We start from the raw sequence: 129,613 nt of genomic DNA on the forward strand, positions 1-129,613 counted from the left end.
TTCTATGAATAAAAATACTTACAATACAGTGGAAGCAACAGGAGTTAATTCTGTTGTGTTGACAGAGGAGTATGTAACTCATCACAGGTGAGCCCTGAAATCAGAGCAGGTGTGTAGCCCAGTGCTGAGGGAATTCCAAGAATGAGCTGCCTGGAGAATCCTGGAGAATCCCAGGGATGGGGGAGCCTGGTGGGCTGTGTCTATGGGGTCACACAGAGTCAGACACAACTGAAACGACTTAGCAGCAGCAGCAGCAGCAGTGTGAAAATGAAGTAGATTTGAAATTACTTCTAATCAATTATTTTAAAAATGAAAACAATTCATAGGCATTTAATTCCTTAGTGTTTAAGAGGAGGTTGTTGCTAAGTATACTTTATTATTGATCATGTTTTATTAGCTTTTTATATTCTCTAATAGGAAAAACAGTAAGTAAAATTATGATTTTTTAGATAAACACTGAACTAGTTCCTTAACAGTTTTAAGAAATTCTTCAAACAGAAGGCAAGTTATACCAAATAAAAAAAAAACACAAAAAAAAGAACTACAAGCATTAGAAAAGGCAATCATATTGATACATGCATAAACTATACTTTCTCTTCATTTCTTATTTTATATAAGACACAACTAGTTCATGACTGCTAAAATCATAGCACTGTCAGTAATTACATATATATACACAGTATTGAGGGAGCCATATATGATGGCCAAAACATCACTGAAAAATAGTTATACCTTAACACATTAAATTTTTAAATGGAACTTAAAAAAATAAAACACAACAGAAATGACCAAAAAAAAGAAACCCAGAAGATAAGACAAATAGAAACAATCTCAAGCTTGCAAAATGCAATCATGAACACTACATATTCAAATGTCAAATGAAAAAGAAGACAGCTTCTACTCTGTCCTTCAGATTATGTCATCCATCTGATCTATTAAATTTATTGACAGTCCACCATGTAAACAATCCAGTTTTAAAGAAGAAGTAAGACAATGAATAATGTCAATTTTCTGTGTAACACTATAGCATATTGGAGAAATAGGAGTGAACTAAATATACAAGGTAATATAGAAGAACACATTCTCTACTTTCCTGTGTGTTATCTTTATCTAAGAAATCAAATCTCCACCCACACAAGAGTAATATTTATGGAGACCAATGTTGGAATATGTGCCAGTGTATTTCAGGAGATAAAGTTTGTGGAAACTCTTGAAATGTTCTGGAAGAAAGGGGGTTTCTTTCAGAGTGCTGCATTGGATAAGACAGGAATGGTTTCCTCAATAGTGGTTTGTACATTTTTCGAGCTGATAATTTCATGGATTGACTTTCAAATCTCCTACGGCATCACTAGCATTAAGTGAACCTTCTCAGTTCATTGGAAATTCTGTAAAAATTTGGTATTGAGTAAAAACATCAAAAGCTATCAACATCTAGTTATAAAATAAGCAAGACAAGGGGATATGGTGTACCACATGATGAATATAGTCAATTATATTCATTGCATACTTGAAAACAATAGTCAAAGATCATGGCATCCAGTCCCATCAGATTAGTTCTGTTCAGTTGCTCAGTCATGTCTGATTCCTTGTGACCCCATGGACTACATCTTTGCCAGGCTTCCTTGTCCATCACCTACACCCAGAGCTTGCTCAAACTCATGTCCATTGAGTTGGTGATGCCATCCAAACATCTCATCCTCTGTCGTCCCCTTCTCATCCTGCCTTCAATCTTTCCCAGCATCAGGGTCTTTTCCAATGAGTCAGTTCTTCGCATCAGGTGGCCAAAGTATTGGAGCTTCAGCTTCAGCATCAGTCCTTCCAATGGATATTCAGGACTGGTTTGATCTCCTTGCTGTCTAAGGGACTCTTAAGAGTCTTCTCCAACACCACAGTTCAAAAGCATCAATTCTTCGGTGCCCAGTCCCATCACTTCATGGCAAATAGACAAGGAAAAAGTGGAAACATTGACAGTTTTTATTTTCTTGTGCTCAAAAATCACTGTGAACAGTGACTGCAGCCATGAAATTAAAAAGACACTTGCTCCTTGGAGGGCTTCCCTGATAGCTCATTGGTAAAAGAAAGCTATGAAAAACCTAGATAGTGTATTAAAAAGCAGAGACATCACTTGGCTGACAAAGGTCTGTGTAGTCAAAGCTAAGTTTTTCCCAGTAGTCATATATAGATATGAAAGTTGGACCATAAAGAAAGCTGAGCACCAAAGAATTTATGCTTTCAAATTGTGCTGCTGGAGAAGACTCTTGATAGTCTCTTGGACTGCAATGAGATCAAACCAGGCAATCCTAAAGGAAATCATCCTGGAATATTCATTGGAAGGACTGATGCTGAAGCTGAAGTTCCAATATTTTGGCCACCTGATGTGAAGAGCTGACTCACTGGGAAAGAGCCTGATGCTGGAAAGAATGAGGGCAGGAGGAGAGGGGGCAACAGAGAATGAGATGGTAGGATGGCATCATCCACACAATGGACATGAGTTTGAGCAAACTCTGGGAGAGAGTGAGGAACAGGGAAGCCTAGCATCCTGCAGTCCATGGTGTCTCATAGATTCAGATACAACTGAGCGATTGAACGAGAGAGTCAAACCTTCAAAGATCTCATCACAGGGACTTACTGGTGGTTAAGACTTTGGGCTTCCACTGAGGGGGAGCTGGTTCACTTGACGGTCCAGGAACTATCCCATATGCAATGCAGCCAAAGAGCAACAAAAACTGAATAAACAAATAAACGTAGCAAAGTTCATGTCACAAGAAAAAAAATTTGTATCTTCTCTGAAGGTGGGAGGAGCTAGACTTATTGTGATCATTTTGCAACATATACAAATGCACATTCATCATGTTGTATATCTGGAACTAATACAATGCTTTGTGTTAGTTATATCAGTAAAAAATCGATATTGAGGACTTACAGAATAATTACAGCTATTATTGTAGGTGTCTACTAAATATTTAGCACTTTATCCATACATTCTAATGACTCAAGAGCAGAACCTAGGAGTTCTAGGATCCCTCAGGAACAGCAGGAAGGGGGAAATAGTGGGGAAACAAGGAACCAAGACATTAGAGACCTGGTGCAACCACAGACAAAAATATAAAGAGGCATTGATATGGAAAACAAAACTGTAATTCAGCACATAGAAGATGACATAGGTGACCATGAGCATCAGGATGGTGTGGGCGGCTCTGGTCTCTGGGGGGCATCTGTGGTGTCCAGTGGGGGTGTGAATATACTGCACCCTCTCATTTTGTGTCTGTGCAGGAGAAGCACCATGGAGCCACTGGACCAGACCATGAGGCCAATAAACATGACATCAGAGGTGAACCAAAAGTAGACAAAGCCTGTGACAGTACCTGAGACTGAGCAGAACCACTTGCCCTGGGAAGCAGCATTGTTGTATCTATTCCAAGGACCAGTGATTTTCACAGGAACATAGACGTACATTAAGAGACTGAACATCCAGCAGGTGCAACAGGAAGGACCAGTGACCTTGGGGGCCCTTCCTCTGAGCATCACCCACTCTGCTCTCCTGGGGGTGAGAGTGAAGGACTGATAGGTGCTCAGGACGCAGGTGGAGCACAGGGTGGTGCTGCAAGCCACTGTCTGTATGTAATACACAAACCTACATCCGAGACTGGACAGGGAGTTTCTCAAAACAAAACCTGTCGTTGTATGGGGAATCCCAGAGGACAGAAGAAATAAAAGATTGTCTATGGATATGTGGGCAAGAATTATGGATGTGGGTCTCTAATTGTGGACCAGCAAGATCGGAGAGATGTTGTGAAAGAAAAGGATGATATTGGCCATAGACCCAACTCCTGTCTGTATAAGATACATGGTTTTCAGGGCTGTCTGGCTTGTGGTTCTCAGGGCATCTTTGTGAAAAGACATGGAGAGGATGTCAGAGTGTCCAGTAGCAGAAAGTAGGCTGTGCTGGTGATGCCATCAGCAGTCTTCTTACATAATCACCATTGGACAAAGATTCCCACATTTTATTTCTCCTGAAAAGGAAGACACTGTCATAGTCCAGAGAAATGACTTTACCTGGATAACATACTTCTGATACCAGTTAAATCATTCACCATTACTATTCTGAATTTTTTCTATTTACTTTTATTTAAAAAAAATTTTAATTGGAGGTTAGTTGCTTTAAAATGTTGTGTTAGTTTTTGTTGTACAACAATGTGAATCAGATATAAGTACACCTGTATCTCCTTCCTCTAGAGCCTCCCTCCCATCCCCTCATCCCACCCCTCTAGGTCATCACAGGGCACTGAGCTGAGCTCCCTATGTTATACAATAGCTTTCTATTTACTTGTATATCCTGATCTTCTATCTTAATGTAAGATCTATAAACTTAGAAAACATGTCTGCCTTGTTCAGCAACATTGTTGGCTCAGTTCAACTATTTTCAATGCCAGTATTCACATAAAAGAAAAAAAAAATCCCAAATTTGTACACAACCACCAAATACCCCCAAATAGTCAATGCATCATGTGAAAGATGGACAAAACACCGAACTTCCTCATTTCAAACTGTATGTCAAATTTATGGCAACATAAATTTGCATAAAATATGTATAAAACAGACTGATGGGACAGAACAGAAAGTGCAGAAATAAATGCTGCACTTCTGGTGAATTAATTTTCAATGAAGGCACTAAGGCTATACAATGGAATAATGATCGTCCCTTCAATAAGTGGTGTTTGAAAACTGGAAATCCACATCTAACGACTAAAACAGAGAGAGTAAACCTGATAGATTCTGGTCAAATGAAAAAAATATAACTACATGTATAACAGATGTAAACTAGACTGTCTGTGATCAACTGGCAATGTATACAAATATTTAATTATTATTTTGTACCCGTGAAACAGACATAATGTTATATCAATTATATCCAAATTTAAAATAAAAAAAAATCTGGACACTATCTTACATCACACACAAAAATGTTCTAAACTGGATTAAACTTTGATGTAAGCTCTGAAATCATCAAACTCCTAGAGGAAAGAAGTAAGCTCCTTGAATTGGTCTTGGTCATAATGGTTTGGATTTGACAACAAAAGCAAAGCAACAAAAGCAAAAGGGTGAGAGTTTATCATATAAGAGCCTCTGCAGGGCAAAGGAACTGTGAAATAGGAGACAACATTTGTAATCCACATATCCAGGAATATCCACTATATAAAATAAATTTGTGCAAAAACCCAAATAACCCAGTTTAAAGTGGGCAAAGGACCTGAACAGATTTTTTTTTCAAAGAAGACATACAAACAGCCTAAAGGTACATGGACAGGTGCTCAATATCTCTAGTCATCAGGTCAATTTTACAATGAGATAGCATCTCTCACCTGTTAGGGTGTCTAGTCTCCAAAAGAGAGGAGATAACATGTTGGCAAGGATCTTGACAAAAAGGAACACTTCACACACTGTTGGTGGGAATATTGACTGCTACAGCCTCTGTGGAAAACTTTATGGAAGTTCCTAAGAAGTTAATACCAGAACTCCCATACGACCCAGCAATTCTGCTTCTAGTATATATGCAAGGAGACAAAATCAGGATTTCAAAGTCATATCTGCAAAGATGAATATCTGTAAATGAACCCCAATGTTCATTGCTGCATTGTTACAACAGCCAAGACATAGAAACAGCCCAAGGGTCTACTGATAGATAAACTGATTAGGAAGCTGTGGGATATTACACAGGGAAATACTACTCGGATTAAAAAGGTGGAAATCTTTCCTTTTGCAACAACATGGGTAAAACTTGAAGACACTTTGGTATGTGAAATAGCCATAAACAAACACTTCCTTCTATCACTTATTCCATTCACCATTGCAACAAAAAGAATAAAATACTTAGGAATATATCTACCTCAAGAAACAAAAGACCTATATATAGAAAACTAGAAAACACTGGTGAAAGAAATCAAAGAGGACACAAATAGATGGAGAAATATACTATGTCCATGGATTAGAAGACTCAATATAGTGAAAATGAGTATACTACCAAAAGCAATCTATAGATTCAATGCAATCCCTATCAAGCTACCAACGGTATTTTTCACAGAGCTAGAACAAATACTTTCACAATTTGTATGGAAATACAAAAAACCTCGAATAGCCAAAGCAATCTGGAGAAAGAAGAATGGAACTGGAGGAATCAACCTGCCTGACTTCAGGCTCTACTACAAAGCCACAGTCATCAAGACACTATGGTACTAGCACAAAGACAGAAATATAGATCAATGGGAAAAAATCGAAAGCCCAGAGATAAATCCACACGCCTATGGACACCTTATCTTCAACAAAGGAGGCAAGAATATACAATGGAGAAAAGACAATCTCTTTAACAAGTGGTGCTGGGAAAACTGGTCAACCACTTGTAAAAGAATGAAACTGGAACACTTTCTAATACCATACACAAAAATAAACTCAAAATGGTTTAAAGATCTAAACGTAAGACCAGAAACTATAAAACTCCTAGAGGAAAACATAGGCAAAACCCTCTCCGACATAAATCACAGCAGGATCCTCTATGACCCACCTCCCAGAATATTGGAAATAAAAGCAAAAATAAACAAATGGGACCTAATTAAAATTAAAAGCTTCTGCACAACAAAGGAAACTATAAGCAAGGTGAAAAGACAGGCTTCAGAATGGGAGAAAATAATAGCAAGTGAAGCAACCAACAAAGAATTAATCTCAAAAATGTACAAGCAACTCCTGCAGCTTAATTCCAGAAAAATAAATGACCCAATCAAAAAATGGGCCAACAACTAAACAGACATTTCTCCAAAGAAGACATATAGATGGCTAACAAACACATGAAAAGGTGCTCAACATCACTCATTATCAGAGAAATGCAAATCAAAACCACTATGAGGTACCATTTCACACCAGTCAGAATGGCTGCGATCCAAAAGTCTACAAGCAAGAAATGCTGGAGAGGGTGTGGAGAAAAGGGAACCCTCTTACACTGTTGGTGGGAATGCAAACTAGTACAGCCACTATGGAGAACAGTATGGAGATTCCTTAAAAAAATGGAAATAGAACTCCCATATGACCCAGCAGTCCCACTGCTGGGCATACACACTGAGGAAACCAGAAGGGAAAGAGACACGTGCACCCCAATGTTCATCACAGCGCTGTTTATAATAGCCAGGACATGGAAGCAACCTATATGTCCATCAGCAAATGAATGAATAAGAAAGCTGTGGTACATATACACAATGGGGTATTACTCAGCCATTAAAAAGAATACATTTGAATCAGTTCTAATGAGGTGGATGAAACTGGAGCCTATTATACAGAGTGATGTAAGCCAGAAAGAAAAACACCAATACGGTATACTAATGCATATATATGGAATTTAGAAAGATGGTAAAAATAACCCTGTATATGAGACAGCAAAAGAGACACAGATGTATAGAATAGTCTTTTGGACTCTGTGGGAGAGGGCAAGGGTGGGATGATTTGGGAGAATGGCATTGAAACATGTATATTATCATATGTGAAACGAATTGCCAGTCCAGGTTCAATGCATGATACAGGATGCTTGGGGCTGGTGAACTGGGATGACCCATAGGGATGGTATGGGGAGGGAGGTAGGAGGGGGGTTCAAGATGGGGCCATGGTGGGTTCATGTCAATGTATGGCAAAATCAATACAATATTGTAAAGTAATTAGCCTTCAATTAAAATAAATAAATTTATACTAAAAGAAAAAGAAAAAAAATTCAAGTCCATAGAAAGAGAGTCGATTGGTGGTTGCCTGGGAAATGGGGTTGGGGGAAAGGGGAGAAGAGGGTAAAGGGGTGCAATCTCTCAGTTATAAGATGAACAAGATCTGAAGATAAATGTAGAACCTGGTGACTACAGGTGATGACACCTAATATGTGAGGTGATGGATACACCAATTCAGTCAGCTGTGGACTCCTTCACAATTCGTGCATATATTAAATAATGATGTGCATTTTAGATACACTGCAATTTCAGTAATCAGTTATGGTCCACGACCTCCTTCCCATGGGGCTGAGTATTTATTGGGGTCAGTGATGTGGTCAGACCTCCTGCCTGGACATTTCCTGGATACAGAGACCAACCCCACAAGCCAACCACGACTCAGGTTGCAGGACACACCTGCCCCTACATGACCCATGACCCCCTAGCCCGACACAGTCACACATGGGGCACCCCCACAGCCAGAGTCAGAAATGAACACGGAGCAGGTCCCTTGTGCTGAGACAGGAACACACATCCCAGAGCCTGCCGCATCCCAGGAGCCTCTCTGCACTCACAAGTGTTGGGGTGGGTGGTCCAGTGTGAGCAGGTCAGTTTCCATGAATTTTGACAAGGTAGGAATTCTGTTCACAAATGCCCACACACTTAATATGAGCACTTCCAAAGGCTCCATCTTCTAACACCATTATCTTTAAGGTTTAGGTTTTCAATATTTGAATATCTGCAGGACACAAACATCAGATGATAGCTGTATTTCCAAATATAATGTTGAATTACCATAGGGAAACTGCTTTACTTCCTAATTTCAATCTTTTCAAATAACTTTACTTACTTTGCCACCTTTATACTCATTTGGCAGACTGGAAGTTAACTGGATTCTACCTCAGTGCAAATGCTTTTCTCTTTCCCCTGCTCTTCCTGTTAGGAAGGCTGAGTGCATTTTGTCTTCGATTAGAGAGAGAGAAACATGAGCAACACTGATATACATAATACAGAACACAGAGAGACTCGAGACAGGATACTATGGCAGAAATTACTGAGCCAACTGCATCCCTTGAAGGAAAATGTGCAGGTTGTTGGAGGGCACCGTTTCTCTCTGTATTTCTGTTTGTATGTGTGTGTGTCTGTTACTGGATCTTATTTCAGGACTTTCAGGTTCTAACCCAAACTCTACACATCATTATTCCACCTTATTCACACCCAACCCTAATCTATTAGGTCTGAGGAGGTCTCTAGATAATTTTTTATGTGGTTGAGACGTCCAGGGCTCTGGCCATACAGGACTTGGCACAGATTCCACAGTGACCCCTCCCTCTTCCCCTCATTGTCAGGGACCCCAGGGCACAGGGGTCTGCAGTGCACTCACAGCTCTGGTCCCACTCAGATACACACCCCAGCACATTCCCCCCTTCCACCTGCCAGCCGGGGCATGGACAGGGCAGCTCAGTCAAGGCAGGGGAGCACCTGTCCTGCCCAAGGTGCTGACAACACAGCTCTGAGCTCCTCTCCTGCTGAAGAGCCAGCTCTCCTGTTTCCTGCCCTGAGACTGAACACTAGGGAGCACTCATCTGCCTGCACTCGGCTCCACACTCTGCAGGGAATTGTCAGTCAGGATGGGCTCCAGTTATAGGGACAGGGTCCCTGGACCCTATCTCCCCACAGAGGAGTCATTATCATGTCATCTGGAACGGAGGTGACTGCTGCATGGAGAGTCTGGGGCGTCTCCAGTGAGAGGCAGATCTTACCCCCAGTGCCCATCTCCCTCACCCACACCTAGGGACTAGTGACAACTCCTGGCAATTACTGAGAAGGTCCACATGAGCAGCTGAGCAGAGGGCAGGGAGAGTTTTCTGTGTTCCCTGTGGGAGAATCCAAGTTTACATTGAAAGTCATAACTTGGGAAGGACACTCACAGAGCACCAGGGCTCCCTTCACTGTTTCCTGTTGAGCATTTTGCTTCACGGTCTCACTTAGCCAAAGTGTTCCAAAGTGTGTTCACACTGATCATCAGCTTGTAATCTGGAGGCTGGTCTTCCCCTGAATTTAAGTTTCACTATCTTTTCTATGGCAGGCACAGGAGGGCCTAGAGGAGCTATCCCACGTTGAAGGTCAGGAAGGGCGGCGGTGAGGAGATACCCCTCGTCCAAGGTAAGAGAAACCCAAGTAAGACGGTAGGTGTTGCAAGAGGGCATCAGAGGGCAAACACACCGAAACCATACTCACAGAAAATTATGCCATGCCCGTAGGGCAACCCAAGATGAGCGGGTCATTGTGAAGAGATCTGACAGAATGTGGTCCACTGGAGAAGGGAATGGCAAACCACTTCAGTATTCTTGCCTTGAGAACCCCATGAACAGTAGGAAAAGGCAAAATGATAGGATACTGAAAGAGAAACTCCCCAGGTCAGTAGGTGCCCAATATGCTACTGGAGATCAGTGGAGAAATAACTCCAGAAAGAATGAAGGGATGGAGCCAAAGGAAAAAGAATACTCAGCTGTGGATGTGACTGGTGATAGAAGCAAGGTCCGATGCTGTAAAGAGCAATATTGCATAGGAACCTGGAATGTCAGGTCCATGAATCAAGGCAAATTGGAAGTGGTCAAACATGAGATGGCAAGAGTGAATGTCGACATTCTAGGAATCAGCGAACTGAAATGGACTGGAATGGGTGAATTTAGCTCAGATGACCATTATATCTACTACCGCGGGCAGGAATCTCTCAGAAGAAATGGAGTGGCCATGATGGTCAACAAAAGAGTCCAAAATGCAGTACTTGGATGCAATCTCAAAAACGACAGAATGATCTCTGTTCGTTTCCAAGGCAAACCATTCAATATCACAGTAAACCAAGTCTATGCCCCAACCAGTAATGCTGAAGAAGCTGAAGTTGAATGGTTCTATGAAGACCTACAAGACCTTTTAGAACTAACACCCAAAAAAGATGTCCTTCTCATTATAGGGGACTGGAATGCAAAAGTAGGAAGTCAAGAAACACCTGAAGAAACAGGCAAATTTCGCCTTGGAATATGGAATGAAGCAGGGCAAAGACTAATAGGGTTTTGCCAAGACAATGCACTGGTCATAGCAAACACCCTCTTCCAACAAAACAAGAGAAGACTCTATACATGGACATCACCAGATGGTCAACACCAAAATCATATTGATTATATTCTTTGCAGCCAAAGATGGAGAAGCTCTATACAGTCAGCAAAAACAAGACCAGGAGGTGACTGTGGCTCAGACCATGAACTCCTTATTGCCAAATTCAGACTGAAATTGAAGAAAGTAGGGAAAACCACTAGCCCATTCAGGTATGTCCTAAATCTAATCCCTTATGATTATACAGTGGAAGTGAGAAATAGATTTAAGGGCCTAGATCTGATAGATAGAGTGCCTGATGAACTATGGAATGAGGTTCGTGACATTGTACAGGAGACAGGGATCAAGACCATCCCAATGGAAAAGAAATGCAAAAAAGCAAAACGGCTGTCTGGGGAGGCCTTACAAATAGCTGTGAAAAGAAGAGAAGCGAAAAGCAAAGGAGAAAAGGAAAGATATAAACATCTGAATGCAGAGTTCCAAAGAATAGCAAGAAGAGATAAGAAAGCCTTCTTCAGTGACCAATGCAAAGAACTAGAGGAAAACAACAGAATGGGAAAGACTAGAGATCTCTTCAAGAAAATCAGAGATACCAAAGGAACATTTCATGCAAAGATGGCCTCGATAAAGGACAGGCATGTTATGGACCTAACAGAAGCAGAAGATATTAAGAAGAGATGGCAAGAATACACAGAGGAACTGTACAAAAAGATCTTCACAACCCAGATAATCACGATGGTGTGATCACTGACCTAGAGCCAGACATCCTGGAATGTGAAGTCAAGTGGGCCTTAGAAAGCACCACTATGAACAAAGCTAGTGGAGGTGATGGAATTCCAGTTGAGCTATTCCAAATCCTGAAAGATGATGCTGTGAAAGTGCTGCACTCAATATGCCAGCAAATTTGGAAAACTCAGCAATGGCCACAGGACTGAAAAAGGTCAGTTTTCATTCCAATCCCAAAGAAAGGCAATGCCAAAGAATGCTCAAACTACCGTACAATTGCACTCATCTCACACGCTAGTAAAGTGATGCTCAAAATTCTCCAAGCCAGGCTTCAGCAATATGTGAATCGTGAACTTCCTGATGTTCAAGCTGGTTTTAGAAAAGGCAGAGGAATCAGAGATCAAATTGCCAACATCCGCTGGATCATGGAAAAAGCAAGAGAGTTCCAGAAAAGCATCTATTTCTGCTTTATTGACTATCCCAAAGACTTTGACTGTGTGGATCACAATAAACTGTGGAAAATTCTGAAAGAGATGGGAATACCAGACCACCTGATCTGCCTCTTGAGAAATTTGTATGCAGGTCAGGAAGCAACAGTTAGAATTGGACATGGAACAACAGACTGGTTCCAAATAGGAAAAGGAGTTCGTCAAGGCTGTATATTGTCACCCTGCTTATTTAACTTATATGCAGAGTACATCATGAGAAACGCTGGACTGGAAGAAACACAAGCTAGAATCAAGATTACAGGGAGAAATATCAATAACCACAGATATGCAGATGACACCACCCTTATGCAGAAAGTGAAGACGAACTAAAAAGCCTCTTCATGAAAGTGAAAGTGGAGAGTGAAAAAGTTGGCTTAAAGCTCAACATTCAGAAAACGAAGATCATCGCATCTGGTCCCATCACTTCATGGGAAATAGATGGGGAACCAGTGGAAACAGTGTCAGACTTTATTTTTCTGGCTCCAAAATCACTGCAGCTGGTGACTGCAGCCATGAAATTAAAAGACGCTTACTCTTTGGAAAGAAAGTTGTGATCAACCTAGATAGCATATTCAAAAGCAGAGACATTACTTTGCCAACAAAGGTTTGTCTTGTCAAGGCTATGGTTTTTCCTGTGGTGTGTGGATGTGAGAGTTGGACTGTGAAGAAGGCTGAGCACTGAAGAATTGATGCTTTTGAACTGTGGTGTTGGAGAAGACTCTTGAGAGTCCCTTGGACTGCAAGGAGATCCAACCAGTCCATTCTGAAGCAGATCAGCCCTGGGATTTCTTTGGAAGGAATGATGCTATAGCTGAAACTCCAGTACTTTGGCCACCTCATGTGAAGAGTTGACTCATTGGAAAAGAGTCTGATGCTGGGAGGGATTGGGGGCAGGAGGAGAAGGGGACAACAGAGGATGAGATGACCGGATGGCATCACTGACTCGATGGACGTGAGTCTGAGTGAACTCCGGGAGTTGGTGATGGACTGGGAGGCCTGGTGTGCTGCGATACATGGGGTTGCAAAGAGTCGGACACGATTGAGTGACTGATCTGATGTAATCTTTTATATTTATGACCTCAGGTCTCTTTTATCTGAAAAACACACCATTTTAGGCCAGTATTTTTCTTCTCACAATCCTCTTCTCAGGTCTCTCTCATATCCACATGATTCTGCAAGGACATGTGAAAGAAAGAAAGTGAAAGTTGCTCGGTCGTGTCTGCCTCTTTTCAATCCCATGAACTATACAGTCCATGGCATTCTCCAGGCCAGAATACTGGAACGAGTAGCCACTCCCTTCTCCAACAGATCTTCCCAACCTAGGAATCAAACCAGGGTCTCCTGCATTACAGGTGAATTCTTTACCAACTGAGCTATCAGGGAAGCAAGGGCATATAACTTGATATAATTCACCCTTGAATTCTTTTTCTTGAGTCACTCATTGGACCACCAGTCAGTCCCTGTGTTCTGGGTCATTTGGGATGGAAAAGTAACAAAGGACTCTTTACAGTGAAGACTGTTTCAAGAGACAAAGAAGGACACTACATGATAATCAAAGGGTCAATTCAAGAGAGAATATAGCAAGTTTGATGCATGAAGCAGGGCACCCAAAGCCAATGCTCTGGGTCCAGAGGGATAGGGTGGGGAGGGCTGTGGGAGGGGGTTCAGGGTAGGGGACACATATATACCCACAGCTGATGCATGTTGATGTATGGCAAAAACAATCACAATAGTGTAAAGTAACTATCCTCCAATTAAAATAGATCTAAAAAAAGAAGATATAACAATTGTAAATATATATACACCCAACGCAGGAGCACATCAATATATGAGGCAAATATGGTAGTTCAGCTGGTTAAGAATCTGCCTGCAATGCAGGAGACTCCAGTTCATTTCCTGGGTAGTGAAGATCTGCTGGAGAAAGGAAAGGCTACCCACTCCGGTATTCTTGGGCTCCCCTGATGGTTCAGCTGGTAAAGAATCTGCTTGCAATGCAGGACACCTGGATTCGATCCCTGGGTTGTGAAGAGTCCCCTAGAGAAGGGAACAGCTACCCACTCCAGTATTCTGGCCTGGAGAATTCCACAGGCTGTATAGTCCATGGGGTCACAAAGAGTTGGACACAACTGAGCGACTTTCACTTAACAGACATAAAAAGAGAAATCCACAGTAACATCCTCATAACGGGGCCTTCAGCATGACGATTACATCAATAGACAGATCATCCAGACAGAAAATGACTAAGGAGACACATTAGACCAAATGGATCTCACCAGTTTTCATGTAACAGAATTTTGGAAGTCAGCCAAAGCAGTCAGAGAAGAAAAATAAAGGAAATCCAAATAGGAAAGGCAGTAGTAAAACTGTCACTCTTTGTAGATGACATGATCCTATACATAAATAATTCTAAATATTCTACCAGAAAAATGCTAGAGCTCATCGATAAATTCAGTAACATTGCAGGAGAAAAAATTAATATACAGAAATCTCTTACATTTCTGACATTAACAACAAACTATCAGAAAGAGAAATTAAGGAAACAATCCATTTACCATTGCATCAAGAATTAAACACCTTGGAATAAACTTACTGAAGGAGATGAAGAACTGTCCTTGAAAACACTGACACATTGGTAAAAGAAACTGAAGGTGACACCAGAGGATGGAGAGATATATTCTGTTGTCAGATGGAAGAATCAATATCGTTAAGATGATTATTGTTACCGGAAGTGGGGTCTGGCTGCTCACCACTCAAAAACTATTAAAGTGACCAGGTTGGTGGGAAAGAAAGTTTGCTTTATTTTAGATGCTGGCAACATGGTGGCAGGGGAAGAGGCAGGCGACGTCTGTCCAACAGCATGCCCCTCTAATGACAATCACGGGGCAAGACCTTTTATAGACAGAGGCGACGGGCTATGCAGAAACACCACGGTCAGCTCTGACAGTCATCTTGAAGTTGGTGATCGGTGGTCCGACCAGCGTCATCTTGGTTGTTTTAGGGACAGTTAGTCTATGGTTTGTTCCCATTTTTTGAGGCCAGTTCTCAGAATTGTGGCAGCTTATGTTGTGGATACAGTCCAGTCATCATGTAGTTAACTTCTTCCTCCTGGTGGAGGCTTCTGTATCTAAAAGACAGTTCACAAGATATGACTCGACTAAAGGTCCTTGACTTTGCTTAAGGACTGCATTATTAGTATTTGGTCTCCTTTGTTTTCCTTTGGTTTTGCAAGTTCTCATTTCTTGGATTACACTTGTTCTTTGGCTAAAGTTTTTCCACTCACAAAAGGAAGGCAGAGGACATGGTGGCGGGGGGGAGGCGGGCAGCAAGGACCATATGGTCCTTCTCTATGTCAAAACTACCCAAGGCAAACTATGTATTTAATACAATCCCTATCATTTACCAATGGCATTTTTCACAGAACTAGAAGAGGAAATGTAAACTGATCCTGTCATGAGGAGTCATCAGGAACACTAAACAGAAGGGTCGTTCTGGAGAGTGAAGTAGGTCAAAGATGTGGTAATGAAAGTAACAACAGAGAAAGGCTTTGAGACTGGGGAAGAATGAAAAGGCATGACAACTAAATGCAACACATAAATCTCATTGGGAGTCTCAAGGAGAAAAGAAGAGAAGATATTTTAGAGCAGTTGGAAAATCTGAAAGGGACTTATGGATAGTAGTGCTGTGCCCACGTGGGTTTTCTAAATCAAATGGGAGCATGTTTGCCAGGTAGGAGAGTGTCTTTGTTTAGGGAAACACACCAATCAGTCAAGGGAGGAATTCACCATGTTCACATACTTCTCTTAAGTGGATGGGGGAAAAAATCTAGTGATAAGGGGATAAATATAGAGAAAGTAGTTGATATATCAAATGTGTTAAAGTGTTAACAGTTGGAGTGTCTCAGTAAAGAAGAAAATAAAGTATTCTGGGAATTATTCTAATCAATTATTTAAAAACTGAAAAGGACACAGGCATTTACTCCTGTGTTGTTTAAATGAAGTTGTCTATTACTAACTATGATTTTATTATTGATCACATTTTATTATAGTACTATATACTTAATAGGAAAAACAGAAAGTAAAGTTCAAATATTTTTAGGTAAGTAAACATTAAAACAATTCACTCAGAGTAAACCTAACTTCTTAAAAGTTACAGAAAGTTTTTCAAACAGATAGCAAGTTATACAAAAGTGAAAACCATAAATAAAAAGACACTAAAGGCAATAGAAATGGCAATCATATTGATACATGCATAAACTATACTCTCTCTTTTCTTATTTTATATAAGACACCACTAGTTCATGACAGCAAAAAAGATAGTGCTAATTGTGGGTAGCAAATATATAGGTACACTATTTGGGATGAATACATAATGGTGACACATACCAATAAAAAGTTCAGTTCAGTTCAGCTGCTCAGTCATGTCCGACTCTTTGCAACCCCATGGACTACAGCAAGCCAGGCTTCCCTGTCCATCACCAACTCCCAGAGCTTGCTCAAACTCATGTCCATTGAGTTGGCGATACCATCCAACCATCTCATCCTCTGTCATACCCTTCCCCTCCTGCCTTCAGTCTTTCCCAGCATCAGGGTCTTTTCCAATGAATCAGTTCTTCGCATCAGGTGGCCAAAGTATTGGAGTTTCAGCTTCAGTGTCAGTCCTTCCAATGAATATTCAGGACTGATTTCCTTTAGAATTGACTGCTTTGATTTCCTTGCAGTCCAAGGGACTCTCAAGAGTCTTTCCCAACACCACAGTTCACAACCATCCATTCTTTGGTGCTCAGTTTTCTTTATAGTCCAACTCTCACATCCATACATGACTACTGGAAAAACCATAGCCTTGACTAGATGGAACTTTGTCAGCAAAGTAACGTCTCTGATTTTTAATATGCTGTCTAGTTTGGTCATAGCTTTTCTTCCAAGGAGCAAGTGTCTTTTAATTTCATGGCTGCACTCACCATATGCAGTGATTTTGGAGCACAAGAAAGTAAAGTTTCTCACTGTTTCCACTGTTTTCCCATCTATTTGCCATGAAGTGATGGGACCAGATGCCATAATCTTAGTTTTTTGAATGTTGAGTTTTACGCCAACTTCTTCACTCTCCTCTTTCACATTCATCAAGAGTCTCTTTAGTTCTACCAGTAAAAAGTAGTTATACCTTAATAGAAAAATGTTTTTAATGAAATATAAAAACACACTACTGAAAGAAAAGGCAAAGTAAAACAAACAGAAGAAACAGAAAACAAATCTCAAGTTTCTGTTTTTCAATGATATTCAAGTGACACATATAAAGAGGTTAGTTTCTAGTCCATTGTTCCAGTTACAGCATTGACCTAACCAATATAATTTACTGATGGTCATACATGTAAAGAAAATCCAGGTTTAAAGAAAAGCAACCCATAAAAAGACATTTATTTTCTGTGTTAACACTAAAGCATATGGAGAAATGGGAGTGAAATAAGACACAAGTTAATATAGAAAATGACCTTTCCATTTTCCAGGTTTCTTATCTTCATCTATGAAGTAAAATCTCCACCCACCACAGATTAATATTTAATGAGACCAATACTGGATTATATGCCAATGTATATCAGGTATCACCCTGATATACACTCACGGAGATAAAATTTGTGGAAACTCTTGAAATGTTCCTGAAGGAAGGAATGTTCTTTAGGATAGCTGCCATGGTCAAGGGGGAATGGCTTCCTCAATATCAGTATGTGTCTTCTCTGAGCAAATAATTTCATGGATTGACTTTCAGATCTCTCAAGGCACCTGCATTAACCTTCTGTGTTCATTGGATTTTACATAAAAAATAGTGTTGAGCACAAGTGTCCAAAAGTATCAACAGCTAATTACAAAATAAATAAGTCATGAGGATGTGATGTCCAACATGGTGACTACAGTTAATTACACTGTGTTGCACTTTTGGAAAATCCTGAGAAATTCAAATGTCAAAGTTCTCATCACAAGAAAGAATCTGTACCACATGTAGGGATGGATGCATGGATGTTAGGAAGAATCATGGGGATCATCTTGCAACATATACAAATATACTCTTTTGTCATGTTGTAAAACTAAAATTAATGCAATATTACAGATTAATTATAGCTCAACTTTAAAACTTGGTGTTGATTAGTTACAGGATAATTTCTGGTATTATTCAAGCTGTCTACTAAATAGATATCACTTTAGACATACTTGCTAACAATTCAAGAGCAGAACCTAGGACTTCTAGGATCTCTGAGGAGCAGTAGGAAGGGGGAAATAGTGGGAAAACAGGCAACCAAGACATCACAGGTCTGTATCAACCATAGACGAAAATCAAAAAGGGCAGTGGCATAAAAGGCAAAAATAGAATTCAGCATGTAGAAGATGACAAAGGTGACCACCAGCATCAGGATGGTGTGGGCAGCTCTGGTCTCTGGGTGGCATCTGTGGTGCCCAGAGTGGGTGTGGATATACTGCACCCTCTGGTGGTGTCTGTGCAGGAGAAGCACCATGGAGCCACTGGACCAGACCATGAGGCCAATAAACATGGCATCAAAGATGGACCACAAGTAGACAAAGCCTGCTTTAGGAGATGAGGATGAGCAGAACCAATTGCCTTGGGAATCAGTATAGTTGTGCATGTTCTGGGGACCAGTTATTTTCAGAGGAACAACGATGTACATTAAGAAACTGAACATCCAGCAAGTGCAGCAGGAAGGACCGATGACCTTGGGGGCCCTTCCTCTGAGCATCACCCACTCTGCTCTCCTGGGGATGAGAGTGAAGGATTGATAGGTGCTCAGGATGCAGGTGGAGCACAGGGTGGTGCTGCGAGCCACCCTCTGTATGCAATATACAAACTTACACCCAAGACTGGACAGGGGATTCCTTGATACAAAAGCTGACACTGTATATGGAATTCCAGGGGACAGAAGAACCAGGAGATTGGCCATGGCCATGTGGGTGAGAATCACATTTGTGGGTCTCTGGTTGTGGCCAAGCAAGATTGGAGAGATGCTGTGGAAGAAAAGGATGATATTGCCCAGGGAGCCCACTTCACTCTGTATAAGATATGTTGTTTCCAGAGCTGCCTGACTTGTGGTTCTCAGTGTATCTTTGTGAAAGGACATGGAGAGGACTTCAGAGTTTCCTGGAGCAGAAAGGAACCTGTTTGGGTGACGATATCAGCATTGTTCTTACATAACAATGTTGTACAAGGATCCCCGCATTTTATTTCCCATGCAAAGGATGACACTGTCAGTCCAGAGAAATGACATTGCCTCAATAACATATTCCTCACACCAGGTAAAGCCTTTACCATTATTTTTTTTTCACTTTTAAATTTTCATCTTCTATCTCTATGTAATGTCTGTAAACTTAGGAAACATGTCTGTCTTCTTCAACAACATTGTAGGCCCAGTTCAACCATTTTCAATGTCATTATTCACATAAATATAAAAAGAAACCCAAGTTGCACACAACCACAATATACACCAACTACTCAAAGAATCATGTTATAGAAGAACAAAGCATCAAACTTCATCATTTCAAACTATATGTCAAATTTATGGTAACAGAAACAGTATAACATGGGCATAGAAACAGATGGATCAGTGCAACAGAATAGAGAGCCCAGAAATAAATCCATGAACCGCTGGTTAGCTAAGATCTGACACAGGCACTATGATTATATAACAGAAAAAGGATACTCTATTTAATAGATAGTGTTTGGAAAAACTAGAAATTCACATGTAGAGACTACAACTGAGAGACTAGACCTTACAAATTCTGATCGAATGAAAAAGTTGTAACTGCATGAATAATAGATGTTAACTAGATGTACTGTGATCTACTGGCAATATACACAATTACTGAATCATTATTTGACCCATGAAACTGACATAATGTTATGTCAGTTACATCCCCATTAAAAAACTGCAAAAAAAAGTTGGACACTATCTTATACAAAAATGATATGAACTGAATCACCAGCAAAATTCCCCAAACAAGTCTTAACAGATGTAAGACTGAAATCACATGAAGTAACTTTTCCAACCACAATTATATGAAGTGAGTGAGGGAAAGTCATTCAGTCGTGTCCGTCTCTTTGCGACCCCATGGAATTCTCCAGGTCAGAATACTGGAGTGGGTAGCCGTTCCCTTCTCCAGGGGATCTTCCCAACCCAGGGATTAAACCCAGGTCTCTCTCATTGCAGGCAGATTCTTTACCAGCTGAGCCATAAGGGAAGCCCAATACTAGACATCAATAACAGCAGGAAAGTTGGAAAACTCACAGATATGTGGAGATTAACAACCACCTACAGAACAGTGGTCAGAGAGGAAATCCAAAGGGAAATACTGCCTCCACACCATCCATGAGCCCCAGCCCCACTCAGTCACACATCAGGGCACAGCCCGAGTCAGAAATGAACCCACAGAACGTGCGCTTGTGCTGTGAAAGGAACACACATCCCAGTGCTTGCTGACCCCAAGGAGCCTCTCTGCTCCCACAGGTGTGGGGGGACCAGCCTGGATGGGTCACTCTCCATGTAACAGGACAAGCTGGAACCAACCTTTCTCGGAAAAAAAAAAAAAGAGAACCCCAGAGCTGTATTTTCCAGCCACTTTTCTGATGACACAGCTCTGCTTTCACAAAAAAACAATTTAAAGGCAGTTCTGTCTCTCTTTTGCTCCTGGGCACTTCTTGCTACACTGGTTTCCTCATATTGTCTTGGTTTTCTTTCTTCATTTCATTTTTTACTTCTGTGAGTAAAAATGCTTACAATACAGGGGAAGCAGCAGGAATTCTGTTGAGTTGACAGGATTGGCTGACTCATCACAGGTGAGCCCTGAAATCAGTGCTAGTGTGTAGCCCTGTGCTAAGGGAATGCCAGGAATGAGCTGCTTAGAGGCATCGTCATGAGCTGTGGGCCACTAGAGGAGCATGGAATAAGGCCCTGTGTGGAGATACACTGAGAAAGGGGGCAGGGGAACTCCTTCCCCTGCAAGCATAGATCTGTGAGGTCTGCTACACCGAGCAGAGTCCTTGTTAACAACAGGGAAGAGCTCAGTGACTGGATCATCCAAGTCCAGTCCTCTCTCATCTTTCAGATGAGACCACATCCTTCCTCTGTCATCTTTAGAGACTCCAGGGCACAGGGCACCCGACTCTGCTCCCAGCCTGAGACACTCCCCGGCTCACAGCCACGCTCCACCCAGCAGAGCATGGATGGAATGCTCAAGTGAGGCCGTGTTGCCCCTGTCCTGCCCAGTGTGAGTTAAGTCTTAAGTCCCTCTCCTGCTGGAGGCAATGTCTCTCCCATTCTTTGCCCTGAGATTGAACAGAAGGAAGCACTCACCTGGCTGGCCTTTGCTTCAGAGCTCTGTGCAGGGACGTGTCACTCAGGATGAGCGCCGAGCACCTGAGGTCATGGTTATAGGGACGGTGTTTGTAGCCTTGGTCTCTCCGCAGAGATTCCATTATCATGTCACCTGCTGTGTGGGTGACTGACTGCATGGGGAGTCTGGAGCATTTCCAGTGAGGAGCAAATGTTATCCCCAGTGTAAATCATCTTCCTTCTTGGGAGATTAAGGACACCTTTTGGGAATCAATGAAAAGATCTGGATGGGCAGCCAAATAGTGGCAGAAAACTTTCTGTAGTCCCTATGGAAAACGGTAGTTCAGAAACAAGTTGCCATCGAGCATTATAGGGACACATGAAGGGGCATCAAACTTTTTTTTTTTTTTAAACCACATTACCAATTGGGCTTATTCCTCAAGGCACTTTCTTTACATATCTATATCTATATATTGGCAGGTATTACAAATTTTAATTGGTATCCATGTTTAAGATTTAATTCACATACCATGTAACTCACCCATTTAAAGTATATAATTCAGTGTTCTTAGTTTATTCAGAGTTGTGGTCTTTATTGTTTTTGTTTAGTTGTTAAGTCATATCTGACTCTTTTGTGACACCATGGGCTGTAGCCCCCCAGGCCCTTCTGTCCATGGGATTTCCCAAGCAAGAATACTGGAGTGGGTTGCCATTTCCTACTCCAGAGGCTCTTCCTGACCCAGAGATCGAACCCGTGTTTCCTTCATTGCAAGTGGATTCTTTATCGCTGAGTCACCTGGGAAGCCTGATGTGGCCTTCATCACACCCAATTTCAGGAAATTTTCATCCACCTGAAAAGAAAGATCATATCCCTTTATTTTTTTTCTTTTTTCAGGTTTTTTGTTAAACTTATATTTTGTATTATAATATAGCCAATTAACAATGTGTGATAGTTTCAGGTGGAAAGCAAAGGGATTCAGCCAAATATATACAGGTTTCCATTCTCTCCCATCCAGCCTCCCACATGACACTCAATGTATTTTCATGTCTCCAAAATAATGAGAATCATGACTGGATCCTGAGTCTAGTATTCCTATGCCTTTATTCTTAAAAATTTGAGGGATATCATGGGAAGTCCAGTGGTTAGGACTCCACGCTTCCAATGCAAGGGATGCAAGTTTGATACCTTAGAGGTCCAAGATACCACAAGTTACAGATCAAAATAATTACTTTTTTTTTTCTTGTGGAAGAAGTATTTATCACTTTCATGTACAGAAATCTTAGTAGTGTACATTTAACCCAGTTTGGTGATCTGTTCTTTGACTTTTGCCTTTTCTAGCTTGGCAATGTGAGGACCCACTGGTTTGGACCCAGGACATGGCCTCCCCAGTGATGGCGGATCTCCTCATATCTGTTGTTGTAACTGGTCCTGATGGCTTCCACCAGCTCAGCCTGAGTGCCCTTGCTGTCTGAGCTGACTGGTGTGAAGGCAGCAGTGAGGCAGGTCTTCTTGTGGACCAGACTCACCAGTCTGACTATTCCCTTGATGGTGCAATAGGGAACTTCTGTGTTTTTTTATTTTTCTAATCTTTAATTGGAGGGTAATTGCTTCACAACATCGTGTTGTTTCCTGCTGTGCAACAGCTGGAATCAGCCATAAGTATATATGTGTCCCCTCCCTCTTGAACCTTCCTCCCACCCCCCATACCACCCCTCTAGGTCTTCACAGAGCACCAGGCTGAGCTCCTTGTGTTATTCAGCAGCTTCCAACCAGTTATCTGTTTGACACAAGGTAGTCTATATGTATCAATGCTACTCTCTCAATTCATACCCCCCTCCTCCCTCTGTTGTGTCTACAAGTCTGTTCTCATATCTGTGTCTCTATTCCTATCCTGAAAATGGGCTGATCTGCACTACTTTCAGAGAAGGCAATGGCACCCCACTCCAGTACTCTTGCTTGGAAAATCCCATGGATGGAGGAGCCTGGTAGGCTGCAATCCATGGGGTCGCTAAGAGTCAGACATGACTGACTGATTTTACATTCACTTTTCACTTTCATGCATTGGAGAAGGAAGTGGCAACCCACTCCAGTGTTCTTGCCTGGAGAATCCCAGGGATGGGGGAGCCTGGTGGGCTGCCGTCTATGGGGTCACACAGAGTCGGATGTGACTGAAGTGACTTAACAGCAGCAGCAGTACCACTTTTCTTGATTCCATCAGTTTAGTTCAGTTCAGTCGCTCAGTTGAGTCCAACTCTGCGACCCCATGAATTGCAGCACGCCAGGCCTCCCTGTCCATCACCAACTCCCGGAGTTCACTCAAACTCACGTCCATTGAGTCAGTGATGCCATCCAGCCATTTCATCCTCTGTCGTCCCCTTCTCCTCCTGCCTCCAATCCCTTCCAGCATCAGAGTCTTTTCCAATGAGTCAACTCTTCACATGAGATGGCCAAAGAACTGGAGTTTCAGCTTTAGCATCATTCCTTCCAAAGAACACCCAGGACTGATCTCTTAGAATGGACTGGTTGGATCTCCTTGCAGTCCAAGGGACTCTCAAGAGTCTTCTCCAACACCACAGTTCAAAAGCATCAATTCTTCAGCACTCAGCTTTCTTCACAGTCCAACTCTCACATCCATACAAGACCACTGGAAAAACCATAGCCTTGACTAGACGGACCTCTGTTGGCAAAGTAATGTCTCTGCTTTTTAATATGCTCTCTAGGTTGGTCATAACTTTCCTTCCAAGGAGTAAGCGTCTTTTAATTTCATGGCTGCAGTCACCATCTGCAGTGATTTTGGAGCCCAAAAAAATAAAGTCAGCCACTGTTTCCACTGTTTCCCCATCTATTTCCCATGAAGTGATGGGACCAGATGTCAAGATCTTCGTTTTCTGAATGTTGAGCTTTAAGCCCACTTTTTCACTCTCCACTTTCACTTTCATCAAGAGGCTTTTTAGTTCCTCTTCACTTTCTGCCATAAGGGTGGTGTCATCTGCATATCTGAGGTTATTGATATTTCTCCTGGTAATCTTGATTCCAGCTTGTGCTTCTTCCAGCCCAGCATTTCTCATGATGTACTCTGCATAGAAGTTAAATAAGCAGGGTGACAATATACACCCTTGACGTACTCCATTTCCTATTTGGAACCAGTCTGTTGTTTCATGTCCAGTTCTAACTGTTGCTTCCTGACCTGCATATAGGTTTCTCAAGAGGCAGGTCAGGTGGTCTACTATTCCCATCTCTTTCAGAATTTTCCACAGATTATTGTGATGGACACAGTCAAAGGTTTTGGCATAGTCAATACAGCAGAAATAGATGTTTTTCTGGAACTCCCTTGCCTTTTTGATGATGCAGCGGATGTTGGCAATTTGATCTCTGGTTCCTCTGCCTTTTCTAAAACCAGCTTAATTCCATATATATGTGTTAATACACGATGTTTGTTTTCCACTGTCTGACTTACTTCACTCTGTACAACAGGTTCTAGGTTCATCCATCTCAGTTCAACTGACATGTTTGGGACAACCCCCAACCACCTCCCGCGGCCTTCATCTTACTATTCTGGTGGGCAGGAGGACCACCAGCTCCTTGCAACAGTGTACGTACTAATTAGTTATCTATTTTATATATAGTAGTGTGAAAAATGAAGTAGATTTCAAATACTTATAATCAATTATTTTAAAAATAAAAACACAGATCAAGCCAGTAATCAGTGTTTTTATTTCTGTCCTTTATTGTGCCCATTTTGCATGAAATGTTCCCTCAGTATCTCTAGTTTTCTTGAAGAGATCTCTAGTCTTTCCCATTCTATTGTTTTCCTCTATTTCTTTGCATTGGTAGCTGAGGAGACCTTTCTTATCTCTCCTTGCTATTCTTTGGAACTCTGCACTCAAATGGGTATATCTTTCCTTTCCCCTTTTGCTTTTTGCTTCTCTTCTTTTCACAGATATTTGTATGGCCTCCTCAGACAGCCATTTTGATCTTTTGCATTTCTTTTTCTTTTGAATGGTCTTGATCACTGCCTCCTGTACAATGTCAGGAACCTCTGTCCATAGTTCTTCAGGCACTCTGTCTATCAGGCATAATCTGTTGAATCTATTTGTCACTTCCATTGTATAATAGTAAGGGATTTGATTTAGGTCATACCCGAATGACCCTACTTTCCCTACTTTCTTCAGTTTAAGTCTGAATTTGACAATAAGGAGTTTATGATCTGAGCCACAGTCAGCTCCTGGTCTTGTTTTTGCTGACTGTATAGAGCTTCTCCATCTTTGGCTGCAAAGAATATAATCAATCTGATTTCGGTATTGACCATCTGATGATGTCCATGTGTAGAGTCTTCTCTTGTGTTGTTGAAAGAGGGTGTTTGCTACGACATTCTCTTGGCCAAAACTCTGTTGGCCTTTGCCCTGCCTCATTTTGTACTCCAAGGCCAAACTTGCCTGTTACTCCAGGTATCTCTTAATTTCTTATTTTTGCATTCCAGTCCCCTGTGATGAAAACAATATCTTTTTCTGGTGTTAGTTCTAGAAAGTCTTGTAGGTCATCATAGAACCATTTGACTTCAGCTTCTTCGACATTAGTGGTTCATGTACAGACTTGGATTACTGTAATGCTGAATGGTTTGCCTTGGAAACGAACAGAGATCATTCTGTCGTTTTTGAGATTGCACCCAAGTACTTCATTTTGAACTCTTTTGTTGACCCTGATGGATACTCCATTTCTTCTAAGGGATTCTTGCCCACTGTAGTAGATATAATTGTCATCTGAGCTAAATTCACCATTCCAGTCTATTTTAGTTCATTGATTCCTAAAATGTCGATGTTCACTCTTGCCATCTCCCATTTGACCTCTTCCAATTTACCTTGATTCATGGTCCTAACATTCCAGGTTCCTATGAAATATTGTTTTTATAGCATCAGACTTTACTTCCATCACCAGTCACATTCACAACTTGGTGTTGTTTTCACTTTGGCTCCGTTTCTTCATTCTTTCTGGAGTTTTTTCTCTAGTCTTCTTCAGTAGCATATTGGGCATCTACTGATGTGGGGAGTTCATCTTTCAGTGTCATATCTTTTTGTCTTTTCATACTGTTCATGGGGTTCTCAAGGCAAGAATATTGAAGTGGTTTGCCATTCCCTTCTCCAGTGGACCACGTTTTGTCGAGCTCTCCACCATGACACCTGTCTGACTTGGGTGTCCCTACATGGCATGGCTCATAGTTTCATTGAGTTAGACAAGGCTGTGGTCCATGTGATCAGTTTGATTAGCTTTCTGTGATTGTGGTTTTCATTCTATCTGCCCTCTGAGGGATAAAGATAAGAGGCTAATCAAAATGGTGGAGTAGAAGGACTTGGGCTCATCTTCTGCAAGAACTCCAAAATTAAAACTCACCGCTGAACAACCATTAACAGGAGAATGTTGGATCCCACCAAAGAAAGATAACCCATGTATAAGGGCAAAGGAGAAGCCCCAGAAAGACAGTAGGAGGGGCAAAGTTGCATTTGGAATTAAACCCCATACCCACCAGAGGTGCTTGGAGGGCTCAAACAAAACCTTGTGCACACCAGGAGATCCCACAGAGACTGAGCCAGACCTGCCTTTGAGTGTTTGAGTATCTCCTGTGGAGTTACAGATCAGTAGTGGACTGCCACAGGGGCAGGGGCTCTGGGTGCAGCAGTCCTGGGTGTGGCATAAGCCCATTTGGAGGAGGTCGCCATTAACCTCACCATAGAGCTGCCTAGCATACAACCCACAAACTCCAGAGCAATTATACCAAATAAATTCTTGCACTGCTAAGAAAGTTCTAGGACCCGCAACAGATTTCCCAACCTGGGGATCTGGCAAAGGGACTGAGAACCCCCAGGGAATTTGACTTTGGAGGCCAGTGGGATTTGATTACAGAATTTACACAAGACTGGGGAAACAGTCTCTTGCAGGGCACAAACAAAACCTTGTGTGAACCAGGACCCAGGAGAAAGGAGCAGTGACCCCACAAGAGACTGATCCGGACTTGTCTGGGAGTGTCCAGGAGTCTCCGGGGGAGGTGTGGGTTGGCGGTGGCCTGCTGCACTGAGTGTGGCAGTGTGTGCACGGGACCTTTTGAAGGAGGTAGCCATTATCTTCATTACCTCCACCATAGTTTGGTCTCAAGTCAAACAACAAGGAGAGAACACAGCCCTGCCCATCAACAGTAAAGTGGAATAAAAATTTACTGATCATGGTCCTGCCCATCAGAACAAGACCTGGCTTCTCCCAGTCAGTCTGTCCCCTCAGAAGCTTCCATAGGCCTCTGAATGCATAAGTTGACTGCAAAATGTACTGAGATTCTCTGATCATTAAGGAAAAGATCTGAAGTGAGCAATATAGTCTAATACTCAAGAATTTCCCACATATTAATTTATAGAGCTTGGAAGTCAGCTTGTAGACAGTTTTTCTTGTGTAGACTCCAGCACTTGGTGTTCACCAAAATAAACATCCCATTCATTAGACTTGAGGGTTGGTGCTTTTATTCTTCCTCAGCTCTGTGTGCCTACCTTTTTCTGAATAAACTATTACTATAAAATAATAATATAAAAAATAAATAATATTTATTCAATTCAAAGTCAACCATAGCACATGTGGTTTAAAACAAAGTCTGGTCAGACTCTTTATGAGTGAATAAGAAGGCTTTATGAGGACAAAGCAATACTGACTTCCTCTATTAGAAGGCATGTGTTTTCTCTAGAAGAAATAATCGTCATAAAATTCAGAAGCCATTCTCAGGTACAGAAAAGGGAAATGAATTGAAAACAAAAGTCCAAAGTTAGAAACATAAGATCTTCAGGAAAACTGTGTCCATCTTTCAAAAACACTAAGTAATAAAAAGGACGCTGGACAGTGTGGATCAACAGCTGTGGATCCTCTGCATGGTTCTGGTGCCAGTGCCCCATTCTCTGGGCTGAGACATGAGAACTTGCCATGGACTCTGAGAACTTCCCTCATCTATAACATGGATGAAATAACAGGGCCTGAGGTGAGAAGCAGGAGGTTGTCAAGCCTCGGATCAGAAAGCTCTTCTTTGTGTTGAGATCTCACATTTACTATCTCAGTGCAACCCAAGGACTTTAGTTACCAAGCCGAGCCACTTTTCTCGTGTAATGAGTATAGTAAAACTAAGGAAGAACGTGCATTGTAGGTGGGGGTGGACAATCGATATGGATTTCATTGTCAATCAGGACTGTTGGACAAAGTTGTTATTTACTATTAGTAGAAAAGGGTTAGTCACTCAGTTGTGTCAGACTCTTTTGTGACCCCATGGACTATAACCCACTAAACTCCTCTTGCCTGGATTTTCCCAGGCAAGAATACTAGAATGGGTAGCCATTGCTTTCCCCAGGGGATATTCCCAACCTGGGGATTGAAGCCGGATCTCCTGTATTGGCAGGCAGATTCTTTACCACTGAGTCACCAAGGAAGCTCCTATGTTGGGTGCATATATATTTACTATATATCTGGCTCTAGATGAGTGATCACACCATCGTGATTATCTGGGTCATGAAGATCTTTTTTGTACAGTTCTTCTGTGTATTCTTGCCATCTCTTCTTAATATCTTCTGCTTCTGTTAGGTCCATACCATTTCTGTCCTTTATAGAGCCCATCTTTGCATTAAATGTCCCCTTGGTATCTCTAATTTTCTTGAAGAGATCTCTAGTTTTTCCCATTCTGTTGTTTTCCTCTATTTCTTTGCATTAATCACTGAGGCAGGCTTTCTTATCTCTTCTTGCTATTCTTTGGAACTCTGCATTCAGATGTTTATATCTTTCCTTTTCTTCTTTGCTTTTTGTTTCGCTTCTTTTCACAGCTATTTGTAAGGCCTCCCCAGACAGCCATTTTGCTTTTTTGCATTTCTTTTCCATGGGGATGGTCTTGATCCCTGTCTCCTGTACAATGTCACGAACCTCATTCCATAGTTCATCAAGCACTCTGTCTATCAGATCTAGGCCCTTAAATCTATTTCTCACTTCCACTGTATAATCATAAGGGATTAGATTTAGGTCATACCTGAATGGTCTAGTGGTTTTCCCTACTTTCTTCAATTTCAGTCTGAATTTGGCAATAAGGAGTTCATGATCTGAGCCACAGTCAGCTCCTGGTCTAGTTTTTGCTCACTGTATAGAGCTTCTCCAGCTTTGGCTGCAAAGAATATAATCAATCTGATTTTGGTGTTGACCATCTGGTGATGTCCATGTGTAGAGTCTTCTCTTGTGTTGTTGGAAGAGGGTGTTTGCTATGACCAGTGCATTTTCTTGGCAAAACTCTATTAGTCTTTGCCCTGCTTCATTCCATATTCCAAGGCCAAATTTTTCTGTTACTCCAGGTGGTTCTTGACTTCCTACTTTTGCATTCCAGTCCCCTATAATGAAAAGGACATCTTTTTTGTGTGTTAGTTCTAAAAGGTCTTGTAGGTCTTCATAGAACCGTTCAATTTCAGCTTCTTCAGCATTACTGGTTGGGGCATAGACTTGGATTACTGTGATATTGAATGGTTTGCCTTGGAAACGAACAGAGATCATTCTGTCGTTTTTGAGATTGCATCCAAGTACTGCATTTCGGACTCTTTTGTTGACCATGATGGCTATTCCATTTCTTCTGAGGGATTCTTGCCTGCTGTAGTAGATATAATGGTCATCTGAGTTAAATTCACCCATTCCAGTCCAATTTAGTTCGCTGATTCCTAGAATGTTGACATTCACTCTTGCCAGCTCTTGTTTGACCACTTCCAATTTGCCTTGATTCATGGACGTGACATTCTAGGATCCTAAGCAATATTGCTCTTTACAGCATCAGACCTTGCTTCTATCACCAGTCACATCCACAGCTGGGTATTGTTTTTGCTTTGGCTCCATCCCTTAATTCTTCTGGAGTTATTTCTCCACTGATCTCCAGTAGCATATTGGGCACCTACTGACCTGGGAAGTTCCTCTTTCAGTATCCTATCATTTTGCCTTTTCATACTGTTCGTGGGGTTCTCAAGGCAAGAATACTGAAGTGGTTTGCCATTCCCTTCTCCAGTAGACCACATTCTGTCAGATCTCTCCACCATGACCCACCCATCTTGGGTGGCCCCACGGGCATGGCTTAGTTTCATTGAGTTAGACAAGGCTGTGGTCCTAGTGTGATTAGATTGACTAGTTTTCTGTGAGTGTTGTTTCAGTGTGTCTGCCCTCTGATGCCCTCTTGCAACACCTACCGTCTTACCTGGGTTTCTATTACCTTGGGTGTGGGGTATCTCTTCATGGCTGCTCCAGCAAAGTGCAGCTGCTGCTCCTTACCTTGGACGAGGGGTATCTCCTCACTGCTGCCTTTCCTGACCTTCAGCGTTGGATAGCTCCTCTAGGCCCTCCTGTGCGTGCACAGCCACTGCTCCTTGAACATGGGGTTGCTCCTCCCGGCCGCCGCCCCTGGCCTCAGGCATGGGGTAGCTCCTCCCGGCCGCCGCCCCTGACCTTGGACGTGGGGTAGGTCCTCCCGGCCGCCGCCCCTGACCTCGGACATGGGGTAGGTCCTCTCGGCCACTGCCCCTGACCTTGGACGTGGGGTAACTCCTCTTGGCTGCCACCCTTCAGGCGTGGGGTCCTCCCGGCTTCTGCCCCTGACCTCAGACATGGGGTAGCTCTTCTCGCCTGCGCTTAGTGCGCCAGTCGCAGCTGTTCAGGAAGGACAAACTGTCTTCAAGCAGAATCAGTGTCAGTATCAGTTCAGTCGCTCAGTCATGTCCGACTCTTGGCGACCCCATGAACTGCAGCACGCCAGGCCTCCCTGTTCATCTCCAGCTCCCGGAGTCCACCCAAACCCATGTCCATCAAGTCAGTGATGCCATCCAACCATCTCATTCTCTGTCGTCCCCTTCTCCTGCCCTCAATCTTTCCCAGCATCAGGGTCTTTTCAAATGAGTCACCTCTTCGCATCAGGTGGCCAAAGTATTGGAGTTTCAGCCTCAACATCAGTCCTTCCAATGAACACTCAGGACCGATCTCCTTTAGGATGGACTGGTTGGATCTCCTTGCAGTCCAAGGGACTTTCAAGAGTCTTCTCCAACACCACACTTCAAAAGCATCAATGCTTCAGTGTTCAGCTTTCTTTATAGTCCAACTCTCACATCTATACATGACCACTGGAAAAACCATAGCCTTGACTAGATGGACCTTTATTGACAAAGTAATGTCTCTACTTTTTAGTATGCTGCCTAGGTTGGTCATAACTTTCCTTCCAAGGAGTAAGCATCTTTTGATTTCATGGCTGCAGTCACCATCTGCAGTGATTTTGGAGCCCAAAAAAATAAAGTCAGCCACTGTTTCCACTGTTTCCCCATCTATTTCCCATGAAGTGATGGGACAGGATGCCATGATCTTTGTTTTCTGAATGTTGAGCTTTAAGCCAACTTTTTCACTCTCCACTTTCGCTTTCATCAAGAGGCTTTTTAGTTCCTCTTCACTTTCTGCCATAAGGGTGGTGTCATCTGCAAATCTGAGGTTATTGATATTTCTCCCGGCAATCTTGATTCCAGCTTGTGTTTCTTCCAGTCCAGCGTTTCTCATGATGTACTCTGCATAGAAGTTAAATAAGCAGGGTGACAATATACACCCTTGACGAACTCCTTTTCCTATTTGGAACCAGTCTGTTGTTCCATGTCCAGTTCTAACTGTTGCTTCCTGACCTGTATATAGGTTTCTCAAGAGGCAGGTCAGGTGGTCTGGTATTCCCATGTCTTTCAGAATTTTCCAGTTTATTGTGATCCACACAGTCAGGATATATTGTTGTTATATAATCCTCAGTACAGAGTTTAAACTGAGTTGTTTGATGTGTAATCAGCAGTTCTGGGCTTAAAGGAAAAAAAATTTTTTTATGTGACTAAGACTAAGGAATGTAGAGAAAAAGAAAAAAAAAAAAGGTTTCCTTTCCTCCTCCTTGAGAATTCCAGGCCTCTCTCTACTTGGGGACCTCTGGACTTCTTATCAGTCACCCTAGGAATTGACTTTCTCAAGGTCCACAAGGTTACTGAACTCTAAGAGTAATGCTGTGACCCCTAGAATGAGGGTACAAACAAGGTGTGGGGAGAGGATGAGAAACCACTGGAAACATACAAGTTAAGGACATTGATCAAAGGAACGAGTTTTGTTCACTCACCTGCAAGAGTTCCAGAAGCCAAGATGGCCATGATGGGAGTGCGTGTTCAGGGATGGATCTGGGCAAGTCCTTGGAAAAGGAGCCTGTCATCTGCCATCACGTACGTCACTCAAGACATGGAGAACATGGTACCCAAGAGGCTGGAAGAGAAGATGGAAGCATAGGTGAGAACATGGAGAAGTAGGACAGACCGAAGGTTCTCCTCCCTAGTCTACCTGAGATGGAGTAAGATGTCTCTTCATCTTGTCTCTCAAATAACAAGGGATGGGTTACCTGAACATCTGACGGTAGATGGACAGAAAACTTTGACACTCACCTGGATGAAAGAGCACAGAAGGTGCCCACAACCACAACATATCTGGCAGGGCCCCACCCAATATGGAGAAAAGCCTGCGGCAAGGGACTCTCAGTATGAATCTGATAGTAGGGACCATGAGGGTGAGTGCCACTGAGACACCAAAATACGCCAAAAAGCAGATCAAGAGTGAGACCACGATGCTGAAGGGGATGGACCGCTGGGGATCCTGGGCTTCTCCCCCTGCAAGATGGGAGGAAATACTGGGTCAGTAAACATGCCAGGGTGAAAGCACAAAATCAAATTCCCTCCTCCATGTTCAAAAGCAGGCTAAACTTCTCCCAGTCCCTATGTCTGAGGGCAGCCCAACCTGTGCCCAAAGCCTTGATGAGAAGCACAATGACCATGTTACCTGTAGTGGCAATGGCATCAAACCCAACAAACCCGAAGAAGCACGTTGCCGCTCCCTGGAAAATCCCATCAAAACCAAAAGGTGGAAACCCTCCAGAACCCGGAGGGCCCAAACTACGATGAGAGAAGGAATTGAGGAAGAACATGGGTAAGGTGAGTTCAGCCATCTCTACTGGACTCCTCCCTTCACACCACAAGTCCTGGCCTCCAGGACCCCCATTACTTAGATCCATCACCCCAGGTCTCTTTAGTCCCCACCTTATTCTCAGCTCCATACCATCTGACATGCATTACTGTGGACAAGGGTACCCTCCTAACCTAGAGGAGTCATTGGATCCAGCTGCAGCCAATGTGTAGTCCTGTTCCGTGAGATGCCAGTTGTGCTGCTGCTGCTGCTGCTAAGTCGCTTCAGTCGTGTCTGACTCTGTGCGACCCCATAGATGGCAGCCCACCAGGCTCCCCCATCCCTGGGATTCTCCAGGCAAGAACACTGGAGTGGGTTGCCATTTCCTTCTCCAATGCATGAAAGTGAAAAGTGAAAGTGAAGTTGCTCAGTCGTGTCCGACTCTAAGCGACCTCATGAACTGCAGCCTACCAGGCTCCTCTGTCCATGGTATTTTCCAGGCAAGAGTACTGGAGTGGGGTGCCATTGCCTTCTCCAGGTGTCCCTTAATGAAGCCAGAGAGGACGATGAAGCCAAGAACCAAAATGTTAATGCCCGTGAACCATTTGTTAACCACTGCTGACTCACGGGTTCCCAGAACCAGTATTCCTGTGGGAGAGATGGAATATGAGACATTCAAGATAACCAAATCCATAGACACAGAAAGCAGACCAGTGGTTGCTGGGGGTTGAGGGTTGTGTGTGTGTGTGTGTGGTGGGTGCAGATAAATGGACAATGACTGCTCAGTGGGTCCAGGCTTTGCTTTGGGGGTGATGAACATGTTTGGAGCTAGATGAAGGTGATGGTTGTACAACACTGTAAATGTAAGTGCCATTGAATTGTACACTTAAAATGGTTAATTTCTTATTGTGGCCATTATCACATAATACACACAACTATCAAATCATCATAATGTCCACCTTAAACTCATACAATGTTGTATGTCAGTTGTGTGTCAATAAAGCTGGGAACAATAGTGAAATGGTTAATTTTAGGATAGATGAATGTCTTCTCAATTAAAAAAAAATGTTTGATCTGCCACCCCAAGCCTTTCCCACCCTAGATCCCCTCCCACTCTCCTCTCTTCCCATCCTATCTTTGACCCCATCTCACCCATCATCACCAGCTCCACACCCAGGGCAAGAAAGTCAGGATACTTGGCCAGGAAAGAGGGAACATGCAGTGGAAAAGTTTCTCTTAATGCCTGAGACATGGGGTTCCCAATCAGGCTATTGAAGGTGGAGCTCCGGGCTCTGGCAACACTTGCAATGGCTGCAGGTGCAGAAGAAGAAAGTTTCATGAACAAACTTTAACTGAACCCCTACCATGTGCCATGGGATGTATTTCGTGGAGGGGAGCAGACAAAATAACTAATCTCAAAGTGTTTCTTTTCATGGGATAGGGAAAGAAGGTACAGCTGATTCACAAAACAGGTCATCTGCTCAGTGTGTTAGGAGGAGATCAGTGTTTTACAAGAAAAGTTAACAGGGAATTGGGACCAGGAGGGCTGGAAGGTAAGAATTGAAATTTTAAGCTGAAGTGTAAAGAAAACTTCCATGAAGCCAACAACTGAGCAAAAGCTTCAATATGATGAAGGGATGAGCCTTTGGGTCATGCGTCCCTCTCACCCACTCACTCCCTACAGTTCCCTTTACTCTGGGTTCCTAGTCCATCATTGAAGGAAAGAACAGACCCGGGTACAATGAAACTGTGCCTTTTTCCTGCCACTATTACCCACTTCCCCTGCAAAGTGGATAATGAAGTTCTCGTGAATGAGTTGAAGACCCTAATCCCCCCTCCTTGTTTCCTCATCTCAACTCCCACACCTTTCCCATCCCCATCATCTCACGGATGGCTTAGGACAGTAAAAGGTTCCAGCCAGTGATGAATGCGCACAGTTCTCCCACGGTGACGTGGCTGTAGAGATACGCAGAACCAGACCCAGGGGCTCAGGCCCCAAACTCAGCATAGCAGAGCCCGGACAGCACAGAAGACAGGGCGGCCACCAAGAAGGAGATGACGATCGTTGGTCCAGCTTTGTTCCTGGTCATTTCTCCAGGCAGGTTGTACACGCCAGATCCCAGGTGATGCCTACACCCAAGGCCACCAGGTCGAGGGTGTTCAGAAAACGGGACATGTGGCCCTCAGACCCCTCCCTGGGCTTGAGCGGCCACCTGTGGACCAGCTTCAGACCACATTGATGGAGGTCCTGACATCGCATCTTAGATGGAATTGTGGATCTGTGATCTGCTGTGAAAGCAAGTCACCAAGCCATCAAGAATGTCCATCCGAAAACTTCCCTAGTGGTCCAGTGGTTAAGACTATGTGCTCCCAATGCAGAGGATCTGGGTTTGATCCCTGGTCAGGGAACTAGGTCCCACACACTGTAACTAAGAGTTCACATGCTGAAACTAAAAGATTCCACATGCCATGACTAAGACTTGGCATAGCAAAATAAATAAATATTTTCTTAAAAAGAATATCTATCCACCCGTGGCCCTGGGAGTCCAATTCCACAGAACAATGGAGTGGTGGGGAGCAAGTGGTAAAAGGACCCACTGGGCAAATTCTCTGTCTCTGAGCTTTGGTTCTTGAAACATAAATCAGACATTTAATTTTTTTCAAAGTTACTGGAAGGGTTGCTTGAAGAGAAGTGAGTGGGAGCAGAATACGTATCCCCAAAACGTTACACTTTGACTTGTGGGTAGTTTATGAGCTAACAGTAATTAAGATGCCACAGACTCAGGAAAACCTTCTTGTCTCCCCCTTACCTGCTCAAAAATAATTTAGATATGATGTGCATGCCAAGAAGAGAGCTATCATCGGAGAGAACTTTTATCTCAGAAAAACTATCTGCAGGGATGGCAAATATTGTTAACCAACGATTTACTCTTCCCATCTTTCTATGGGTTGTCTACCCCTCCCTGATGCTCCAGACCACTACTTCCTTCTGCTTAGCTCCATGGGGCATGTAAGTCTCAGTTGCCTGACAGTCTTTGAGGCTCAGAGTATTCATGGCATATAAAACTTATAACTAGCTAATTAAATTTGTACCATTCAATATCACAGTAATCCAAGTCTATGCCCCAACCAGTAATGCTGAAGAAGCTGAAGCTGAACGGTTCTATGAAGACCTACAAGACCTTTTAGAACTAACACACAAAAAAGATGTCCTTTTCCTTATAGGGGACTGGAATGCAAAAGTAGGAAGTCAAGAAACACCTGGAGTAACAGAAAAATTTGGCCTTGGAATACGGAATGAAGTAGGGCAAAGACTAATAGAGTTTTGCCAAGAAAATGCACTGGTCATAGCAAACACCCTCTTCCAACAACACAAGAGAAGAGTCTACACATGGACATCACCAGATGGTCGACACCAAAATCAGATTGATTGTATTCTTGGCAGCCAAAGCTGGAGAAGCTCTATACAGTGAGCAAAAACTAGACCAGGAGCTGACTGTGGCTCAGACCATGAACTCCTTATTGCCAAATTCAGACTGAAATTGAAGAAAGTAGGGAAAACCACTAGACCATTCAGGTATGACCTAAATCTAATCCCTTATGATTATACAGTGGAAGTGAGAAATAGATTTAAGGGCCTAGATCTGATAGACAGAGTGCTTGATGAACTATGGAATGAGGTTCGTGACATTGTACAGGAGACAGGGATCAAGACAATCCCCATGGAAAAGAAATGCAAAAAAGCAAAATGGCTGTCTGGGGAGGCCTTACAAATAGCTGTGAAAAGAAGCAAAGCAAAAAGCAAAGGAGAAAAGGAAAGATATAAGCATCTGAATGCAGAGTTCCAAAGAATAGCAAGAAGAGATAAGAAAGCCTTCTTCAGTGACCAATGCAAAGAACTAGAGGAAAACAACAGAATGGGAAAGACTAGAGATCTCTTCAAGAAAATTAGAGATACCAAGGGGACATTTAATGCAAAGATGGGCTCTATAAAGGACAGAAATGGTATGGACCTAACAGAAGCAGAAGATATTAAGAAGAGATGGCAAGAATACACAGAAGAACTGTACAAAAAGATCTTCACGACCAAGATAATCACGATGGTGTGATCATTGACCTAGAGCCAGATATCCTGGAATGTGAAGCCCAGTGGGCCTTAGAAAGCATCACTACGAACAAAGCTAGTGGAGGTGATGGAATTCCAGTTGAGCTATTTCAAATCCTGAAAGATGATGCTGTGAAAGTGCTGCACTCAATATGCCAGCAAATTTGGAAAACTCAGCAGTGGCCACAGAACTGGAAAAGGTCAGTTTTCATTCCAATCCCAAAGAAAGGCAATGCCAAAGAATGCTCAAATTACCTCACAATTGCATTCATCTCACACGCTAGTAAAGTGATGCTCAAAATTCTCCAAGCCAGGCTTCAGCAGTACATGAACCGTGAACTTCCTGATGTTCAAGCTGGTTTTAGAAAGGCAGAGGAACCAGAGATCAAATTGCCAACATCCGCTCGATCATGGAAAAAGCAAGAGAGTTCCAGAAAAGCATCTATTTCTGCTTTATTGACTATCCCAAAGACTTTGACTGTGTGGATCACAATAAACTGTGGAAAATTCTGAAAGAGATGGGAATACCAGACCACCTGATCTGCCTCTTGAGAAATTTGTATGCAGGTCAGGAAGCAACAGTTAGAATTGGACATGGAACAACAGACTGGTTCCAAATAGGAAAAGGAGTACCTCAAGGCTATATATTATCACCCTGCTTATTTAAGTTATATGCAAAGTACATCATGAGAAACGCTGGACTGGAAGAAACACAATCTGGAATCAAGATTGCCGGGAGAAATATCAATAACCTCAGATATGCAGATGACACCACCCTTATGGCAGAAAGTGAAGAGGAATTAAAAAGCCTCTTGATGAAAGTGAAAGTGGAGAGTGAAAAAGTTGGCTTAAAGCTCAACATTCAGAAAACGAAGATCATGGAATCCGGTCCCATCACTTCATGGGAAATAGACGGGGAAACAGTGGAAACAGTGTCAGACTTTATTTTTTGGGCTCCAAAATCACTGCAGATGGTGACTGCAGCCATGAAATTAAAAGACACTTACCTCTTGGAAGGAAAGTTATGACCAAGATAGATAGCATATTCAAAAGCAGAGACATTACTTTGCCAACAAAATCTGTCTAGTCAAGGCTATGGTTTTTCGTGTGGTCATGTATGGATGTGAGAGTTGGACTGTGAAGAAGGCTGAGCACCGAAGAATTGATGCTTTTGAACTGTGGTGTTGGAGAAGACTCTTGAGAGTCCCTTGGACTGCAAGGAGATCCAACCAGTCCATTCTGAAGGAGATCAGCCCTGGGATTTCTTTGGAGGGAATGATACTAAAGCTGAAACTCCAGTATTTTGGCCACCTCATATGAAGAGTTGACTCATTGGAAAAGCTCTTATGCTGGGAAGTATTGGGGGCAGGAGGAGAAGGGGACGACAGAGGATGAGATGGCTGGATGGCATCACTGACTCGATGGACATGAGTCTGAGTGAACTCCAGGAGTTGGTGATGGACAGGGAGGCCTGGTGTGCTGTGATTCATGGGGTCGCAAAGAGTCAGACACGACGAGCGACTGAACTGAACTGAATCTGTCTTATGTCCATTTAATGATTAGACCAGAAAAAGAATCCAGAAAGAAAAGTTTTCTGCTACTACAGAAGCAAACCTTCCACATGGGGCCTGACACACAGTAGCTATTTAATTGTTAGTACATGAGTGGGTAAGAATCATGAATGTTTCTTTCTTTCTTTCTTTCTTTCTTTTTTGCCAGTCTACATGGCCTGCAGGATCTCAGTTCCCCAACCAGAGACTGAATCTTGGCCATGGCAGTGACAGCCTGGAATACTAACCAATAGGCCATCGGGGAATGCTCTCAAGGTTTTTTAACATTTCATTTTAATTGAGGTATAGTTAATGTACAATATTTTAAAATTTCGAATGTAAAGATCAGTTCAGTGCAGTTCAGTTCAGTTGCTCAGTCGTGTCCGACTCTTTGTGACCCCATGAATCGCAGCACACCAGACCTCCCTGTCCATCACCAACTCCTGGAGTTCACTCAGACTCATGTTCATTGAGTCAGTGATGCCATCCAGCCATCTCATCTTCTGTTGTCCCCTTCTCCTCCTGCCCCCAGTACCTCCCAGCATCAGAGTTTTTTCCAATGAGTCAACTCTTCTCATGAGGTGGCCAAAGTACTGGAGTTTCAGCTTTAGCATCATACCTTCCAAAGAACACCCAGGGCTGATCTCCTTTAGAATGGACTAGTTGGATCTCCTTGCAGTCCAAGGGACTCTCAAGAGTCTTCTCCAACACCACAGTTCAAAAGCATCCATTCTTCAGCGCTCAGCCTTCTTCACAGTCCAACTCTCACATCCATACATGACCACACGAAAAACCATAGCCTTAACTAGACGGACCTCTGTTGGAAAAGTAATGTCTCTGCTTTTCAATATCCTATCTATGTTGATCATAACTTTCCTTCCAAGGAGTAAGCGTCTTTTAATTTCATGGCTCCAGTCACGATCTGCAGTGATCTTGGAGCCCCCAAAAATAAAGTCTGACACTGTTTCCACTGTTTCCCCATAAAGATTCACAATTTTAAAGGTCATATTCCATTTATAACTATTATAAAATATTGGGAACTATTGAAGGCAAAAGGAGAAAGGGTCGACAGAGAAGGAGATGGTTGGATGGCATCACCGACTTACTTTATGTAAATTTAAGCAAACTCCGGAGATAGTGGAGGACAGCGGAGTCTGGTGTGCTGCAGTCTATGGGCTCGCAAGGAGTTGGAAACAATCTATCAATGGAACAACAACGTGAAATACTGGCTATATCGTACCCAGTGTTCAATAGGTGCAGTGTTTATAATACCCAAGGCATGGAAGCAACCTAAGTATCCATCAACAGATGAATGGATGAAGAAAATGTGATAGGCGTGTGTGTATATATATGTGTATATATATGGTGATTATACTAAGTCAGACAGAGAAAGACTAATAGTATATGACATCACTTCTATGTGGAATTTGAACAATAGTATGAATGAACTTATTTGCAAAACAGAAACATAGAAAAAAAAAACTTACCACAGGAAAGGTGGGGGAGGGATAAATTAGGAGGTTGAGATTAACATATACACACTTACTTCTACATATAAAATAGATAATCAACATGGACCTACTGTATAGCACAGGGAACTCTACTCAATATTCTATAATAACCTAGATCGCAAAAGAATCTGAAAAGGACTAGATATATGTAGAATTGAATCAGGGCTTCCCTGGTAGCTCAGCTGGCAAAGAATCTGCTTGCAATGCAAGAGACCCTGGTTTGATTCCTGGGTTGGGAAGATACCCTGAACTTGAGTGGAGGATACCCACTCCAGTATTCATGGGCTTCCCTGGTGGCTCAGATACTTTTTGTAAATCAACTATGTGAAAGTCACTCAGTCATGTCTGAGTCTTTGCGACCGCATGGACTATACAGTCCATGGAATTCTCGAATACTGGAGTGGGTAGTATTTCCCTTCTCCAGGGGATCTTCCCAACCCAAGGATCGAACCCAAGTTTCCCACATTGCAAGCAGATTCTTTACCAGCTGAGCCACAAGGGAAGTCCAATACTTTGATATAAACATAATAATAATAAAAAAGAAGTGTCCAGGGAACATGGAATATTTGAGAGCAACTGAATAAAAGCACATATCTATACAGATGGGGAAAAGCCAAAAAGAAATGACAGGACTCTGTGTCCTCTCCTTTGGGGCATGGAATATCTCCTCACTACACTGCTCTACAGGGTGAGGCTGACCCAGTGACCACGAGTTACCATCTGCAGGCTCCTGTCTGTGATATTCCAAAGTCCAAGTTTAGTGTTTGGGGTTAAGAGTGTAACTGAGCAGGACCCTGTGAAGCTTTCCTAGAATCAACCCTCACCCATGTCCTCCACCTGTCTTTTGTCTGTAGAAAAACTTTAGTCAAAGAGTAAATTTAATCAGAGAAGTAAGAAAATGCAGGAAGAAAGCAGTCAAACAAGACAAAATGACAATACTTTAGCTGTTGTTGTTGTAGTTCAGTCACCAAGTCATGCCTGACTCTTTGCGATGCCATGGACTGCAGCACGCCAGGCCTCCCTGTCGCTCACCATCTCCTGAAGTTTGCCCAAATTCAACTTTAGCTGTTAAACAACTTTAGCTGTTAACTTGCCAAAGTTAGCTTTAGCTGTTAAGCAAAGTAAAGACCTTTAGTTCTTCCTCAAGGACTACAAATAATATTCTGAGCTGTTTCACAGATACTGAAATCCCCACCAGGAAAAAGAAGTTAACCATATGCTGCCTGCAAGCACGTAGACCCCAGAGTGGTTGGAACAAGAAGGTTGATGATGCCGACTTCTGATGATCTCACCACCAACCAATCAAAAGAGTGTCCGTGAGCTGATCACGCCCTGCTCCTTGAACACTGTAAGACTCTTCACTACCTGTTTCATGGCCGGACACACTGTTTTGAGGGCATCAGTCTGCTGTGGCTCCCTTTGCCTGGCAAAGCAGTAAAAATTTCTCTTTTCTACTTCACATTTTTATTTAGTATTGGTGAGAAGAGGCTGAGTTTTAGCCACAAGAGCAAGCATTCAAAGAGCCAGAAAACCTGATTAGAACTTTGGCTTCACCACCATCTCTGTGTCTTTGAAGAAATCATTTACTTCTCTGGACCTGTGTTTCCTTCTTGTTCAAATGCTTCTGCTGAACACTTGTGCATTGTTAGTAGAAATGTAAAATGGTGCACCTGTTGTGGATAAAGCATGGTGGTTCCTCCAAAACTAAAAATGGAATTACCATATGATCAGCAATTCCCCCTATGAGTATATGTCCAAAAGAGTTGAAAACAATGTCTCAAAGAGGTATTTGTACACCCATGTACAAATTATTCACAGTTTCTGGAAGAGGGGAGGCAACCCAAATTTCCATCCACAAAGTAATGGGTAAAAACAATGTGGTCTATACCTACTGCTAAGTCACTTCAGTCATGTCCGACTCTGTGCGACCCCATAGACGGCAGCCCACCAGGCTCCCCTGTCCCTGGGATTCTCCAGGCAAGAACACTGGAGTGGGTTGCCATTTCCTTCTCCAATGCATGAAAGTGAAAAGTGAAAGTGAAGTTGCTAGCGACCCCATGGACTGCAGCCTACCAGGCTCCTCCGTCCATGGGATTTTCCAGGCAAAAGTACTGGAGTGGGGTGCCATTGCCTTCTCCGGGTCTATACGTACAGTGGAATGTTATTAAGCCTTAAAAAGACAAGAAACTCTGACCCATGCTACAACATGGAGGAATGTTGGAGACATTATGCTAAGTGACATAAGTCAGTCACAAAAACAGATCGTATGATTCCATGTCTATAATGTATCAAGAGTATTCAACTTCATAGATACAAAGTAGAATGATGGTTTGTCAGGGATTGGGGTTGGGGGGAAAATGGGGAGTTACTGTTAAATGGAGACACAGTTTCAGTTTTATAAGATGAAATGAATTCTGGAGATTGGTTGCACAGTAATGTAAATATACTTAACATTAATTAATTGTACAATTATAAATGGTTAAGATGGCAAATTTTATACCATATGTAATTTACTACTGTATTTTAAAATTAATGCCAATAATAAATAATGGAGCCAGCTTCACAGAGTTGCTGGGTTAACAAACCCAATGGTGACTTAATATAAATCACCACACAGCCCTCTTCCCAGATACCAAAATCCATGGATGTCAAATCCCTTACAGCCACCTGGGCATCCACAGATGAGGAACCTGCAGATACAGAGGTCAACACTACACAGGGGACTGACATCAGTGGTCCACACCATGAACCTTGTACAAGGGGAATCTTTGACATTGTCTGAGCACCAGTCAGAAAGTGAGTCTTAGTTCATTTGAACAGTGGTGGATGAACCTTGAGCCTGTTATACAGAGTCAACTAAGTCAGGAAGAGAAAACATATATTAATATATATATGGAGTGTCATATATTAATATATATATGGAATCTAGAAAAATGGTACTGATGAACGTATTTTCAGGGCAGAAATAGAGATGCAGATGTAGACAACAGACTGCGGACACAGCAGAGGAAGGAGAGAGCAGGATGAATTGCAACAGTAATATTGACATGTACACACCACCATGTATAAGATAGACAGCTAGTGGGAACCTGCTGTGTAGCACAGGGGGCTCAACCCGGTGCTCTGTGATGACCTAGAAGGCTGGGATGGGGGTGGATAGGAGGGAGGTTCAAGAGGGAAGGGATATATGTATACTTATGACTTATTCATGTTGTCAAATGGCAGAAACCAACACAACATTGTAAAGCAATTCAGTTCAGTTCAGTTCAGTCGCTCAGTCATGTCCGACTATTTGCAACCCCAGGAACTGCAACACGCCAGGCCTCCCTGTCCATCACCAACTCCCAGAGGCCACCCAAACCCATGTCCATCGAGTCAGTGATGCCATCCAGCCATCTCATCCTCTGCCGTCCCCTTCTCCTCCTGCCCTCAATATTTCCCAGCATCAGGGTCTTTTCAAATGAGTCAGCTCTTCTCATGAGGTGGCCAAAGTATTGGAGTTTCATCTTCAACATAAGTCCTTCCAATGAACATCCAGGACTGATCTCCTTTAGAATGGACTGATTGGATCTCCTTGCAGTCCAAGGGGCTCTCAAGAGTCTTCTCCAACACCACAGTTCAAAAGCATCAATTTTTTGGCACTCAGCTTTTTTATAGTCCAGCTGTTTATAGCCAACTCTCACATCCATACATGACCACTGGAAAAACCATAGCCTTGACTAGATAGACCTTTGTTGGCAAAGTAATGTCTCTGCTTTTTAATATGCTCTCTAGGTTGGTCATAAGTTTCCTTCCAAGGAGTAAGTGTCTTTTAATTTCATGGCTGCAATCACAATCTGCAGTGATTTTGGAGCCCCCCAAAATAAAGTCAGCCACTGTTTTCACTGTTTCCCCATATATTTGCCATGAAGTGATGGGACCAGATGCCATGATCTTCATTTTCTGAATGTTGAGCTTTAAGCCAACTTTTTCACTCTCCTCTTTCACTTTCATAAAGAGGCTTTTTAGTTCTTCTTCACTTTCTGCCATAAGGGTGGTGTCATCTGCATATCTGAGGTTATTGATATTTCTTCCGGCAATCTTGATTCCAGCTTGTGTTTCCTTCAGCCCAGTGTTTCTCATGATGTATTCTGCATATAAGTTAAATAAGCAGGGTGACAATATACAGCCTTGACGTACTCCTTTTCCTATTTGGAACCAGTCTGTTGTTCCATGTCCAGTTCTAACTGTTGCTTCCTGACCTGCATACAGGTTTCTATCCTCTAATTTAAAACATTGTTTGTTGTTCAGTTGCTGAGTTGTGTCTCTTTGCGACCTCGTGGAACTGCAGCATGCCAGGCTTCCCTGTCCTTCACTATCTCCCGGAGTTTGCTCAAACTCATGTCCATTGAGTCGATGATACCATCCAACCATCTCATCCTATTATCCCCTTCTCTTCCTGCCCTCAGTCTTTCCCAGCATCAGGGTCTTTGTCCATAGTTGTCTCTTTATATCAGGTGATTAAAGTATTGGAGCTTCAGCTTCAGCATCTGTCCTTCCAATGAATATTCAGGACTGATTTCCTTTATGATTGAATACTTTGATCACCTTGCTGTCTTCTCCAGCACCACAGTTTGAAAGCATTGATTCTTCAGTGCTTGCTCCTTGGAATAAAAGTTATGAGAAACCTAGACAGTGTAGTATAAAGCAGAGACATCACTTTGCCAACAAAGGTCCATATAGTCAAAGCTATGGTTTTTCCACTAGTCATGTTTGGATTGTGAGAGTTGGACCCTAAAGAAGGCTGAGCGCTGAGTGCAGAGGACATGGGTGGATTCTTAACCACTGGACCACTGGGGAAGTCCCCTGTCCATCTAGTTTTAGTTCATCTCATAACTTGCTACTCAGTTTCTTTTTTTAAATTCTTATTTGATTTATTTACTATTGGCTGTTCTGGGTCTTTGTTGCTGCGTGGGCTTTTCTGTAGTTGTGATGAGCAGGGGCTCCTCTCTAGTTGTGGTGCACAGGCTCCTCATTGCAGTGGTTTCTTCTGCTGCAGATCATGGGCTCCAGGGAATGCAGGCTTCAGGAGTTACGGCTCCCAGGTTCTAGAGGGCAGGCTCAGTAGTCGCTCCACACTACATGGAATCTTCCTGGACCAGAGCTCAACTCTGTGTCTCCTGCATTGGCAGGTGGATTCTTTACCACTGAACTACTAGGGAAGCCTGCTACTCAGTTTCTTGACCTCCATCCCTTCTTCACTCTATTTCAGCTGCTCATTCCCATGACCAATCCTCTACTTCATTATTATTAATGTCTTCAGAGTTCCTAATCTCCATTTCAAGCATTATGTCTTGCAACAATTTAATCTTGTCTTTTCAGTTTTACTTCCTATTTTTCGCTTCCACCCAACTATAACCATTTATCAACAAACCCTTACTTCTCACCCCCTTGACCCACCTCTGGCAGTGCAGATATTTTCTCAGTTAAGAATTTTTCCTAATTAACTCTACTGTGCAGCTCTAAGAGTCTGAGACAGAAAAGTCAAGAAAAATTATTATTTTCACTATTAACACTATATCTCAATAACGCCAGAGGAAAGGCACGAATGAGCATATCCCTTTGTCATTACGAAAGGATCCACTTTATCTGTTACCACACTCTTTTCCTTAAGGTCAGCTTTGTCTGATATTGATGCAGCCATGCTAGCTTTCTCATGTTACTGTTTGCACAATGTATCTGTTCTTCTCATTTTGCTGCCAATATATTTGTGTCTTAATATTTCAAGTGCAATACTGGACACAATATATAGTAACCTGAGTTTCCTTCCCATGTGGCAATCTCTGTGTTTTTACTGGAAAGAAGTACAAGGAGGAGCTTCATATGTGCAGATTAATATTTTATTTTTTCTTCTGGTTGCTGCTTACATTGTTGTAGCTTCCTTGTGAAAATTCATCTTGCCAACAATTATGAAGCATGCACTTTTCTAAACTTTAAAAAGTTTATTTAAAATTCATACAACATTACAGTGACTTTGTCCACTAACAATAAATACAAGGCTCTAAATGCATCCACCTTCACAGTCCCTAGAGACTCATGGCTCCCCTTGAACCAGCAGATTCTCCAGTGCCTGGAGGGATTCCAACAGCATCTATTTCCTGCGGTTAAGATGACTCAGCACCAAGGGTGTTTTTGTTAAGTCTGGGGGGTGGAGGCTTGTGCCTGTGGCTCACTGTTCCCTGCCAAACTGTGTCGGATCCCGTATCCAAAGTATACAACAAATCCTAGTAGAGAAATGAGACAATGAGAAGGGAAAGTAGGACTTCTCCTCACTTACAAATGCCCAATAGGGCTCCTATTATGGCATCTGACTCAGTTTAGGGGAGAGGTGGTAGGAAGAGGGTTGGATTCAGTCCCTCAAGAGGCCTCTTTATCCCAGAAAGTCACATACCAATGGCATTCCAGACACCAAAATGAGTCCAAGTCCTAGGAGTCATCAGCATCATCAGGTAAACATTCACAAAGATGCTCACCAGTGGGAAGACAGGCAGAGCAGGGACCTGTGGGCAGAGTCAGTTCATCCCTGAGCACAGCCCAGGTGTCTGAAAGGGAGACCCTACCCAACGTGGGTGGGAAGATTCCAGTGTTCAGGCTGTGTGTTCAGTGCCTACTGAGGTTGTATATGTGAAGCACTGAGTGTGGATCAGAGAAGGGTCCGTTGGTTTTAGCAACTTCTCTTCTTCCCTGGTCCAGCAAAGGATGTTTAGACCTCAAAGCACGCAACTTCACAAGCTACAGGTGGACACTGTGGGCACATGAGGCCACCTACCTTGAAGTAAAGAGCAGTGGGGTCCTGGGGCTGCCTCCAGATGATGGCCGTGACCCCAGTGATGAGCAGCAGCAGCAGCACAGCCACTGTTGTGAGCACAGGGTCTCCAGAGAACACATGTCTGGGCCACTGGGCCAGGATCAGGCTCAGGATGGTCAGCAGGAGAACTGCAAGGGTCAAGAACAGGCTGGACCAGAAACCAAAGACGTCAGGACCTCAGGTCACACACACCCCAGGCTGCCTGCCTCAGAAAGGTCCATCATATCTCCAAGATTCTTCAACTGACAAAGAACAGGCTCTGACTTGATCCTGTCAATTTCAGAATACCACCAAAGAGAAATCCCACTGCTTACCAAGCAGGAAGGCACATCCATAGACAACCAGGCCAGATTTCTGGGTGGGGGTGGTGCTGTTAGGGTACCACAGACTCTTTAGAATCCTTGAGGTTCTTGCTTCAGGTACAGGTTCTGAAGGATTTGCTTCATGTTTTGAAATATCAATTTCTTCCTTCTTGCTTAAATTCTGTTCTGATTAGTACCTGAATTAGAGATATTAAGGCAGTGTTAACAGCAGTCCTGCTCATCCAACATTAGACAGCCTCTCTCACCTCTCTCTTGCCTTAAGCATAGAAGGACATTTAGAAGGTGGCATGAAGACAGATTTAGAAAAAGATATTTAAAAGGTGTCTGCAATGTGGGTGGTCTGGGTTTGATTCCTGGGTTGGGAAGATCCCTGGAGAAGTATTCCATGGGCTGTATAGTCCACGGGGTTGCAAAAAGTTGGACACAACTGAGCGACTTTTCATTCACTTCAATTTATGAAGGCAGAAGATGATGACCTCCCCATCAATCCCCACAAGTCTGAGACCCCAGTCAAAGTGCAGTGGAGTCTCACCTGAGGACAAGCATGGAGAAAGACACCAGGGAGTAAACAAGCAGATTCCCAATTGACATGAGGTCCACAAGGTCACTGAACTTGAAGAGCAATGCCAAGAGCCCTAGAATGAAGGCAAAACAAGATGGCGGAGGGGGAGATGCTGGAGGAAATACCCAAGCTAAGGAAGTTGATCAAAGAAGGAGTGGGTTTTGTTATCCACCTGCAAGATTTCCAGAAGACATGATGGCCATGATAGGGGTTCTTGTGTGAGAAAAGACACTGGCAAGTCTCCGGAAAAGGAGCCCATCATGTGCCATATCCCGGATCACCTGGGGTATGGGGAAGAAGATGCTCTGGAGCCTGGAAGGAAAAATAGGAACATGAGGACAGACTGGAGCATCTGCTCCCTGGTCTACAGGTGTAAGGTGTCTTTATCTCTTGTCTTTCAATCCTAAGGGCTGGGAACCTGACCATCTGACAGTAGGTGGGGAGAAAACCATGACACTGACCTGGATGTAAGAGCACAGAGGGTGGTAACAGCCACGACATATCTGGCAACGTCCCACCCAATGTAGAGAAAAGCCTGTGGCAAGGGGCTCTCAGGGTGAATCAGGTAGTAGGGCACCATGAGGGTGAGTGCGGCTGAGACTCCAGAGTATGCCAGAAAGCAGATGAAGATCGTGATCAAAATGCTCCAGGGGATGGAACGACGAGGGTTTAGGGCTTCTTCCCCTGCAACAGTGATGGAGGTACCATGTCAGGAAAGCACACTGGGGTGAAAGCACAAGATCCCTCTCCTTCTTGTACCATAAAAATAAGCCTAACCTTCTACCCACCCCTGTGCCCAAGGGGCAGCCCAGTCTGTCCCAAACCCCTGATGGGACACACAATGACCATGTTACCTTTAGTGACAATGGCATCAAAACCAACAAGTGCATAGAAACATGTCGCTGCTCCACGGAGAATTCCATCAAGGCCAAATGGCACAAATCCTCCAAAACCCAGAGGACCCAAGCTATGGTGAGAGAAGGAACGAGGGAGAACATGGGGGAGGTGTGTTCAACCATTTCTACTGGAATCCTCAGTTAATACCACAAGTCCTGGGCTCCAGACTCCCATCATTTGGATCCATCAGCCCAGGTCTCTTAGTCCCAGCTCTGCACCCTTCAACCCATGCATTACTAAGGTCAACAGCACCACCCTAACCTAGGAATACCACCAGATCCAGGTGTGATCGATGTGTGGTCCTGTTCTGTGAGCTTCCAGTTATGCAGGTCTCCCTTAAAGAAGCCAGAGAGGATGATGAAGACGAGAACCAAGACGTTGATGCCTGTGAACACTCTGGTAACCAGGGCTGACTGGCGAGCTCCCAGAGCAATGGCCCCTGTGGGAAGATGGAATATGAGATGTCCAAAATAAATAAATCAAGAGAGACAGAAAGCAGACTAGTGGTTACCAGGGGCTGGGGGTTGTGGGGGTGGGGTGGGTGGATGGACAGTGACTCCTCAGTGGGTCCATCTTCCTTTTGGGGAGATGAACATGTTTGGAACTGGATGGATGTGATGGTTGGACAACATTTTTTTTCAACTTAAAAAGCTTGTTATTGGAGTATAGTTGCTTTACAATGTTGTGTTAGTTTCTGCTGTACAGAATAGTGAATCAGCTATACATACACTTTTAACTCCTCTTCTTTAGATTTCCTTTCTATTTAGGTCATCACAGAGCACTGAGTCAGAGAAGGCAATGGCACCCCACTCCAGTACTCTTGCCTGGAAAATCCCATGGATGAAGGAGGCTGGTAGGCTGCAGTCCATGGAGTCGCTAAGGGTTAGACATGACTGAGCGACTTCACTTTCACTTTTCACTTTCATGCATTGGAGAAGGAAATGGCAACCCACTCCAGTGTTCTTGCCTGGAGAATCCCAGGGACAGGGAGCCTGGTGGGCTGCCGACTGTGGGGTCATACAGAGTCGGACACGACTGAAGTGACTTAGCAGAGCACTGAGTAGTTTCCTTGGTTGTACAACACTTTGAATGTACTAAGTACCACTGAACTGTACACTTTAAGATGATTAACTTCTTATTATGGTGGTCATTCTACAATATATACTTCTATCAAATAATCACATGTACACCTTAAACTTATACAGTGTCATGTGTCAGTTACATCTCAATAAACCTGAGGGAAAATAGTAAAAGGGTTAGTTTTGAAAGGTTGTTGTTGAATCACGCGAATATACCGGGATTCTTGGCCCCCGGAGGAGAAGAATTCAGTCCGGGGCCAGAGACGAGGCTTGATCGCTCAGAGCTTTTGTGTAATAAAGTTTTATTGAAGTATAAAGGAGATAGAGAAAGCTTCTGACATAGGCATCAGAAGGGGGCAGAAAGAGTACCCGCCTGCTAGTCTTCAGCTGGATGTTATATAGTCACTAGCAGTCTGTTAATGAAAGAAAGGAATGTCTTAAAATTCAGAATGGCACCAGGCCCCTCACCCATAAGATGCATTTTGGGATAGTCTTGGCGCCAAATGGTTTATCCTGGGCCATAAAATGATTAACTTGAATCTTGAAGAAGGACAGATCACCATACAAATAGTTTCATTTACATAGATTAGGAGAACAATATCCATACTGGTTTGTCAAGTAGGTTCTGGGCCAAGAGGCCAACCGACTTGGAGACAGAGTTTGGGGTAAAGGCATAGTACATTAGCATAGCTTAAGACGAACATTTCCATAAGAAAAAGGCATTGGTTATCTCTAGGCTCAAGAATAGCTAACTTCAGGGGAAACCAGGTGTCATTATGGCAACACAGTATTTTAAGAGAAACCTCCCTTTAAATTTGTATAGAGAAGGAAAAGTATTGCTAGTTTGTTTCCTCCTGCCGCTTAAGAGAGATAAAAATGTCTGACACTTGCAGGCTATTTCCTCCATTTGGAGACCCCTGGCCTTCCTGCCTGTTACCCTCTCAGTTTTATGCTATGTGAATTATCTCCCAATTAAAAACACATCTTTGGTCTCAATGCAGAGGGAGAAACTTGTCAGCCTAAGGAAGTGATTCTTAGCAGGTGTTGATTTTGTGGCCAAACGACATTTTCAAATATCTGGAGGCATTCAGATTGTCACAGTTTTGGAGATAGGTATAACCAGTGTCTACTGAGGAAAGTTCAGGAATGCTCCACATCTGACAATGAGAAAATTAAGAAAACCCTACGATGCACAGGTAAGTGCCCAACAACAAAGGATGCTCCAGCCTGGAGATCACTATCCAGCCTAGTAATGCCAAGGATGGGGAACAAGAGTCTGTTTTTTCTGGCCTTCCTGTCTCTCTTATCCCAGACCCTCTCCCCAGTCCGAATTCCCACTGCATTCTGCACCCCAAGCCTTTCCCACCCTGCTACCCGCTCCACACCCCTCTCTTCCCGTCCTAACTCTGACCCCATCTCACCTGTGAGCAGCAGCACCACAGCCAGGGCAATAAAGTCTGGGTACTAGGCCAGGTAGTCGTGCATGTACTGAGAGAAGGCTCTCTGTAATGCCTGAGAGATGTGGTTCCCAATCAGGCCATCAAAGGTGTAGCTCCAGGCCTTGGATACACTTGCAGTGGCTGCAGGAGCAGGAGAAGGAACATTCATTGATAAACATGAATTGGTGGGATGTATTTGGGGAGGAAAAATGCAAAATACCAAATCTCAAAGAGCTTCTTTGCACAACGTGGGTAGAGTAGACCCAGATGATTCCAAAATAGATCAACTATTCAATATGTTAGTGGGAGATTAATGTTATGCAAGAAAACAGGCAAGTGGGAACAAGAAGTCTGGGAGATGAGGATTTAAATTTTAAACCCAGTGGTAATGGAAACTCCATGAAGGCAACAGCTTAGCAGAGACTTCAGTATGGTGAGGGGATGAGCCTGTGGGCCATGCCTCCTTGTCACCACTCCCTATAGTTCCCTTCCCTTCCATCATTTAAGGAAAGCAGGAGAGAGCTGAGTAGAATGAAATTGTGGGGTTTTCCTGACACTGTTACCCTCCTCCTCTCATGAAGTGTATGACAAAGTGCTTGTGAATGACTGAAGACCAAATCCCCACTCTGAATTTCTGATCTCAACCCCACACCCTCTCCACCCATCATCTCACCAACGACAAAGGACAGTATGAGGTTCCAGCCAGCAATGAAAGCCCACAGTTCTCCCACGGTGATGTAGCTGTAGTGATACACAGAACCGGTCCACAATACCCGTGTCCCAATCTCAGCATAGCAGAGCCCAGACAACACAGAAGACAGGGTGGCCACCAAGAAGGAGATGATGATCGCTGGACCAGCGATGAACAGGGCCACTTCTCCAACCACGATATACACACCAACCCCCAGGGTGCTGCCCACACCCAAGACCACCAGGTGAAAGATGTTCAGATTACAGATCTTGGGAATCTCAGACTCTTTCCTGGGCTTCAGTGGCTGCCTGCGGATCAGCTTCTGACCACACTGGCGGGGATCCTGACATTGCATCCTAGGTGGAGTTGAGGAGCTGTGATCTGCTGAGAAAGGAAGACACCAAGTCATGAAGAATGTCCATTCACTCTTGGCCCTAAGAGTATAGTTCCATGGAGCAATGGAATAATGGGGAGCAGATGGTTAAAGGATACATTGGTCAAGTTCTCCATCTCTGAGTCTTGGTTTCTTCAAACATAAAGAAGCCTTTTAACAAGTTTCAAAGTTACTGGATGGGACTTCCTTGGTGGCACAGTGGTTAAGAATCTACTTGCCAGCACAGGGGACATGGGTTCAATCCCTGGTCCAGAAAGATTCCACATGCCGGGAGGCAACTAAACCAGTGCACCATGACTACTGAGCCTGTGCTCTAGAGCCTGTGCTCTGCAACAAGAGGAGCCACTGCAGTGAGAAGCCCACGCACCAGAACTAAAAAGCAGTCCCTGCTCGCCGCAAGTAGAGAAAGCCTGCTCACAACAACAAAGACCCAGTGCAGTCATAAATAAATTAATTAATTAAAAGTTACTGGAAAAATTATTTGAAGAGAAGCAAGGCGGAGTGGATTATGTCTCCCCCAAGATGTGCCCCTTTGGAAAATGGATAGTTTTGACCTATAGTCAGTTAAGACCCAGCAGACTAAGGAGAAGCTCCTTGCCTGCCCCCCACCCCCACCCCAACCCCACCTTAACTGCTCAAAATAATTATGCCAGGAAGAGAGCTATTCAGTCAGTTCAGTCAGTCATGTCCGACTGTTTGTGACCCCATGGACTGCAGCATGCCAGGCCTCCCTGTCCATCACCAACTCCTGCAGTTTACTCAAAATCATGTCCATTGAGTCGGTGATGCCATCCAACCATCTCATCCTCTGTTGTCCCCTTCTCCTCCCATCCTAAATCTTTCCCAGCATCAGGGTCTTTTCCAGTGAGTCAGCACTTCCAATCAGGTGGCCAAAGTATTGGAGTTTCAGCCTCAACATCAGTCCTTCCAATGAACACCCAGGACTGATTTCCTTTAGGATGGACTGGTTGGATCTTCTTGCAGTCCAAATGACTTTCAAGAGTCTTCTCCAACACCACAGTTCAAAAGCATCAATTCTTTGGCGCTCAGCTTTCTTTATAGTCCAACTCTCATATCTATACATGACTACTGGAAAAACCATAGCTCTGACTAGATAGACATTTTTTGGCAAAGAAATGTCTCTGCTTTTGAATATGCTATCTAGGTTGGTCATAACTTTCCTTCTAAGGAGTAAGCGTCTTTTTATTTCATGGCTGCAGTCACCATCTGCAGTGATTTTGGAGCCCAGAAAAATAAAGTCAGCCACTGTTTCCCCATCTATTTGCCATGAAGTGATGGGACCAGATGCCATGATCTTCGTTTTCTGAATGTTGAGCTTTAAGCCAACTTTTCCACTCTGCTCTTTCACTTTCATCAAGAGGCTCTTTAGTTCTTCTTCACTTTCTGCCATATTTCTCCTGGCAATCTTGATTCCAGCTTGTGTTTCCTCCAGCCCAGCGTTTCTCATGATGTACTCTGCATATAAGTTAAATAAGCAGGGTGACAATACACAGGCTTGACGAACTCCTTTTCCTATTTGGAACCAGTCTGTTGTTCCATGTCCAGTTCTAACTGTTGCTTCCTGACAACAGACTGGTTCCAAATAGGAAAAGGAGTACCTCAAGGCTGGATATTGTCACCCTGTTTATTTAACTTATATGCAGAGTACATCATGAGAAGTACTGGACTGGAAGAAACACAAACTGGAATCAAGATTGCCGGGAGAAATATCAATAACTTCAGACAGGCAGATGACACCACCCTTATGGCAGAAAGTGAAGAGGAACTCAAAAGCCTCTTGATGAAAGTGAAAGAGCAGAGTGGAAAAGTTGGCTTAAAGCTCAACATTCAGAAAACGAAGATCATGGCATCTGGTCCCACCACTTCATGGGAAATAGATGGGGAAACAGTATCAGACTTTATTTTTCTGGGCTCCAAAATCACTACAGATGGTGACTGCAGCCATGAAATTAAAAGACGCTTACTCCTTGGAAGGAAAGTTATGACCAACCTAGATAGCATATTCAAAAGCAGAGACATTACTTTGCCAACAAAGGTTCGTCTAGTCAAGGCTATGGTTTTTCCTGTGGTCATGTATGGATGTGAGAGTTGGACTGTGAAGAAGGCTGAGCGCCAAAGAATTGATGCTTTTGAACTGTGGTGTTGGAGAAGACTCTTGAGAGTCCCTTGGACTGCAAGGAGATCCAACCAGTCCATTCTGAAGGAGATCAGCCCTGGGATTTCTTTGGAAGGAATGATGCTAAAGCTGACACTCCAGTACTTTGGCCACCTCATGCGAAGAGTTGACTCATTGGAAAAGACTCTGATGCTGGGAGGGATTGGGGGCAGGAGGAGAAGGGGACGACAGAGGATGAGATGGCTGGATGGCATCCCTGACTCGCTGGACGTGAGTCTGAGTGAACTCCGGGAGTTGGTGATGGACAGGGAGGCCTGGTGTGCTGCGATTCATGGGGTCGCAAAGAGTCAGACACGACTGAGCCACTGATCTGATCTGACCTGTATACAGGTTTCTCAAGTGGCAGGTCAGGTGGTCTGGTATTCCCATCTCTTTCAGAATTTTTCACAGTTTATTGTGATCCACACAGTCAAAGGCTTTGGCATAGTCAATAAAGCAGAAATAGATGTTTTTATGGAACTATCTTGCTTTTTCAATGATCCAGCAGATGTTGGCAATTTGATCTCTGGTTCCTCTGCCTTTTCTAAAATCAGCTTGAACATCTGGAAGTTCACAGCCAGTAATGCTGAAGAAGCTGAAGTTGAATGGTTCTATGAAGACCTGCAAGACTTCTAGAACTAACACCCAAAACAATATGTCCTTTTCATTATAGGGGACTGGAATGCAAAAGTAGGAAGTCAGGAAACACCTGGAGTAACAGGCAAATTTGGCCTTGGAGTACAGAATGAAGCAGGGCAAAGACTAATAGACTTCTGCCAAGAGAACGCACTGGTGATAGCAAACACCCTCTTCCAACAACACAAGAGAAGACTCTACACATGGACATCACCAGATGGTCAACACCGAAATCAGATTGATTATATTCTTTGCAGCCAAAGATGGAGAAGCTCCATACAGTCAGCAAAAACAAGACCGGGTGCTGACTATGATGAACTCCTTATTGCCAAATTCAGAGAGCTATTAGTAAAGATAAATTTTTATCTCAGAAAGACTTGTCTGCCTGGAGCAGCAAATATTTGTTTTCCAACCACTTGGTTTTCCCATCTTCCTGTGGGTTGTCCTCCCTCCTGTTTGAAGCCCGCAAACCCCTACCCCCTTCTCCTTAGCTCAAGGGGGCACATAAGCCTCAATTGCCCAATGTCTTTGTGCTTTAGTTTTTACTGGACTCCTATACATAGCAAATTAAAGTTGTTCATCTGACTTGAAAATGAAAGTGTTAGTCACTCAGTCGTGTCCAGCTGTTTGTGACCCCATGGACTGTAGCCCACCAGGCTCCTCTGTCCGTGGGATTCTCAAGGCAAGAATACTGGAGTGGGTTGCCGTTTCCTTCTCCAGGGGATTTCCTGACCCAGGGATCAAACCCAAGTCTCCCACATTGCAGGTAGATTCTTTACCGTCTGAGCTGCCAGGGAAGCCCCATGTGACATATGTCAGCTTAATTATTAGACTGGGTAAGGAGCCTGGGAAGAAAACCCTTCTGCCCCACAGAAGCAAAAGCTTCCAATACAGAACCTGGCACAATAGGTGTTTAATTGAAAGGGGTCTAGTGGATGAAGATGCTGATTTTTTAATTGAAATCAACCAGCTTTTATGGTCCGAACCCAACTATACTACTACTTATTAGCTTGTCCGATTTTGTACAAGCTACATACAGTCTTTGCCCTCCTTTGCTGTATGAAATAGGGAATATTACTGTCATCATTATTCCCTCCCTTCCTTAATCTGAGTGAAGTGACTCTTTTAGGAGCTTGGAGATCAGAGTGCTCAGACTCCATACATTTCTTCATCAAGGATCCTGAAACCTGGTAGCTTTCTGTTCCATTGCTTGAAGAGTAACATGGAATAGGGACTTTGAGCTGGAGCAGAATGAGAGGGAATTTGTAGGGAGGGACAGACTCTAGCCCAGCTCAGTCAAAGCATCAATCCAGAGTGGTTTCCCAGCTGCTTGGAGGGATGGGGGACTAACCTTCACTCTGAATCAGAAATGACAGGATTCTGTTTCCTGCTCCTTTGGGACATGAAACGTCTCCTCACTATACCCTCTGCAGGGCTAGGCTGGACCCAGTGAACACGAGTCACCATCAGGGGGCTTCCCACCTTAATACTCCAAAGTCCAAGTTTAGCATTTTGGTTCAGAGCAAGCATTCAAACTGTCAGGAAGCTCTCATTAGAATATTGGCTCCATGATCACCCTTATGCCTTTGAATGAAATTAAATTCTCTTGACTTCTGTTTCCTTCTTGTTAAATACTGCTGATAAATCCTTGTGCACCATTGATAGGAATGTAAAATGACATGGTTGCTATGGATAAAGCATGGTGGTTTCTCAAAAAATTAAAAATGGAATTAGCATATGATCCAGGTGATACTGCTGGATATGATCCAAATGATACCACTCTAATTACAGGAAGCAAAGAAGAACTAAAGAACCTCTTGATGAGGGTGAAAGAGGAGAGTGAAAAAGCTGGCTTAAAATTCAACATTCAAAAAACTAAGATCATGGCATCCAGTCCTGTCACTTTGTGGCAAATAGATAGGGAAAAAGTGGAAACAGTGACAGGTTTTATTCTTTTGGGCTCCAAAATCACTGCAGATGGTGCCTGCAGCCATGAAATTAAAAGATGCTTTCTTCTTGGAAGGAAAGCTATGACAAGCCTAGATAGAGTATTAAAAGGCAGGGACATCAATTTGCTGACAAAGGTCAGTATAGTCAAAGCTATAGTTTTTCCAGTAGTCATCCATGGATGTGACAGTTGGACCATAAGGAAGGCTGAGTGCCAAAAAATTAATGCTTTCAAACTGTGGTGCTGGAGAAGACTCTTGAGAGTCCCTTGGACTGTAAGCTCAAACCAGTCCATCCTAAAGGAAATCAACCCTAACTATTCATTGGAAGGACTGATGCTGAAGCTGAAGCTCCAATACTTTGGCCACCTGATGTGAAGAGCTGACTCATTGCAAAAACCCCTGATGCTGAGAAAGATACAGGGCCTGAGGAGAAGAGGATGACAGAGGGTAAGATGGTTGGATGGCATCATCGACTCAATGGACATGAGTTTGAACAAACTCTGGGAGATAGTGAAGGACAGGGAATACTGATGTGCTGGAGTTCATGGGGTCACAATGAGTTGGACATGACTTAGTGACTGAACAGCAATAGCAGCAACAACCAGGAATTCCACTTATGGGTGGATTATTCCTTACACTCAAAAGAACTGAAAATAAGGTATCAAAGAGAAATTTGTACGCACACGTTCATAGCAGCATTATTGACAGTAGCTGAAAGCTGGAAGCAACTCAAAAGTCTATCCATGAAGCAATGAACAAATGCAGTGTAGTCTATACTACTGCAGAAGGGAATGGCAACCCACTGCTGTATTCTTGCCTAGAGAATCCCATGGACAGGGGTTGCAAAGAGTAAGAAACAACCGAGTGACTAACACTTTTGAGTCTATACTACATTTGTTGTTGTGGCCTTAAATAAAACAGAAGTTATGACACATGCTATAACATGGCGAACTTTGAGGACATTATGCTATGTACCCTAAACCAGTAATAAGGAGACAAATATTGCATGATTCCATTTCTATGAAGTAGCTCAGTTCAGTTCAGTTCAGTCACTCAGTTATGTCTGACTCTTTGAAACCCCATGAATTGCAGCACGCCAGGCCTCTCTGCCCATCACCAACTCCCAGAGTTCACTCAAACTCACGTCCATCAAGTCAGTGATGCCATCCAGCCATCTCATCCTCTGTCATCCCCTTCTCCCCCTGCCCCCAGTCCCTTCCATGGTCAGAGTCTTTTCCAATGAGTCAACTCTTTGCATGAGGTGGCCAAAGTACTGGAGTTTCAGCTGTAGCATCATTCCTTCCAAAGAACACCCAGGACTGATCTCCTTTAGAATGGACTGGTTGGATCTCCCTGCAGTCCAAGGGACTCTCAAGCATCTTCTCCAACACCACAGTTCAAAAGCATCAATTCTTTGGCGCTCAGCCTTCTTCACAGTCCAACTCTCACATCCATACATGACCACTGGAAAAACCATAACCTTGACTAGACAGACCTTTGTTGGCAAAGTAATGTCTCTGCTTTTGAATACGCTATCTAGTTTGGTCATAACTTTCCTCCCAAGGAGTAAGCCTCTTTTAATTTCATGGCTGCAATCACCATCTGCAGTGATTTTGAACCCCCCAAAAATAAAGTCTGACACTGTTTCCACTGTTTCCCCATCAATATCCCATGAAGTGATGGGACCAGAAGCCATGATCTTAGTTGTCCAATTATAGAGGCAGAAAGTAAAATGGTGGCTTGTCAGGGCCTGGGATACAGAGGAAACAGCAAGTTACTATGGAATGGGGGCACAGTTTCAGTTTTACAAGCTGAAAAGAGCTCTGGAAATTGCTTGCTCAACAATGTAAGACAGCAGCAGGGTCCTATGGTTCTTCCGTAGGAAGATCCATTCCTCTAGCTGCTTATTGTCTGTAGGAAAATTTGAGCCAAAGAATAAGCTTAAACAGAGAAGAGGGAAAATGCAAAAACCAAGGAAAGCAGTCAAAGGAGACCAAATGATAATATTGTAGTCATGAAGCAAAGTCAAGGACCTTTAGTTCCTTCTCAAGGACTATAGATAATATTCTGAGTCATATCCTGCAAGCTGTATTGTAGATACTGAGACGCCCACCAGGTGGAGAAATTAACTACATAATGACCAGACTGTAGCGATGGCACCAGCTGCCACAATTCTGAGACCAGGTTTCAAAAAATGATCATACATTGACCCTGAAACTAAAGATTAACCATACTCAAAACAATCAAGATGACACTGATCAGGCCAGCCCATGATCAGGTTCAAGAGGACTGTCAGAGCTGACTGTGCTGTTTCTGCTTCTATCCCCCTTCTTCCATCTACACACCCTTGAAGTTTCCCTTTAAAAGCCCTTGCCCACTGATTGTCAGTGGGGAAGTAAGCCTCTGGACTCTACCCACACCCAACTCCCTAGCCTGATTGTCAGCCTCCAGAATAAAGCAAACTTTCCTTTCTACCAACTTACCTTCTCAAGTATTGGCTTTTGAGTGGAGAGCAGATGGACCTCAGTTTTGATAATAAATAGACTTAACATTGGGACCCTTCATAGCTCAGTTGGTAAAGAATCTCCCTGGAACACAGGAGACCCCGGTTCAATTACTGGGTCAGGAAGATCTGCTGGAGAAGGGATAGGCTACCCACTCCAGTATTCTTGGGCTTCCCTTGTGCTCAGCTGGTAAAGAACACGCCTGCAATATGGGAGATTTGGGTTTGATCCCTGGATTGGGAAGGTCCCCTGGAGAAGAGAAGGGAAAGGCTACCCACTCCAGTATTCTGGCCTGGAGAATTCCATGGACTGTATAGTCCATGGGGTCAAGCAAAGAGTTGGACACAACTCAGCGACCTTCACTTTCACTTTCACTGGTGCCAATGCAGGAGACTCAAAGGTGTGGGTTCAATTCCCGAATTAGGAAGATCCCCTGGAGAAGGAAATGGCAACCCACTCCAGTATTCTTTCCTGGAAAATCCCATGAACAGAGGAGCCTACAAACTACAATCCAGTTCAGTTCAGTCACTCAGTCGTGTCCAACTCTTTGCAACTCTTGTGCTCTAGGAACTACAGCACCCCAGGCTTCCCTGTCCTTCACCAACTCCTGGGGCCTGCTCAAACTACAGTGCATGGGGTCACAAAGAGTCAGACCTGACTGAGCAACTAAACAACAATACTTAGCTACACTGAACTGTATGCTTAAAAACAATTAAAATGGCAAATTTTATGTCATGTGTATTTTACCACTGCTTAAAAACATTGCTGCCAATAATAAATAATAGAGCTGGCTTCACAGAGTTGCTAGGTGTAATAAACCCCGGTGATTTAATATTAATCACCATACTCTTCCTCGGTGCATAACAAAGTCTATGAATGCCCAAGTCTCAGATGAAGAAACAGAAAATACTGAGGGCCAGCATATACAGGAGACTGAATCCAGTGGTACACATATCATAAACTCTATGTAAATGTAAACTTCATTAATGGAAAATCAGTCAAAAACAAGTCTAAGGGCTTCCCTGGTGGCTCAGTGGTAAAGAATCTGCCTACCAATGCAGGAGACATGGGTTCAATCCCTGATCCAGGAAGATTCCACATGGTTCGGGGCAACTAAACCCATGAGATGCAACTACTGAGGTTCATGTGACTGGAGCCTGTGCTCTGCAACAAGAAAAGCCACCCCGGTGAGAAGTCCTTGTGCTGCAACAGAGTAGCCCCCTCTCACTGAAACCAAAGAAAATCCCTGCAGCAACGAAGACCCAGCATAATGATAAATAAATAATTTTTTTTATTAAAAAAATATAAACCAGGTCTACAGACTTCAGACACTAGTGCAATCTCCCCCACACCACCCCTTCACACACACACACTCACACACACAACTCAGCTCCTTCTGATTTTACTAGAAAACGGGTCTCTCCACCCTCAGTCAGGAGTCGGGCTGACCCCCTGCACTCTGGAATTGCAGAGGTCTCTTTGGGAGGATGTGAACTCAGCACCCAGTCTCCCACAGAAGAGGGTGACCCGAGACTTACTGGATCCTTGGAGCAGAGCCTAGAGCAATGGGTCAGTCAAGGAGGCTGAAGTTAAGTTGTCCGGGGCTGGAGCTGAGACGTCTCCATGAACCAAAGCGGGGAGTCCTGAGCACAGAAGACAGCCTGGACCCTGAGTTGTTGGGGTGGGGATGGGGTTGGGCGGGCGGGGAGCATCTGCAGCGTAGCTATCAGCCCTGACTCGTCTGTGGTTACCCTCGGGGGAGGTTCTGAGAGGGTTTTTTATTTGCGATAAAACACACATAACATAAAATTTATCATATAACCATTTTAAGTGTGCAGTTCAGTGATGTTAGGTACATTCATATTTTGTGCAACCAAACTACAGGGATTTTTTTTCATCTGGGAAAACTTCAACTCTGTACCTATTTAACAACAATTTCCCCCTTTCTCCCCAGAGTTTCTGACAATCACCTTTCTACTTCCTGTCTCTATGAATCTGACCACTCCAGGTACTTCATTTTAGAAGAGTCATTCAATATTTGTCCTTTCCAATCAGGTTCATTTTACTCATATAATGTTCGATAGGTGTATCCATATTGTAACATGTATTATATTCCCTTCTTTTTGAACACTAAATATAATATTTGTCATTGCCTTCCAGGCTTATTTCACTGAGTAAAATGTGCACAAGTTTCCTCCATGTTGTGTAGCATGTCTTGGAATTCTCTTCCTTTTTAATGCTGAATAATATTCTATTATTGTACATATTGCTTTGGCTTATCCATTTCTTGGTCAATGGGCACTTGGGTTGCTTCCAGGTTTTAGTTACTGTGAATAACGCTGCTGTGATCATGAGTGTACAAATGTCTCTTCCAGGGGTGTGCTTTCGATTCTTCTGGGTACATCCTCAGAAATAGAATTGTTGGATTATATGGATCTAAGATTTCCATATCCTTTGACGGAGAAAATGTTCACCTATTGATGGATGGGGAAGTCATTTTCATTTATCTGTGGTTCAGCCTGAACGTTGTGTGAACTATGATAGTCTGTCGAACCCTCACAGCACATCTGCTTTAACCACTGAGGTAAAGAGTGTCTTTTTTGAAGATACGGATGGGTAACTCCCTTCTCATGGCGTCCATGTTAACACTCCCTGAAAGATAAGGTTCCCTTCCCAGACACCAGGAGCTGCTGTCTTGCTGTCTATGTGCTAAGTCTATCTCTCCTGAAACCTTGAAGGAATACACCCTGTCATGTTGATGTGTGTTCTTTGTTTGGATGAGGTATAAGATGATGCTGGAAACTGTGCTTCAACAGAGCAGTTCCTCAGAGCTATCTGAGAGGATGCCTGCCTGACTGCAGTGCTCAGTTTGACCCAGATCCTGCTGTAGATTCTTTACTGATTGCTTCTGTGGACCGAATTTTATTTGCTCACTGAGAACCTGGAAAGTAGGGGCTGTAACACCAGGGACCCCACTCACAACACTCCTCCCTTCCAGTGTTCCCAGTCTGCTTGTGGCCTGAGACACTCCAGTGTGGGGAATCCCTAAGCCCTGCTGGGTGCCAGGAGAAGGGGAGCTTAAAATCTCTGGTGTTAATTCAAGCAATGGAAGCATTTAACAAGCATGGTGCCTGCATCCAGCCTTGTACTAAAGGATGGAAGAAGGAAGATAAAGGGGAGTAGGACGTGATCCTCTTCCTCAAGGTTCTCTGTTTGCTGGGAGAGCTAATCACGAAAACAGGGAAGGGAAACTGGATGTTAGAAATAAGGAGCACTGCTTTTCCCAAGGAAAGAAAAACCCAGGAATGGGAAGGAGAGTTGTGCAGTGAAGGGGCCACTGGTGAAGGGTTGACAAAATTATGATGTGTATCAAATGACCCAAATGCAAAATTAGTGGGCACAAACCAGCAACATGGGATCAAAATGTACTAACTGACTCATTAGCTTTTGAAAAACCAAGCACACAAGATGGAAAGAAGTGGCTTAACCTATTCTGAAAAGTTTTAGTTGGGTATGTGTAGAGACACTCAAATCCTTAGAGCTGGCAGGAAGAGTATTTTAAAGGGAAGACACTTGAGATGCAACGGAGACAGAAAGAAGCCTTCTCAGAGCTTCCCTCATCTGACTGAAAGCAGAGAGTTCTGGGAAATAAGGCTGTAAGAAACTCCCTGTTGGGGAAGGGCCACTCACAAGAGGATAAATGTAAGTAAACCTATGGTGATAATTCTCCTCTCCTGGAATTTCATAGCCTGAAGAAGATAGAAAGAGCACTGACAACCGCATGCGTGCATGTGTGTGCACTCAGTTGTGTCTGACTCTTAGCAACCCCATGGACTGCAGTCCACCAGGCTCCTCCATCCATGGGATTTTCCAGGCAAGAGTACTGGAGTGAGGTGCCATTGCTTGCAGACTTATATCAAAACCCTGTCAGTGAATGGCAAGTAACAATTAAGCTGCATCTGGTGGCAGGCTTTAAGTCAGAATTCGACATTTATTTTAGTCTGTGCATGGCCTGAACATTACTTTGTTTACCACTTCCATCCACGCCTCTTTACCAAACTGTGCACTTGCCTTACAGTTGTCACAATTTTGGTAAGTCCACAAGCTAATGAGTGGACTTATTAGCCAAAATGAGTAAGAAAACATCACTGGAGAGCTTCTTTAAAAAGGGGGGAAGATCCAATAATGAGACAGCAGAAGGCTCTAAGGCTGCCAACAAAATGAAAGCTGCATTTAAAGGAAAACACCAAGAGTCCTACTTAAATTACACATTCATTGCAAGGGGTGATTCTCCAAACCTGCTTTGTATAACACGTGGTGATCAGCTATCCAACAAAGCCATGAAACATTCAAAACTGCTTCACCACGTGGAAACAAAGCACCCTGTATCAAAAGGCAAGCCTTTGGAGTTTTGCAAAAGAAAAATAGACATGAACACAAAGAACAGAAGCAATTATTGAAGGCCACCATGCCATCAAATATGTCTTCACTGAGAGCATCATTCTTAGTGGCTAACTGCATTGCTGAAGCTAAGAAGGCCTTTAGCAATAGTGAAGAGTTGATCCTGCCTACTGCCTAATGTTAAGGACAGAGCTTCCCAGGTAATGGTAAAGAATCTGCCTGTCAACTGTTTATAATAGCTAGGACATGAAAGCCACCTAGATGTCCATCAACAGACGAATGGATAAAAAAGATGTGGTTCATATACAAAACAGAATATTACTCAGCCACAAAAAAGGATGCATATGAGTCCGTTTTAATGAGGTAGATGAACCTAGAGTCTATTTTACAGAGTGAAGTAAGTCAGAAAGAGAAAAGCAAATATCATATATTAAGGCATCCATATGAAATCTAGAAAGATGATACTGATGAACCTATTTGCAGAGCGGGATTGGAGACACAGGCATGGAAAACATACTTGTGGACACAGTGGGGGAGAGAGAGGGAGGGATGATTTGAAAAAGTAACATTGAAACATACAATTTCGACATGCAAAATAGATAACCAGTGGGGATTTGCTGTATGACACAGGGAGACATATGTATACCTATGGCTGATTCATGTTGCTGTATGGCAGAAACCAACACAATACTGTAAAGCAATTATTTTCCAATTAAAATTTAAAACTTAAAATAAACAAATTTAAAAAAAGATAAAACAAAAACAAATTCACCTGCTAATGCAGGAGACGTGGGTTAGATTCCTGGGTCAGAAAGATCACCTGGAGGAGAAAATGGCAACCTACTCCTGTATCCTTACCTGGGAAATCCCATGGACAGAGGAGCCTGGTGGGCTACAGTCCATGGGGTCACAAAAGAGTCAGACACTACTGAGCACAAGCACAAGCTGTTAAGGACATTTGTTGTGAACTTGTAGGAGAGGCTGCAATTCAAAAGGTGGCACATGTTCCTCTTTCTGCTGGCACCATAACTAGACAAATGGATGAAATAGCAGAGGGTATCAAGGCACAATTGTTAGAGAGGATTAATAAGTCGCTGTGGTACAGAGTCCTGGTTGACGAGTCTACCAGTGTTGACAACAAGGCAACAAGGCTTGTTTATGTGCAATTTATTTTTCAGGAGGATGTGCATGAAGATATGTTATGTGCACTTTTGTTGCCAACCAACTCCATGGTTGCAGAATTATTAAAGTCTTTGAATGTTTACAGATCAGGAAAACTGAATTGGTCGCTTTATATTAATATATGCACAGGCAGAGCAGCTACCATGACTGGACGGCTTTCTGGTTTCGCTGCTGCTGCTGCTGCTGTTAAGTCGCTTCAGTCGTTTCCGACTCTGTGCAACCCCAGAGACGGCAGCCCACAAGGCTCCCCCGTCCCTGGGATTCTCCAGGCAAGAACACTGGAGTGGGTTGCCATTTCCTCTCCAGTGCATGAAAGTGGAAAATGAAAGTGAAGTCGCTCAGTCATGTCCAGCTCTTAGCAACCCCATGGACTGCAGCCTACCAGGCTCCTCCGTCCATGGGATTTTCCAGGCAAGAGTACTGGAGTGGGGTGCCATTGCCTTCTCTGCTGGTTTCACTACTTGGGTCAAAGAGGTTGCTTCTGAATGTGAGTCTTTGCGCTGTATCCTCAAGGGAGAGATGCTGGCTAGCCAGAAAACATCACCTGAACTTAACAACGTATTGCAGGATGTGATTAAAATTATCAACCACATTGAAGTTCATGCCCTTAACTCACATCTATTCACACGGTTCTGTGAGGAGATGCACACAGAACACATGTCTTCTCTTATACACAGAAGTGAGACAGCTTTCTAAAGGTAGATCACAGGCCAGGAGTTTTGAGTTATAAGAGCCATTCCAGAGATTTCTTTTAGAAAAACAGTCACCACTGCTAGCACATTTCAGTGTCACAGAATGGGTCGCAAAACTTCCTTACTTATGTGACATACTCAACCTGCTTAATGAACTCAATCTGACACTTACGAGAAGAATGACAACTGTGTTGAAGTAGGGAGGTAAAGAGGCTGCATTCAAAGCCAAACTGGAATTACCGGGACGACTAGTGAGCATTGGGATTTTTGACATGTTTCAAACATTAATAGAGGTTTTGAAAGAGACTGAGTGAGGGCCTTCTTTCTTCCAGCTGGTGCACGATCACCCATGTCAGCTTTCAAGAGTTTGAGCATTATCTCCCAACCACAGAAGACCCCTGAACCGGGAAGGAATGGATCTGTGACTCATCTGTGAGTAAGCCAGGTGAATCGACTTTGTCCATGCCAGAAGAGGATCAACTGCTTGAGGACGCAAATGATGGTGCCCTTAAAAGTATGTTTGAGACATCTTCAAATCTCCACATGTTCTGGGTTAAAGTCAAGGTGGAATATCCTAAGATTGCTGCAAAAGCACTGAAAAAAGTCTGCTTCCATTTCCAACATCCTATCTTTGGGAAGCAGGGTTTTCTGGAGTGAGAACAACCAAAATGAGATGATGGAGTAGACCGGACATAAGTAACACGCTTTGGGTGTCACTGTCCCCCATGACCCCCAGATTGTCTTGTTGCAGGAGAACAAGCTCAGGACTCCCGCTGATTCTGCATTATGGTGAACTGTGTAATTATTTCATTGTATATCACAAAGTAATAATAATAGAAATAAAGTGCACAGTGTAATCTGCTTGAATAATCCCCAAACCATCGTCTCCCATGGAAAATTTGTCTTCCACAAAACTGGTCCCTGGTGCCAAAAAAGTTGAGGACCACTGCTCTAACCAATTTAGGTCAATAACAATAATTTTCAAAACTTCTTCATAACTTACCATGAGACCTACACCCATCACTTCATGATTTTCATATGTAAGTGAGAGACCAGATCAAGGGAAGACATTCTCACCTTATAGAACCCCTTCACCACCTTCCTCTCTTCTTCCCAATTTTTCCCTGTATTTTGTTTCTCCTGCAAAATGGTTTAGCTAGAACCACTCATAGATGAGACATGGCTTTAAAGACTCATTTTCCATGTCAAGTAGTTTAACAAAATATTTTTCCCAAACAAATACTGCACGCTCCCTTTGATAACATCTTGTAAATAAAATTTTCTCCATATTGGGGCATGTGAAATTTTACATACACTTGAGATTCTTTCATTATATATCTCATCTAACAATACTGAGCACTTACTGTTTTCCAGACACTGTTTTGGGTGCTGGGAAGAAAATAGTAGTCAGACTTTTATGGGCTGACTGTGTCTCCTTACTCTCAGTTTCATAGGTAAATGTCCTAACTCCGAGGACCTCAGAATATAACTGTATTTGGTGATAGCACCTTAAAGAAGTAATTAAGTTTAAATTAGGTCATTAGAGTGGGTCCTACCTTGTGTCGCTAAAGTTACAAAAAGACATTAGAATGCAGGGAGCATAAGCAGAGACCAAGGGGTGAGAGATTTTGCAAATAAAAGTAAAAGACACCTAGATAGAATGAACAGTGAAATTTAGATAAACAAGAAACCTTACAATATATAAAAAATATATTTTATGTATGTATTATTGCATATTAATTATACATTGCATATTTCAATTTATTCTTATTTTTCTGGTCATGCTGTGCAGCATGTGGGATCTTAGTTCCCTGACCTGTGCTCCCTGGATCAAACCTGTGCTCCCTGTAGTAGAAACATAGAGTTTTAACCACCGGACCACCAGAGAAGTCCCAACATATACATATTCTAATATGTACACACACACGCAAATGTATAGGCACACCTCATTTTATTATGGTTTGCTAATACTGCATTTTTACAAATTTAAGGTTTGTAGCCACTTCATGTTGTCAATAGGTATTTAGCATTTTTAGCAAAAAAAAATTTTAATTAAGGCATGTACAGTGTTTTTTGGACAGATTGCTATACACACTGAATAGAATATAGTGTAGTGTAATCATAAGTTCTATATACACTGGAAAACTAAAAAATATATCCTTTCATTACCAATTCTCTTTATTGCAGAAGTTTGAGACTAAACCAGCCATATCGCCAAGGTATGCCTGTATGAGTGATATCATTTAATTAATTAGTTAATGTCCATTTTGGGTCATATCATTTAATTGTTACAGGAACTGCACCATTTTTCTTCCCTGGAGAACTGTCCACATTCTGGTTTTGGAAGATTGCATTTTCAGTTGAAATGTGAATCTATCCCTCATGTCTTCTATAAGCTATATAGTTGATCTGGAGGCTTGATGACTTTCTGACTCAACTTTTCATCAGGGCTGTGTTCCGGGCAGTGTTCTGTGTTGCCTGTTACAGCACACTGGGTAACACAGGGTATCTGGCTGTCCCCCAGCGGTAAGGGAAGAACAGCAATCAGGTGATGTCAGCCTCCTCCATCACAGTCTCACCTGACAGTTTCAGTCTCCATTGTTTCCTAAGTCTGTAATTTCACTAGGTCCTTCAAGATACTGATTTGCCTAATTCTGTTCAGCCTTCTCCATCTGGTTTTTAATTCTTCTAATAACTTTGTTAGTCAGTTTCTTCTCTTCCATCCCTCCTTCACTCTACTTCAGGTATTCATTCCCATGAACAACGCTATACTTCATTATTACCAACATCTTCAACGTCCATTATCTCAATTTCAAGCATACTGTCCGGCACAACAGCTTTATATGTTGTCTCTCCAGTTTCACTTCTTATCTTTTAGTTCCACTCAACTGTAACCATTTATTAAACAACCATTACTTCCCATCCCTTACTCTTGCCTCTGGCAATGCAGGGTGTTTCATTTTTATTTCTGTGTTTCAATTAAGAACTTTTTCTCATCGACTATGTTGAGCAGCTCTAAGAGTCTGACAGAAAAGTAAAGACAAACGATCATTTACACAATGTCACACTACATCTCAATAGCTGAGGAAAAAGAAATAACCTTTTCCCTTTATCATTATGAAATGATCCACTTCATCTGTTATTTTCTTTTTCTTAAAGTCTACTTTGAATATTAATATGACTGTGCTAGCTTTTTTTTGTTATTGTTTGCACAGTGTATCTCTTACCTTCTTTTTATTTCCGACATATTTGTGTCTTAATATGTAAAGTGCAACTCTTGACACAACATATTGTTACCTATGTTTTTTCCCCATGTGGGAAAAAACTCTGTGTTTTTATTGGAAATTGGCCCAAGATGCTTCTTATGTGCCAGTTAATATTTTATTTTTTCTACTGGTTGGTGGTTACATTTTTGGACTTCCTTTGTGAAAATTCAGCTTGCTGTACACTTATGAAACATGGACTTTTCAGTATGCATATTATGCTTTGAAAAGTTTACTTTACAACTGCATAACATTAAAGTCATTGTGTCCACTAGCAATGTATATGGAGAAGGCAATGGCACCCCACTCCAGTACTCTTGCCTGGAAAATCCCATGGATGGAGGAGCCTGGTAGGCCGCAGTCCATGGGGTCGCTAAGAGCTGGACACGACTGAGCGACTTCACTTTCATTTTTTCACTTTCATGCATTGGAGAAGGAAATGGCAACCCACTCCAGTGTTCTTGCCTGGAGAATCCCAGGGATGGGGGAGCCTGGTGAGCTGACGTCTATGGGGTCACACAGAGTCAGACACGACAAGTGACTTAGCAGCAGCAGCAGCAGCAGCAGCAGCAATGTATATAGGTCTCTAAATGCATCCCACATTTACATCCCATAGAAGCTCACAGTGCCCCTTGAATCAGCAAATATTTCCAGTGCATGGAGGGATTCCACACAGCATCTACTTCCTCTGGTTAAGATGAGTCAGCACCAGGGATGTTTTTGTCAAGTCTGGAAGGTGGAGGCTGCTGGCTATTGCTCATTGTTTTCCAAGCTGTGTCGGATCCCGTATCCAAAGTATATGATAAATCCTGGGAGGGAAATGAGACAATGTTAAGGGAAAGTAGGCTCTCTCCCCACTTACAAATGCCCAATAGGTCTCCTATTACAGCACCTGACACAGTTTAGGGGAGAGGCAGTAGGAAGATGGATGGGTTCAGCCACTTAAGGGATCTCATTTTCCAAGAAAATAACTTACCAATCACATTCCAGACCCCAAATTGCACCCAGGTTTCAGAGGTCATCTGCATCATCAGGTAAACGTTCACAAAGATGGTCACCAGTGGGAGGACAGGCAGAGCAGGGACCTGTGGGTAGAGTCGGTTCATCCCTGAACACAACCCAGATGTCTGAAAGGGAGACCCTACCCCACATACTGGGAAGATTCCAGTCCAATTCAGGCTGTATGTTCAGTGCCTACTGAGATTGTGTATGTAAAGCACTGAGTGTGGGTCAGGGAAGGGTCCGTTTGTTTTAGCAACTCCCCTTCTTCCCTGGTCCAGCAAAGGAGGTTTAGACCTCAAAGCAAGCAGACTTCATTCACTGAAGGTGGACACTTTGGACACATAAGGTCACCCACCTTGAAGTAAAGGGGAGAGGGGTTCTGAGGCTGCCTCCAGATGATGGCCGTGACTCCAGTGATGAGCAGTAGCAGCAGTACAGTCACTGTTGTGAGCATGGGGTCTCCAGAGAACACACGTCTGGGCCACTGAGCCAGGATCAGGCTCAGGATGGTCATCAGGAAAACTGCAGGGGTCAAGGTAGGGGAGAACAGGCTGGACCCAGAAGACAAAGATGTCAGGACCTCAGGTCACACCCCTCCCCAGGCTGCCCACATCAGGAAGGGCCATCATTTCTCCAAGACACCTCAGCTGACAAAAAAGAGACATTCCTTCCACATCCCATCAATTTCAGAATATGACCAAAGAGAAGTCCCACTGCTCACCAAGCAGGAAGGCACATCCATAGACAATCTGGCCAGATTTCCAGGTAGGGGTGGTGCTGGTAGAGAACCACAGACTCTTTAGAATCCTTGAGATTCCTGCTTCAGGTACAGTTTCTGAAGGACTTGCTGCACATTCAGAAATCTCAATTTCATTTTTTGCTTTCTCATTCTTGCTTAAGATCTGATCTGGCTGGTATCTGAATTAGAGGTATGAAGGCAACGTTAATAGCAGTTTTTACTCATCCAACATCAGACAGTCTAGTCCATCTCTTTCCCAACTTAACCATAGCGGAAAATTCAGAAGGCAGCATGAAGGCAGAAGAGAATTACCATCCCATCAATCCCCACAATGTCAAGACCTCCAGTCAAGGTGTCGTGGGGTCTCACCTGAGAACAAGAACAGAAAAAGCCACCATGATGTAAGCGAGCAGGATCCCAATTGATGAGAGCTCCATAAGATCTCTGAGCTCAAAGAGTAATGCCATGACCGCTAAAATCAGGGCAAAAACACAGTGAAGAAAGAGTGAGAAACCAGTGGGAATATCCAAGCTAAGAAAACTGATCGAAGAAGGAATGAGCATTATTTATTTACCTGCAAAAATTCCAGAAGTCAAGGTGGCCATGACGGGGGTATGGGTGCGGGCGTGGATCCGGGCAAGTCTCCGGAAAAGGAGCCCGTCATCTGCCATTGAGTAGATCACACGGGGCATAGGGAACAAGACACCCAGCAAGCTAGAAGAGGAAATGGAAACATGGGATGTGGAGAAGCGGGACAGACCAGGGTTTCTCTCCCTAGTCTTCATGCTTTCCTTCTTGTCTCTCAATTCTAAGGGCTAAGACACTTGGTAATTTCACAGTGTGTTGAGACAAAGTTTTGACACTGACCTGGATGAAAGAGCACAGAGGGTGCCAATAGCCACAATATATCTGGCAGCGCTCCATCCAACATGGACAAAAGCCTGTGCAAAGGGGCTCTCAGGGTGAATCAGGTAGTAGGGCACCATGAGGGTGAGTGCCGCTGAGACACCAAAATACAGCAAAAAGCAGATGAAGATCGTGATCATGATGCTCCAGGGGATGGAATGATGAGGGTTTAGGGCTTCTTCTCCTGCAACAGTGGTGGAGGTACTAGGTCACTAAAAGCACCGGGGTGAAAACAAAAAATCAACAACTTCTTGCACCTCTTAAAAGCAAGCTAACCTACTACCATCCCCTTTGCCCAAGGGCAGCCCCAACTATGCCTGAACCCCTGATGGACACACAATGACCTTGTTACCTATAGTGGCAATGATGTCAAAACCAAGAAAAGCATAGAGACACATTGCTGCTCCATGGAGAATCCCTTCAAAGCCAAAAGGCACAAACCCTCCAGAACCTAGAGGATCCAAGCTATGGTGAGAGAAGAGGAAGAACATGCGTGAGGTGTGTTCAGCCATCTCTACCAGACTCCTCCCTTAAAACCACCAGTCCTGTGCTCCAGGACCCCCATCGTTGAATCTGTTATCCCAGGTCTCTCTATTCCCCACCACAGTCTCAGCTCTGTGCACCCCCACAAGCATTACTATGGATAAGAGAATCCTCCTAACCTATAGGTGTCATTGGATCCAGCTGCAGCCAGTGTATAGTCCTGTTCTGTGAGCTGCCAGTTGTGCAGGTCTCCCTTAATGAAGCCAGAGACGATGATGAAGATGAGAACCAGGATGTTGATGACTGTGAACACTCTGCTAACCAGGGCTGACTCACGAACTCCCAGAATCAGTACTCCTGTGGAAAGATGGAATATGAGACATCCAAAATGACCAAATCCATAGACACAGAGAGAAAGCTAGTGGTTTTCAGAGGACTGAGTTTGGGTAGGTGAGAGATGGACAGAGTTACAGGGTTTCCTTTTGTTGTGATGAAAATGTTTGGACTAGATGGTGACGGTTGCACAACATTTTGGATGTACTAGATGCCACTGAGTTGTAACTTTCAGATGGCTAATTTCTTATTGTGGCAATCATCTCACAACAAACACATCAATAAAATCATCTCTTTGTACTTAAAATTATATAAGATTGTATGTCAAAAATATCTCAGTAAACCTAGGGGATTTATTAGATTAAATGGTTAATTTTAATCTTGTGTGAATTTCTTCTCAATTAAGCAAACATCTTCAGTTTCAGTACAAGGAAGAAATTTGTAAGTCTAGGTAAATGATTGACTCTTTGCGGCCCCATGGACTGTGGCCTGTTAGGCTCCTCTGTCCATGGAATTCATCAGGCAAAAATACTGGAGTGGGTTGCAGTTTCCTCTTCCAGGGGATCTTCCAGACCCAGGGATCAAACCTGGGTCTCCTGAAATGGCAGGTGAATTCTTTACCATCTGAGCCACCAGGGAAGCCCAAATGATTATCAGGTAGGGGTGATTTTGTTTCCCAAGGGACATTTGGAAATGTCTGGAGACATTCTGAGTGTCACAGTTTGCAGGGGCGTGGGGTGGGGTCATCATTATCTAACCAGCAAAGGGAAGGGATGCTATTCAAAATCTGACAATGATTAAAAGAAAAACCTAAAGTGAACAGGAGAGCTCCCTCCACCAAAGAACAATCCAGCCCAAATTGTCGGTAATGCCAAGGATGGGAAACAACAGTCTGTGTTGTGCCTTCCTGCCTCTCTTATCTCACACCCTTTGTTCCAGTCTTAATTCCCCACTAGTCTGGAGCCCCAAGCCTTCTGCAGCCAAGTTCCCAGCTCCCCCCATCCCACATCCCGCTCTTTCCATCCTATCACTGATCCCTGTCTCACCTGTGAGCAGCAGTACCAGGGCCAATGCAAAAAAGTCTGGGTACGTAGCCAGGTAGTTGGGCATATACTGAGAGAAAGTTTCCTCTAACCCCTGAGAGATGTAGTCCCCAACGAGGTTGTTGAAGCTGGAGCTCCAGGCCCTGGCCAGGCTGGCAGTGCCTGCAGCAGCAGAAGAGGGAATGCTCATTAACAGACATAAATTGAACCCTTAATTTGCACCATGGGATATATTTTGGGGGGAAAAAGTGTACAAATACCAAATACCAGAGTTTTTTCCAGGAGTGGGGAAAGTAGACCCAGATGATTCACAAATGGGTCAACTAGTTAATATGTTGTGCTTGCTCAGTCACTAGTCATGTCCCACTTTGCAACCCCATGGACTGTAGCCCACCAGGCTCCTCTGTCATGGGATTATCCAGGCAAAAATACTGGAGTGGGTTGCCATTCATTTCTCCAAGTTAATGTGTTAAGAGGAGATTAATGTAGGGCCAGGAAATATAACAGGAAAGTGGAACCAGGAGGGTTGGGCGATGAGGGTTGAAAATTTTCATTGAGTGATAATGGAAAATCCCATGACGTTAACAACTGAGCAAAGACTTCCATATGGTGAAGGAATGATCCTGTGGGACACGCCTCCCTCTCACCCACTCCCTACAGTTTTCTGTCCTTCGAAGTTCTTATCCCATCATTTACGGAAACAGGATAGAGTTGAGTAGGAGGAAGCTGTAACTTTTTCCTGCTACTAATACCCACTTCACCCGTCAGGGTGGTGACAAAGTGCTCATGAATGAATGAAGACACTAATACCCCTCCTACTTTCCTGATCTTAAGCCCCACATCTTCCCCCACCCCATCACCTCACCAATGACAAAGGACAGTATGAGGTCCCAACCAATGATGAAGGCGCACAGTTGTCCCACGGTGACGTAGCTGTAGAGATACGCAGAACCAGCACATGGTACCCGGGCCCCAAACTCAGCATAGCAGAGCCCAGACGACATAGTAGACAGTGCGGCCACCAATAAGCAGATGATGCTAGCTGGTCCAGCTTTGTTCTTGGCCACATCTCCAACCAGAAAGTACACACCAGCCCCCAAGGTGCTGCCCACACCCAAGATCACCAGATCAAGAATGTTCAGACAACGAAGCAGGCGACCCTCAGCCCTTGCCCTGGGCTCTAGTGGCTTCCTGCGGACCAGCTTCTGACCAAATTGGTGAATATTCTGACACAGCATCCTAGATGGAGTTGAGGAGACCACGATCTGCTGAGTAAACAAAACACAAAGTCGTCAAGCTTGCCTGTCCACCCTTGGCATCCAATTCCATGGAGCAACAGAGTTATTGGGAGCTGGTCATAAAAAGACACATTGGGCAAGTTCATCTCTCAGCTTTGTCTCCTTAAACATAAAGAAGCCTTTTAATATGCTTCAAAAGTTAGTTGAAGTGTTGCTCAAAGAGATGGGGAGTAGAAATTGTTGCCCTAAAATGTGCACTTTGGCACATGGATTGTGTTAAGTTGAAGACAGTTAAGACTCAGCAGCCTCAAGAGAAGTTCTTTGCCTGTCCCTTCATGGCTCAGATAATTTAGATAGGGCGTGTATATCAGGAAGACACTATTGCTATTGAGTCTATCTCAGAAATAGTTGTCTGCACGGAGTGGGAAACACTTGTTTCCCAAGCATTTGCTCTTTCTGTTTTCCTGTGGGTTGCCTCCTCCCGTTTGAAGACCCAGTACCTACCCTATACTCCTTAGCTTGTGATATCATATAAGCCTCAGTTATGTGTCTTTGAGTCTCATAGTTTTTATAGTGTCCAATATATAGACCTTGATGCTGGGAAAGATTGAGGGCAAGAGGAGAAAGGGGTGGCAGAGGATGAGATGGTTAGATGGCATCATTGTCTCAATGGACATGAGTTTGAGCAAACTCAGGGAAACAGTGAAGGATAGGAAAGCCTGGTGTGCTGCAGTCCAGGGGGTCGCAAAGAGTTGGATGTGACTTAGTGACTGAATGCAACAAAAAATAAGTAGCGAATTATATTCATTAATCTGTCTCATATCAATTTAATTACTATGCCAGTTAAAGAAACTTTAAAGAAAAGGAAACCTGGTATCTTTCTGTTTCATTGCTTCCAGAGTGACATGGAATAGGAACTCTGATTTGGAGCAGAATGAGATGGAATTTGTGGGAAAGGACAGGTTCTATCCCAGCTCAGTCAAAACAGAAAGCCAGAGTGGTTTTCCAACTGCCTGGAGAGAGGGGAAACTAACCATCATTCTGAATCAGAAATGACAGGATTCTGTTTCCTGCTTCTTAAGGGCATGAAATGTCCCCTCTAGCTCTGCAGGGCAAGGCTGACCCAGAGAACCACAAGTCACCATCAGGGGGCTTCCACCCCTGACATGCCAAAGTCACTTTTAACATTCTGGTTAAGAGTAAGGCAAAAAAAACCCAGGAAACCACGATTAAAATCTTGGCTCCCTTACTACCCTTGTGCATTTGAAGAAGTCATTTACTGCTCTGGATCTCTATTTTCTTCTTGCTCAAATGCTGTTGATGAACACTTGTACACTGTTAGTAAGAATGTAAAACGCTGCAGCTGTTGTAGATAAACTAGGATGGTCCCTCCAAAAATTAAAAATGAAACTACGATATGATCCAGCAATTCCACTTATGGATGTGCACCCAAAAGAACTGACAATAGAGTCTCAAAAAGAAATTTGTACATCCATATTCAAAGCAGCATTATTTACAACAGCCAAAAGATGGAAGCAAAGCAAATGTCCATCAACAAAGGAATGGATAAATACAACGTGATTTAAAGGCTCATTGGAAAATTATTCAGGTTTAAAAAGACAAGAAATTCTGACACATTGTACAACATGGAGGAATCCTGATAACATTGTGCTAAGTGTCATAAGTCAGTCATGAAAAGACAAATGTTGTATGATTCTACATCTACGAAGTACCTAAAATAGTCAAATTCCTAGAGACAGAAAGTAAAATGGTGGTTTGCCAGGAGTTGAGGAGAGGCAGACATGGGAAGTTACTGTTTAATGGATCAGTTGCACTTTTACAAGACGAGAAGTATTCTGAAGAGTAGTTGTCCAACAGAGTAAATATACTTAATGCTACTGAACTGTACACTTAAAAATGTTAAGATGGCACGTTTTATGTTATGTATGTTTTACTACCATTTTAAAAAATTGCTGCAAATATTACTGCCAGCTTCACCAAGTTGCTGGATGTAACAAACCCCAAGATGGTTTAATAAAAATCACTATACTGTCATCCTTTGCTGATACTAAAATCCATGGATACTTAAGTCCCTTACAGTCACCCCCATATCTGCAGAGGGTGAACTCCTAGATACAAAGGACTAACAGTATACAGGAGACTGAAGTTAGTGGTCCACATATCATAAACCTCTGTAAGGGTAACCTTTACTGTTGTTTGAACACCAATCAAGAAAAAGGCATCTCAGTGCCTCAAGCACTAATGCAGTCTCCCCATCCCCCACCTCATCTCAAACAATTCTGCTTGTAACTCATAGCGCCTTCTGCTTTCATCTAGAAAATGGGTCTCTACACCCTCAGTCAGGAGCTGGGCTGACCCCACTGCACTCTGGGCTTGCAGAGGTCTCTTTAAGAGGATGTGAACTCAGCACCCAGTCTCCTACAGAAGAGGGTTTCCCAAGTCTTACCTGATTCTTGGAGCAGAGCCTGAAACACTGGATCAGAGTCAGGGAGGTTGAGCTTAAGCTGTGTAGGGTTGGCATTGGACACGAATTGAGCAAACTCCCAGAGGTGGTGAAGGACAGGGAAGCCCACCGTGCGGCAGTCCATGTGGTCACAAGGAGTCGGATATGACTTAGCGACTGAACAGCAACAAGAACAGGGGCTGGAGCTGATACATCTCTAAAAACTGAAGCAGAAAAGTCCCCGCTCACTAAAGACAACTCTTTAGCCCCTAGTTGTTGAGGTGGGGATGGGGTTGGGCTGGCGGGAAGCATCTGTAAAGTCACTATCAGCCTTGACTCTTGTGTGGTTACCCTCGGAGGGTGTGTCTGAAATGCTTTTTTTTTTAAATTATGGCAAAAAAAAAAAAGTACACACAACATAAAATTTACCAGTTGAACCATTTTCAAGTTTACAGTTGCCTAGTGTTACGTACTCTCACATTTATGCAACTGAATTCCGGACCTTTTTAGGTCTTGTAAAACTTCAACTTTGTACCCATTATGGACAATTTCCCCTTTCTCCTTTCCCAGTTCCTGGCAATCACTATCATACTTTAAGTCTCTACTAACCTGACCATTCTAGGTACTTCATTTAAGCGTAATCATATATATTTGTCTTATATATTATTAAGTGTAATCACATATATATTGGACTTCCCTGGTGGCTCAGATGGTAAAGCATCTGCCTACAATGTGGGAGACCCGGGTTCAACCCCTGGGTCAGGAAGATTTCCTGGAGAAGGAAATGGCAACCCATTCCAGTATTCTTGCCTGGAAAATCCCATGGGTGGAGGAACCTGGTAGGCTACAGTCCATGGGGGTCGCAAAGAGTCGGACACAACTGAGAGACTTCACTTATATATATTTGTCATTTCTGGTCAGACTTGTTTCACTTAGTTAAATGTCCACAAGTTCATCCGTGTTGTAGCATGTGTTAAAATTCCTTTCCTTTTTAATGCTTAAGAATACTCTATTGTGTATATTGTTGGGCTGCACCCCTCAAGCCTGCAAACCCTGTACTTGCCCAGCCTCAAGACTGAAGAAAGAGCCCAGAGTCATCTTTTAATGGATAGAGGGAATCTTACATGTTTCAAGCAAGGTCCTGGAGTGACACCCCAACCATGTGTCCCAGAGGGTAGGCAGGACATGGTGGCAATCTTCACTACTGGGGGGAGGGGGAGGTGACTAGTTATAGGGGGAATTAACATCAGGTTCGTTCATCAGTTACCAGGGAAACCAGCAGAGGAACACACCCTTCACTAGACCTTTGATAAGCTTTCCAGGTGGAGAAGTTACAGATTAGAACAGTTACTAGCTAGCTGGGTAAAATATATAGGCATTTACTGATTAGATTATGATTTAGAATGAAGTCATGTGAGTAGTAGAAGGCTTCCCTGATAGCTCAGTTGATTAAGAATCCACCTGCAATGCAGGAGACCCTGGTTCAATTCCTGGATTGGGAAGATCCCCTGGAGAAGAGATAGGCTACCCACTCCATTATTCCTGGGCTTCCTTTGTGGCTCAACTGGTAAAAAACCTGCCCGCAATATGGAAGACCTGGGTTTGATTCCTGGCTTGGGAAGATCCCCTGGAGAAGGGAAAAGCTACCCACTCCGGTAGTCTGGCCCAGAGAATTTCATGGACTGTATAGTCCATGGGGTTACAAAGAGTCAGACACAACTGAGTGGTTTTCACTTCACATATGAGTAGCATGTAGGTGTACCAGGAGCAGGTTGGGCAGGGGATGTACAGAGAGCAAGAGAATAGCTGACTCATACACATGTACATATCACAACTGGCTTCTCCGTTTGTTCATTAGTGGGCACTTGGGTTGCTGTCATGTTTTAGCTATTGTGAATAATGCTGCTAAGAACATTGTTGTACAGATGTCTCTTCCAGAGTGTGCTTTCAATTTGGGGATATAGTCTCAGAGATACAGCTCATCTGCTTTAACCCTTGAGGTAAAGAACATCTGTTTTGAAGATAAGGATGAGCAACTCCCTACTCATGCTATATATGTTAACACTCCCTGGGAGATAAGCTTTCCTTCCCAGACACCAGGGTCCTGCTCTGTTGCTGTCTATGTACCAAGTCTGTCTCTTTTGAAACTTTGAAGGAATCAATGTGTGTGCTGTATCTGAATAAGACATAAGACATGCTGAATGGCGGGGGGGGGGGGGGGGGGGGGCAAAAAAAAAAAAAAAAGACATGCTGAAAACCAAGCTTCAACTGAGCAGTTCCTCAGAGCTCTGAGAGACTGCCTTCAGAACCATTGTCCTGTTTGGCTCAAATAAAACTCTCTTCTGTTTCAATTGCTGCTGCTTCTGCTAAGTCGCTTCAGTCGTGTCTGACTCTGTGCGACCCCATAGACAGCAGCCCACCAGGCTCCTCCGTCCCTGGGATTCTCCAAGCAAGAACACTGGAGTGGGTTGCCATTTCCTTCTCCAATTATACACTATTTATTGACTATTTCTGTGGATACTTAAATTTATTTCATCAATAAGAACCCTGAGAAGTAGGGGCTGTAAAACTGGAGCCTGTACTCACAATCGTTCTCACACCCATTTTTTTTTAACACTACTTGAATTCGCATACTCTAAATGTGGCTTGAGACACTCCAGTGTGGGGAACCCCCAAGCCCAGCTGGACCCCAACCAGAAGAAAGGGAGCTTAACATCTATGATGTTGATTCAAGCAGCACAAGCATACAAGAAACACTGTGGCTGTGCCCAGCCTTGCACACGGGGAGGGAAGAGGATAAAGGTGACTTGGTCCTCTTCTTCAAGGAGCTCTGTTTTCTGGGAGACCTGAGCACACAGCCAGAGAAGGGAAGGAGAATGGAAGAGGTAATGAGCACTACGCTTCAGAGAAGGAAAAGCCCTGAACCAAGGAGCAGAGTTGGGTGGTTGGGGTGCCAGCTGGTGATGAGTTGGCACGATTATAGCACGCATCAAGTGACACACACGCTAAAACATTGGACATAAACCACCAACATGGAATCAAAATGTACTAGTTGACTCTTACATTAACTTTTGAAAAACCAACCACACAAGATGTAGTGAAGTGGCTTAAGCCATTGTGAAGAGTTTTAGTTGATTGTGTGGAAACCCACTCAAAACCCCAGAATTAGCAAAAAGATTATTTTAAAGAGAAGACATTTGAGATGCAACAGATGCAGAAATAAGCCTCCAAGCTTCCCTTATCTGACTCAGAGCAGAGAATTCTGGGAAATAAGGCTGTAAGAAACTTTCTGTTTGGAGAAGGGCCACTCCCAAGAAGATAAAGGTGAGTTAATCTGTGACTTTAATTCCTGTCTCCCAGAGTTGCATAGCCTGAATAAGGTGAAAAGACCACTGATATCTGCATAGAACAACATTATTACAAGGTTTCTCATCTCCTGTTTGTTCTCTCAACCTTTTTTTCCTAAAGAAACCCATTTTTTCTTCCCATAGAAGCCTTTTCTCCACACTCTTTCTGCTAGTAAACTGAGTGAAAGTGAAAGTGAAGTCGCTCAGTCGTGTCCGACTCTTAGCGACCCCATGGACTACAGCCTATCAGGCCCTCCGTCCATGGGATTTTCCAGGCAAGAATACTGGAGTGGGGTGCCATTGCCTTCTCCGTTAACAGCGGCTAGGCATTACCTGGAGCTGGTATACTTGGTGACAGCCTTAGTGCCCTCGGACACGGCGTGCTTGGCCAGCTCCCCAGGTAGCAGCAAGCGCTCGGCGGTCTGGATCTCCCTGGATGTGATAGTTGAGCGCTTGTTGTAATGCGCCAGGCGCGATGCCTCACCAGCGACGCGCTCGAAAATGTCATTGACGAAGGAGTTCATGATGCCCATGGCCTTGGACGAGATGCCGGTGTCCGGATGGACTTGCTTCAGCGCCTTGTACACGTACACGGAGTAGCTCTCCTTGCGGCTGCGCTTGCGCTTCTTGCCGTCCTTCTTCTGGGCCTTGGTCACAGCTTTTTTAGAGCCCTTTTTAGGGGCAGGAGCAGACTTAGCCGGTTCAGGCATGTCTATAATGACAACACCCAACAACACAGAAAGATCTTGAAATGAAAAGTTTGTAAAAATAAACCAAAAATTAGAGAAAAATAAATTGTAAAACAGTATAACCCTAACCCTAACCCTAATTGTAAAACAGTGAAAAAAAGTTACAGGCTTTTATACTCAGTAAACTCAGTAAACTTATATACTTATATAGGCTTATATACTCAGTAAACTCAGTAAACTGAGTATATAAGCCTATAACTTTTTTTCACTGTTTTACAACTTATTTTTCTTTAATTTTTGGCTTATTTTTTCACATTAAAATTTTATTTATTTTAATTGGAGGATAATTACTTTACAACATTGTGATGGTTTTTGCCATATATTAACATGAATCGGCCATAGGCATACATGTCTCCCCTCCCTCCTGAACCCACCCCACCTCCCTCCCCACCCTACCCCTCCAGATTGTCATAGAGCACCAGCGTTTGGTGCCTTGATTCATGCATCAAACTCCCACTGGATACCTACTTCACATAGTGTAATGTACATGTTTTAGTGCTATTCTCTCAAATCATCCCACCCTCTCCTTCTCCCACTGAGTCCAAAAGTCTGTTCTTTATGTCTGTATCTCCTTTGCTGCCCTGCTCATAGGACTGTCAGTACCATCTTTCTAGATTAACTTTAATCATTTAGCAGATTATGCTTTTTTTGGTCCCATATAGAATTCTTTTTTTCTCTTGTTAATCTGCCTTATATCTGTTTGGGTGTTTTTTTGTTTGTTTGTTTGTTTGTTTGTTTTGCAGGCTCCAGAACCTAAGAAGACAGAGGAAATAAATTTCTGCTTCAACAGCAGCAATGTTTACATCATTCAACAATGTGATGCTGCTACGGAATACAGTATGTGGTCAAGTAAAAGAAGCAGACTATAAAGTTCATCCATTTAATCATGCCAAAGGGCCCATTGTGTACCAGGAACTAAAATGGGCATAAGGGACTTGGAAGAAATAAGCACTCCCTTCTTTAACAACACTGGGGCATTTGGAGACAAATTATCTGGAATCTATTCCACATACCTTATACTGAAATAAATTCTACATGGCTAAAAGATTCAAACTTTTCAAAACAACCATAACATAATAGAAGAAACTATGCAATGAGTTTAAAATAATGTTAGGACACAGATTTAAGACTTGAGAATGCAATCTCTGACATCACATTGCACAGAATTTAAAAGAGACAAATGGGATTTCCCTGGTGGCCCAGTGGTTAAGAATCTGCCTGCCACTTTTTTGGTGATAGACACTTAGGTTTCTTCCAAGTTCTGTCTGCTATGAACATTGGGGTACATGTGTCTTTTTGCATTATGGTTTTCTCAAGGTATATGCCCAGTAGTGGGATTGCTGGGTTATACGGTTCAGTTCAGTTCACTTCACTTCAGTTGCTCAGTCAGGCCCAACTCTTTGCAACCCCATGAATCGCAGCACACCAGGCCTCGCTGTCTATCACCAACTCCCAGAGTTTACCCAAACTCATGTCCATTGAGTCGATGATGCCATCCAACCATCTCATCCTGTGTCATCCCCTTCTCCTCCTGCCCTCAATCTTTCCCAGCATCAGGGTCTTTTCAAATGAGTCAGCTCTTTGCCTCAGGTGGCCAAAGTATTGGAGTTTCATCTTCAATATCAGTCCTTCCAATGAACACCCAGGACTGATCTCCTTTAGGATGGACTGGTTGGATCTTCTTACAGTCCAACGGACTCTCAAGAGTCTTCTCCAACACCACAGTTCAAAAGCATCAACTCTTCATTGCTCAGCTTCCCTTATAGTCCAGCTCTCACATCCATACATGACCACTGGAAAAACCATAGCTTTGACGAGACGGACCTTTGTTAACAAAATAATGTCTCTGCTTTTTAATATGCTGTCTAGGTTGGTCATAACTTTTCTTCCAAAGAGTAAGTGTCTTTTAATTTATGGCTGCAATCACCATCTGCAGTGATTTTGGAGCCCCCAAAAAATAAAGTCAGCCACTGTTTGCACTGTTGCCCCATCTATTTCCCATGAAGTGATGGGATCAGATGCCACGATCTTCGTTTTCTGAATGTTGAGCTTTAAGCCAACTTTTTCACTCTCCTCTTTCACTTTCATCAAGAGGCTCTTTAGTTCTTCTTCACTTTCTGCCATAAGGGTGGTGTCATCTGCATATCTGAGGTTATTGATATTTCTCCCAGCAATCTTCATTCAAGCTTGTGCTTCTTCCAGTCCAGCATTTCTCATGATATACTCTGCATATAGGTTAAATAAACAGAGTGACAATATACAGCCTTGACGTACTCCTTTTCCTATTTGGAACCAGTCTGTTGTTCCATGCCCAATTCTAACTATTACTTCCTGACCTGCATACAGATTTCTCAAGAGGCAGGTCCGATGGCCTGGTATTCTCATCTCTTTCAGAATTTTCCACAGTTTATTGTGATCCACACAGTCAAAGGCTTTGGCATAGTCAATAAAGCAGAAATAGATGTTTTTCTGGAAATTTCTTGCTTTTTCGATGATCCAGCAATCATCGATCAGTGGTTAAACAGTAGTTATACTAATTTAATTTTTTAAGGAACCTCCATACTGTTCTCCATAGTAGCTATATCAGTTTATATTCCCACCAACAGCACAATAAGGCTCGCTTTTCTCCACACCCTCTCCAGCATTTATTGTACATTTTTTGATGATGGCCAGTGTGATTTGCTGGAAGAAGCACAAGCTGGAATCAAGATTGCCAAGAGAAATATCAATAACCTCAGATATGCAGATGGCACCACCCTTATGGCAGAAAGTGAAGAGGAACTAAAAAGCCTCTTGATGAAAGTGAAAGAGGAGAGTGAAAAAGTTGGCTTAAAGCTCAACATTCAGAAAATGAAGATCATGGCATCTGGTCCCATCACTTCATGGGAAATAGATGGGGAAACAGTGAAAACAGTGTCAGATTTTACTTTTTGGGCTCCAAAATCACTGCAGATGGTGACTGCAGCCATGAAATTAAAAGACACTTACTCCTTGGAAGGAAAGTTATGACCAACCTAGATAGCATATTCAAAAGCAGAGACATTACTTTGCCAACAAACGTCCATCTAGTCAAGGCTATGGTTTTTCCAGTGGTCATGTATGGATGTGAGAGTTGGACTGTGAAGAAGGCTGAGGGCCAAAGAGTTGATGCTTTTGAACTGTAGTGTTGGAGAAAACTCTTGAGAGTCCCTTGGACTGCAAGGAGATCCAACCAGTCCATCCTAAAGGAGATCAGCCCTGGGATTTCTTTGGAAGGAATGATGCTAAAGCTGAAACTCCAGTACTTTGGCCACCTCATGCGAAGAGTTGACTCATTGGAAAAGACTGTGATGCTGGGATGGATGGGGGCAGGAGGAGAAGGGGATGACAGAGGATGAGATGGCTGGTTGGCATCACCGACTCAATGGACATGAGTCTGAGTGAACTCTGGGAGTTGGTGATGGACAGGGAGGCCTGGCATGCTGCAATTCATGGGGTCGAAAAGAGTCGGACACAGCTGAGCAACTGAACTGAACTGAATGTGATTTGTGTGACGTAATACCTGATTGTAGTTTTTTCTTTTTTGCATTACTCTAATAAGCAACCCCACATCCAAGGAGCAGTGGCTGTGCGGGCACGGGAGGGCTGAGAGGAGCTACCCCTCGTCCAAGGTAAGGAGCAGTGGCTGCACTTTGCTGGAGCAGCCGTGAAGAGATACCCTATGTCCAAGGTAGGAGAAACCCAGGTAAGAAGGTAGGTGTTGCGAGAGGCATCACAGGGCAGACCCACAACTAGTCAATTTAATCACATGGACCACAGACTTCTCTAACTCAGTGAAACTCAGCCATGCCGTGTGGGGCCACCCAAGATGGGCGGGTCATGGTGGAGGGGTCTGACAGAATGTGGTCCACTGGAGAAGGGAATGGCAAACCACTTCAGCATTCTTGCCTTGGGAACCCCCATGAACAGTATGAAAAGGCAAAATGATAGGATACTGAAAGAGGAACTCCCCAGGTCAGTAGGTGCCCAATATGCTACTGGAGATCAGTGGAGAAATAACTCCAGAAAGAATGAAGGGATGGAGCCAAAGCAAAAGCAATACCCGTTGTGGATGTGACTGGTGATAGAAGGAAGGTCTGATGCTGTAAAGAGCAATATTGCATAGGAACCTGGAATGTTAGGTCCATGAATCAAGGCAAATTGGAAGTGGTCAAACAAGATGGCAAGAGTGAACATCGACATTCTAGGAATCAGCGAACTAAAACGGACTGGAATGAGTGAATTTAACTCAGATGACCATTATATCTACTACTGTGGGCAGGAATCCCTTAGAAGAAATGGAGTAGCCATCATGGTCAACAAAAGAGTCCTAAATGCAGTACTTGGATGCAATCTCAAAAATGACAGAGTGATCTCTGTTCGTTTCCAAAGCAAACCATTCAATATCACAGTAAACGAAGTCTACGCCCCAACCAGTAATGCTGAAGAAACTGAAGTTGAATGGTTCTATGAAGACCTACAAGACCTTTTAGAACTAACACCCAAAAAATATGTCCTTCTCATTATAGGGGACTGGAATGCAAAAGTAGGAAGTCAAGAAACACCTGGAGTAACAGGCAAATTTGGCCGTGGAATACGGAATGAAGCAGGGCAAGGACTAATAGAGTTTTGCCAAGAAAATGCACTGGTCATAGCAAACACCCTCTTCCAACAACACAAGAGAAGACTCTACACATGGACATCACCAGATGGTCAACACTGAAATCATATTGATTATATTCTTTGCAGCCAAAGATGGAGAAGCTCTATACAGTCAGCAAAAACAAGACCAGGAGCTGACTGTGGCTCAGACCATGAACTCCTTATTGCCAAATTCAGACTGAAATTGAAGAAAGTAGGGAAAACCACTAGACCATTCAGGTATGACCTAAATCTAATCCCTTATGATTATACAGTGGAAGTGAGAAATAGATTTAAGGGCCTAGATCTGATAGATAGAGTGCCTGATGAACTATGGAATGAGGTTCGTGACATTGTACAGGAGACAGGGATCAAGACAATCCCCATGGAAAAGAAATGCAAAAAAGCAAAATGGCTGTCTGGGGAGGCCTTACAAATAGCTGTGAAAAGAAGAGAAGCAAAAAGCAAAGGAGAAAAGGAAAGATATAAACATCTGAATGCAGAGTTTCAAAGAATAGCAAGAAGAGATAAGAAAGCCTTCTTCAGTGACCAATGCAAAGAACTAGAGGAAAACAACAGAATGGGAAAGACTAGAGATCTCTTCAAGAAAATCAGAGATACCAAAGGAACATTTCATGCAAATATGGGCTCGATAAAGGACAGAAATGGTATGGACCTAACAGAAGCAGAAGATATTAAGAAGAGATGGCAAGAATACACAGAAGAACTGTACAAAAAAGATCTTCATGACCCAGATAATCACAATGGTGTGATCACTGACCTAGAGCCAGACATCCTGGAATGTGAAGTCAAGTGGGCCTTAGAAAGCATCACTACAAACAAAGCTAGTGGAGGTGATGGAATTCCGGTTGAGTTATTCCAAATCCTGAAAGATGATGCTGTGAAAGTGCTGCACTCAATATGCCAGCAAATTTGGAAAACTCAGCAGTGGCCACAGGACTGGAAAAGATCAGTTTTCATTCCAATCCCAAAGAAAGGCAATGCCAAAGAATGCTCAAACTACCGCACCATTGCACTCATCTCACATGCTAGTAAAGTAATGCTCAAAATTCTCCAAACCAGGCTTCAGCAATATGTGAACCGTGAACTTCCTGATGTTCAAGCTGGTTTTAGAAAAGGCAGAGGAACCAGAGATCAAATTGCCAACATCCTGTGGATCATGGAAAAAGCAAGAGAGTTCCAGAAAAACATCTATTTCTGCTTTATTGACTATCCCAAAGCCTTTGACTGTGTGGATCACAATAAACTGTGGAAAATTCTGAAAGAGATGGGAATACCAGATCCTCCGACTTGCCTCTTGAGAAACCTATATGCAGGTCAGGAAGCAACAGTTAGAACTGGACATGGAACAACAGACAGGTTCCAAATAGGAAAAGGAGTACATCAAGGCTGTATATTGTCACCCTGTTTATTTAACTTATATGCAGAATACATCATGAGAAACGCTGGACTCGAAGAAACACAAGCTGGAATCAAGATTGCCGGGAGAAATATCAATAACCTCAGATATGCAGATGACACCACCCTTATGGCAGAAAGTGAAGAGGAACTCAAAAGCCTCTTGATGAAAGTGAAAGTGGAGAGTGAAAAAGTTGGCTTAAAGGTCAACATTCAAAAAACGAAGATCATGGCATCCGGTCCCATCACTTCATAGGAAATAGATGGGGAAACAGTGAAAACAGTGTCAGACTTTATTTTTTGGGCTCCAAAATCACTGCAGATGGTGACTGCAGCCATGAAATTAAAAGACGCTTACTCCTTGGACGGAAAGTTATGACCAATCTAGATAGCATATTCAAAAGCAGAGACATTATGTTGCCAACAAAGGTCTGTCTAGTCAAGGCTATGGTTTTTCCTGTGGTCATGTATGGATGTGAGAGTTGGACTGTGAAGAAGGCTGAGCGCTGAAGAACTGACGCTTTTGAACTGTGGTGTTGGAGAAGACTCTTGAGAGTCCCTCGGACTGCAAGGAGATCCAACCAGTCCATTCTAAAGGAGATCAGCCCTGGGATTTCTTTGGAAGGAATGATGCTAAAGCTGACACTCCAGTACTTTGGCCACCTCATGCGAAGAGTTGACTCATTGGAAAAGACTCTGATGCTGGGAGGGATTGGGGGCAGGAGGAGAAGGGGACGACAGAGGATGAGATGGCTGGATGGCATCACTAACTCGATGGACGTGAGTCTGGGTGAACTCCGGGAGTTGGTGATGGACAGGGAGGCCTGGCGTGCTGCGATTCATGGGGTCGCAGAGAGTCAGACACGACTGAGCGACTGATCTGATCTGATCTGATATCTATTCTTTTTTGGGGGTTTCCCATGTAGGTTCTTTCAGTGTATTCAGTAGACTATTAAATATTGTCAACAGTTCTGCCTTGAAAGTAGGGGTGCATGTTTCATTTTAAATTAAGATTTTCTCCGGATCTAAGGCAAGGGGTGGGCTTGCTGGATCGGGTGGTAAGTCTGTATTTACCGTCCTAAGGAGTCTCCATACTGTTTTCATTCGTGGCTGCACCCACCCCTTTACATCCCCGCCCACAGTGGTGTTGGAGAAGACTCTCGAGAGTCCCTTGGACTGCAAGGAGATCCAGCCAGTCCATCCTAAAGGAAATTAGTGGGAGCCACCACGGGAGATCCCACCCATGACAAATGTCATGCGGAAGAGACCTGACAGGCAAAGGCGGATCAGGCCTCAAGGGACCCCCTGGATCTGCTGGAGCATATACCCCCAAACCAGAGTCTGTCTGTCTTACTATTTTGTGCCTTTCACCAACTCTTCTGACATTAACAGGGGGCTATCCCCGACCACCTTTCTCTGGAAAATGTCAACTTAGGGCTCTAATTAATAAGCCTCCTGGGCATGAAAGGAGTATTTCTATTTTAACCCCTCTGATGGCATTCTAGCTTGCCTGACACGTTTATCCATACTCTTGCAAATAACACACATGATTGTTCACAACTCCCCAGCCTTGAAAGGCACGGGAAGCCAAAACATTCTAAAAGTCCTAATAAGCATAGAGTCCTTCAAGGGATGAAAAATTATTAGACTAGATAGTGCTGGTAAAGGGCTTCATTACTGGGCCAATGCTTGCTGCCAAGTGCCCACATCCCTTACCCACTGTGCACCTGGGAGTGCGTTGGTTAACATGGTTGGAATGTAAGAAAAACAAGCAGCAGCCTTGGAATTAACCACATCAGACCTTTGAGCTAATTGGTTCTTTCTTTGTTGTAACTCACTGCACCTTTGCTCTGTGAGAATGTAACTCTGTTTAGCACTTTCTGAGGCTGACATAGATTAGAAATATAAAGAAAAAACACTTCAAGGGAAAATAAGTTTTCTGGTTGAGCAGCCTTTATCAAAAAAGAGTCATAAAATGTCCACAGGCCTCCAAGGCCAGAAGATATTGTACACAATATTGTTTATGGGAAAGGTATGCAGAAAAAATCCTGGTTTTGATAAAGACAAAACAGATGTAATGTTTGGGCTGACTCTGTGTGACTTTGCATCTTTCATTTCCCTCTATGTACAAGTCAAGGTATAAAAGTTCCTTTTGAAAATAAAGTTATGGGCCTCGCTCACCGAAGCTTGGTCTCCCCGTGTCATTCTTTTTTTTTCTTTTTCCCTCCTTTCTCTCTCTGTTCTTTCAGGATGACTCCTTGGAACACAGGAGTTTTTTGGCTTTCTGTGTTAATCGGGGAAGATCAAGCCTCTTTCTCTTCTCTTTGGTTTTTTTTTCCCTTTATTCTCTTATTGTCCGACCCCGGACTATCAGGTTTCAGTCCATTATAAAACCCGTGTCATCCCTCTCTCGCCGTCGCTGTCTTTCCTGAGGGTACCCTAGGATCCTGCTGGGGCTGGACCCCGGCAGGAAATCAGTCCTGAATATTCACTGAAAGGACTGACGCTGAAGCTGAAGCTCCAATACTTTGACCACATGATGCAAAGAGCTGACTCATTGGAAAAGACCCTGATGCTGGGAAAGATTGAGGGCAGGAGGAGAAAGGGACGGCAGAGGATGAGATGGTTGGATGGCATCACCAACTCGATGGACATGAGTTTGGGTGGACTCCGGGAGTTGGTGATGGACAGGGAGGCCTGGTGTGCTGCGAGTCATGGGGTCACAAAGAGTCAGACACGACTGAGCGACTAAACTGAACCGAACTGAGCCACAGGGTAGGAGTCCTTGTTCCCCTCGGCCTGGGCAGCGTTTCATCTTCCTAGGATGAAACGAAACGTAGGAGGATGGCTATTCTGAGCAGTGTGAGTTGATACCTTGCTGCAGTTTTGATTGACATTTCTCTAACAGTGATACTGAGCATCTTTTCATGTGCTTTATGGCCATCTGGATGCCTTCTTAAGATGAAGGTCTATTTAGATCTTTGGCCTGTTTTTCTCTTGAGTTGATTGTTTTTGATATGGAGCTGAATGAACTGTTTGCATGTCTTGGAGATGAATAAATTGTTTTTAAATTGGATTGTAACCATTTTTTCCCATTTTGAGGGTTGTCTTTTTCCTTTGTTTAGAGTTTCCCTTGCCGTGCAAAAGCTTTTGAGGTTAATGAGGTTACTTTTGTGGAGTTCTGTTTTATTTTTTATTATTCTGAGTGAAACCAAGAAGAACTTGTTGTGGTTTATTTCAAAACCTATTCTGCCCATATGTTCCTCAAGTTTAGAGTATGCATCCCTCCATTTAGCTCTTTAATCAGTTTGGAGTGTTTTTTCTGTACGGGGTTAGGGAGGGACATAATTAGGTTCACTTTTCACTTGTTTAAGGAACCTCCACGCTGTCCTCTGTTTTGGCTGTTAACAATTTACATCGCGAGTATTAGAGTAGGAGAATTGCTTTTTCTCCAAAACGTCACCATGTACTGTTTGTAGAGTTTTTGACCAGAGAAGGAGATGGCACCCCACTCCAGTACTCTTGCCTGGAAAATCCCATGGACGGAGGGGCCTGGTGGGCTGCAGTCCATGGGATCGCTAGGAGTCAGACAGGACTGAGCGACTTCACTTTCACTTTTCACTTTCATGCATTGGAGAAGAAAACGGCAACCCACTCCAGTGTTCTTGCCTGGAGAATCCCAGGGACGGGGAGCCTGGTGGGCTGCCGTCTATGGGGTCGCACAGAGTCGGACACGACTGAAGCGATTTAGTAGCAGCAGCAGCAGCAGCAGCAGCAGAGTTTTTGACAAAAGTCACTCTGACTAGTGTGAGCTCACACCTAGTTGTAGTTTTGATTCACATTTCTATAAAATTACTCCATGTTGAAAGGGTTCCATATGATTTAAAAAAAAAAAAAAAAAAACCTGTAAAACTGACCCCTCAAGAGTGTCCTCTTGACGGTCTGCCCTGTTTTGAGTTTCCTCCGGACCGACACCAGGACGTTTGTGGAGGACGGCTGTTTCCTCCCAATGTCCTCAGAGACCTGGTGAATATTAAGTGCCCATCAGGGCAGGGTTTTTTCCGTTGTTGTACCAAAAGCGGCCACAAGGCGGCAGCATTTCCTCGTGCTCCAGTTTTTTTTTTTTTTCCTTGTAACTTAATTTATATTTCCTGTTGAAGTAGATTTGATTTCTGAAGTTGGGCTTGTTTTAGGTGAACAGGAACTTGATTCAGTTATACTCAGACGTGTATCTATTCTTCGGAGTCTTTTCCCATATCGGTTATCACAGTGTGTTCCGTAGACGTCCCTGTGCTAACAGTAGGTCCTTTCAGATTATCTATTTGATATGTAGTAATTCATACATTTTAATCCCAACCTCTTAGTGTATCGCTCCCTACCACATTTTTTAAAAATAATCATGAGTTGTTTTTTTTTTTAACTGAGTCTGTTTTATTTGCAAGTTAGTTCATTTGCATGACTTTCTGGCTTCCACCTTGAAGTGATATTTTAAGATATTTGTCTGTCTCTTCGCTCACTTAGTGTGATCATCTCTTGCTCCATCCATGCTGCTGCCCATGGGATTTTTCCTTCTCTCTCTTTTTTTTTTTTTTTTTTTTATGTGTGTGTTCCAGTGTACAGACTCCCTTAATGCTCTGTCTTGGCTGTTGTGACTACTGCTGCCCTGAAAATAGGGGTGCACGTGCCCTTTTGAATTAGGACTTTTCCCAGATAAAAGCAAGGAGTGGGGTTGCCCGAAAAGTGGTAACTCTCTATTTTGTGTTTTAAGGAGCCTCCAAATATTTTCCTTTCTGGCTACACCCACCCATTTACAACCTCGTCCACGGTGTAGGAGGGTTCCCTGTTCCCCTCGCCCTCGGGAGCATTTAATCTTTGAAAATCTCTTGAGGATGGCCGTTCTGAGCCATGTAAGGTGATACCTCTACCTAGTTTTAATCTTCATTTCTTTCATAATTACTGATGTTCAGTGTCTTTCCACAGGCTTTTTACCTCCTACCGTGTGAGTCCAATTAACCTCTTGAAGTTGGCTTCGTGGAAGTCAGCCCTGTTGTGAATTCTTTTCCGGCGATTTACCCCGGGGCATTCTTGAGGGCAGGTGTCCATTCCAGACCCGCGGTCCTGGTGAATATTGGGCCCATCAGCACCGGTTTTCAAGGGGTTGTTACAGGGACCGGCCACAAGGCGGCAGCATTTCTCCCTGCCCAACTCCGGTTACCTGGGCAACCAGAGCCTCAGGGCGCGTCCTGTTCTGGATCGTGTTAGGTGGATACACCCAGGGCTTGTGTCTCCCTCTCCCCCTTAGCCTTTATCCCCCTGGACAAATCCCAGCGATTGGCACACCGCTCTGCAGAGGGAGCTGTCCTCCTCAGGTGGAGAGGATTGAGGCTGGAGGTGCGGACCCACCCCCAGGACACATGGAGCCCTGGAGACTTTGTGAAGCGCCTCCAGCCCAGAGAGCCCACCGTCCTTTGGGGGCGCTAGGGTTGGCTCTGCTGCCGGAGAGACCCCTAGGTCTGGAGACGGTGGGCTCATGCAAAGGGGAACAGGAAGGCCAGGTCCGGGGGCGCTCACTGCGGGCACAGCCTGCCCAGCGCCCTCAGCCCCAGGACAGTCCCACCGGGGCACTCGAGCCTGCTCCGGCCCCAGGGCCGTGACACCAGCCCGGGTCCCCAAGGCCTGAGGGGCACAGGGTCAGCGGTTCTTTGCCTTTACCTTTTCTTGATAGTTTATTTTGAATTGAGTGTGTAGGTGATTCGCCATGTGGGTTTTTGTTTTAGTATGTTCAGTTCAGTTCAGTCGCTCAGTCGTGTCCTTCTTTTTGCGACCCCATGAATCACAGCACGCCAGGCCTCCCTGTCCATCACCAACTCCCAGAGTTCACTCAGACTCATGTCCATCGAGTCGGTGATGCCATCCAGCCATCTCACCCTCTGTCGTCCCCTTCTCCTCCTTGCCCCAGTCCCTCCCAGCATCAGGGTGTTTTCCAGTGAGTCAGCTCTAAGCATCAGGTGGCCAAAGTATTGGAGTTTCAGCTTCAGCACCAGTCCTTCCAATGAACACCCAGGACTGATCTCCTTCAGAATGGACTGGTTGGATCTCCCTGCAGTCCAAGGGACTCTCAAGAGTCTTCTCCAACACCACAGTTCAAAAGCATCCATTCTTCGGCGCTCAGCTTTCTTCACAGCCCAACTCTCTCATAAATGTGTACAGAAACTTAATTCATTTATATACACATATGTTCTTTTTGGTTTCTTTTCCCATAGAGTTTATTACAGATTGTTGGGTAGGCTTCCTTGTGCTCCCAGTGGGTCCTTGTGGACTCTTTTCTAAATAGTAGTGTATATGTGTTATTCTCAACCTGATAATTTCTCCCTGCACCCCGCGGTTCGTTTTTTGGTAACCATGAGTTTCTTTACTGAGTCTATGAAGCTGTTTCTGTTTTGTAAAGAAGTTCGTTATATCCATGTTTGGATTCCACCCAGAAGTGATAACATGTGATACTTGTCTCTCTGTCTCACTTACTTCACTAGTGTGCTCGTCTCTGGCTCTTCCCCATGGCTGGAAGTGGCATCCTTCCATCCTTTCGTGTCTGGGTAATACCGCTTTGTGTGCCTGTACCCCGGCTTCTTTATCCATTCACCTGTCCTTCTACGCTTAGGTCTCTTCTGTATCTTGGCGATTTACCCAGTGCTGCCATGATTGTTGGCACGCAGCATCTTTTGAAAATTTGGTTTTCCCAGGATCCACACCCCGGCGTGGGATGGCTGGGTCACGTGGTACTTTGTTTCTGAGTGTCTGAAGGCCTCTCCCTGCTGCTGTCCAGAGCGGATGCACTGATTTACATTCCCACCCAGGGTAGGAGGGTTCCCTTCTCCCCACACCCCTCCTGCATTTATTGTCAACTTTTTGAGATGGCCATGCTGACCTGCGTGAAGTGATACCTCATTGAACTTCTGATATGCATTTCTCTAGTGATTAGGGACGCTGAACATCTTTTCAGGTGCTTTATGGCCACCTGGATGCCTTCTCTGGACAAATGTCCACTTAGATCTTTGGCCCATTTTCCTATTAGGTTGTTTGATTTTTTTTATATTGAGCTGCACGAGCCCTGTTTGCCTGTTTTGGAGGTGAATTCCTTGTGTCTCCATTTGAAAACACTTCTCTTTCCCCATTCTGAGGGTTGTCTTTTTCTTTCATTTGTGGTTCACCCTGCTGCTCAAATGCTTTTAGGGTTAATGAGGTCCCATTTGTTTAGTTTTTTATCTTTCTAAGAGTGAGTCCAAGGCGATTTGGCTGTGGTTTATATCAAAGCGTGTTCTGCCTGGATTTTTCTGCAGGGGTTCACAGCATCTGTCCTCCAGTTAGATCTTTGATTGTTCTGGAGTATATTTTTCTGCATGGAGTTAGGGACTGACATAATTTCATTCTCTTTTCAGGAACCTCCTCCCTATCCTCTATCCTGGCTGTTAACAATTTACCTTGCCAGCATCAGTGTAGGAGCGTTTATTTTTCTTCACACCCTCTCCAGTGTTTATTGTCCGTAGACTTTTGGACAAAGGCCAATCTGATCAGAGTGAGGGGATACCTCGTTGTATTTTTTATTTGCATTTCTGTAAGATTTAGAGATATAAAATCTTTTCATGTGGTTATTCTTAAAGAGTGCGAGTAAAACTTACCTCTCCGGGTGGGCTTCTTGGCCGTCTGCCCTGTTTTGAATTCTTCTTCCAGGACCTGCCCGAGGACACTTGTTGAGAACCGGCTGTTTTCTCCTCACTTCCCTGCAGGCCTGGTGAAAGGTGCCCATCCGCACAGGCTTTTCAGTTGTTGTTACCAAAAGTGACCACAAGGTGGCAGCATTTATTCATGCTCCACTCTTTTTTTTTTTTTTTGGTTATTTAATTTTTATTTTCTGCTGGACTAGACCTGATTTCCCATGTCGTGTTTGGTCTTGGTGTACAGGAACTTGATTCAGTTATACATAGACATATGTCTATTCTTTTGGGGGGATTTTCCCCATGTAGATTATCACAGGTGTTCAGTAGACTTCCTGTGCTATTCAGTAGGTCCTTTTTGATTACCTATTTGATATATGGTAGTGTGTATGTCGGAGAAGGCAACAGCACCCCACTCCAGTACTCTTGCCTGGAAAATCCCATGGATGGAGGAGCCTGGTGGGCTGCAGTCCATGGGGTCGATAAGAGTCGGACATGACTGAGCGACTTCACTTTCACTTTTCACTTTCATGCATTGGAGAAGGAAATGGCAACCCACTCCAGTGTTCTTGCCTGGAGAATCCCAGGGACAGGGGAGCCTGGTGGGCTGCCGTCTATGGGGTTGCACAGAGTCGGACACGACTGCAGCGACTTAGCAGCAGCAGCAGTGTGTATGTGTTAATTCCAACTTTTTAATGTATCTTTCCTCCCTTTTTTAAACATAATAAGTTGGTTTTCTATGTCTGTGAGTCTGTTTCTGTTTGCAAGTTAGTTCATTTGCATGAATTCGTAGATTCCACCTGTTAGTGATATCTTAATATATTTGTCTTTCTTGCTCTGACTTACTTTTGGGTAGGAGATAGAGGGGGTGTTCATCAAGTGGAGTAAAATCAAAGCTTTGTTCTCACCCACACACTCCAAGAAGCTGAGCTCTGCTGGAGTAAAGAGAGACAGTGCCCGCTCCTGAGGTCAAGGCTTCCGTGTCTCCAGGACAGCAGGAAGGCCTCCTGGGGGCCAAAAAGGGTGGGGGCTGCACCCCATAATAAGTGTGGACATGAACCCACAGCCCTCTGCGGTGGGATCCATCTTAGCAAAAAGTTGCACATGCATCTTGGCAGGGCAGGTCCTGGACTGGTCAGATGTGGAGAGAGAGACAGATGGTGCCCGGCGTGGAGACCCAGGACGGGCCACCGTGAGTGACTCGCATCACCTCCCACTGTGCTCCTTCCACTTCAGGGGATGCCTGCACCCTTCCTCGCTGGTGTTTGTCTCTAATAATAAATGTCGTACCTGTTGTTTTGTTTTTTTATAGCTTTTGCATCCTTGAAACATTCTTGCTTTCAAACATGGGCAAGAGCCAGGGCCACTTTGCTTCTAGCCTCTGGCCCCTGGTGGTCTGACCGCGGGACTCCTGGTTTTCATCCAGGCTGCCCAGGCTTAGTCCCTGGGCAGGGCGCTAAGATGTGTCTTCAGGACGGCTCACTGCTCTCCCTCGGAGATCCTTTGATCCAGAGTCTCCTCTCAGGTCTCCCCCAGACCGCTGGCTGCAGGCTCCTGACATTCACTCTCTCTACCACGAGTCTGGGATTTCCTTTCCTGCATCACTGGCAGAAAAGGTTCCTTCTCTACCCGATCCTCTACACCTCTGAGGGAGGGCTAACTGCAGCCTCTCTGCTGCAAGCACATTGTCAGCCGCTCAGGTGCAGCCCTGGGTCCTGACCCCCTGGCATGTTCCACCACGGCCCACTCCAGCTCCTCCAGGAGTTCCCCCCACACCAGGCCACTGCAGCCCTTACACTGTGACGGCCCCTGCCGGGGACCAGCCCCGGCTGATCCAGGGTATTCGAAGGAGAGACGGCGTAGGCGAAGATCAGGAAACAACTGCTTAATTAAACGTTAATTAAGGATATAAAGAATAATAAAATGAGGATAGCTCAGTAAAATTCAGTGAACAAAAGAGGCTGAAATAAGGATAGCTCAGTGAGGAAATTCAGTGGAGAAAAGGGGCTGAATAATTCAGCCAGAAGGTAAGAGAAAGAATGACATGGTGAGACCAAGTTTCGGTGAACAAGGCCCGCACTTTATTTTCCAAAGTAGTTTTTATACCTTAAGTTATGCATAGAGGATAATGGGGGAAGGGGTAGAGTCTTGCAGTAAGCCAGGCTTTCTTCCTGCAAACTTATCATATGCAAAAGTTTAGGTGATTTGCATCATCTTCTGGCCCGGAGGCCTTTTTCTCTAAAGGTGATTATTCTAAAGTCAGGCGCCAGCCTCCAAAAGCATTAGATAAAGTTGCATTTCTACAGAGCAAAGGTGTGGTGGGCTATAACAAGAAAAAGAATTAACTCAAGGGTCCCAGGTTACAAACATTAAAGCTACTACTTACACCAATTATATTAATCAATACACTGCCAGGGACACAGCAGATAAGGGATATGGAAACTTAGCAGCAAACATTGGCCCAACAAGTGAAAATCCCTTCACCAATACAATTTCTAATCAATCTTTTAACTGCTCAAAGGAATCTGTATTTAGACAGTTTAGAACATCTCATGCCTCTCACAGTGGCATGTGGCCAGAAAAACCTATTCAGGCAGGCTAGAGGACTTCCAAGGGAGTTTGTAGGTTGAAACACTGTCACACCCAGGAATTATTAACTGGAGCTGTAAGCTAACTCTTTTTTCAGAGAAAGGTAGTGGGGGACAGCCCCCCGTAAAGTCAGAGGTGTAGGTGAAAGCACAAAGCAGAAAGTAGGCAGACTCTGGTTTTGGGGGTAGATGCTCGAGAATTTCCAGGGAGACTCCTGAGGCTTGATCCCGGTTTGCGTATGCCAAGCCTCCTTCCTCATGACCTTTGCCAGGGGCGGAGCTCGCTCCCCGCAGGACCCTTCCAAACAGTCTGCGTCCTAGGCATTATCTGCTGTCTGGGAAGCCTACACCTGCCGACCACTCCGTATCGGCCCGCGTGTCCTCACCGGGGTTGGAAAGAAGACGCCTTGCACAGGGTGCCAAGGACGACCAGAGACCTCCGGTTAGAAGTTGGTGGGGGAGGAGAGGATGCTCAAAGCCCCATCAAGCATGAAATCCGAGTTCAGGGGACCCTCCGGATTCCCTCCAGGTGCCTCCTGAATGTGTCTGGGGCCCTGGGGGACATCTCTAGGAGCACGCTCTGTCCTCGGTTGAGGTCACTCAACATGGGGGGATCTCTTTCTGAGCCAAAAGAAACACCTCTGGAGTGTGTCCTTAAGAACTGGAAACTTTTTTTTTATTTTACTGTGTCAGTGTCTGGCCTTTATTTAAATGGCTGGATTGGGGGGAAAAAAACATGCCTAAAACTGGGCATCTTTACTGACACAGGAAAATGGTCTGAGGTTCCGATATGTTCAGGACTTTATTCCACTTTGATCATATTCCTGGTCTGTGGCTCCTGTAATCAGAAAAACCGTCTTAACTTTCTAAAGAACCCCTTTCTGACTCCTAACTCCTCTTGGGGTGGGGGTGGGGTGGGAAGAAATTGGGAAAAGAACCGAGCTTCCCCTCTGCCTGCAGGGTCCCTTCCTTCTCCAGACCCTTCTGATCAGACTGAGACCCCAGCTCCCAGAGGGACAGTCCCTCCCGGGACAGCACCTTATCAGCCGGTCTGCCTCTCCTGTTGGGGCCAATCTGAGCACTGTCTGGGCCGCATGTTAGCTGTGAAGCGATGACCACAGCCAGGAGAGGTGACACTTTTTGACACTGGATGGCCATGATATTCTTTAGACATTTAAATGGGTTAAATGAAACTTTTTTTTGAAATCGCAAAACCAGTTCCTTTCCAATGTGCAGTTAGCAAAAGCTGGCTTGTTGAAATCTTTTTCCCCCCCAAAATTCTGACCCTGAGAAAGCAAAAATATGCCAGGAAAAAAGCCTGAAGTTAACACTCATCTTGACTGGGAGATACACAGCCCACTTTACCTGAGACTTCAACTCGGGTAATTCAGTAGAAATTCAAGCCAAGAAAAAGAAAAGGGGCAAAGAGACATTTTATAATAAATCTTTAGTGGAAAACTGTGAGATCCCCTGGAGAAGGAAATGGCAACCCACTGCAGTATTCTTGCCTGGAGAATCCCATGGACAGAGGAGCCTGACGGGCTACAGTCCACGGGGTCACAGAGAGTCAGATGCAACTGACTGGCTAAACAACATCAGATCTCTGTCTGCCTGGATTTATGTCTGCCCCCGTGTGGGTCTTTGTCTTTGGATAATATTGTTGAGGTTAATTTGTAAATGAGCTCTATTTAACTGGCTTAAAGAAAAGCACTTACAAATCAAACAATTCTAAATACAAGGGAAAAACCTAAAGATGTTTGGGCTCACTAGACACATGCCTTGTATTACACTGAGAAAAAAAATTGTGTTTAGAGGTTCTAAAATATGTTCCTGAGTTTGCTAATCAGAGAATGCCAATCTGACAAACAGTTCATGATTGCTTTCTTCTTGGTTTTAATTAGGTGTTAAGGTTTTTTAACGTTAAAAATTATAATATGGAATCAAAGCTACTAAAGTGACGAGGAAAAGATTTCAGTGCATAAAGCAAGTAAAGATACATGTTGTCAGCGAAAGAAGATATAGAAGACTGGAGGTGTTTTTGTTGTAAGAAGTAACGACAATCTGTTCTACAGTAGGTTATTTATAAGTGGGGGGAAACAGAACAAATTAATACAGATCTAGAAGGTGACAGAAGGTCTGCAGAAGAGGAACGCTGGAAAGATGCTTTGGTATACGTGTTAATAACACATCAAAGGTTAAAACCGACTTAGATTAAACTAGATGACTGGCTATAAGCCTGCAAGTCTCCTCAAAGTACCAGGTGTAGACTGGAATTCAAGCTTATTCTTCTGGAAATAAAGGAGATCCATTTTGTATATTAATGTTCAGGTTGTCACCTCTCCAGCTACTTCTGAAGTGGAGCGGCCTGTCACACCTTCATCAGTCACTCTGAGCTAATAAAACCACAGCTAATAAAAACTTTCTGTGAGACCACAGAAAGTTCCCACTCCTTTGGGCAGGGTAGCACCAGCTCTGACTCTACTCGACCAGGATCAGTCTTGCTAAAAACCGTACCCTGGTTCTCACTCCTGCTGGGGCCCCTGGTCACAGAAATTCTTTTACTGATCTTTGGCCCCTGCCTTTTTAAACCTACTTGTTAAATTTGTCTCTTTCAGATTACTGCAGTTTCACATCAAGATGCTGGTGATGCAGAGACTCCAGGCAGTCCTCAGAACAGATCCTGCGGGAATAACAACAGAAGTCACCCTGGGGCCCCTGAATGAGACAGGGTGAGAGCGCCATGGCCCAGCTGGGTGGGGTCTACAGCCCCATGCCAGCCTGAAGAAGCTACAGGAGACAGACCTTTGCCCTCAGCCTCCCAGTGAAGATGTTTGGGGTTCTTGTCTCTCAGCGGGATTTGAGGAAGGAGATGGAGGGGCCTCTGGGCTGGAAGCTGGTGTTTGTCAAGTGGAGTGAAGCTGAAGCTTTGTTGTCCCCCAGACACTCAAGGACAAAGCTAGCGGCAGCAGCTGAGCCCTGCTGGAGTCAAGAGATAAGGCGCCAGTGACTGCGGTCAAAGAAGCCTCCTCTGTACAAGGGCAGGAAGGCTCGTTGGAGACCGAAAAGGGAGGGGACCCCACCCCATAATGAGGGTGGACATGCCCCATGGGCCTCTGTGGGGGGATCAGACCCAGAGTTTGCTCCTGACTTAGGCCCCACTCCAGTCACACTCACGCCCAACTCTGGTCCACACTCAGGCCCGACTCTGGTCCACACTCAGGCCCGACTCTGGTCACACTCAGGCCCGTCTCTGGTTCACACTCACGCCCGACTCTGGTCACACTGAGGCCCGACTCTGGTCCACACTCAGGCCCGACTCTGGTCCACACTCAGGCCCGACTCTGGTCACACTCAGGCCCGACTCTGGTTCACATTCACGCCCGACTCTGGTCCACACTCAGGCCCGACTCTGGTCACACTCAGGCCCGTCTCTGGTCCACACTCACGCCCGACTCTGGTCACACTGAGGCCCGACTCTGGTCCACACTCAGGCCCGACTCTGGTTACACTCAGGTCCGATTCTGGTCCACACTCAGGCCCGACTCTGGTCCACACTCACACCCGACTCTGGTCACACTCAGGCCCGACTCTGGTCCACACTCAGGCCCGACTCTGGTCACACTCAGGCCCGATTCTGGTCACACTCAGGTCTGATTCTGGTCCACACTGGCCTGACTCTCGTCACACTGAGGTTTGACTCAGATCCCCACTGAGGACTGACTCTTGTTCAATTCAGACCTGACTCTGGTCCACACTCAGGCCTGACTCCGATCCACAGTGAAGCCTGACCTGTCCACACTGAGGTGTGACTCTATGCATTCTAAGGCCTGACACTGGTCCACACTGAGATTTGACTCTGGTCCACAGTGAGGCCTGACTCTCATCCACACTGAGCTCTGGTTCTCATCCACTCTAAGGCCTGACTCGGGTCCACACTAAGTTTTGACCTTATCTACACTGAGGAATGACTCTGATCCATGCTGAGGCCTAACCCTGGGCCACGCTGAGGCCTGACAGTGGTCCTGACTCAGGCCTGACTCCGGTCTACAATGAGGCCTGACTGTTCCCCACTGAGGCCTGCTGATCTACACTGACCCCTGACTCCTGTCCACACTGAGGTCTGCTTCTGGGCCACGCTGAGGCCTGACCATGGTCCTGCCTCAGGCCTGATTCTGGTCCATACTAAACCTGACTCTGCTGCACACTGAAGCCTGACTCCGGTCCACACCTAAGTTCTGACTCCGCACACACTGCAGTCCCACTGTAGTCCACACTGAGGACTGACTCCCATCCACATTGCGGCCTGAATGTTCTTTCTCTAAGCTGTGACTCTCGTCCTCATAAGGCGTGAATCTGGTCTTCACTAGGCCTTGCTCGCGTCCTCAGTAAGACCTCGTAATAGGAAATCCACTCTGCCGAATATAAATTAAGTGTGGACTATAGGTAATTCAGAAACTGATACAATATTGCCAAGCAGAAGTGAAACATAAACACATTTTAAAAAATACAGACATATAGAAAGTATTATGACACCATCTGTTCCACACCTGTGCAGAGGTCTAGGAAAGCTGACATTAGACAACTGCACGCCGTGGATCACTGCACTGGGAAGTGTAGACAAGTCAGAGCTGCAACCTGCGTGCAGAAGGAGAGACGATGCATAAAGAACATGGGGTACAGACACGAAAGGCAGTATCGTTCTGCCATAAAATATGATCAAAATTACCTTTTCCAGCCTCAGTGACGAAAACAATGACCATGATCTCGGAGAGAGAGAGCAGTGAGCGGTCCTGAAGACAGTCGTGGTTCCCTGTCAGGAACTGGACCTGGGGAGCCGGATGAGAACCAGGAGTCCTCGCCGCCGGACCAGCAGGGGCAAGAAGCCAAGTGATCCTGCTGAAAGGATGAATGTTTCAAAGAAACAGAAACCTGTTAAAACAGGTACGGGGTTCGATTTTGGAGACATGGCATAGCACGTGGGTGAGCACAGGGAGGAGAGTTTGTTTAAGACGGAAGCGGGGCAGAGATATGCCCGGAGAGAAAGGGTGTGGGCGTCCTGAATGAGGAGCACAGGAGGAGGAGGTGGAAATCCCTCAGGCAGGACTGTCCTGCCCACTCTCTGTTTGCCTCTGCCAATTACCTTGTCTCGTTCTTCTCACCCGACTGGTCCCTGAGCCTTCCGCAACATGCATGCACAACCAAAAGAAAGCAACCAACACATGGGAGAGAGTGTTTGCAAATAAGGGTGTCCACAAGGAAACCGTCTACAAAATATGCAAACTGCTCCCTCAGCTCAATTTAAAGAATACAAACAACTGAATAGGCAAGTGGGCCAAAGACCTACATGGGAACTTCTCCCAAGAAGGTATCCAGATAGACATAAAGCCGGTGAAGACTGGCTCAGCATCACCATTATAGGAAAACGCAGTTCAAAACTGCACCGCGGCCTCAGCTCATCCCACTCAAAATGGCCATCACGCCAAAGATCTACAAAAATTAAGTGCTGCTGGGGCGGGGCGAGGGGCATGGAGTCCTCCACACTGCGGGCGGGGATGTAAATAGGTGGGTGCAGCGAGAAGGACAACAGCGTGGAGAGCCCCTAAAACAGCAGTTGTCGAGTTCCCACGTGATCCGGCAAGCCCACTCCTTGCCTTGGATCCGGAGAAAATCATGATTTAAAATCACAGGTTCACCCCCTCTTTTCAGGGCAGCGCTATTGACAACATCCAAGACAGCATCAACCAAAATGTTCATCAACAGAGAGGTGAAGAGTCAGTGGTCCATTGAGACACTGGAGCACACTCAGCCATCAAAAACAACTGAAGCACGCCATTGTCAGCATCAATGGACCGGGAGATTTAGCATACTGAGAGGAATTCATCACGTACTGGTGGAATCTATAAACTCACACAAATGAACAAATTTGTAAACAGGAACAGACTCACAGACTTGGAAAAGCAACTTCTGATTATTTAAAAAAAAAAAAAAAAAAGAAATAGGGGAAGGGAGACATTAAGAGGTTAGGATTAACATATACACACTATTATCTGGTAGATAATCCAAAATGACCCACTGAATAGCACAGGGAAGTCTAGAGAACACACTGACAGAATCTATACGGGAAAAGACCCCGAAAAAGAAAAGATATATGTCTATGTATAAATGAATCAAGTTCCTGTAAACCTAAAACAAATACAATATGGGAAATCAAATCTACTCCCATTAGATAATAAAAACTAAATAACCAAAAAAAGAAAAAGAAAAAAAAAAAGTGGAGCATGAAGAAATGCTGCCGCCTTGTGGCCGCTTTTGGTAACAACAGAAAAACCTGTGCTGATGGGCATTTAATATTCACAATGGTTGGCTGGCATCACAGAGTCGATGGACATGAGTTTGAGCAAGCTCCGGGCGTTGGTGATGAACAGGGAGGTCTGCCGTGCTGCAGTCCATGAGGTCGCAGAGTCGGATATGACTTAGTGACTGAACTGAACTGAAGTCTTCTGGAACGTAAGGAAAAAAAAAAAAAAAAAAACCCACCAGCCCTCAACAAAGTGCCCTCTCAGTTCAGTTCAGTTCGGTCGCTCAGTTGTGTCCGACTCTTTGCGACCCCATGAATCGCAGCACGCCAGGCCTCCCTGTCCATCACCAACTCCCGGAGTTCACCCAGACTCACGTCCAGCGAGTCAGCGATGCCATCCAGCCATCTCATCCTCTGTCGTCCCCTTCTCCTCCTGCCCCCAATCCCTCCCAGCATCAGAGTCTTTTCCAATGAGTCAACTCTTCGCACGAGATGGCCAAAGTACTGGAGTTTCAGCTTTAGCATCATTCCTTCCAAAGAAATCCCAGGGCTGATCTCCTTCACAATGGACTGGTTGGATCTCTACCCTGGGGTAAATCACTGGAAGAGAATTCAACACAGGGCCAATATTCAAGAAGTCTATTTGAAGACCTAAATTGTACTCACAAGGTAGGAAAGAAAAAGTCCGTGGAGAGACACTCGGCTTCACTAACTGTGGTGTGCGTGTTCACAGTGGCTCATTTGTGTCCCAGTCTTTGTGACCCCATGGACTGTAGCCCGCCAGGCTCCTCTGTTCATGGGATGTTCCAGGCAAGAATACTGGAGTGGGTTGCGATTTCCTCCTCCAAGGGATCTTCCCAACCCAGGGATCAAACCCAGGTCTTTTCCGACTCCTGTGTTAGCATATAGATTTTCTTTACCACTGAACCACCTGGGAAGCCCTTACTAATTAGTAAAGAACTGCACTGCAAGTCAAAACTACATTGAGGTGTCACCTTACACCACTCAGAATGGCCATCCTCCAAAAGATCCTCAAAGATGAAACACTGCCAAGGCTGGGGGGACAGGGAGTCCTCCTACACTGTGGGCGGGGAGGGAAGCGGGTGGGTCAGCCACCGTGGAAAACATCTGTAGGTTCCTCAAAACATTAAATACAGCGAAGCCGCACTTTCCAACCCTCTCACTTCTTGGCCTAGAACCAAAAATATCCTAATTTGAAACACGTGCACCCCTATTTTTAGGGCGGCGCTGTTCACAATAGCCAACATGCAGCTTCAACTCAAATGTCCATCAATATTTTCTATCGGAAAAATGAAGAGTAGCTGGTTCATCTATACATTGGAATATATTTGGCCATCAAAAAAAAAGTAAAAAAAAAAGAAAAATACCACTGTCAGCAGTCTGGCTGGACCAAGAGATGATCATACTAAGTGAAGTCAGAGAGAGAAAGAAAATGCTTAAAGATATCACTTACAGGTGGGATCTATAACTTCATAGAAATGAACTAAATTCTAAAGAGTAACTGAATTTCACACTTGGAAAACCAGCATATGATTTTTTTTTTAAGTTATGGGGGAGACATACAGTTAGAGGTTACAATTAACATATACGTACTGCTTGATATCAGAGATAATTTAAAAAGACCTACTGAATAGCACAGGAAGTCAAGTGAACACACCGTGATAAGGTATACAGAAAAAACTCTGAAAAAGAATAGATAAACATCTATGTGTAATTCAGTCAAGCTCCTGTTTACCTAAAACAAACACAACATCAGAAATAAACTCTACTTCTACAGAAAATTTAAAAATTACCAAATTAAAAAAAAAACATTCCAAAAACCAATGGAGCAAGAAGAAATGTTGTTGCCTTGTGGCCACTTTTGGCAACAGCGACTGAAAAATCTATGCCGTTCAGTTCAGGTCAGTCGCTCAGTCGTGTTCGACTCTTCGACCCCATGGACCGCAGCACGCCAGGCCTCCCTGCCCATCACCAACTCCTGGAGCTTGCTCAGACTCATGTCCATCGAGTCAGTGATGCCATCCAAACATCTTATCCTCTGTTGTCCCCTTCTCCTCCCACCTTCAATCTTTCCCAGCATCAGGGTTTTATCAAATAAGTCAGCTCTTCACATCAGGTGGCCAAAGTATGGGAGTTTCAGCTTCAGCATCAGTCCTTCCAATGAACACCCAGGACTGATCTCTTTTAGGATGGACTGGTTGGATCTCCTTGCAGTCCAAGGGACTTTCAAGAGTCTTCTCCAACACCACAGTTCAAAAGCATCAATTCTTCTGCGCTCAGCTTTCTTTATAGTCCAACTCTCACACCCATACATGACCACTGGAAAAACCATAGCCTTGACTAGATGGACTTTTGTTGGCAAAATAATGTCTCTGCTTTTTAATATGCTGTCTAGGTTGATCATAACTTTCCTTCCAAGGAGTAAGCATCTTTTAGTTTCAGGCTGCAGTCCCCATCTGCAGTGATTCTGGAGCTCAAAAAAAGTCTGCCACTGTTCCCACTGTTTCCCCATCTATTTGCCACAAAGTGATGGGACTAGATGACATGATCTTAGTTTTCTGAATGTTGAGATTTAAAACCCCCCTCTCTGCTCCCTGTCATCCCCTCGCCCAGCCGGAGCCCTGGTGTGGACACACAGAGTGAAGCAGGGTCCACACGTGTCCCGCCCAAGGTCGGTGCCCAGACACAGCTCCACGGTCCTCTCCCTGGAGACTTCCTCTGTCCTGTCTGTTTTCTGCCCTCAGACTGAACACGAGGCAGCGCACACCTGCCCGGACCTGGCTCCAGAGCTCTGGGCAGGGAACTGTCGACCAGGGTGGGCCAGGGGCTGGTGAGTCTACAGTTACAGGGGCAGGGCCCCCAGACCTGCTGTCCCCACAGATGCCACCACCCCCGCAGTGGCTGGGTCGGCCAACGCTGTCTGCACGGAGAGTGTGGCGCGTGTCCCATGAGGAGTCGGTTTTATCCCCCATGCTGTTCATCCCCCTCTCGAGTGATTAAGCAATTAAAGATCCTAACCGAACAGCCAGATTGCAGGTGAAAACACTTCTGTGTCCTCTGTGGAAAATCAAAGCTGAGAAAGCATAATCGGGCGTTAAAGGGACAAGCGAAGGTGCACCAGTCACTTCCTTCCTGCGCTTTCTCCTGGGCGTGCTCCTCGGGGCGGCGTCATCTCGTCACAGCTCTGAGCTCCATCCCGGTCAGGAGTCTGGCTCCAGTGACTTCACACTCCATGGTTCCTGCTCTTTACTGCCAGAGCTCTTTTTCTAATCTGGAAAGCAGCCCATTTTGAAGGCATCTTTCCCACCTCAAAATGCTGTGGATCCCTAATGCCCCCAGGCCTCCACGGGAGGACGGTGCCTTTTATTGGGACAGTTATTCGAGTGCTTCGTAGGGAGGCAGTCACACCTGTTTTCACATTGTCTATGGGCAGCGTCTACCTGCAAAGGTGGCCTTGATAGGTGTGGCAGAGACCACACAGCCCATGACTTTAAAACACCTACTCGCTGATGCTTTATAAAAATCTGCCTCACTTGCCTTTTGATGGCCAAGTCGAAGATCTCTCTTGGTAAATGTCACACTGCACTTGAAAATACGTGTTGTTGTTCGGTCACTGAGTCGTCTCTGACTCTTTGCGCCCCCATGGACTGCAGCACAGCAGGCATCCCTGTCCCTCACCATCTCCTGGAATTTGCTCAAACTCATGCCCATTGAGCCACTGAGACCATTCAACCACCTCATCCTCTGTCGCCCCCTTCTCCTCCTGCCCTCAGTTTCCCCCAGCAAATATGTGGGTTGTTTCCAAATATCTTTGACGTTGGTTTCTAACGTAATCCAAGTGGTAAGAGGACAGACTCTGTGACGTCAGCACCTGCAGACCACGAGATTTTGGCACCTTGTTTTATGTGCCAGGATGTATTCCAGTGTCTCCTGGTTTACAGTCTATGGGACTTGAATCGAATTTGTACCCTGTTGCTGTGTGAAAATTATGTAAATCTTAATTATGTTGAATTGGTTCGCAGTGCTCTTCGGATCTACTCTTTCTACTTCTTCATATATTCATTCTACTAATTTTTGATATTGAAACTCCAAATAAAAAATCTTGATTTATCCACTTAAAAATAATTGTAATATATAGTGGAACTATATGTAACCTTGTTCTGTATTTTCCAGGTCTCCTGTAAGTGTGTCATCATACTTTCATAATTTAAAAAAATAAACATATTTAAAGAGATTTGCCTCAAGCGCCTCCTTGTATATAGTGCTTCTACTGCCCCACACTCACCCCACGTGATGGTCCGAAACGCCCCGGCCCTGGGCCAACACCCACCCCACGTGATGGTCCGAAACGCCCCAGCCCCGGGCCAACCACACATCCCCATGGCCTTCCGACAGGCTTTCCACTGTGAAGTTGCTCTCTTTTGCTGTCTTTTGCTTCCTACTGGGTCTGTGTTCACGTCTTCATTCTTCTTTTAGGGCTAATTCAGAGTCTTCTCAAGTCACCATTTAGGATGAGGAACTGTCAACACCCAAGTCCTGTCCACTGTCACATTTCAGGTCAAGGACCCCAAACCCCACACCCCTATAGGCATCTTCTTCACGTTTACTGCAAAGGCGCAAATAGCTCATTCACTTTACTTCTGTGATTCCACTTCTTCCCCAAACCAGAATTTTCTTGGGGAAACTTACTTGGACCCTGAGTAGGTGAAACTTTTTATATACAGAATGAATGGGTATAATTGGAACAAAATCTTCCTGTTCACAGTAGCTCTTCTCCTTACATGACGGTATTTGTTTTCTCTCTTCAGTTATGTCTTGGGTTGGCTAAAAAGTCCATTTGGGTTTTTCTGAAAGATGTATGGAAAAACCTGAATGAACTTTTTGGCCAACCCAACAATATAGGCAAAAAAGATAGGCAGGGTGGTTAGCCATTGGGTTAATAAGCATCTAAAGCCAACCCTTATGGCAGAAAGTGAAGAGGAACTAAAAAGCCTCTTGATGAGAGTGAAAGAGGAGAGTGAAAAAGTTGGCTTAAAGCTCAACATTCAGAAAACGAAGATCATGGCATCTGGTCCCAATACTTCATGGGAAATAGATGGGGAAACAGTGGAAACAGTATCAGACTTTATTTTCGGGGGCTCCAAAATCAATGCAGATGGTGACTGCAGCCATGAAATTAAAAGACGCTTACTCCTTGGAAGGAAAGTTATGACCAACCTAGATAGCATATTCAAAAGCAGAGACATTACTTTGCCAACAAAGGTCCATCTAGTCAAGGCTATGGTTTTTCCTGTGGTCATGTATGGATGTGAGAGTTGGACTGTGAAGAAGGCTGAGGGCCGAAGAATTGATGCTTTTGAACTGTGGTGTTGGAGAAAACTCTTGAGAGTCCCTTGGATTGCAAGGAGATCCAACCAGTCCATTCTGAAGGAGATCAGCCCTGGGATTTCTTTGGAAGGAATGATGCTGAAGCTGAAACTCCAGTATTTGGCCACCTCATGTGAAGAGTTGACTCACTGGAAAAGACTCTGATGCTGGGAGGTATTGGGGGCAGGAGGAGAAGGGGACGACAGAGGATGAGATGGCTGGATGGCATCACTGACTCGATGGATGTAAGTCTGAGTGAACTCCGGGAGTTGGTGATGGTCAGGGAGGCCTGGCGGGCTGCAATTCATGGGGTCGCAAAGAGTCGGACACGACTGAGTGATTGATCTGATTTGATCTGAAGCCACCTTTGAGCAGATGATACATAGACTGAGGTGGATGTGGTCCAGGTTTCTCACTGTTGGTGAAATATTTATAAGCACAGAAGAGGGGAAGGGTAGGATAAGCCCTTAAGGGTAGGATGAACCTTTAAGGGTAGGTTCAGTTTTTAATTGGAGGAATCATGACTAACTCATGTTTTTGTTGTTCAGTTGCCCAGTTGTGTTCGACTCTTTTGTGACCACATGGACTGTAGGCCAACAAGCTCCTCCACCCATGGGATTTCCCAGGCAAGAACACTGGAGTGGGTTGCCATTTCCTTCTCCAGGGGATCTTCCTGACCCAGGGATTGAACCTGTGTCTCCTGCATTGGTAGGCAGGTTCTTTACTACTGAGCCACCAGGGAAGCCCAGTAACAAGCTGTTGCTCATCATAACGTTTGTGTAGATTGAGTTAGAAAAGTGCTTGCTTTTTTAAGCAAGCAAGGTGACTTTGCTACGTGACTTGGGGATGAAACCCACCGCCAGCTTGCTTAATTCAACCCAGTCCTACAGATGCTCACTGGGTGCTGGCTAGGCCCCCAGGAGGCTCAGTGTGGGCTGTGGTCATCCACCCCAGATGACACAGGACAAGCAATGGCCGAAAACTGATTGACAACCAGGATGCTGAACACTTCAGCCTCTGCTCAACACGTCTCTCCTCTCCTGCTCTGGACTCAGAGTGAGCTTTAAGAGCCCTGTATGTCCATCGAGAGGTGAATGAAGTTGTGGAATATGTTTGTGTGTGTAATGGATATTACTCAGCAATAACGGGAGCACATTGATTCATTTCTAGTGGAGTGACTGAACCTAGAGCCTATTACACAGAGTGAAGTGAGTGAGAAAGAGACAAGTATCACATATTAATAGATGTATATGGAATCTAGAAAGATGGAACTGATGAACCTATTTGGAGGGCAGGAATAGAGATGCAGATGGAGAGAACAGGCTTGTGGACACAGCAGGGCAAGGAGAGAGTGGGATGATTTGAGAGAATAGCACTGAAACACACACATTAACGTATGTAAAACAGAGAGCCAGTGGGAGTTTGACGTAAGACTCAAGGAGCTCAACCCAGTGCTCCCTAAGGGGTGGGAGGTGGGAGGGAGGGGACATGTGTATACATATGGCCGATTCCTATCGATGTATGGCAGAAGCCACCACAACATTGTAAAGCAATTATCCTCCAAATAAAACAAACAAAGAGCCCTTCAGCGTCCGCGTCTCTCCTCAAGCTTTCAGAGGCTGCTGGGGCCCCTCTGCTTTAGGAGTTTATCTGGCCTGAGTAAAAATGAATGAGGGAAAGAGCAAATAATTGCACGCACACATGGGTGAAGGGAAATCTCTTCCTTCAACAGACTCCTACCAGTAAACGCTGAAGGCTGAAATGAGACCACTGCGTGTGTTTTGACTCGGGAGGGCGTTGGGGTGGGAGCTGAGGAGGTGTGCCGGGATGAGCAGCCGCATATTAGGACAGTCTCAGGACGTCTCCCAGCAAAGAACTCGCTGACCGATTGCAAGGCCCGTGGTCTGTGTAACATGGAGACACCTGTCAGGCACCCGTGACAGGGCTGGGACAGGCAGATGTGGTGTGTCCCCTAGCAGGAAGCACGGAGAACGTCACAGGGCCTTTATTTTTTTTTAAAGAGTTCCCCCTCCCCCCACCACAATGTGGACCATTTTTAAAGTCCTTACTGAATTTCTTACAGTATTTCTTCTGTCTTACGTTTTTCACTTTTGTCTGAGAGGCATGTGGGATCTTAGCTCCCCGATTGGGGATGGAACACGCGCCCCCTGCGATGAAAGGCGAAGTCCTAACCACTGGGCCACCGGGGAAGCCCCAGCATCTTGACTGGTTCAGGAAGCTTTACTGAGATATCACTGACATGGAAAATATGTGAGTGTGAGGTGTATAGCATGGTACTTTGATGCAGGAATAGACTGTGAAATTATTACCACAGGAAGGCTGACACCTCCATCGCCTCAGAGAATTAACTTTTCTCCCAGCTGGTGGTGACAGCATGGAAGATGTATTCTCTCACTGACTTTCTAGGATAAGGTGAGTGTATAGTGCAGCACTGGTAGGTACCGGCCCCAGGCGGTGCATCAGATCCTCAGAACTTACTCATTTTATAACTGGAACTCAGTGCCCTTTGACCAACATCTCCTCATTCCCCTGACCTCCCGGCCCCTGGAAACCACTATCTCACTCTCTGCTCCTGAGTTCAGCTTCTTCAGGTTCCACGCACAGAAGCTGTCACACAGTACTTGTCTTTCTCTGTGCAGTTTATCTCAATTAGCATAGTGCTCTTGAGGTTTATCCATGGTGCTGCAAATGGCATGATTTCATTCTTTTTTATGGCTATGTAATATTCCATCACTGGAGAAGGAAATGGAAACCCACTCCAGTATTCTTGCTTGAAGAATCCCCAGGGACAGAGGAGCCTGACGAGCTACAGCCCATGAGGTCACAGAGTTGGATATGACTGAGCGACTAAGCACAGCACAGCACTGACTTCAACAGTAGCAACTTCTAGTTATAAAGTAAGTAAGTCACAGATATGTAACGTACAACATGATTCAGTAGTTAAGTATACTGTGTCACATGATGAAAAGTGGTAAGAGAATCAATCTTCAAAGGTTTCAACACAAGAAAAAAGTTCCATCAGTACAGTACTGTGTGGAAGTGGGTAGATGTTAACTAGATTTATTGAACTCATCATCTGTAATGTATACAAATATTCAATCATAATGTTGTAAGTGCTGAAGTGATATAATGTCACACTTATTATACTTTAATAAAAATAGTCACTCAATACTTAAAGAAGAGAATTGGTTATTACTGAAGGCATCTACTGGATATTTATCACATTAAGCATTATTTCTATTGACTCCAGAGCAGATCCTAGGAGTTTTAGGATCCCTTAGGAGCAGAAGAAAGGGGGAAACAGTGGGAAAACATGAACCCAAGACATCAGAAGTCTGTATCAACCACAGACGAAACTCTAAAACAACAGTGATATAAAAAGAAAAAGTAGAATTCAGTATGTAAACGATGACAAAGGTGACCACCAGCATCAGGATGGTGTGGGCAGCTCTGGTCTCTGGGGGGCATCTGTGGTGCCCAGTGGGGGTGTGAATATACTGCACCCTCTGGTGGTGTCTGAGCAGGAGAAGCACCATGGAGCCACTGGACCAGACCATGAGGGTAAGAAACACGGCATCCAAGACAGACCACAGGTAGAAAAAGCCTGCATTAGTAGCTAAGGGTGAACAGAACCACTTGCCCCAAGTATCAGTATAGTTGTGTGTATCCCAAGGACCAGTGATTTTCAGAGGAACGAGGATGTACATCAAGAGACTGAACACCCAGCAGGTGCAGCAGGAAGGACCAATGACCTTGGGGGCCCTTCCTCTGAGCATCACCCACTCCGCTCTTCTGGGGATGAGAGTGAAGGACTGATAGGTGCTCAGGACACAGGTGGAGCACAGGGTGGTGCTGCGAGCCACCCTCTGTACGTAATACACAAGCTTACACCCAAGACCCGACAGGGGCTTCCTTGACACAAAAGCTGCCATTGTGTGGGGAACCCCAGGGGAGAGAAGAACCAGGAGGTTGGCCACAGCCAAATGTGGCAGAACCATCTGTGTGGGTCTCTGCTTGTGGCCCAGTAAGACTGGAGAGATGCTGCGGGAGAAAAGGATGGCATTGCCCAGAGCCCCAACCACCACCTGGAACAGAAAGATGGTTTTCACAGTGGCCTCCCCTGCATTTCTCAGGGCATCTTTATGAACAGACATGGAGAAGACGTCAGAGTGCCTGGAGTAGAAAGGGGGCTGAGCTGGTGTCAACATCAGGAGGCGTCCCCCAGAACCAACACTGGGAAAGAATTCCTTTCTCCTCTTCTGAGAAGGGAGACACGGTCATGCTCCACAGGAGGGGCTCAACCTGAAGAACACATGCATGATACCGGTTACACTTTTCACTCTGCTGCTGCTGCTGCTAAGTCACTTCAATCGTGTCCAACTCTGTGCGACCCCATAGACAGCAGCCCGTCAGGCTCTGCCGCCCCTGGGATTCTCCAGGCAAGAACACTGGAGTGGGTTGCCATTTCCTTCTCCAATGCATGAAAGTGGAAAGTGAAAGTGAAGTTACTCAGTCATATCGGACTCTCAGTGACCCCATGGACTGCAGCCTACCAGGCTCCTCCATCCATGGGATTTTCCAGGCAAGGGTACTGGAGTGGGGTGCCATTGCCTTCTCCGTTTCACTCTGATTATATTTAATTCTATTGTTTTGGCATTTCCTTATTCTCCACCAGCAGGTCAGGTCCATGAAGTTAAGAACCACATCACTTGTTCAGTAACATGGTGTGATGCATAATAGATGTTGCAAAATCTGTACTAAGTGTATGATGATGTGACAGGAGACAGACTAGCAGATACACTAACCCCTTAGAGGCATTCCTGCGTATTGTAAGCATGTATTAAGAAAGAAATGGAAAATGCACAATGCCGGTGAGCTTTAAGACTGCACAACTAATTTAAACACAGTTGCAGGAGAGTCAGTTATTCACACTTGAAACTCATATTTCATCAGAATTACCACACACAGTATAACTTAAAAAATCAGCTGTGGACCTGCACTTTCTAGATCCTCGTGTGAGGAGCTTGGGAGTCACCTCTATGTCCTAAAAACAAGGAAAACACCGAATAGACTAAAAATTCTTGGATCAGTAAGAGAGGTGAGAGACAGGGGAATCACTGCCTCCACTAGGGAAGAGACAGTGGGGGAAGAGAAGGAATCAAGACATATTGGAGCAGAGATTCCTGAGCAGAAAGCCCTCGGGAAGAAGCCCTGGGTAGGAAATCCTTCATCATAACGATGGATTGATGGGGATTCAGTGTGTAGGAGTCTGACAGTTAGAATCTCCAGGACCACTCATCCCACAGTCCTATGAGTCTGGTGATATTTCCCTCAGTTGATATCAGAGAGAAATCCATCCCCTTCTGCTTCCATTACTGGGAGAGGAAAGCAAACATTTTCAAATACATCAGAGCACTGGGTTCTTCTTAACTGAATCTGCTTTCCTGGGAAGGTAGTTAACTAGAGCCTAACCAGCAGGGTTTGCTCAGAGCCTGACTCACCTGGGAAGGGAAATCTCCAGCTCCCACCCACTCCAGCTGTGCTGTCCCACCCAAGGGTGAGAAAAACATGGAGAAACAGGGGGTTCACAGTCCAGAGGCACAGGCTCCGGGACCGACTGAGACCTCATCGTAAGAGATGGAACCTCCCTTCTCCCCGAGGGAGGAGACAGAGGGGCCCCCGGGCTGGACAGTTGGTGTTCATCGAGTGGAGTAAAACTGAAGGTTTATTCTCACGCACACACTCCAAGGAAAAAGCTAGTGGCAGAAGCTGAGTCCTGCTGGGGTAAAGAGATACTGTGCCCACGCCTGAGGCCAAGGAAGACTTCCCTGTCTGTACAAGAGCAGGAAGGCTTCCCAGGGGCCGAAAAGGGAGGAGGGCCCCACCCCATAGTAAGGGTGGACATGCACCCACAGGCCTCTGCGGTGGGATCCTTCTTAGCAAAACGTTGCCCATGCATGTTGCAGAGGGTTCAGGAATCAGTCAGGTGTCAAGAAACAGACAAGGTAATTGGCCAAAGGGAAACAAAGACAATATTTTAAGTATATATTATGAAATTGTATAGTAACCACAGCAATTATTTAGAATTTAGACCAACAGAAGTTTGGTTCATTTGTTTTTGTGGAGTTTTTAAAGACCTACTGACAAATGTCCTTTTTGCTAGTAAAAACCATCATTTGGTAATCTCAGAAATCATTCCTTCTTTCAAAGAGAAAAATTCCACTATAGTCGAATCCCATTTTCTCTGAGTGAAATCCCATCATATAGACCAAAGATCAGCAAACTTTTTCTGTAAAGGGACAGATAGTGGTATTTTAGGTTTTGTAGGTCCAGATGCAACTGAGCAACTCCATGTCTTTATGCAGCTGGGAAGGCAGCCACGGACAATATATTAACAGGTGAGCATAGCTGTGTTCACAATGAAACTGGATTTCTAAAAACACATGGCGTATGTGCACACCACCATTCACAGCAGCATCGTTCACAGTAACCAGTAAGTGGAAACAGCCCAAGGGTCCATCAGTAGATGAGTGGATAGGCAAAATGTCATCCTATATCGCACAGGAATAGTATTCAGCTGTGAAGAGGAAATACGTAGCATATTTGATATATGCTACAACACAAATGCACCTTGAAAACATGCTTAATGAAGCAAGTCAGGCACAGATGGAAAAACAGAACATGATTCCACTTATAAAAGTTACTTGGAGTAGGCAAATTCATTGAACCCAAAAGCAGAACCCCTCAGCTCTACTGAGGGGAAGAAGGTTGTTTAATGAGTAGCAAGTGTCTATTGGGATGATGAAGTTTTGGGAATAGATGGTGGTGATAGTTATACACGGGCTTCCTGGTGGCTCAGATGGTAAAGAGTCTGCCCGCAATGCAGGAGACCCAGGTTCCATCCCTGGGTTGGGAAGATCCCGTGGAGAAGGAAATGGCAACCACTCCATTGTATTCTTGCCTGGAGAATTGCATGGACCGAGGAGCCTGGTGGGCTGCAGTCTATGGGGTCACAAAGAGTTGGACATGACTGATGGACTAAAGCTAAAGCTCAAAGACCTGGAAGGATGGTCCTAAATGAGGGGTTTCCATCACCCCTTCCTGTGCTCCTCATTCAGGACACCCACACCCTTTCTCTGGGTGGATCTCGCCCCACTTCTGTCTTAAACAAATTCTTCTCCGTGTGCTCGCCCACATGCTTTGCTGTGTCTCTAATAATGAACTTTATACCTGTTTTTTTTTTTAAACAGTTTTTGCCTTCTTGAGACATTCTTGCTTTCTAATGGGGGAAAGAACCAGGGTCACTTTGCTTCTAGCCTCAGGCCCCTGGTGTTCTGGTAGGTAGGACCCCTGGTTTTCATTCAGGCGCCCCAGGTTCAATTCCTGGGCAGGGAACGAAGATCTCTTTTCAGAACCTCTCACTGCCATCTCTCTGAGGTCATCCCCACAGTTCACCACCACATCACCAAAGGTTTATTAACAGGCACTCTCTTTACCCACTACAATGCGTCCAGATAACAAGAAAAAACTCCTAGGTGCATTGAAAGGCAAAAACAAACAAAAGACCCCCCAAACCCAAACAGTTTGAAGACACAGAGTGAGCATCAGATGCAGACATGCCAGGAAAGTTGGAATGGTCAGAACAGGAACCTAAATCAGCTATGATCACTGTGCTGAGGGCTCTAGTGGATAAAGCAGACAGGTGCGAGAACGGCTGGGCAACGCAAGCAGGAGAGGGGAATTCTAAATTAGGAAGAAATGCTGGAGACCAAAACACTGTCGCAGAAACTCCAGACTGACTTTGATGGGCTTCTTAGTAAATCAGAGGACGCTGATGTGGAAGTAATCTCAGAAGGAGATTTACAGTGAACTCACAGCTCTGGTCCCCCTCAGATACACACCCCAGCACATTCCTGCCTTCCACCTGCCCAGCTCTGAGCTCCTCTCCTGCTGAGAGCCGGCTCTCCTGTTTCCTGCCCTGAGACTGAACACAAGGGAGCACTCACCTGCCTGCACTTGGCTCCACACTCTGTGCAGGGAAGTGTCAGTCAGGATGGGCCCCAGTTATAGGGACAGGGTCCCTGGGTCCGCTCTCCCCACAGAGGAGCGATTATCATGTCATCTGGAGCGGAGGTGACACTCTCTGCATGGAGAGTCTGGGGCGTCTCCAGTGGGGGGCAGATCTTACCCCCAGTGCTCGTCACCCTCACCCACACCTGGGGACTAGTGACAACTCCTGGCAATTACTGAGAAGGTCCCCGTGAGCAGCTGAGCAGAGGGCAGGGAGAGTTTTCTGAGTTCCCTGTGGGAGAACTCAAGTTTACAGTGAAAGTCACAGCTGGGGGAGGGACACTCACAGAGCACCGGGGCTCCCTTCACTGTGTCTCCCGTTGGGCATTTTCCCTCATGGTCTCACTTTTCCAAACTGTTCCAAAGTGTGTTCACACTGATCATCAGCATGGGACCTGGAGGCTGGGCTTTCTCCTGAGTTGAAGTCCCACAGCCCTTTCTATTTATGGCCTCAGGTCTGTTTAATCTGGAAAACGCCCCCTTTGAAGCCAGAGTTTCCCTCAGAGTCCTCAGGTCTCCCTTGTGTCCACGTGACTCTGAAGGACTTTGTCCTTGGTTCCAAGTCACCCACGGAGCCCCCTCCTTGAGCCTCTCATTGGACCTCCAGCCTGTCCCTGTGTCCTGGGCCATGACTGCAGGAAAGATTTCTGGACTCACAGGGACTAAGAAATACCACTGATGAGGAAAAACAGAGAGGTGACATTAGACTGTATGCTGCAGTCCATGGGGTCACAGAGTCCAACTTGACTTAGTGGCTGAACAACAGCATTAGAATACTTTAAACTGATCATGGCAATCATCAGTTGATAGTTGGATCCTGGGTACCAGGTCCCTCAGCTGGGAAATAACCCTGAGTTCATTCTTCTGAAGGCCATAAAGCAGAAGGGGTACAATCAATCATCCCCACTGTGCTCCTTCTGCAGGGAGTTGATGCACTGTGGCCAGCGGACTTGTCCACAGTTCAGGTACATGGGTTTGAGAAGAGAAGGCAGATAAGACGGCCACTGCCTCTTTAAAGTGTTCAACTGTGGTCCCTGTCTTCAGAAAATATGAATGATAATGATTTAATGTGTTCACTGATTATTCCTCCTCGGAACCTGCCCCCACACATTTAAACACAGAGAACCTACTGTGTGCTGTCCCTAGTACTAGGTAATGATGGTCCTTGTGCTGAGCTATGAGATGCTGGTTACATGAAGGACAAGGTTCATCATCAGACTCTTCACTGAACTGGTGAACTGGTCTTGATTTCGCTATTAAGGTAGCTCCAGTTCCATGTGGCTACTAGGCACCTGAAATGGGCTCGTCTGAGAGATGCTCTGACTGTAAACACACACTGGACGTCAAGCATCTGTTAAGACAGACAGTAAACTACCTTTTCAAGAACTTTTCAGAATTGATTGTAGCTTGTGCTCAGTCGCTCACTTGTGTCCGACTCGTTGCAACCCCATGCACTGTAGCCCACCAGGCTCCTCTGTCCATTGGATTCTCCAGGCAAGAATACTGGAGCGGGTTGCCATGCCCTCCTCCAGGGGATCTTCCTGATCCCAGGATCGAGCCTCCGTCTCCTGAGTCTCCTGTGTTGTAGGCAGTTTCTTCACTAGCTGAGCTATCAGGGAAGCCCCCATCCTTAATAAAACCTCACTTATTCCAGAAATAAGTCAACATTTGATGGGATTAAGGAAGTGGGATGTAAATAAGGAGGAAATGGGAACCATATTCACTAAAATCCCCTTGCAGGGGAGCTGAGTGGCAGTGGGGGCACGTGGAGGCCACAGGCGAACCTAGTGGACTTGAGGTGGGTCCACCTGATGGAATTTCTTCATGTCTCCGATTTCTCCAAAACCATTTAGAGGCACTGGACAGAGACTCTGTCCTGAGAGGAGTGAACTGACCCTGGCAGGGTCTTCTTCATTTTCTTTATCATCACAGCTTCACATTTTAGGCAAGATGGTGACTTTTCCCCACTGACTTAATCAACCTCTCAGGTCCTGCCAGGCCTCCTCTCATGGCCAGGTGGGTCCTTCCTGCTGGGGTCAGAAGGCTCAGCAACGTGCAGTAGAAACGGAATGCGGCCTAGTTCAATGTGCACCTGAAATGAATGTGTTTTTCAGCTGTTAAATTAAACTGATTGCATGCACACATTTTTACTCGTGAAACACGTCTTGTTTCCATCATATAAAGAACCTCCATCACACACTAGGTTACGCTTACAGAAAATTAACAGAAAACATTTGGAACTTGATCTGGAAAAAAAAAACAACAACAACCAATAATTGAAATAGAAATAAGTCTGGAAACCACAACACTACTTCTGGAAATGTAAGCTTCTCTCATACAATCTGTGTTAGTGATTAATGAACTGTTCTGTAATTCTCTGCTGCGCTTTTGCGCCACGTGGGCAGCAACCGGGGACGTCCCGGCCACAGCCACGTGCACTCGAGAGTTCTCTCCCCGCGCCTCGGCGGTCCGTGTCACTCGCTTTGCCCCGGATTCAGCGAGGACCGCCAGTGCCCAGAATCACAGGGTAGATCCTCAGGAAGCTCTGGTCGTCCTGGCTCGGATGCTGTGCACAGAAAAACGGACACAGCGGCCCCGCAGCGGGAACTTGAGTGAATGTAAAGATATGGGACCCCTCGCCAACGTGGTAGAAGGAAACGACCCCGACATTCAGGAAGACGCCCGCTCGGTGCAGCCGGGGGCTCACCGTGAGCGCGGTGCAGGAAGGCTCGGTGCAGGCGGAGAACACGGCTCCTTCTCAAACTCACGGCCCAGAAGCCGCGCCCGCAGTCGGCCGCGTCTCCCCTCGGCGGCGCGCAGTCTCGCGGCCGACGCCCAGGTCCCCTCGGCCGGACCCCGCCTCCACCTCCAGGAGCGGCGCCGGGGGTGAACCGCGGGGAGCGCAGGACGCAAGTGGTGCGGTGAACCTCTCAGGTCTCGGCTCCTTCTGCTGCTTGTAAACCCGCCCGGACAATTCTCAGGCCCTCAGAAATGATGAGGCGCGTGGTGGCCGTGTCAACGTCCAAGGGCACGTCCACGGCGGGGAGAAAGGTCAGCAGGCAGGGACACTGGGCACTGCACTTCCTGCCCTCTGGGGGGTCCCGTGGCTCACTCACTTCACTTCCGTAACTCTGCACTTCTCACCCAAGCAGAGGGCTCCTGCCGACGCTCCCCTGAGCCTGATGAGATAGTTCCACGTATAAACTGAATGGTTAAAGAGATACAATTCCATGTATAAACTGAATGATTAAAATGGAACCGGTCTTTCTCATTCATGCCCATGTTCTCTTTGCATTAATTGGATGGATTATTTGATTAAAGACTTCTGTTTAGAACATGATATGCATTAAAGAAAAAAAAAAAGAGTCCCTGGATGTTGATTTTCCTCAAAATTGTCCAATTGAGACAGACTTTGTCAAAATACAGACACTGAATATACACCTGAATGGTGGTGATTTGACGTGTCCCAGAATAATGTTGGAATAGTAAAGTATCTTTTTCTTCTTTTTGCATCTCCTCTCTCTGTAAATGAACAACAAGCAATTGCATTTCAGTCCTTCCCATTCTCTGAGTTGTAGAAAATATGAAAAGATGTGTCAGAGGTCTCTGGATGAGGGGATTAACTCTGGAAGTCAAGACAGAGGAAGGGATTCTTGTGGACACAGGAAAGGATGGGCTTGGATACTGTAGTGACTCAGACCCGGAACTCGATGCGTCCAGGCTCAGAGGGCTGGGGTGGAAGGACTAGCTGCACTGGCGACATCTCCACCTAATCCATTGATGAGGAGGGGGCCTTGACCTGTCTGTCCTGATGTGACCGTGTGGATGGGGCCACATTTCAGTTCAGTCACTCAGTCCGTCCGACTCTTTGCGACCCCATGGACCACAGCATGCCAGGCCTCCCTATCCATCACCAACTCCCGGAGTTTACCCAAACTCATGTCCATTGAGTTGATGATGCCATCCAATCATCTCATCTCTGTCGTCCCCTTTTCCTCCTGCTCTCAATCTTCCCAGAATCAGGATCTTTTCAAATGACTTAACTCTTCGAATCAGGTGGCCAAAGTACTGGAGTTTCAGCTTCAACATCAGTCCTACCAATGAACACCCAGGACTGATCTCCTTCAGAATGGACTGGTTGGATCTCCTTGCAGTCCAAGGGATTCTCAAGAGTCTTCTCCAACACCACAGTTCAAAAGCATCAATTCTTCGGTGCTCAGCTTTCTTTATAGTCCAACTCTCATCCATACATGACCACTGGAAAAACCATAGCCTTGACTAGACAGACTTTTGTTGGCAAAGTAATGTCTCTACTTTTGATGGTGGCCACAGGATGGGGCCACAGGAGACTCAGAAATAAACCCTCTGCCCCAAAGGCCGACGACTCCACTTGGCTCCCTCCTCACACAGCTCTTCGGAAGATGCTGAGACCTTCTGACCGTTGGGGAGAAGGTGAGAAATAATAATAAAACTAAAAACAAAACAGCAAAATTGGGACTTCCCTGGCAGTCCAGAGGAGAAGCCTCTGTGCTTCTAGTGTAGAAGCTGCAGGTTCCATCCCTGGCCGAGTTAATAAGATCCCACATGCCATGTGGTGAGGCAAAAACAAAAGAAGAGAAAACAAACAAGCAAAAGCCGTCCAAGCAATCTGATTAAGAAATAGGCAGAGGGGGCTTCCCTGGTGGTCCAGTGGTTAAGAATCTGCCTGCCAGTCCAGGGGGCACCGGTTCATCCCTGTCCAGGAGGATCTCACATGCAATGGAGCAACTAAGCCCGTGCATCACAGCTATTGAGCCTGCGCCCTACAGCCTGTGCTCTGCAACAAGAGAAGCCACTGCAATGAGAAGCCCGTGCTCTACGACTAGAGAGCAGCCCCGGCTCACCACAACGAGAGAAAGCTCTTGCACCAACGAAGACTCAGCAGGCCAAAAATTAAATAATACTTAAAAAAAGTATTTGTTTTCTAATTGAAGGATAATTGCAGCACTATTTACAATAGCTGGAACATGGAAGCAACCTAGAGGTCCATCAACAGATGAATGGATAAAGAAGCTGTGGTACAGATGCACAATGGAATATTACTCGGCCATAAAAAGGAATGCATTTAAGCAATAATTTAATAATTAATAAATTAAAATATCACACGGCCCCCTAAAAGAAGACAAAAGTAAAATCAAGGAGAGAAAAAAGCAAATAGGACAAACAGAAAATTTAGTCTCTGGTTTCTGCTTTTCAATGATGAAAACTAGCTATTTGAATAAAAATTACGCAGGTAACAGTTTTTCTCCCTCTTCTTATTACTGCATCCAACTAATCAGTAAACTTCACGGAGGGTCAACCACATAAAAAAAAATCTGCAAGGTTTAAAAAGGAAGCAACCCACTGGGCAACACTGATTTTTCTATGTAATACTGTAACATATTTGAAAAATATGAGGAAAACAAAGATACAAAATAATAGGGGAAAATACCTTATTTTTCTTAATTTGCCACGTGTGTTACCTCCATCTATGAAATAAAATTCTTGCCCACCCTAGAGTAGTGGTTATCTGGACCAATATTAGATTATGTGCAAACATATATTAGGTACTGATCACACTCACATGGACAGAAAACTATGGAAACACTTTAACTGTTCCTGAAGAAATGAAATGTCTTTCAGATGGCAGTACTCATTGAGGAAGAAATTGATCTCCTTAATAATGTTATTAATCTTTTTCTGTCTAGTAATTTCATGTATAGACTCAGCTTTTCCCACACAGCATCAGTTAAAATCAATCTCCTAATATTACTCCTTGGAAGGAAAGTTTTGACCAACCTAGACAGCATATTAAAAAGCAGAGACAATACTTTGTCAACAAAGGTCTGTCTAATCAAGGCTATGGTTTTCCAGTAGTCATGTATGGATGTGAGAATTGGACTATAAAGAAAGCTGAACGCTGAAGAATTGATGCTTTTGAACTGTGGTGTTGGAGAAGACTCTTGAGAGTCCCTTGGACTGTAAGAAGATCCAACCAGTCCATCCTAAAGGAGATCAGTCCTGGGTGTTCATTGGAAGGACTGATGTTGAAGCTGAAACTCCAATACTTTGGCTACCTGATGTGAAGAGCTGACTCTGTGGGTCTCTTCTTGTGGCCAAGCAAGATCGGAGTGATGCTGTAGCAAAAGAGAATAATGTTGGCCAGATTTGAGACCCCTCAGTTGGAAAAGGAAGATGGTTTTCAGAGTCACTGCCCATGGGGCTCTCAGGGCATTTTTCTGAGCAGAAATGGAGAGGGCTTCACAGTGGCTTGGAGAAAGAAAGGAGTGAGATTAGCTGGTGCAGGCATGAGGACTCTTCTTACATAACCTGGAAACAAGGATCCTGGGCCTTTTATTCTTCTGAAACGTGAGACAGCGTCATGCTCCATGGGGTAGTGGGGGGTTGGGGGTGACCTGGAGATCACATTATGGACATTAATCATATTTCACCATTATCATTTTTTATTTAGTTTTATTTACTTTTATGGGCTTCCCAGGTGGTGCAGTGGTAAAGAATCTGCTTGCCAGTGCAGGAGACGCAAGAGATGTGGATTGGATCCTTAGATGGGGAAGATCCCCTGGAGAGGAAACGGCAACCCACTCCAGTGTTCCTGCCTGGAGAATTCTATTGGACAGAGAAGCCTGGCGGGCTACAATCCATGGGACGGCAAAGCATCAGGCACGACTGAGTAGACACGCACTCACCTTTAGAGTCTGACTCAGCACTAGAATGTAAGACAGCATGAACTTAAAAACCGTGCCTGTCGTGTTCAAAAATATGAATGGCCTGTAATAAATATTAAATACTATGTACTTAATAAATGAATAAGTGAAAGGGAGACAGGAACATAGGATTTCTCTTAGAGTTATTCTGACAGTTGTCATTCATAGCAGATCCAAAGCACTCTAACCTAAGTTAATGACATGGGACCATGCAAACTATCATCCAAATTATAAGGTTCTTGGGAATTTCCTGATGGCCCAGTGGTAGGACTCCACGCTTTCACTGCCAAGGGCCCGGGTTCAATCCCTGGTTAGGGAACTAAGATCTCTGGTGCTGCATGGCGCACTCAAAAGAAAAAAATATACATGGTTCTCTGACTCATTAAAATTGCAAGGGAATCAATAGGCTTTGAGAACTCTTAACATTGTTCATCTGAGTGACTGATAACAAAATACCTTCTAAAAGATCAGTAGCCTTTTGAATACTCAGTATGACCCTAAAATGCCCTGCAGATATTCTATTCAGTATAGAAAAGCTCCTCATTGGCCAATGAGTTTTAATTATTAATAATTCCACAGATCTGAACTTGCTGAGAAGTCAGCTTCAGCTTCAGTATCAGCCCCTCCAATGAAGATTCAGGGTTAATTTCCCTTAGGATTGACTGGTTTGATCTCCTTGCACATATTCAGAGTATGCTGTTGAAAAATAATATATATAAGATAAATCTGAATATTCTTTGGAAGGACTAATGAAACTCCAATACTTTGGGCACCCGACAGGAAGAGTCAACCCATTGGAGAAGACCCTGATGCTGGGAAAGATTGAGGGCAGGAGGAGAAGGGGACAGCAGAGGATGAGATGGCTGGATGGCATCACCGACTCAATGGAGATGAGTTTGAGCCAACTCTGGGAGACAGTCAAGGACAGAGGAGACCGGCATGCTGCAGCCCATGGGATCCCAAAGTGTCAGATATGACTAAGCACCTGAATCCATGCAAACACACACACACGTGCACGTGTGAACACACACACACACACACACACACAACCAGTCTGCCCTGATGTTGATGTAAGTAACTATACATCAATAGACCTTATCTGATGTGTCAGGAGTTTGAAGTTATAACCCAAACTGTGCACATCAATTGCCCTTATGTATCCCCACTCAAGCCTAAACAGTCTGTTAGGTTTGAGGAAATAAGCAGACACTTTTGTCCATGGCTGGGTTGCTCAGTGGGGCAGGTCACCCAAGATTGGCTCAGATTCCAAAGAGACCCCCACACTTACTTCCCTCATTGTTGTGTACCCAAAGACCCAACAACCTGCAGTAAATCTCACCATTGTGATCCCACTCAGATACACACGCCAGCACATTCCCGCCTTCCACCTGCCCAGCTCTGAGCTCCTCTCCTGCTGAGAGCCGGCTCTCCTGTTTCCTGCCCTGAGACTGAACACAAGGGAGCACTCACCTGCCTGCACTTGGCGCCACACTCTGTGCAGGGAAGTGTCAGTCAGGATGGGCCCCAGTTATAGGGACAGGGTCCCTGGGTCCGCTCTCCCCACAGAGGAGCCATTATCATGTCATCTGGAGCGGAGGTGACACTGTCTGCATGGAGAGTCTGGGGCGTCTCCAGTGAGGGGCAGATCTTACCCCCAGTGCTCGTCACCCTCACCCACGCCTGGGGACTACTGACAACTCCTGGCAATTACTGAGAAGGTCCCCGTGAGCAGCTGAGCAGAGGGCAGGGAGAGTTTTCCATGTTCCCTGTGGAAGTTCAGAGTCAGAGTTGTCATCTGTGGTGGGGTTGGAACTCAAGATTGGGTCTAGGGTTCCTATTATATTTGTATGCAATTGTATGATATTTCTCAATGGGCATTGTTTTTCTTTTAATTGAAATATAGTTGATTTACAAGGTTGTCAGTCTCTGATGTATGGCAAAGTGATTCAGCTCTTCTCTCTCTCTCTCTCTATATATATGTGTGTGTGTGTGTGTGTGTATGTGTATATATATATATATATTCTTTTCCAGATTATTTTCCTTTATAGGTTATTGCAAAATATTACTGGAGTGGGTTGTTGTGCCTTCCTCCAGGGGATCTTCCCAACCCAGAGACTGAACTGGCATCTCTTATGTCTCCTGCACTGGCAGGTGAGTTCTTTACCACTAGTGCCACCTGGGAAGCTCCACGTGTCTGTGTGTGTGTGTGTGTGTGTGTGTATTCAGTTCAGTTCAGTTGCTCAGTCGTGTCCAACTCTGCGACCCCATGAATCACAGCATGCCAGGCCTCCCTTTCCATCACCAACTCCCAGAGTTTACCCAAACTCATGTCCACCGAGTCAGTGATGTCATCCAGCCATCTCATCCTCTGTCGTCCCCTTCTCCTCCTGCCCCCAATCCTTCTCAGCATCAGAGTCTTTACAAATGCATCAGTTCTTCACATGAGATGGCCAAAGTACTGGAGTTTCAGCTTCAACATCAGTCCTTCCAATGAACACCCAGGACTGATCTCCTTTAGGATGGACTGGTTGGATCTTCTTGCAGTCCAAGGGACTCTCAAGAGTCTTCTCCAATACTGCAGTTCAAAAGCATTAATTCTTCGGCACTCAGCTTTCTTTATAGTCCAACTTTCACATCCATACATGACTAATGGAAAAACCATAGATGGACCTTTGTTGACAAAGTAATGTTTCTGCTCTAATATTCTATCTAGTGAGAGGGTAACAGGCAGGAAGGCCAGGCTTCTCCAAATGGAGGAAATAGCCTGCAAGTGTCAGACACTTTTATCTCTCTTAAGCGGCAGGAGGAAACAAACTAGCAATATTTTTTCCTTCTCTATACAAATTTAAAGGGAGGTTTCTCTTAAAATACTGTGTTGCCATAATGACACCTGGTTTCGCCTGAAGTTAGCTATTCTGGAGCCTAGAGATAATCAATGCCTTTTTCTTACGGAAATGTTCGTCTTAAGCTATGCTAATGTACTATGCCTTTACCCCAAACTCTGTCTCCAAGTCGGTTCCGCCTCTTGGCCCAGAACCTACTTGACAAACCAGTATGGATATTGTTCTCCTAATCTATGTAAATGAAACTATTTGTATGGTGATCTGTCCTTCTTCAAGATTCAAGTTAATCATTTTATGGCCCAGGATAAACCATTTGGCGCCAAGACTATCCCAAAATGCATCTTATGGGCGAGGGGCCTGGTGCCATTCTGAATTTTAAGACATTCCTTTCTTTCATTAACAGACTGCTAGTGACTACATAACACCCAGCTGAAGACTAGCAGGCAGGTACTCTTTCTACCCCCTTCTGATGCCTATGTCAGAAGCTTTCTCTATCTCCTTTATACTTTAATAAAACTTTATTACACAAAAGCTCTGAGCGATCAAGCCTCGTCTCTGGCCCCAGATTGAATTCTTCTCCTCCGGGGGCCAAGAATCCCGGTGTATTCGTGTGATTCAACAACAACCTTTCACTAGGTTGGTCATAACTTTCCTTCCAAGGAGTGTGTCTTTTAATTTCATGGCTGCAATCACCATCTGCAGTGATTTTGGAGCCCCAAAAAATAAAGTCTGACACTGTTCCCACTGTTTCCCCATCTATTTCCCATGAAATGATGGGACCAGGTGCCATGATCTTAGTTTTCTGAATGTTGAGCTTTAAGCCAACATTTTCGCTCTCCACTTTCACTTTCATCAAGAGGCTCTTTAGTTCTTCACTTTCTGCCATAAGGGTGGTGTCATCTGCATATCTGAGGTTACTGATATTTCTTCCAGCAATCTTGATTCCAGCTTGTGCTTCCTCCGGCCCAGCGTTTCTCATGATGTACTCTGCATATAAGTTAAATAAGCAGGGTGACAATATACAGCCTTGACATATTCCTTTTCCTATTTGGAACCAGTTTGTTGTTCCATGTCCAGTTCTAACTGTTGCTTCCTGACCTGCATACAGGTTTCTCAAGAGGCAGATCAGGTGGTCTGGTATTCCCATCTCTTCCAGAATTTTCCACAGTTTATTGTGATCCACACAGTCAAAGGCTTTGGCATAGTCAATAAAGTAGAAATAGATGTTTTTCTGGAACTCTCTTGCCTTTTCAATGATCTAGTGGATGTTGGCAATTTGATCTCTGGTTCCTCTGCCTTTTCTAAAACCAACTTGAACATCTGGAAGTTCATGGTTCATGTATTGCTGAAGCCTGGCTTGGAGATTTTTGAGCATTACTCTACTAGTGTGTGAGATGAGTGCAATTGTGCGGTAGTTTGAGCATTCTTTGGCATTGCCTTTCTTTGGGGTTGGAATGAAAACTAACCTTTTCCATCCTGTGGCCACTGCTGACACACACATATATATTCTTTTTCAGATTCTTTTCATTATAGGTTATTCCAAGATATTGAATATAGTCCCCTGTGCTGTATAACAAGTCCTTGTTCATTTTCTATTTTACACACAGTAGTGTGTATATTTTTGTGTTACAACGAGGGCTTCCCAGGCAGTGCAGTGGTAAACAGTCCACCAGCCAAAGCAAAGACGCAAGGGACACGTGTTCTATCCCTGAGGTGGAAGGATGCCCTGGAGGAGGAAATGGCACCCCACTCCAGTATTCTTGCCCGGAGAATCCCATGGACAGAAGAGCTTGGGGAGCCACAGCCCATGGGGTCACAAAGAGTTGGACACGGCTCAGTGACTGAGCACACACAGTATGTATATGTTAATCCCTACCTCCTAATTTATCCCTCCCTGTCTCTTCCCCTTTGGTAATTATACATTTGTTTTCAAACTCTGAGAGTCTATTTCTGTTTCATAAAGTTCGTTGGTGTCAT

General features: G+C 44.4%; 5 protein-coding genes, 1 long non-coding RNA gene and 2 pseudogenes across 6 annotated transcripts; all 8 read right to left on the reverse strand.

The window, feature by feature from the left end:
- Positions 1 to 2,992: 2,992 nt before the first annotated feature.
- On the reverse strand, positions 2,993 to 3,903 carry LOC133229887 (vomeronasal type-1 receptor 4-like; annotated as a pseudogene).
- A 14,375-nt stretch (positions 3,904 to 18,278) lies between these two features.
- On the reverse strand, positions 18,279 to 19,187 carry LOC133229888 (vomeronasal type-1 receptor 4-like). The gene has a single exon (XM_061386645.1). It carries the CDS (start codon positions 19,185 to 19,187, stop codon positions 18,279 to 18,281), a length of 909 nt encoding a protein of 302 aa, XP_061242629.1.
- Positions 19,188 to 32,397: 13,210 nt separating this feature from the next.
- On the reverse strand, positions 32,398 to 33,433 carry LOC133229477 (cationic amino acid transporter 3-like; annotated as a pseudogene).
- A 1,945-nt stretch (positions 33,434 to 35,378) lies between these two features.
- LOC133229478 (cationic amino acid transporter 3-like) lies at positions 35,379 to 52,749 on the reverse strand. Its single transcript, XM_061385844.1, is given in 13 exon segments — positions 35,379 to 35,520; positions 36,201 to 36,282; positions 46,769 to 46,819; positions 46,987 to 47,095; positions 47,365 to 47,531; positions 47,718 to 47,902; positions 48,259 to 48,361; positions 48,461 to 48,600; positions 48,750 to 48,972; positions 49,143 to 49,255; positions 49,447 to 49,624; positions 51,686 to 51,844; positions 52,377 to 52,749. Coding segments are annotated over 13 exon segments (2,025 nt in total).
- A 17,592-nt stretch (positions 52,750 to 70,341) lies between these two features.
- Positions 70,342 to 75,357, reverse strand: LOC133229889 (cationic amino acid transporter 3-like). Its single transcript, XM_061386646.1, has 11 exons — positions 74,963 to 75,357; positions 74,101 to 74,259; positions 72,901 to 73,078; positions 72,591 to 72,703; positions 72,200 to 72,422; positions 71,907 to 72,046; positions 71,702 to 71,804; positions 71,315 to 71,511; positions 70,949 to 71,115; positions 70,568 to 70,676; positions 70,342 to 70,400 (listed from the first exon to the last, which is right to left on the reverse strand). The coding sequence occupies exons 1-11, from the start codon at positions 75,333 to 75,335 to the stop codon at positions 70,342 to 70,344; spliced, it is 1,821 nt and encodes a 606-aa protein (XP_061242630.1). The 5' UTR covers positions 75,336 to 75,357.
- Positions 75,358 to 81,475: 6,118 nt separating this feature from the next.
- On the reverse strand, positions 81,476 to 81,882 carry LOC133229890 (histone H2B type 1-C/E/F/G/I-like). Its single transcript, XM_061386647.1, has one exon. The coding sequence runs from the start codon at positions 81,854 to 81,856 to the stop codon at positions 81,476 to 81,478; it is 381 nt and encodes a 126-aa protein (XP_061242631.1). The 5' UTR covers positions 81,857 to 81,882.
- Positions 81,883 to 98,791: 16,909 nt separating this feature from the next.
- Positions 98,792 to 101,600, reverse strand: LOC133229891 (uncharacterized). Its single transcript, XR_009730669.1, has 3 exons — positions 101,076 to 101,600; positions 100,867 to 100,953; positions 98,792 to 99,111 (listed from the first exon to the last, which is right to left on the reverse strand). It is a non-coding gene; the product is annotated as an uncharacterized LOC133229891 (long non-coding RNA).
- Positions 101,601 to 113,204: 11,604 nt separating this feature from the next.
- Positions 113,205 to 114,134, reverse strand: LOC133229479 (vomeronasal type-1 receptor 4-like). The gene has a single exon (XM_061385846.1). It carries the CDS (start codon positions 114,132 to 114,134, stop codon positions 113,205 to 113,207), a length of 930 nt encoding a protein of 309 aa, XP_061241830.1.
- Positions 114,135 to 129,613: the final 15,479 nt, after the last annotated feature.

Source organism: Bos javanicus, chromosome 18 (genome assembly GCF_032452875.1).
Source record: "Bos javanicus breed banteng chromosome 18, ARS-OSU_banteng_1.0, whole genome shotgun sequence".
Lineage (NCBI taxonomy): Eukaryota > Metazoa > Chordata > Mammalia > Artiodactyla > Bovidae > Bos > Bos javanicus.

Bases quoted from the DNA above. Each gene is read 5' to 3' on its own strand.
- LOC133229888 (XM_061386645.1), bottom strand. From the start codon at position 19,187: ATGTCCTTTCACAAAGATACACTGAGAACCACAAGTCAGGCAGCTCTG.
- LOC133229889 (XM_061386646.1), bottom strand. From the start codon at position 75,335: ATGCTGTGTCAGAATATTCACCAATTTGGTCAGAAGCTGGTCCGCAGG. The intron at 71,805-71,906 runs GTAAATAAATAA...CCCTGATTTTAG, and splicing joins GACTTCTGGAATTTTTGCAG to CGGTCATGGCATTACTCTTT. The intron at 71,512-71,701 runs GTGAGACCCCAC...CCTCTAATTCAG, and splicing joins TTTTCTGTTCTTGTTCTCAG to ATACCAGCCAGATCAGATCT.
- LOC133229890 (XM_061386647.1), bottom strand. From the start codon at position 81,856: ATGCCTGAACCGGCTAAGTCTGCTCCTGCCCCTAAAAAGGGCTCTAAA.
- LOC133229479 (XM_061385846.1), bottom strand. From the start codon at position 114,134: ATGTCTGTTCATAAAGATGCCCTGAGAAATGCAGGGGAGGCCACTGTG.